Source organism: Trichechus manatus, unplaced genomic scaffold (genome assembly GCF_000243295.1).
Source record: "Trichechus manatus latirostris isolate Lorelei unplaced genomic scaffold, TriManLat1.0 scaffold00237, whole genome shotgun sequence".
Lineage (NCBI taxonomy): Eukaryota > Metazoa > Chordata > Mammalia > Sirenia > Trichechidae > Trichechus > Trichechus manatus.
Window position 1 is genome coordinate 1,516,848 of NW_004444173.1, and position 112,500 is coordinate 1,629,347.

The following is a 112,500-nucleotide window of genomic DNA, read 5'->3' on the forward strand; positions in this document are numbered from 1 at the left end:
TCTTTGGTGAAGGGTGAGACAGCACACAATACTGGGGAAACCAGCACAACTTGTACAAGGAAAGGTCATAGAAACTCCATAGACACATCCAAACTGAATTCCTGGGCGGAGGGTTGTGGGTACAGTGGTCTTGGGGAACATCTAGCTCAATTAGCATAAAACAGTTTATAAAGACAATGTTCTACATTCTACCTTGGCAAGTAGCATCTGAGGTCTTAAAAGCCTGTGAGCAGCCATCTAAGATACTCCACTGGTCTCATCCCTTCACAAGCAAGGGAGAATGAAGAGAACAGGATACAAGGAAAAGATTAGTCAAAAGGACTAATGGACCACAGTTACCAAGGCCTCCACCAGACTGAGTCCAGTACAGCTAGATGGTGCCTGGCTACCACTACTGACTGCTCTGACCAGGATCACAACAGAGGGTTCTGGTCAGAGCTATAGAAGGATGTAGAACAAAATTCTAACTCACAAAAAAAAGACCAGATTTACTGGCCTAAAGGAGACTGGAGAAACCCTGAGAGTATGGCCCCCAGAAACACTTTTAGCTCAGTGGTGAAGTCACTTCCAAGGTTCACCGTTCAGCCGGGGAGTGGACAATGCCATAAAACCAAATGGGACTAATGAGGCACAGCAGTCCAGGGACAAGTGCTAGAAGGCAGAAGGGGACAGGAAAGCTGGTGATAGGGAACCCAAGGTTGAGTAAGGATAGTGTTGATGTATTGTGAGGTTGTTAACCATTGTCATAGGGCAACATGTGCACTGTTTAATGAGAAACTATTTTGTTCTGTAAGTCTTCCTCTAAAGTGAGAATAGCAGCACAATTGGAAGAGCGTAGTCGATGTCACTGAACTGTGCATGCAGAAATTTTTGAAATGGTGTATATTTGGCTATGTATATTTTCACCACACACACACAAAAAAAGCGGTCGAGAAAGGAGAGGGTTGACATGTTGTGGGGTTGTTAACCAATGCCATAAAACAATATGTGTACTACTGTTTCATGAGAAACTATTTGTTCTGTAAACCTTCACCTGAAGTACAATTAAAAAAAAAATTCCTCACAATTGAACCAATAAGCAACATCATAATAGACAGAGAAAACACTGAAGTTGTCAAGGATTTCATTTTACTTGGATCCACAATCAATGCCCATGGAAGCAGCAGTCAAGAAAACAAAGGACATATTGTATTGGGCAAATCTGCTGCAAAAGATCTCTTCAAAGTGTTAAAAAGCAAAGATGTTGCGTTGAGGACTTAAGGTGCACCTGACCCAAGCCATGGTATTTTCGGTGGCTTCATATGCGTGTGAAAGCTGGACAATGAATAAGGAAGACAGAAGAAGAATTGATGCCTTTGAATTATGGTGTTGGCAAAGAATATTGAATACACCATGGATGGCCAGAAGAACAAACAAATCAGTCTTAGAAGAAGTACAGCCAGAATGCTCCTTAGGAGCAAGGATGGTGAGACTTCATCTTACATACTTTGGACCTGTTATCAGGACGGACCAGTCCCTGGAGAAGGACATCATCCTTGGTAGATGGTCAGTGTAAAAGAGGAAGACCCTCAACGAGATGGACTGACATGGTGGCTGCAACAATGGGCTCAAGCATAGCAACAACTGTGAAGATGGCGCAGGACTAGGCAGCACTTCGTTCTGTTGTACATAGGGTCTCTATGAGTAGGAATTGACTCAACAGCACCTAACAACAACAACATAACTAAGCTGTGAAGAAAATGAATTAACTACAGTGATTTTCAAGGATATATATGATTCTTATAAGTATTATATTAATCAGTAGAAGCTTAACACAAAATAAAACACAGAATAATTCTTCATTTCCATAAAGTTCAAAAATACGTAAATCTATATTATTTAAATATCTGAGTAATAAGAAAAGGAAGTGATTCCAATACAATCAGGCATCCTCTATGGTGGGGAAGAGTGATGAAGAGGTGATCAGGAAGAAAACTTGGTGTACTTCCCGAGTGCTGGAAGTCCCTTAGTTGTGCAAACAGTTAAGCTTTAGGCTACTAGCCAAAAGGTTGCGGTTCAAACCCACGCAGAGGTGTCTCAGAAGACAGGACTGACAAAATGCTTCACAAATGTCACAGTCTAGAAAACCCTATGGAGCACAGTTCTACTCTGAAACACATGGGCTCACCATGAGTCATAATCTACTCAAAGGCGACTAACAACAATAACAGGGAGTGTTCTATATCTTTGTTTGGGTGGTGGCTACACAAGTGGTCACTTTACAATTATTAGTTATATTCTACATTATATATTATATACTTTTCTGTATTCATGTTATTTTTCACGATTTTTTTAAAGAGTTTTAAAAAATTAGCCATGCCTATTCAAGTAGACAACATAGTATACTGAGTCCTTTAGTTTTTTAGCCGTGGAGTTGTACTTAGTTAAAATTATGATTCATGCTTTTGGACAGGTCATAATACAGTTTAACCTCAGTTTTCTCAAAATGAGAATAATATTAACGACTTTAAATTGTTACAGTAAAGAGTAAATAAATGCATTATAAGACCTCTCAATAAACTGGCATATACTAAGAGTTCAAACAATTAAACACATTTAGACCCTCTACTCATAATAAGAAACAATGAATTATTTTCCCGGTAAGACCAACATATTAGCGAATGAATGCATGAGATAATATTAGCTGATATTTTAAAAAAACTGAATTCATTTAACTTGCCTTAGTCTAGTTTCAGAAGCACCAAGCAACTTGTCTCTATTAGCTATTTTTCATTGTATGTAAATATATTCTGCTAGTATATAGGAGTCTTGCACTGTTGATCAATGAGGAATGATACCTGAGAAACAGAAATAATCTCAATATATTCACAAAATCAGGTTCTTAAGGCAGATTCTGAACTGTGAAAAATCCACATAAGGCCTTTAACTTCGAGGCACCAGACACAGCTGACGGGCAGTGAGGTGAAGGACCCAAATAAAAACACAGGCTTTAACATAAAACACTCTATAGTCAAAAGTAGAAACTTCAGTCAATATTTTTATGCTCGTCAGTAGGCAATTAGAAGATTCTGCTCAACAAAAACTAGAGCAGGAGAGATAATCTGTAGACACTGATATTTAAAAGTCCTTGATTAAATGGCCAGGTCCCCTTCTAATCTGCCTACCCTAAGGTACACCAACCAACCATCCCCAAGATGAGCTACGCACACTGAGCGTTCAATTCCACTCTTTTATTCTCAGCATTGAATCAGCTTTTCAATTCTGCATTTATTAAAACTGAATGAATAGCCAATGAGCAACACACCTGAAAGAATTCTAAATAAATAATAATGAACAAAATCAATGAACAGAAAATAGGACCTTGGAGGAAACAAGAAATATAGGAGAATAATAATAATGCAGAAGAAAATATAAATAATATTTTCAGAGATAAAGTAAACAATGCATCCATATAAACATGATGAAATTATTGAAAAGGTAAATTTAGAGTAAAAGAAAGAACTCTTACAAAGTAGATATATAATAACAGACATAAAAATGTATCCATTAAAAGGTTTGGAAGATCTTATTAAGAAAGCTTTAAGAGAAAGAGATGGAAAATAGACTGAAAAAAGTAATAAAGTTAGTGTGTCCATTTACTTAATAGAAGTTTCAGGAAAAAAAAAGACCAAACAAAACAGACAGAAGGAAATATCAATAAAAAACAATAGCAAAAAATTTTCTAGGACTGAAGGACTTTTTTTTTCCCCAGAATGCAAACGGCCCAGTGAATACGCAGTATAATAACTTTTGATGTTTTGTTCTGCTTTGTTTAGTTATGGGGATGTTGTGGATTGAACTGTTTCCCCTCCAAAAAAAAAGTATGTCAACTTGACTAGTCCATGATTCCCAATATTGTGTGATTGTCCACCATTTTGTCATCTGATGTGACTTTCTTATGTGTTGTAAATCCTACCTCTATGATGTTAATGAGGTAGGATTATCGGCAGTTATGTTAATGAGGCAGGACTCAGTCTACAAGATTAGGTTGTGTTTTTAAGTCCATCTTTTTTGAGATATAAAAGAGAAAAGCAAAGAGAGAGACATAAGGACTTCCTACAAACAAGAATGCAGAACCCAGAGGGGAGTGCATCCTTTGCACTCAAGGTTCTTGTGCTGAGAAGCTCCTAGGACAGGGGAAGATTGATAACAAGGACCTTCCCCGACAGACAGAAAGCCTTCCTCTGGAGCTAGTATCCTGAATTCGGACTTCTAGCCTCTAGACTGTGAGAGAATAAATTTCTCTTTGCTAAAGCCATCCACTTGCGGTATTTCTGTTACAGCAGCACTAGATAACTAAGATGGAGGCGGGTTGGGGGGTGGCACACGAAGCTGCATTATCTTGAAATTTCAGAATACCAGGGATAAAGAGAAAGTCCTAAAATCTTCTGGAGAGATAAACACAACAGATCTCATTTCACAGATTAGGATTAGGAAACAGAATGGAATCTGACTTTACAAGAGCAATACCGGAAGCTAGAAGAAATAGAACAATGGATTCCACATCCTGAAGAATAACAATTTCTAGACTAGAATTCTATCTTCAGTCAAATATGATATTTAATAATGTCTTGCAGAAGTTCACGACCTCAAACATTTTAACTCCTAGGACACCTTTCTCATAAATTTTTGAGGGATGTGTTCCCCTAAAGTTAAGGAACAATCTAGAAAGAAGATAAACAGACACGAGAAAGGCAAAGGGAATTGCCAGGATGATGGTGAAAGAAAGTCCCGGGATGACAGCTGTGCAGCAAGTGGAGAAATTGGCTGTGGCAGAGTGGAATAAGGAGCTGGCAGGTTCTAGTGAAAATAATCCAAACAATAAAAAGAGAGAGAGAGAGGAGCTGGGGGCTGGGGGGCGTGGGGGGAGACTATCTGATGTGTTTGATTGTCCTGAGAGAAATTTTAGAGGGTTTTTGGAAAATTCGGCATGATAGATACATACAAATTAAACACATACTAAAACAAGTTAACTTCAGAAATGAAACAGTTGTACAAAAAAAAAAACAAACCCACACACATTTTATTCATAGTATATGATGTAGCTAAAATATAAACAAATGTATATACTTTAAAATCATTTACACATTGAATAAAATTTAAAAAAAATTATTTGTTATTGTTATTAGTTGTGGAGTTGATTCCAACTCATGGTGACCCCATGTGTGCAGAGTAGAACTGTGCTCTATACAGTTTTCAAGGCTATGACCTTTCAGAAGCAGATTGCCAGGCCTGCATTCCCAGGTGCCTCTGGGTGGGTTCAAACCATCAACCTTTTGGCTAGTGGCCTGGTACTTAACCATCTGCATCACCCAGAGACTCCCCAAAAATTATAATAGCATAATACAAAAGTATATATATGTATAAAATAAACAAAAACAAAAACCAAACCTGTTGCCGTCAAGTTGATTCCAACTCACAGTGACCCTATAGAACAGAGTAGAACTGCCACATAGGGTTTCCAAGGCTGTAATCTTTAAGGAAGCAGACTGCCATGTTTCCACACAGAGTGGCTGGTGGGTTTGAACCACTGACCATTCGGTTAGCAGTCAAGCACTAACCAAGTCTCCTCCATATAATATGCATACTATCAAACATATAGTACAATAATATATAAAATATAAGTATAAAAATATAATAAAATGATAGTTTAATGATAGTTGGATAAGGCAGGTGGAGGAAGAGTATTTCCATATGTATGAGCAGACAGTTAACAAAGCTTCCATTCTGGGGCATTAATATATACATATAGTCTAAAATTAAACTATCAAATAAAAAATATGTAACTTAGAATAACAGAAAAACAGCTTATACATTTGAAAATACTTGCGCCTGAGGATTTGGTGTCTAGGGTGGGGAGGATGAGAATAGAAGATCTCTTCTGCCTATACATTTGATTGAAATGTTTATTACATTAAAAAAATGAATTTTAAAAAGTTACATTAAAAAATTCTGACAATGTGAAATATATTAAGATCTAAAACAACCAAATAAGTCTTAGGATAAATGCTATAATTAACAAATGGGTTGTAATTGTCATATCAAGGTGATTGGCAAATAATGTTACTATTTCAAAAACACTGAAAACTGTTTGATTTCCAACTAAGCATACTTTCACCAGAGCCCTGGCAGCACGCTGGTTAAGAGCTTGGCTGCTAACCAAAAGGTCAGCAGTTTGAATCCACCTGCTGCAATACTTTCACTATCTAATTTTTACACTACTTATTTGTTTTGAATAAACTCTTTCCACTCTCTCAATAAAGTTTAATGCTCAACTCAAATTATGAGAAATTCTAAATTAATAAAATTTGAATTAATATATGGCAGATGATAAACAGCAAAATCCCAAAAGCTCATCAACTCTGCCTTTGAATCAACCTCAACTAAAAAGAACCAAAACTGAAAATAATATCCAATAATATTTTTTATAAAGTTTTTTTAAAAAAAAACAAAAACTCTATGAAGGAGGAAAAAAAAAATTCTCCACTATCTATCTCAGGTTGAGGTAGGGAACAGTCAAAACAAAAATGTACCCCATTCGACTACTAGTACATTATGAGCAGACTTCATTTCCACAATTTATATTCCAACTGTCATGTGTTAATTTTAAGAAAAATTATTCCTTGCTGTTTTACTACAGTGAGAGTGAAATCAAAACATTACTGGAGTTGGTCTGGCATACCGTATTTATAAAGGTGAAAACTTAAAGTAAAATTGAATGGGGAACAGGAAATCAAATGAGCTTAAGAATTTAACGATAACCATGGAATAAAAGGTTATTCATTTTTGCAAATTCAAAGCAGTCTCTGACGAGTCTAATTAATGAATAAAATTCTTGTTTCTTTTACAATAGACCTTTAAACTATTTCTACTCAGTAGTCTCAAAATGATTTCACTAGGAGGTACTGTAGTTATTGAGCTGAAATAGCAGCTGCTGTTTTTCTTCATCTTTATCCCATAAAAGAACTGGTAACTTACATTTGGCTTAAAACATTTCTCCACTGGCAACTCCCCTCTGCTTTGTTTCTCCCCAAAAAGTTTAATCTAATTTAGAACATTCAATAAAGAAAATAATTAGGATTCTTTTAAAAGGTAATTAAAAGCATGATGTCTTTTATCCACTTGCTGCTAAATTAGGACTGCCCTTTAAAAAAAAAAAATACCAAACTGAAGTAGAGAAAGTTCATCTTAGTTAACACTACAGTCATCTGGGCAAGGAAGGATCCATATGTAAACCAAGATCTGCCTACCGTGGTTTAGCAATAGCCACATGAAAGGAAGATTAAGCAACTCTCAAACTGCATTTTGAACTGTTTGATGAATGTTAACATATTAAATCCTTCACACTGAAGGGTCAATGAGATGTGTTTTCGTATTTGAGTATTTCTTTATCCTAAAAATATATTTAGTGCCTTTCTGGTAACAAAATAAGGTTGATATTGACCCTAGATTTGATAATAGATTTACAGGTTTCAACAAAATATTACTTAGACAAAAGTATATAGTGTGGAATTTTTTGGTGGGTCATTTTGGAGTGAATAAAAGTAAACCAAATGAGTGGGGAGGGACGTAAAAAGGTGAAAAATCCTCTGATTTAAGTAATTAAGGGTAACTCCCTCAGACTTTTCACAAGGAAGGATTCTTCTGAGGATACAGATAAGTTAATTAAATAGGTGACTTTGTGTTTCTTAATTACTCTTATTCTCCCAGAAAGATGTTCCATGAAATTTAGCAATCTTGCTACAGAAACTGAGACACACAGTCTTCAACTTTACAGGATGAAATGAAATCAGAAACAAAGCATCCACAGGCAAGTATGCATAAAATTATCCTATATAGGTTGTGGAGCCCTGGTGGAACAGTGGTTAAGAGCTTGGCTGCTAACCAGTAAGACTGGCAGTTCAAATCCACCAGCTGCTCCCTGGAATATTCTTCACAGAAAAAAAGAAGTTTGCAGCAAATCAGGCATGGAAAGTCATTATGTAAATATATAGAGAGCAGATTTTTTAAATATAGAGTGATACAATCTGTAATGGTGTAATTTATCTGTCAAAGATAAAAAAACAAAGATAACCCATCCAAAATATTTTTTTGGACAAGAGAACCTTAAAAATAATTAATCGAGGATTTCACAAATTATTGATATACAAATATAAATACTATTATTGTCAAGGTAATTTCTTATTAACTTTACATAAATGTGGACCACTGTGTTGAAATCATTCTGAAAATGCATTTGAAATGTCTCTGCATTACTAAAAGGACTATGGGCAACAGCATTTAACCTTTTCTGTTTGATCTTTATCATTATGAACATAAGCAGCACTTCACTGACTTCATCCAGATTTCTGTTTCTCTGTGACCAAAGTTAGCGATATTTCTGCCTACATCCTCACTGTCATCCATTATTTCTTCTTTTCTAATCTATGTTAAATTGTAACCTAGAAAGAATTAAAACAGTTGTTCTCAAGGTGGTTACTTGAACTAGCAGTATCCGCCATCAGCTGGGAATTTGTTAGGAATACAAATTCTTGGACCTCTTCCCAAACCTATAAACTCTGAGGATGGAACCAGATACTTAGATACCAGAGGATAACAAGCCACCCAGGTTATTTTGATGAAACTTCAAATTTGAAAAACACTCAAAGAATGTTGGCTAGAAAGAAATACATTATCATGTTCATGGAACAATAAAAATAAGTTCTATTCACAGCTCAAATATAATTGGCTTTGGCCTAAAAGGGCACCTTTGACTATTTTAGAAGTGATATATTTTTCTTGATTGTTAAGACCTATTTTCTGAACTTCTAGGTTTTAACTTTTTTTTAAATGGTTAAAATTTTCAGAATCTGACTCTTAGATGTTTCCATAGATTGATTAGAACATACAGGCTGCTGAGCTCCTGGATGCATCAACGGAATCGTCACAATCTAACTTTTGATTCGAAGCTTTGCACATTCAAAACCTTAATTCTATAGGTTCGCATGGAGATAATCAGACCCTTAGAAAGCTTATTCAAAAGAAACCAGAAAATACTAATATATTTTAATTTTCATTTAAGTTTTATTATTACTTTTAAAGCATACGAACATATAGCTAGGATAGTCATTAGCACTTCTTTTTTAACCTTGTAAGTAGGAAATTTCACTGAACAGGGAAAATTAGGACAGTATTTTGGTTAACAATAATCAGATATAAGGTAAAATTAGGAAAAAAATATATATGTGAAGCTAATTTAGCCTGGTGGCTTTATTCTTATTTACTTTAGTGGCATGTGACTGATAAATTCTGAATAAGAATTCTTTCTACTATGGCTTAGCAAATTCTTCTTCTTCTTTTGTCATTAATCTCCAGATTTCTGAGTGGTTTGAGGTTTTTTTTTTCTTTTTTTTTGGCCAGCATATGAATTAGTGTTATGTTGCAGTTTTTTCTATTATAACTTACATTTCTAAATGATTGCTTAGTGTATTCAAATGGGAAGACATTTTAAACTTGCAAAATTATTTCCAAAATACATTGACAAAAAAACTGTGAAAAACTTTGCAATGGACAAAATGAATGCTGGATGTCCTTTCAATGTAATGCTCAGAATAATCTCTCAGAACTTTTCAGGTTATATGACTCTAGTAGTCTGCAAACATTTTTTCGTTTTGTTTTGTTTTTGTCTTGGAGCTTGTCTTAGGCTGGGTTCTCTAGAGAAGCAAAACCAGTAAAGCATATCTATAGAGAGATTTATATCAAGGAAATGGCTCAGGCAGTTGTAGATGCTGGCACGTTCCGAGTCCATAGGTCAGGATAGAGGCTTCTTCTGATTCACTTCACCACAGGGGCTGGCGAACTCAAGAGCTGCAGGTCAGAGAGCGAGGCTCTGGCTCACAAGTTGCGAAGATCAATGAATCCCAAGATCAGCAGGCAAAATAGCTGGTAAGCTGTTAGCTCAAGTCCCAAAAATAGGAAGTCATACGAACAGTAGCCACCTGCAAGATCCAGAGTGAGCAAAAGCCCCTAAGCCCTGCCAGAACGTCCACTTATATTCGATGCAGGCCACATGTTTAAGGAAACTCCCTTTCACCTGACTGGCTACTCACAGCAGATCTCATCATGGAGGTGATCACATTATATCAAATGTGATCAAGGAAGTTGAGTAGAAATCAACTCCAGGGCACCGAACAACAATTACCAATATATGTCTATTCTTCGGATTCTCCTTTAAAATGATTGTACTATCCTACTGGCTTCCTCATTAATTTATTCATTAAATACAATCTTTGTCACCTGCTCATCCTGTAGGTATATAAGAATCATGAGCTTACCATTTAACTTACCCCTTAATGATTTTATAGGCTTAAACACCAATGATTTAATCAAATATATTGAGAAACAATGTGCCTAATCTTAAATATGCAAATTCTTTTAAGGTCTATAATTTACTATTAAAAACATTCTCTAAGAAAAAAAAGTAACGGAAGGAGATAAAATAAGTAGAATAAATTAAATGATAATCTGATTTTCATTGTCTGCTACATACTGAACACCTGTTCAATTTTTTTCAATTTATGAAATAATTATATTATTTCATAATAAATAAATAAGTCAATAAATTTGAAATGCAAGTAGACATGTATTAGGTAATAGTATATCCTCTTTTATCTTACCTAGAAATATTTGGTCATGGGTTCAGTTTAGAACTGGAAAAACGTAGTAATTACATTATTTCATATATTATTTCAAGCTTGTTCATTGATGAGTATTTTCAGTCATTAGATTTATACTCTAAATTCTTCTCCTGACTAACTACAAGCAGATATAATGTAAGCAAGTACATAGAAAAGTCAATGACAGATATTTGTATTATTTATTCTGGTTTGCTGAAATCTCTGCCTATCATCACCTTCCTCAATCCATCAATTCATCAATTTTACACTTTCCAAATGACTTCATTAGACTTTTCACCATTATAGTAAATATCTGTGTGTTAAATGTCAAACAATACCAAACATGCTGTATTGAGTTTACCATTATATTAGTAGATTGCCCCTGGGCACTTGGAGGCTTTTGTAGGCACTTGCTCTAATTTTTGGTACTGTCTTCAAGGACTAGCACATAGACATAATAAACCAGTATGTGATATAGACAGCTGATGAAGACAGATACAAATATAAAAATTTAACTATGCCTCATAGCAGAGTGAACAAATGTAATGGAAATTTGTAAAAGCTTATATATCATAGATACAAAAGCAACAGAGTCCAAAGTAAACCTCTTCTAGAAACTAATAAGCAAAAATTAGTCTTTACCAATTCCATTATATTTGATGTTAATTTGAAGAATTTTTTTGTATAAAATTACCAACTTAAAAGACTAGTCTTATATATTACTAATATACAATTAAGATATTTGCCAGTTATTTTTAAATAAAATTCTAAAAAAAGGTGTCATTACTTTCATACTTTTTCAAATAAGTACTCTAGAACCAATATTATAATCAATCACTAAGCACCCTTTCATATATGATGCTATTAGACAGTTCAAATTCTTCAGCAGTAAAAGCAGTGAATGAGCAGATCCATAAACACCTGACAAACCATGTATTCAGGCAGGATGAGGGCTCATCTCCAACACAATTGAAAAATAGTACAGAGACAGTTAATAATCAGCTCAGCATGATCCTTCTCCATCCCAGAAAAAATACCAAAAGAAGATAGCTTTCCAAAATAAGATATTATTGATTAATTTTCACACTCATCTTAAAGTTAATTATATGGCCAAATCCTGTTTTATTTTTTATGTTTCTATATCTTCTGATTTTTCCTTTTCTCTCCACTGAGACTCAGTCAAATGTTGAATCTAAGCAAGAATAATATCTGATATAATGTAGCTTCCCAATAACAGACCAATGGGTTCTAGCATAGCTAGAAGTGAGGAAGCACCCAGGGAAAGTAGGAGAAGATAATATAAAAAAGAAAGCAGGTGCTAAAGTATGTCCTTTTTGAATATGACAAAGAGTTTAGTGATATCATGGTGGAGTTTTGAGTGAAGAGTAAAGTGACCTGACTACAGGAGATTGGTTAAGTTAGTATAGTAGTCAAGATGAAATGACAGTCAACTATGATGGTAGGGTTGAGCTGGTGACAATGGTGGGATTTGGGGAATATTTTAAGGGTAGAAACAAGAGGCCTGGCCAATGGTTGGAATCAGGATATCAGTTACAAAAGGAGTTGAGCAGACTATTTGATTTTTAACCTGAAAAACTGGGTGAATAGAGGTGCCGTTTATTTGTTTAAGGAAGGGAACATTGGTGAAGAGTTCTTTGAGAAACTGGTGTGAGGTAACTATTTTATGCATTACATATTTAAATGGAGAGGCTGAGCAGCCAAGTGGACATATGGCTTTGTATTTCAGAAGGAAAATCAGGGCTGATAATATAAAGTTGAAAGTCTTCATTATAGAGATGATATATAAAATCATGAGATTAAATGGGGTCATTGAGGGAGTAAGTATTGAATCGCAAGAGAGGTCTATGCACTGAGCCCTAGTAGAATCCAATATTTAGAAGAGAGAGAGAGAAGGAACTAGCAAAAAGACATCATCCAGTAAGTAGAGTGGTGTCCTGGAATATAGAAGACAAGAAACTTCTTAAAAAATTAGAAGGTAATCAAGTACTAAATGCTGCTGAGAAGACTAATAAGGTGTTACTTAGAATCTATGACTTTGCAAGATGGATGTTGTGGTTGACTTGGAAAACAGCAGTGAAGTAGTAGGCCCTGACAGTTGGAATGGAGGGCATTAGGAAGAGGAAATGAAGACAGCTAGTGGAGTTTGGTGGGCCTCCTATACCACCTGTCCTATGAAAACTTTTTATCAGGAAAAAGTATCTGTAAGCAGCTAGTACAATGCCCCATCACATAGGGAGTCATTTCATATTTTGAACAAATGAGTGAATAAGTGGGTGAAGTTAGTGTGCAATTAAATAAGCAAGCTTGTGGGATGGCACATACTCATAGAATAAAACTATGAAATTTCAGCAAGACAAAATCCTCCAGAGCACTACACCAAGAACAAGCATTTTGTGATTATGGATTTTGCATGTACAGAGGATATATCTTACTCTAAAATCATTGTTTGTCTAATTATGTAACTGGATGAGTTGAGAGAAACCTTATGGGAATGTGTCTAGAAAGCAAGCCTTATACTACTAGTCCATAGCCCATTCCAGAAGTGCTCCTCATATTGACAGTTACTCTTTAAGCATTTTCTCTACAACTTAACTACAATTCAGATTTTTACAAAGGTCGGTGGAGGCAAATTCTTACAGCAGCCAAGTTTGACAAAGTTCACTATCATCAGAGATGAGCATTCCTTGTGAAACTTACTTGTTCAAAGGACAGTAACTAGAATTTTCTTTGATTTTAATTGCTCTATTTTTATTTTATTGTTTAGCTGTTCCCATGTAAGATAAGGGTTTTATTAAGGCAAATAGGAAATTTCTAAAAGATCTCCTGCTGGACACTCACCATCCTAAACCAGTTTTGCCTCCATTGACACATTCTTAAATACTACCTTATGTTTCTGCCAAAAAAAAAAAAAAAGCCACTATTAAAAACTGAAACCTACCTACATCCAGACATACTTTTACTTTAAAAGCCTTCTTGCATTAGAATGACAGAGTTATTTTTGGTGGTTCTCCCACTAATTTAGTGTTTGGGGCAAATTGCCTAGTGGGAAAACATCCAATTTAGTGGCTAATGAGAAATCTACTTTGAAGCAACTCCTGAAGGAAACCTTAAAAAAGAACAGCTGAAGTTTTGTTTGTTTTCTCTTCCCATGGTATAACACCCAAGGTTACCTACTAATACTTAATCCTACTAAAACTCTACCTCATTCCTGTGTTCTACAACCCTCAGAAATGTCAGAAGACAAAAGGACCTCATTTTGATTCATTTCCCTTTAGCCTGTTCTACTTTTTACCTTCTAACACACTAGATGTTTTATTTATTTAATACACTTATTCTTTATTATTTGATATATATGCATGCACACACACATACACTAAAATGAAGGCAAGAGCATCTATCTATTTTTCTCACTAATGTATCCCAAGCATCTTGGCACATAGTAGATGCTTAAATGTATAAATGGATTAATCAATCAACCAAAATTTCTAACAATTTTCCATTTCAACTGGAAGCCACATGGAACATTGAAAGTTATTAGTTTCTGGAAGGTCCTATATTATATAAACCTGAGTTCATAAAAGTAGATGATCTGATTTCTAGATTATCCCATAGGTCCATGTAGGCAAAATACAAAATAATGATTTTTTCCTAGCCCCTAGCCAATATACAGAATAAGAAAAGTCAGCAGTACTCACATTGTTATATTTTCATCCTGAAGATGTTTATTTATTTTAGTAAACCTAGCCATTAGTAGTGAGAAGGATTGAAATCTCAAACAGTATACTTAGAAACACGTTTTAGAGAGACATATCCAGTGAGAATGTGGTAACTCTAGGCATGATATTTGTTTAAGGTAAAAAGATGTTCATTCTCAAAGCACTATTGTACTCATAACCTTCTCAGGAAAGTGAATTATTTTAAATAAAGGAGGATAAAACCTATGGCGCATTGTATGTCTCCAACCCATATAAGAGATCTTGGGTTGGACTACTTTAACAGATTTTTATGACTTCACTTTATTTTTTAAAACTTACTTTAGCTCAGTATTTTTAGCTAAGTTCTTCTTGGGTTCTTACAGCTATTTTACACTCCAAATGTTGAAGGGTTTTCAGATTCCAAATGATGGAGAACTACACCTTATCAAAAAATGATAAAAATCATTGGAAAGTATTTAAGAAACATCATTGAAGTGTTGAGAAATTATCTTTAATGACTGAAAAAGAGCAAAAAAAAAAAAAAATCTTCGGGAATAGTTTTGATCTGGAATTTGCTAAGTCTGCTTACTTCATTACAGAATCAATAATGCTTACATATCAGTTTAAAATAAGCAAATGGTCCTTAAAAAAAAAAATAAGGTCAGCATTAATGTTAGCATTTATAAGCAAGCAAGTATATTTCTAAAGTATAAGCTACATATAGGGCAAAAATTGCAAAGTAATCAAATGCATTAAAATGAATAGACATATTACGTTGTTGAGGGCAAAATAAACAAGCAAACAAAAACTACTCAGCCAAGAAAACACCAATTACTACTGCTTACTCACCAGGGGTTGTATTCTGTAGTGTCAGTCCTACACTGAAAACTACTTATTTGATCTTGGGCGTTTTTCTGATTCTACTCAGTGCTCAATTTCCTCTTCTGGTGACGCGATGGTTAAAAGCTCGGCTACTAACCAAAAGGTTCACAGTTCACATCCACCAGTCGCTCCTCGGAAGCCCTATGGGGCAGCTTGACTCTGTCCTATAGGGTCACTATGAGTCGGAATCTACTCAATGGCAACAGTTTTTTTTTTGGTATAAATGAGGAACTCGATTAGATAAAAGGATTTCAAATGGGGAAATAGAGGGGTGTGCCACAAAGTTCAACATGTAAGACAAAACAGCAATAAAGTTGTGTAAGGCACTAGAGTTTGATCTAATTGTGTCTTGGGCACTCACTTCTACTCCCCCTGCTGCATACTCCCATCCCTTATGTCTGAGTAACCTTCATGAATCCTTTATATGCACTTTTGTGAAAGTCTCTGGAAGGAATCCTGTCAAAGGACTGACCGTTCTAATACCAAACATTTCTATTCTCTATGAGATGCCACAGTATGGCTATTGATCATCGCTTTATGGTTTACGCTTTTTCTCCTCAGCATATATTTATTTTTTATTATCAGTCCCATGAATATAATACTTCCAGGGTGGAAATGAGGCATAAAAAATTAATTTTGTCCTTAACTTTCTCAGCGATAGATATGACACTTCAAAATGTTAAATGAGGAAAAGATCTCATTTTTACAATTTAGCAATCAAACCATATTTATTTACCTGTAATATTTAAAACAGAAAATGAAAAGAGACAGGATATAAAATTATCAGTTACTGGTTAATGTGTGATTCTAAGAGTCCTTTCAGCTTTAAAATTCTTATCTTAATATTATATCAACTAGTCAGTGAAAATTACACCTTTTCTAATGTATATTTATGCAATAAAATTTTTAAAAAAACTTAACTACTTTTCAGAATTAATATGAGATTTGAAATACTTCATAAAAGCACCTTTTCATCTGAGGAAGCTTATTTGGTGTTCTTATTTTAACAACAAAAAAGAGGAGGGAAGTAGAAAGGGGGCTAAAATGACAGTAGGCTTTTATAAAATTCTTAACCAACTGAAAAATTTTCCGTCTACCTGCAGTAACACAGAGCATTTAGCTGTGTATACTGCCACCTACAATTCACTGAAGTATAACACAGTCTTCTCAGAAAAAGGGAAGAAATTCAGAAATGTTCCTGAGCATAATAAAAATTCAACAGAGACAGTATGAACATCAGCAATTTAAGACAACAGCACCATATTAAATAGAAGTCCTTAAATGTCATGGCCTTTATTTTTTCTCTCATCCATTTTATTCACAATTATTAGAGTTAAACTAAAATTCCAATTAAGGCTCATAAAATTTCTGCTTTTACATCTAAAACTTATCTTCATATGTATGGATCTGATTTAAAAGCAAGGAAACCATGAAGTTCCTGTGACAGTCTTCAAGCTAAGAAGCAGATCTCAAACTTCCTGTATGCCCTTATTAATATGTAAAAATATTATATAATATATAAAAATATTACATGTTTTTTACTTAGCTGTTATGTCAGCTAAATCCAAAATACTAACTTTAAGGGTAAAGGAGAGGAAAAAAAATTTAAAGGGGGCATTTGTATTAAAATGCTAACTGAATTTTCCCATCTGAACACATCTTAATTTTGACATATAATTTAAAGAATGATGATAAACGTCAATAGTTATTTATTTATTTAAATAAACACATCATGTCTTCCAGGCTGAATATCTACTCTTTCTATCTGGGAGTGCAAATGGTTAAAACACTTAGCTGCTAACCAAAAGGTTGAGAGTCCCAGTCCACCCAGAGGTACCTTGGAGTAAAAGCCTGGGGATTTACTTCTAAAAGATTAGCCGTTGAAAACTCTATGGAAACCCCTCTGACACAAATGGGGTCACCATAAGTTGGAGTCAATTCGATGGCAACTGATTTCTATGCTTTTCTGATATAACCATAATCTTATATATCTTACATATTTTAATTCCCATAGAGTTTTCAAGGCTGTGACCTTTCGAAAGCAGATTGTTATGTCTGCCTTCTGAGGCTCCTCTGGGTGGGTTCAAACAACCAACCTTTTAGCTAGTAGTCATGCACTTAACCATTTGCACCACCCAGGTACTCCTTACATTCTACATAACCTGAAACCTTGCTGCTTTTGAGTTAATTCTGAACTGCCCCATAGGGTTTCCAAGGCTGTAATAGCGCAGGAACGTGCAGCACTTCATTCTGTTGTACATAGAGTCACTATGAGTTGGAACCAACTAGATGGCACCTATCAACAACAAATCTTTACAGAAAGGGAGCCCTGGTGGTGCAGTGGTTAAGCGCTGGGCTGCTAAACAAAAGGTCAGCAGTTTGAACACACCAGCTGCTCCACGGGAGATAGATGTGGCAGTCAGCTTCTGTAAAGATTACGGCTTTGGAAAAAACCTATGGGACAATTCTACTCTGTCCAATAGGGTTAGTATTAGTCAGAATTGACTCATAGGCAATGGGTAATCTTTAGGGAATCAGACTGCCACATCTTTCTCCCACGGAGCAGGTGGTAGATTCAAACCACCAACCTTTACATTAGCAGCTGAATGCTTAACCACTGCACCACCAGAGCTCCTTACATTCTACATAGTATATACTAAATAAGAAGAAATTAGAAAACCCTAAGAAAATATATTGGAGCCCTGGTGGCACATTGCTTAAGTGATATGGTTGCTAATCAAAAGGTCAGTTGTTCAAATTCACCAGCCGCTCCTTGGAAACCCTATGGAGCAGTTCTACTCTGTCCCCTAAGGTCAGTATGGGTCAGAATCAACTCGTCAACAATGGGTTTGGCATTTTTGGTTTTAAGAAAATACATCACTTGTGAGGAATAGTAGTTTGAAAAGAAATGAAGAGATTTTAGTAGTTGTAAGTAAGAGATAGAGTTCCTGGATGGTACACACTGTTAACATGCTTGGCTGTTAATCAAAGGCTTGAGGTTCCAGTCCACGCAGACGCACCTCAGAAGAAAGTCCTGCTGATCTACGGGAAACATCACCTACTGAAACCCTATGGAGCACAGTTTACTCTGATACACATGGGGTCACCGTAAGTTGGAATTAACTCCAAGGTAAACAGTTTAAGAGATAAAGTGTTCTAACACACTTGTAATAATACACAGTAAATTTTCTGTCTTAGGTAAGGTTTCTTTGAAATAACTAACTTAAAAAGATCTGTTTCAAAAATATATTATTAAAAATATAGCTGGTTAGGAAGATCTCTTAAGATTAATAATGGTGGAAAGCCAAACACTCAGTCAGCATACATTAAGTACTAGTTACACAGCCAGCAAATCCATGGAAAATTTAACCTTTCACCTGAATGCTTGTCAAGTTCCTTGGGATTAGGTAAGTTTCTCTGAACAATACTTCCATCGTTAGTCCTGTCTAGAAGAATACAAATATACACCTCCTAAATTAGATATTTGGTTAGGTAGTATAACTAAAGAAAGTTTAAAAAAATATTTTCGGAAAATCGGCACTTGACAATTAGTTTAAACAGCTGAAGCCAAAGTTCTCAAATATATATGCTAATGATTAAGCAATAATATTAGGTTTTATCATAATTCTAAGACTGAACATTGGCTATTAGCCCAGGTCATACCAAAAGCATTACTCAAGTCTGAATGCTGAAGTAGGATCTCACTCATGTCTGCTGACCTTAAATTTTGCCAAGATCTTGAGAAGGGGTGTGGGGAGCAATAAATCAAATGAAACAAAATTGAGGCTCACTGGAAGCATGGATTTAAGAAACCAGGGCTAAAGTCAGGATACTGGCCTATAATTGAAAAGATTCATTTTGCTGTTTTTATGATCACTATAGAAAAGCTTTTTGCTATCCCTGCCTTCACTTCTTTAGTGAGCAAGTCCCTATAATCTGCTTTAGATATTTCTTTCTACTATCTGTATCACTGTTTCCTTTAAAACCATGACAAAAACTGCCCTTCTCTAGAGATCTTTGCCTAATTAATTTATTCTAATCTTATCTTTAGTCCCCATGCATTCAGCACTCAGTCATTATATGTATATAGCATGTTTTCATACAGTTCAATGAAATTATTTAAACCATTTTATGTATATTCTTTGTTTTGTCAATTTGACTGTGAGATCTTCGAGAAATATACCATGATTTATATTTCTTCTCCATGATCTCAGTATTCCTTTGGTCGGGCTCCCATCACACCAGCATCAATGCATGTTTTTGAGAATAACTGCTTCTTAAGTTGTAAGAAGTTATTACAGGGATTGCTAATAACAGCAATACTGGGCAAAAAACAGCAAGGAAGATAATAATGAGATGGATGTAAAATACAATTGAGGCTTAAGGCTCAGAATTGAGCATTCTAATAAGTTCATTGTATCTTTAAATAACTCATTTTTCACCAATTTGCTTTTAATTTTGAGAATTTTAGTACACAATGGCATGAAGAGAGTAGTAGGTATTAAGATTTTACATCCAGGAATTGGAAGAAATATAATTGATTCTGTTGAATAAAAGAATCCTTTAATCCTAAAACTGACAACCATAGAAATAAGAAAAAAACAGCATTTTAAAATAAAAGAGCCATGTTCTTATCAAATTGATAAAAAAAATTCACTAAACAGTTTTATCATATATTAAAAACACCTATAGAAAATTTAAACTTATCTTGAAGTAAGTAAATGAAAATGTTATAAAAAAAAATACCATGATTTTGGAAAAAGCCTCTAATTGATATTTCATGATTTTGAAGCTTAATTAAAATGTAGTTTAGTCTTCTTCCTTTATTACTTATGTCTAGTGTTTAAAATTATAATTTCCTGCAAATAGGAACAGTGTAAATTTTTTTTTTTTTCAGTGCCAATAAGTCTTTATCCATTCTATTTTCCCAGGAAAAAGAAAGGGGAAGGTAAAAGGATCAACATGTGTTTCAAAATGAAAGAAAAGAGAAAGGAAATACTCAATACAGTAAAATAAACCGTCAAATAAACACACCCCAGTAACGGGGGTCACCAAAGCCCAATGGGACTCAGCCTACTGCAGTTCAGCAATGAGGCGAAAGGATCAGACAGGTATACACTTTCCTACCCTCCCTCTCTCCCCATAAATTCAAGATTTCACGTGAAGCTTTGGTATCTAGCAGAAACATGGAGTTACATTCTTCCATGTCCTATTAAACAAACTTGTGGCTACTTTGACATAAGTTTCTTGGACCTGCATAAAAGTTCCTGAGTGACTTGGAAATACATTTATCTTCCCTTTCTTGGTCTTGCATCCCAACTTTCTACGTGGAAGCCTTCCACTGCTTCTCTCTATCCTATGACCGGAGATTAAGCAGCTTAGGTCCATCAAAATACTAGTAAGTTTTGGCATGAATCACATCAAGGACTGGTCTTGACTCAGAAGTTTGGAAATGAGGGAGGGACTGTTCCTAGCTTCTTCAAGTTTTTTAAACAAGATGTTTAAGAGTTATGGAGACACCCCCAAAATTAAATGTGTGTATGTGTGGGTTTAGGGATAGTGCTGGGAAGGTGGTGGGGTAGGAGTCAAATTTTTAGGACAGATGATCTGGTTCAAAAGAGGAAATAGAAGGGGAACACAAAAGAAAGGACAATGCAAGGTCCCTACTTCAAGAAGGGGGATCCCCAATCTTATGTTTCAGATCCTTTTACCTGGTGCAGAACCTCTGTCAAAGATGCCTTGTCTATTTTTCTTTCAAAACAAAGGAAGTTTGTAAACAATAAAAACCCCAAAAGAATATGGAGAAGGACCAACACATTATATTTGCACAAACTAGGTCACCTAGCAATCACCAAATCAGCAACTCGTGAAGTTCCACAAAACCCAGACAAATACAATAACTAGATGGGACAGCATTTGGGGGAGACAAGATTCCAGGATCAGACACACATCACCCAATGCGTTCTATTGCATTTGCCCTGTTTCAACATAGTGAGGTAGGTTTGCAGTGATCTCACAGCATATAAACGAACACCTCTTTCTCCTTCAGTTACCATGACGCTATGGCAGCAAGTCAGGACACTGGCTCCAGGCACCACAAAGAAGCCCTTGCTATGGGTCTCTCTAGAAGCCAAGCAGGAAAAGTCCAGAATTTTAAAAAGGTTAAGGATTTTAGTCCCTGGTCATATATCTATCCTGAGTAGCACAGGATGGGTATAGAAGTATCATTCTTAAAACCTATGCTATCAAATCATATTTTCACACCCACACATCCCATTGTGCATGGTAGGCCTAGCCCAGTTCAGTGAAGGGTGGGTCTGGTGTGTGAAGTGAGTCCCGTGCCCTAGCATTAAAGGTTTGGAACAGGAGTCTCTTAGTATATTAATAGACAATCCTCACCTAATCTTCGCATCCTCTCTGAGCCTTTCACCTGGCCTAGCCTCTCCTAGCCTCGTTTCACCACCTTCCTGTTCACATGAATTCCCAATCTTCCAGTAGAAGGAAATCAAGTCATGGGGCAACCCAATAAAAGGAATAGTGTAAATTTTTGTTGCATCTGCTTAGTAAATACTTTAGTTTTATATTTGACAAAGGAAATAAAATCTTAAGGAAAAGAAATGTCAATTATGTTCAACAAATATATCGATTTAAGTACCATCACATTCAAAATGTCTTGCTATAAAGATAGTTAATATTTACGGGGAGTCTACTGTGTGCTGAGAATTTTACATCTATCATTTCAGTTCAAGTCTCACAATGACTCCACAAGGTCAGAGTTGTCAGCACAGTTTAAGAGATGCTTAAAATGTTTCACAAATTTTAACAGATTGCAAAAGAGTTAAAAAAATTTGCCAGATTCAAATGTCTAAAGAAGCAAGTATTTGAGCCCAATTTGGTTCAAGTTCATAGTTTTCACAATTTACCACACCATTTCTGCCACAGTTTGGTACCTTCAGAAATGAGTAAGATATAGAATCTGCTCACTAAGACTCACATTACAAATAAGTTGAATTACTGGGTATACTTCTAGAAGAAATTTGATTTTTTTTCCTTCTGTCAACACTGCCAAAGTATTAATAAAAATTTACTTACAATAAATAAATATGATGTCACAATAATATTCCTATGATTCTTTCTTTCCAAAGTTAAAATTTTTAACTTCCATTTTTCTGCTAACACAAAATTGTCAAATAAATTTCTTTAGTTTTCAAAAAGTTCAAATTGAAAACAATATTTTCTGAGCAACAGTGAAGAAATGACTACTATAAAGTGATAGTTGAAACTTTGCTTAAAACAAAACACAGTTTCCCTTTTAAATTAAAGGCCAGTTCAGAAATATGCAGGAAATAAACACTAATGTTTGCATTGTGTAAAATGGGTGCACTTACTGTTTTTTTTTTTCCCCCTTGCTTTTACTCTGTGATGAACTAAGTGAACAAGCCAATACCTGTGGATCCATTGATCAACGTGATGTTTTTCAACAATCAGTATGGAGAAGAGGTGCATTCCCTTTGGATATGCTCATTTATCCAGTTCCATTTTCAGTCATTAAAATCTATGATTCCCCTGTCAGGCACTTCTGCAACATAAAGAATGTTTGCTTATGATTTTACTCGCTTGTAATAAAATATATTCAGGCTTTGGTTTCCTGACAAAATTGCAAACATATTTACAAATTCTTCCATGGCTCAACTCGATGTACTAGCCAGTTTTGACTAGGATAAAATCAATATTCCTGTCAGTCTAAAATCTGGATCATCCCCATTTCTGAAGCAATTAATTTTTGTTTTGTTTTGTTTTGTTTTACCTCCTAAGTAAATCTAATTCAGCTACGTTAGAGGAACATGATGATGTAGTAGAATGAGCCTAGACATGAACATCAGAGGACTTGGATTTGAATTCTGTATTACTTTGGGTGAGTTATGCAAATTCTGAACAGTCTCAGTGTTTTTATGAATAACGTTGGGACAGTAATACCTACAGAGATGGGGGGATCAAATATTATAACTTATGTAAAAATCGTTGGCACCCATTAGCTATATAAAAAACATTATTTCCTTTCACCTTAAAAAAATGAGAAACGGTAATAAAATATAGTATAGTATTGCTGAGCCTATTTAAATTAGAAATTAAGCTTTCTATGCAAAGTTACATTAACCAGGCAGTTAAACTGAGAGATTTTTGTTATTTGAGTATCTAATTTACTATTTCTTCTGATTTACTATTGTAATTCTAACATAATTCTAATGACTAATGTAATTCTTAAAGCTATGTCTGATATTCTTTCCATAGCACATGCCTCCAACAATATTTTGAAACTCTCCAGAATATAGCTCTATGACTTTTAACCTTAATCACAATCTGAATTATCTCTTTCTGTATTTATAAAATCAAGGGGCTTTCCCTTAAGAAAACAGTTTATACTTGCCAGCCAAACATCAGTATTATGCTGACTTTTATGCACTGTCAAACAAGAAATAAACCCACTGGGGAAGAACAAAGACACCTTTCTAGGCACTTTCTCTCTTATGCATATAAACTTAATCAGGGCTTGCAATTAATTTTTGAAATTGTTGTATATCGACCTCAATGTCTGAAGCTTCATTTTCTGCCTCTGGGCCCCATCAGTAAAACCCACACATCTCCCTGTTAGCAAAGCAGCTGGCTTTTTAAATGTGATGTCTTGTAGTTCTTATTTACAATCCTAATCACATCATCGATTTCAGTAATCTTTCAGTAAGAGTGGTTATTAACGCTGTCAAAAGCAGAAGCTGGGATTCAATGTTTTTTGTCTTTTTATTTTTTTTTAATAAACCTGGATAATTAAGATTAAGCTTAATAATGTGACTCCAGAGGTCTCTGGGCAATTAGAAGTTTCCTGTGGTTGCTTATGCAATATAGCAAAGACACTACCTTCACTAAACAGTCTATACCAAAAGCCCAAAAACCAAACCCCCTGCTGTCGAGTCCATTCTGACTCATAAGGACGCTACAGGACAGAGTAGAACTGCCCCATAGGGTTTCTAAGGCTGTAAATGTTTAAAGAAGCAGACTGCCACATCTTTCTCCCGTGGAGCATCTGGTGGATTCGAAACACCAACCTTTCAGTTAGCAGACAAGTGCTTAACCAGTGCATCACCAGGGCTCCTCAAAAGTCTACACATTTCCCCAAAATACTCACTTATGCAAACTACAACTGATTAAATAAAAAATGCTATGAGTAGTCACTCTTCATAACACAGAAATAACTAGAATTTTGTATTTTTCAGATCCAAACAAAAGCACCACATAACGTTTTATATGATTATTATTTTTTTTCTGTAATTTAAAAAAAAAGTCCATACAATCTATTTTGTCGACTAAGGCCAAAAAAAAAAAAAGAAGGGAAATGAACTTTTTACTACCTACAATGCATCTACAACACACTAAGGAATAAAACAATGTTATAAAAAAATGGGATGAAACAATATGATGAGGTTAGGAGATATTTTGGAGGAATCAGACTTTTCAATATCCAAAGCCATGGAATGAAAAGGTAAGATGAAGTAATGCATTTTGATCATAGGAAAAAAGAGGTCAGGATGTAATAAATATTGTCAGTCTACATCAGATCTATTTATTTCCGTTTCTAAAGGTGGCATGGTAAAAAATTAAAGTTTCCAAAAAGCTATTTCTTTACTATTAAAAGAGACAGTGTGTGAAAAAGATGGCAAGGATGGTCAGTGTTCATCACCTCCGCCCCCGACGAGCCCTCTCCAATGTATATATTTGGAACCAGGATCAAAAACTGTTGCTAATTTAAAAATATCCCTGGACCTCTTATTGATCAGTATCTCTTATAGAAAGGAAAAGAGTATAGCATCTGAACTGAAAGAGTATTATTAGAAAATGATATCGTGAGCATTAGTATGTATAATTCATGTTGCCTTCATTTGCTCAGACCATCGTAAAAATCCATAAATCATTTTCTTGTCCATGTATTGCTTAAGTGCAATTTGTCGGTTTGCATTAGAGGGTTGCTTCAGCTCATCAATGCTTTTAATTCACTGTTTAGAGTTTAACAAAACGCTGGGCCTGTTGATAACTGAAAAGACACTGAAATTTGAAGCCACACCAATATTAACCAGCTTAAACAAAATGGGTAAGTTTATTTCTACTGTGAATATCAAGATAATGGTGCTTAATGAAATATCTAGTGTTCTCAGTTCCAAGAACAAGAATTACTTCTTTCTCTGTTGGGTTCACATTAGAACACAGAAACTAAAGGGTTACCTGAATGCTTATTATAGCACATGCTATAATCTTTTCCAGAAACTCTAGTGAACATTCACTTTTTACTATAGATGAATAAAAACGAATTCAGTGTCTGTGGCACTGCTCCTTCTTACGTTAGGTTAGGTTACACCATTACAAATAAACCTATTTCGTGTGTATCAATAAGAAATGTAATGAAGTCTGGTTCTTTGTATTTGCTCTGTCTGCGCTTCCTAGGAATGACAAAAGCCAGGAACCATCTAGCTTAATCTTGGGTGAGCCTAGCGTTTGGAATGTCCCTTATTGACAATCTTAATTTTTTTTCCTTAAAAAAAAAAGAAAAGAAAAAAAAAAACTTCTCTCAAAGCTCTGGGCACACTGCAATAATAAGAGGATTTAGAAACAAATTGCTTTCCAGTCATGTTAAACCACTGCAAACACTCATTTATCCAAACGCTGGTTAACAAACTTGCTTGCCTCTCGCCCTTTTCATTAAACGGTAGGGAAGAAGGCAACCCCATTACTTAGTTTCAAAGTTTCTAACTATGTATATAAAAGAGGCATTTGTAGGATCCTTAGTGTCCCTCACCCCATTTCTGCGGCACTTGGTCCAAAGAAATAGACGAACATGCGTTATCACTCTCAGATACCAAGCAGGACTTTTATGAAAATTGATTTTGAGCCTAACCTTCCCCCCGCCCCGCCTTAAAAAATGCTTCTTCCCTCTTTATTAGGAAACAGTTTCTTTTGGCCCAGGTGGTTGGCGCTCTATGGAGGAGCGGAGGTGGTTTCTTAAATGCGCTAGGAATTGCTTCTCCCTTCCCGCTACAGTAAAGATGGGTAGGAGGGCGCGGGGTTTCTTGATCTTCCTCACTTCAAAGAGGTCGTCAACCCCACCACGAGGCTTTTATTTATGTAACCAAGGCCTCTCTAAGTTCTGGGGATCAGAGGGGGAGTGAAAAAGAAACAGGAAGGAAAGTGGAGAAAAATCTCTCGAATACCACAGCAGGGTAGAAAGTAAACCGATTACATTTAAGAGGCATCTTTAAAAAGGCAAGTTTAAAGCGCTGCTTTGTTTGGTGAGGGACCGGGTTAGGTTGTTTTAGTGGCTCCAAGGTAAGTAGGCAGAGAAGGCTATTAATGCCAGTATCTGAATCTTCGCTCTAAACAAAATATTCTTGCAAGTGACCTTGGCTGGAGCTTCCTAGCAGCGGGTGGAGGGCTCTGCTCAGGTCTGTGCTCCCCGGAAGAAGACCGCGCCGTCAACCCGCCAGTCCCAGGCCGGCGCCGTGGAGACTGGAAGTCAGAGAGGCGAGACCTCCAGAGGATCTGGGCCGGGCGTCGCCGGCGGGGACACAGGCCTCGGCGACCCAAGAAATCCCGCAGAGCCCCCAACAGGCGAGCCCTGCCGAGCGAGCGCTCCTAAGCAAAATCCTCTCGTTGCCCTGTGCTCTTTTCGCCGCTAGGAGACGCCTGTAACCCACGTTTGCGGAGAGAGTCCCATTCAACCACATCTGCTACCAAAAAAAAAAAAAAAAAAAATGCAGCAGCTCAAGTGTTACAGTGGACATAGTGATTATTTACAGGCAAATCTGGCCATCTCTTCTTGTTCTCATCCCTGCCTCTGCAAGCTCCCTGGTTTCAGCGAATGACCCAAGTCAGCTCTAAGCTCATCTACATTTCTAGAGCAGAAACCCCTTTCCCCAAACAATTTCTGGATCTGCATTGTCATTCAGCCGTTTGTCTCTCACGCGCAAAACAGGCGCGCGCACACGCGCACACACATACACAGACACACACACGAGTTCCAGACATACAAACGAACACATTAGAAAATTACCGTCATTTTAAAAATGCTCCTGGATTCTGATGACTCAGCTTGAAGAGCTCAAAACATTTCATTTCAATCCTGCAGAAATGAAGAAAAAGAAAGGAGGAGGGGTATAAAGTAGAGATGTAATGCCGTATTAATATTCAGATACACTATAATCTCCTTTTCAAGGATCCACAGGTCCTTTTATAAACTGCCGCTCCATTCTCAGCCGCAGACGTGATGCTGAAATCATTTTAACCGCAGCGGTTTTCGCTTGGCTTTGGCCAGTCAATTTACTGCAGCTGGAAAAGGATTAGCCATTTTTGCTGGCATCCTTTCCTTCTAACCGCTCAAAGGCAGTACCTATCTCCAGGAAAGGGGGATGGTGGGGAGGGGGAAGAGTAGCAGACAAGCACTCACGGACTCACGGGGGCTTGCCTCGGTCTACAATCACGCCCTCGGACACTGTCCGGCTTAATTCCCTGAGGGGAGGGAATGGCAACGTACCTTGAGGTCAGAGAAACGACTCTCTTTTTCCTACAGGTTGTGGCGGTGTTAACTCTCGGGTCATTCATTCATTACCAGGAAGTCACAAGGAACCTCCCTATCTTGCGGCATAAGAAGGAGACTACACAGGGGCTGCTTTAGTGAATAAACAATCCAGTCCTTGCGAACAGCTTATTAATTAATATAAAATATATTTTCTTGGAAAGTAGATATTCAAACCACTCTCTAGATCTGAAGAGTTCGGTGCTATATTTTAACTTAACAAGAACTGGGTGTGTGGATCCACTGCGTTGCCCCCGCGCGTCGGGAGTGCACACTCATTGCTCTCCAAGCCCACCGTTAGGGACCGAGGGAGGCTCCACTGGGGCTTACACAGAACTGTGCGTGGAGATAGAAAGGACCAATGAGAGCAGCATACATGTGCAAGTGCGTTCGCTGATACGCGCAGCCACACACACTCGGACGCCTGTGTGCACCGCCGTGTGCACCACCCGTGTGCTCCGCCCCGCCCGCGGCTGCTGCCGCCTTGCTGTCCTGGCCCCGGGGGCCTGACCCCGGCCTGGGCAGGAATCGGAGCCTCCGCTTAGCATTGGGGGTGGGGGGCAGGGGGCATCTCCAATCATCAGAAAAAAGCAGAAAATAGCCTGTCCACTCCACCGCCGCGGAACACTTGCCGCGCAACGCTCAAGGATAACGTAGGCGCTTCACAGCGCCCCGCAGGGCTCGGTGCCCTGTGCTCGCCCAGCCCGGCGCTAGGATGGCAGGCTCAAATGAAACTCCTCGGTCATTTATCAAAGAGCTCACAGCTCAAAGCTAGGTCTCCAAGCGAGTTAATCTATTGGGTAAGAATTTTGTGGCTATGCATTTATGGAAGGAAAAGGCACGTCTAACGCATGAAATCTGTAAGAGCGGCCAGAGCACATCCTTTGGTGCGAGTCCCTCGGCTTCTTAGGATCCATCTCCGCCCCCTACCCTAACTGCTTTACACGCAGCCCCTTCAGACCCTCACGCTTATTTTGGCACATGCCACATTTGCATCCTTTTTTTTTTTTTTTTAAATGTTCTGGCAACTTCAGCCAGAGTCCTTTAATTAGTAACCCCGGTCAATTAGTGGCTCTTCTGCAACTTTTCCCCCCTCGCGGTGATTTATTTCCACGATCCGGAGGTGGGAAAATACCTTAAAGCAAAAAGAATGTTAGCATCATTGGAAATCCCGCTCCTGGGTGACGATACTGCTGCTGTTATTATTAAGTTTTCGCATTTGCTGATGCAAACAGGGGAACCTCTCTATTCCCTCCCCATTACCTGCGGCTGGGGACTGAACTTTCCGCGGCAGAGTCCCCAGCTAGCACCTCGGGACCTGCCGGGCTATTCTCGCTCTCACACTCACATTCACCCGGGTCGCCCAAGCGCCGGCTCGGCCCCGCCCCGCCCGGCTGCCGCGTGACGCTCCTGCTTGACGGCCACAGTGGCCAATCAGCGGCGGCTCGGTGGGTGGTGCTTCTCAGCGACTGGTTGGCAAAATGAGGGCGCTGCACAAAAACGGAGAAGCCGAGCGCTCGGAGCTCAGAAACTGCTAGCGGAGATCACAGGTTCTGAGGCTGAGATAGGAGGGAGGAAGGACTGGAAGGGAGAGAGACAGATTAGAGGGAAAGAGTCTTGGGAAGGAAACAACAGACAAGAAACTGCTTATACTAACAGGGAAATGACGGTGGACATGAGGACAGAGAAAGACAAGACTATGAAAGCCAAAAAATACAAATAGAGGCAAAAATGCCAAGAAGAACATTCATCCGGAGAAATGAAGAGAATGAAAGTTTTATGCTGCAGAGCCGTTCTGTGCTTTTTCGGCACAAAATTCTTTCGCTGTTTTTAAGCCCTTTTGCATTTGCCAGCCGTTGACATTAAGAGGCATGTTCAGCGGTTCCAGCAGCATCTCCTCTTCCTCTTCATCTTCCTCCTCCTTCTCCTCTTTCTTTTCCTCCTCCTCCCATCAGCAAGAAGACAAACCGAGGACAGACTTGAAATACCGAAATTTCCTCCTTGGGATTTGCCAGCGCCGCGTTGCGCCAAGACTGTGGGAGTAAAGGACGCTGACTATTGTATTATCATTATTTTATTAATTGGTCAGTGGGAAGATTACAGATGAGGAAAGGGGACGCCTGTCACCCTTCCTGCGCTAAGATTGAAAAATGAGGTTGGATTAGGGGAAGCCCTAAAATGAAGCAAAAGGAATAAGATTTTTAAAGACAGAAAGCCACAGGAACCCCCCCCCCCCCCCCACGTAGCGCACTTTTATTTGTTTTTTGTTTTTTTTTTGAGATTTTTTTTTCGTGGTGGTGGGGGAGGTGATTGGGTGGCTGACTGGCTGCGGGAAGCTGCTTCCTTTCCCTTTGGAGATGATTGTGCTATTATTCTTTGCCTTGCTCTGGATGGTGGAGGGAGTATTTTCCCAGCTTCACTACACGGTGCAGGAGGAGCAGGAACATGGCACTTTCGTGGGGAATATCGCTGAAGATCTGGGCTTGGACATTACAAAACTTTCAGCTCGGAGGTTTCAGACAGTGCCCAACTCAAGGACCCCTTACTTGGACCTCAACCTGGAGACCGGGGTGCTGTACGTGAACGAAAAGATCGACCGCGAGCAAATTTGCAAGCAGAGCCCCTCCTGCGTCCTGCACCTAGAGGTCTTCCTGGAGAACCCCCTGGAACTGTTCCGGGTGGAGATTGAGGTCTTAGACATCAATGACAACCCCCCCTCCTTCCCAGAGCCGGACTTGACGGTGGAGATATCCGAAAGCGCCACGCCAGGCACCCGCTTCCCTTTGGAGAGCGCATTCGACCCAGACGTGGGCACCAACTCCCTGCGCGACTACGAGATCACCCCCAACAGCTACTTCTCCCTGGACGTGCAGACCCAGGGGGATGGCAACCGATTCGCCGAGTTGGTGCTGGAGAAGCCTTTGGACCGAGAGCAGCAAGCGGTGCACCGCTACGTGCTGACCGCGGTGGACGGGGGAGGAGGAGGAGAAGGAGGCGGCGGCGGCGGCGGGGGAGGGGGCCTGCCCCCCCAGCAGCAGCGCACCGGCACAGCCCTACTCACCATCCGAGTGCTAGACTCCAACGACAACGTGCCCGCCTTCGACCAACCCGTCTACACTGTGTCCCTACCAGAAAATTCGCCCCCGGGCACGCTCGTGATCCAGCTCAACGCCACGGACCCAGACGAGGGCCAAAACGGCGAGGTTGTGTACTCTTTTAGCAGCCACATCTCGCCCCGGGCGCGGGAGCTCTTCGGACTCTCTCCGCGCACCGGCCGGCTGGAGGTGAGCGGCGAGCTGGACTATGAAGAGAGCCCGGTGTACCAAGTGTACGTGCAAGCCAAAGACCTGGGCCCCAACGCCGTGCCCGCGCACTGCAAGGTGCTAGTGCGAGTGCTAGATGCTAACGACAACGCGCCGGAGATCAGTTTCAGCACCGTGAAGGAGGCAGTGAGCGAGGGCGCCGCGCCCGGCACAGTGGTGGCCCTGTTTAGCGTGACAGACCGCGACTCCGAGGAGAATGGGCAGGTGCAGTGTGAGCTGCTGGGGGACGTGCCGTTCCGCCTCAAGTCTTCCTTCAAGAACTACTACACTATCGTGACTGAGGCCCCCCTGGACCGAGAGGCGGGTGACTCCTACACCCTAACCGTGGTGGCCCGGGACCGGGGCGAGCCGGCGCTCTCCACTAGTAAGTCGATTCAGGTGCAAGTGTCAGATGTGAACGACAATGCGCCACGCTTCAGCCAGCCTGTCTACGACGTGTATGTGACCGAGAACAACGTGCCAGGAGCCTACATTTACGCGGTGAGCGCCACGGACCGCGATGAGGGTGCCAACGCCCAGATAGCCTACTCCATCCTCGAGTGCCAAATCCAGGGCATGAGCGTCTTCACCTACGTGTCCATCAACTCCGAGAACGGCTACTTGTACGCCCTGCGCTCCTTCGATTATGAGCAGCTCAAGGACTTCAGCTTTCAGGTGGAAGCGAGGGACGCCGGCAGCCCCCAGGCGCTGGCGGGCAACGCCACGGTCAACATCCTCATCGTGGATCAGAACGATAATGCTCCTGCCATCGTGGCGCCCCTCCCAGGGCGCAACGGGACTCCAGCGCGCGAGGTGCTGCCCCGCTCGGCGGAGCCGGGTTACCTACTCACCCGCGTGGCCGCGGTGGACGCGGATGACGGCGAGAACGCCCGACTCACCTACAGCATCGTGCGAGGCAACGAAATGAACCTCTTCCGCATGGACTGGCGCACCGGGGAGCTCCGCACAGCGCGCCGGGTGCCAGCCAAGCGCGACCCCCAGCGGCCTTACGAGCTGGTGATCGAGGTGCGCGACCACGGGCAGCCGCCCCTGTCCTCCACAGCCACTCTGGTGGTGCAGCTGGTGGATGGCGCCGTGGAACCCCCGGGAGGGGGTGGGAGCGGTGGTGGGGGGTCGGGGGAGCATCAACGCCCCAGCCGCTCTGGTGGCGGGGAGACCTCACTGGACCTCACCCTCATCCTCATTATCGCACTGGGCTCAGTGTCCTTCATCTTCCTGCTGGCGATGATCGTGCTGGCCGTGCGTTGCCAAAAGGAGAAAAAGCTCAACATCTACACGTGTCTGGCCAGCGATTGCTGCCTCTGCTGCTGCTGCTGCGGCGGTGGGGGCTCGACCTGCTGCGGCCGCCAAGCCCGGGCGCGCAAGAAGAAACTCAGTAAGTCCGACATCATGCTGGTACAGAGCTCAAACGTACCCAGTAACCCGGCCCAGGTGCCTGTAGAGGAGTCCGGGGGCTTTGGCTCCCACCACCACAACCAGAATTACTGCTACCAGGTCTGCCTGACCCCAGAGTCCGCCAAGACCGATCTGATGTTCCTTAAGCCCTGCAGCCCCTCTCGGAGTACGGACACTGAGCACAACCCCTGCGGGGCCATAGTCACCGGCTACACCGACCAGCAGCCCGACATCATCTCCAATGGAAGCATTTTGTCCAACGAGGTAAGGCTGAAGCGAAAGGACCACCATCTCTCATCTCCTCCATCTGAGAGCCTCCTCTAGCCCGGCCCTTGTATCTCTGGTGCACTGTGTATTTATTTTTAGAGTATTAGCTTATTTGTATCGTTGTGGGGGCGGGGATGGGGGATCACCCTCTGCCACCCCTTCTTGTGTAACCTACGTGTTGTTTCTAATCCTCTGCGCTCCACCTCTCCACGTTTACTTTCATTCCCTCCCCTTGGTGCTTTGTCACTTTAGAGCTCCCTCTCCCATCTTTCCTTTAAAATTCGAACCTCCTGTCAGTACTTTCCCTTCTCAGAAACCTTGGGGTAAAGTGGAAAGGGCGGGGAGGGCGGGAGAGTGCGGAGTAGCGACTTTCTAGCACTCTGGCAAAGATCTTTTTCTTTTTGGTCTGTCCCAGGCGTTAATAAAGTTGATTCTATTTTGCTTTGTTTATCGATGCTTTCAGTCTCGTGTAAAAGTAAGCTATAGATTGTTTTAACTTTACACAGTTGTCTAAATTCAAATGCATGTTTTAGTGAAGAGTTATCAGATCCTTGTTCTCTGAACTCGGGTTGCAGAAAAGCCTTCAGTTCTTCTCTGGACAGCATTTACAGACGCTCTTGAAGCTGAATGCCCACACAGTGTGAATTTGAATGAAGTTGCTTTGGCACAAACCCCTGTAAGAGTAAATTAACAAAAGGCTTAAACAATTGTTGTCTTAAATATATCTTTTACCCAATCATCACCTTTTTTGCCACTGTTTTTTGATAAATCTCTGCTGTTGACTTTCTTCATCAAATAATTTGGCTTGTCAATTCCGATTTCTCTTTAAAAGATGGAGAAGTGGCAAAGTTGGAGAAGGGTGGAGAACAAAGTTGATTTATGTAAAAGAAAGTTTGGACTAGAAAAGGTATGTGGGTGGTGGAGGGAGGAGGAGAATACAGAGGGCTTTTGGAGGGGAAAGAATTGGGGGAGGGTTATGAACTCTTTTCTTGGCAGGTTATTTTATTTATTTGAGTATTAGACATTATTATTTGACTTTCATGAATATTTGTACAGTTCATTTGTATCTTAAACACATTTTGAAAATAAACAACAAAATAATTCCATGAAATATCCAAACTTTTTTTTTTCTTATTGAGCGTGCTGTTTTTCTTGTGTCTACCAGTATGCACCGAAACACTTTTTTAGGCTACTAAAAGACCGCATAGTATAGCTAGATTGACTCGGTTAGAGACTATAGTTTATGAGCACTAACTATGAGGTCATTTGCATTCTCTCAACAACAACAAAAAAACTAAAGTCAGCCTGTATTTCTGCAATTTAAAAAGTATTGTTGTTGTTTTGTTTTTCCTTTCCAACTGACTGAAAAATAGATTAAAGTTTCTTTGCTGATGCCTGCATATCTCCCTTACCCAGCAATCATTAGACAGAGGTGTTAGGTGAGCTTGGAAATTCATAAGACTGTACACAATTACTTAAGCTAGTTATCGTGCCCAACTCAAGAGGAGACTATTAGTTAGACTCTTACTATTCAAATGCTCTTGATTTATTTATTTTTTTTTCCTAGACTAAACACCAGCGAGCAGAGCTCAGCTATCTAGTTGACAGACCTCGGCGAGTTAACAGGTATGGACATTTTTTCCTAGCTTGATGTATGGACATTGTACTACCTAGCAAAGTCAGCAAGTAGGTATATTATCAGATATTAAAATATAAAAATTTATGAAGCTTTTCTGATTAAGACAGGCCATAACTATTGATCATGTTGGTTTTGCTAGACAATACATTAAAAGATGGATGTGCTTCATTTATTTATAATTTACTAAAATATTTAGATATTTTATCAGTTTACACTCCTATACTTCTTCTGATAGTCTTCCTAACTCTTCCAGATGTATATTTACATCTGTGTTTTATGATAATAATATAACATACACTTAGCTCCAATCAAAGAATAATGCCTAAATATGTGAGTCAGCATTCAAACTGACTGCTAACGCTCAAATTTGAAGAGTTAGGTGTAGGTTATGAAAACTAACTTTATGCAGAAAGAAAGCCAGCTGAGGTCTATGAGAATGCAGCACCATCTGTGACCATATGGTGGCAGAAGAATATTTTCTGTTTCTTCACTCTTTTTTTTTTTATTCTAATATTCACATTTTTGTACTCCTAGTTCTGCATTCCAGGAAGCTGACATAGTAAGCTCTAAGGACAGTGGTCATGGAGACAGTGAGCAGGGAGATAGTGATCATGATGCCACCAACCGCGGCCAGTCAGCTGGTAAGTGTGAGTGTGATCAAAGGGCAATCTAAATGCTGAATTTTGTTTAAAAAAAAATCTGAAAACAATAGTGTTGTAGATAATTTTTTGGTAACATTACAGAAAGATGGTACTATCTTATGCAGATAGTCATACACTCAAAGAGGATTTTAAAAATTTAACTATTTAACCTTCATTGGTTGGAGAGTTAAAGTTCGAAATTAATTGTTGAGTATATTAAAATATGAAAAGTTTCTTCTATATGTAATGTTCTTTAATGGAATTTTACTGCATTCAAAGAGCCATAGGGCTTTCACCTGGTCCAATGCCCAGTCTTTAGTAAATTAATATATTATTAGCCTTGCTTATGAATGAGGTAACTGAAGATGAATAAAATTGATTGACCTGCATAAGGTCACAAGAGCATAAATGGATGACTGGGGACTAGAATCCAAATATTTTGCTTTTCAGAGCAATGCATTTTGTATTCCAAAAAGTACTGAATGGAATGTGAAAAAGAATAGTGATTAAAAGTCACAAATAGGTTGAAAGCAGTATTTCTAATTTTAGGTCCTTGGGGTTCAGGGCATAAGTAAACATAAGATAATGTATATTTTCTGAAAGGTCCTCAATTTCCTCATATTTTCAACACGGTCAATCACCTGACAAAAGTTGAACTTGTGTATATCAATGATAATCACTGATGGGAGAGGCAATGTGATATGTATATTTTCCATTATTTGATTTTACTTTGTTATTTATTTTGTTTACTTAATTTTCCTCTATATAACTTTAACCTTTAAGTTTTATAGTATCCTTATAACTCTGATTACTAGTATTAAAACTAAACAAAAGATATAAAATATATACCTAGTTTTTCATATTTACTTATTCTATTTAGTTTTGTATTTCTCTGACACATAACGACCTGGAAAGGCAGATCAACTTCTATAACTTCTAAACATGTCCATCATTGGCCTATCTCTGAGTTAAACTCAGTTCCCTTGAGATTTGACCTTTACTTTGGTTAGTGATATAACCATAGAGTGACAGGGCCCTCATTTTCAAGGTAGCCTTGGTCCTCGAGAGCACCATTCCTTAACACACTGTCTGGACCTTTGAATGGTGCTGAGGCAGTGTGTCAAAGGGCAGTGGACGCCCCATGGTCGCCTGGCAGCAGTGGTTGCTGCAAGTCTCTCACTTGGCTAATGTGTGCTGTGTGTGCGGCTGCTCTTAGCCTTGGGAAACCCAGGCAGGAGGAAGGGGAAAAAAGGCTGCTCAAGGGTCTCTTTATATTGCTGCAAGTCATTAATATGCAGACCTAATGAGACTTGAGAACTGCCAAGAATCCCCGGAGGTCTTTGCCCCTTGCGGGCCCTCACGCTAAGTGAACAGAGCATCTATTTAGTGTCTGGGAAACTGACAACAAACCAGATCTTGCCAGAAGTTTATATTTGAGTACAAAGTCCCTTTCATTTTTGGCCTATATATGGCATATGATTTATTGTTATCTTTTAAAAGCTGTACGTTTAGAATTGCTCGTTCCCATTCTTTTTTTTCAGAGTTTCTAATTTATTAGTCTTTCAACTTTAAAACAAAATGCTTAATATATATGTAAAAAAAGGACCTGCTGCATGTTTCCTTGGATTCGTTTTATTCCTTGCCCACCACGCCTCCCCTCGGTTTTCTGTAGCACTCCAATCTCAATGAACATTTCAATTAGTTTAGTCCCTCAGACATAGTGAGCCGTAATAACCTAACCAAAGAAAGAGAAATGAATAAACATCTGCAAAAGGGGCCAAATGTGGACAATAAATGGGAATATATTCTGATCAATGCATCTTACTAGTAGCTATTTTCTTTTATAGGCACTCACTGTTACCGCTTTGGTGGGTTCTTTCAAATTATTTGAGATGGCAAAGCATTTAAAGAAATGAGAAAATCCTAAAATGTGTTGCTCCAGATATATTTACAAAAAGACAGTGTCTGTATTTTTCTTTATAAAAATGGAGAAATGTTTAGTCTTTAAATTCTTAAACATGTAAAAGTATTTCAGAATGACCCATCTGTTTATGTATTTGATTAGCAGTTACAGGGAAACATGTAAAAGTATTTCCGAATTACCAATCTATTTATGTATTTGATTAGCAGTTACAGGGCAGCCACAACCTGCTGGGCACAATAATAGCTGTTTTAGGATTGTAATAATACACTTATATTAAGAAGTAATGGCACTTTTGTGTGCTGAATTGCAGTCAGATTTACTATGTCTAATTTTATTGTAAGAGTACTTTTGAAATGTTTTCTTTTTCAGTATAAAACCCTAAATACAGAGAATTAAAATGCATTTACTTAATGACTTTTTTTAGTCCACACTGATATTGTGTACTGTAAACTCACACCCAGCAGCTCGAATATTCCAAAAAGTAAAGCCCATTTTAGATAAATAGGTACAAAATCTGTTTTATTTCTTTGTAAGATCAGGTATTAATGATTTTCCAAATCAACATACTTAGGAAATATTATTCATAAAGCATCTATTTCCAGGTTAGGAGGAAAAAAATAGTAATTAGCAGATTCCACTCAGCTAGGTTTTAGGTGGGAGAAAATGTTACATTATCAAGGGGGAAGAAAAACAAAACAAAACAATACTGTAAAAATATTGATATTGGTCTGAAAACTCTCTTAGTTTGCACCTTATTCCATACTACATTGTATATACTATTTAATCTTAGTGTTTCACCTGTTTAAACTTCCTAACTTTTTCTTTATTCTCACTTGCTTTTTCTTTGTTAGCATCACTTGTATCTATTTATTTAGATATGCCTTCTATTTATTTGTCTATGAATAGTTTTCTTTTTTTTCTTTCTTTCCTCCCCTTCTTGCTTTTCTCCTTTTTAAGCCATTTGAAGTCACCAATCCTGCTCATAGAAGGGCTTTAAACACAGAGGCAGCTGCAGAGAGAATTACATAAGCTTTTTCAGTTTTCCCCTGCACCTGGCTCCATGTGTGAAGTGCTTCGGCTTGACCACTGCTCTGTGGCACTTTCTTTCTAAAGCCTTGTCAAGGTGCTTTCCGTTTTTTTCAACACATTATTGATGTATTGGTTAGATATGGCAGAAGTCCAAGAAGATGTGGTAAACGCATGCATAAACCATCACAAGAGGAAAAACTGATTAATCACAGCTTTAAGTGGCTAAGTAAGTCAGAGTGGACTTTAAAAATGTTTCCAATTTTGCTTATTTTGTCATAATTCAGAATTTTCAAATCATGTCATCAGATTATAAGATATTTTTTCTAACAAAGAATACTGATAAAACATTATTCAATATAAACATAGTTGGATATTCTTAAACATTTTTAGTATTAGTGGAGCTATTCAAAGGAGATCTGTTTATTAGCTAGAAACAATTTTTTTAATTTATTAAATATGGACAATGTACATATTACTGAGATTAATTATGAATTTGTTCATAATACTTTGTAGTTTTTTAAAAATATGTTGAAAAAGAGAACTCTAATAAATGATTCAATTAATGTTGCTTCTTATTTAACAGAGTCTACCTGAAAATTTTAAAATTTTTCTTCTTAGAATTTTTCTTTCAGTTATAAGAGAATTTAGCTTATAAATGTATTTAGTTCTTGACTAATTATTACTTGATTTATACATCATACAGGGTTAAAATTTAGCTATAAATTAAATAACAAAGTGATATGAATCGCCAATGTTATCAAATTAGCAGATAAAGATAAAGTATGTCTTGAATTGCGTTAACCCATTGCACTAATAAAATACCAGAAAGAAAATTCTTGGCTCAAACATAAAATACTAACTTACCATTCCCAACTCCAGTAAGAATTTACATACTGGCAAACTGGCTACTGGGTTTATAGATTCAAAATAAAGTTACAGCTGTGTTTGAAAAAGCCTCTACAGGTTTCTGGTGAATCTCTGAGCTACAGTCTGATAATGTGGAGAGATTTATAATAGGACAAAATATCTGACAAAATATTGAGAGAAATTGGATAAAAATGGAAACATTTGGAAGGACGATAGGTAGGGAGAAAATGTTTTGATCTTTTTATTAGTGAATGATCATGAGAGTTTTCTGCTCAGAAAGATTTTCCTAAAAATTATGGCAGCATTCAAGGTTAAAATTAATATCTCCTAGCTGTCCTGGAAACCGTGGTGGCATAGTGGTTAAGTGCTACAGCTGCTAACCAAAATGGCAGCAGTTTGAATCCAGCAGGTGTTCCTTGGAGACTCTATGGGACAGTTCTACTCTGTCCTTAAAGGGTTGCTCTGAGTTGCAATCAACTCAAGGACACCGAGTTTAGTTGTCCAGTTTTAAGTAGGTAAAAGCAAGACTGGAAACTTCCTCAAAAAATGAAGAGTGTTGACTTCTTTTAAAATTATTTTGTCATATTTGGTTGGAGGAAAAAAAAGCATTTTTATGAAGGCTTGTTGCTTGGGAAAAATATACACTTAATTTTATATTATGACATTGATTAGAAAATAGCACACATTGAATACAGTTCTAATAGTTTTGAAACAACAGTTTGTTCAAAATGGTAATACCCATTGCCTCTGACAGTAAGGGACAAGATACTTACCATTTGAAAATATGTATTTTAAAATTTGTCTAAATATATCTTTGCATAACAGGCAGTCTATCACGTCAGCTGTCATTTCTTGCAGAGCAGATTATTTCTGCAAAGTGCCCTGCCAAAAAAATAAATAACCAAGAAAAGAGATTGCAAGTAAAAAAATACATACATTGAAACATTTCTTACAAATTACTAAAATTTCAGAAAAGAGGGTAGCCCTATATTTTCCTGTTATATAAATTCCACTGGTTCTATGGCAAGAGTATTTGAATGAGGAAAAAAAAAAAGTCCAACTTATTTTCTCTTAGGCCTTCAATTCATGCCATTAAAAATTAGAAGCAATGTGAAAAGTATGCAATTTAATTTGTAAAATGTACTGTATTATCTGGCATCCCTGTGCATCATGCAGTCACGTATGACAACAAAACAAATGTATTTCAGCTTATTTACTAATTAAAGTAATATGTTTAATAGGATTAGTGATAGATGATAAAAGATAAAACATCATTGGTAGTACGATAGTTCCCTAAGGTGAAGCTGTTTGATTTGCAAACTATATATCTAAAAGACAAATGAAAACGATCCATTTTCAATTAATTTTTCTGTTACTTATTAGTTTATTGATTTGCTATCTGTATTATATGTCTTTTAAGGGGATTTTTTGCTATTTTTTTTGATACTTTCGTAGTGAGAGATAAATGCATTTGTTTTATCAGTAAAACTGATGAAAAAATTCATGCACAATTTGAGCCACCTTACTTTTCATTCTAATTACATAAAGCTGTATATTATTACTATGGCAGTTCCATCTTAAAATCATTAATGTATACGTTTATCAAGAATATTATTTACAAGTTTTTTTTTCCTTCTTCCGAGTTGCAGTCTGTTCTTCCAACACAGAAACCTTAACATATTTCTCACTTCCCTTGGTATGCATATGATATACATATGTATATTTCTATAGATTTTCAACTCATGAGAACTTTGTTACCAATTTTAAGGGAATTTTAACTAGCTTCTAGTAGTTAAGGATGGCAGAAAATCATACACTAGCAAGAGAGGGAAATGGGCAGACCTGAGTATAAGCGATGTGTGAAAACAAGTTATACTAAAACTACCATCTAACATAATCAAATGACATCTTTATATTAATGTTTAGATACTAGTTTATTAAAATTTTTTGGTGTGGAAAATTAACATATAAAAATTCAAAGAATACTTGGACATAGTGTAGAAAAAAATGTGAAAGATTGTGTATGGTCTTATGTGGTATATTTAAAATACTATCCATCATGTGAGGAAAATTGTATTAATTCCAAATTTTATATTCGTACCCATCTTTAGCGGGGCTCAATAAACAATTCTGTCTTAGAACTTGAATTCTATCAACTTTACAATTGTAATGTAATTTAATTTTAGTTTGAAAACAAACAATCATTCATAAAAAATTTTCCACTAAAGAAAATTGCATCTATCAAAAAATCCCTCCCCCCGCCCCAGCATCATACTGTAATTAGGAAATTTTGCAGTACAGTGTGTCAAAATGAAAATCTCCTCTCTGGTTCCATAATCTCTCTCCATCTAGCATGTAAATGTGTATCAGGGACATTTTCCATTCTTCTATTTTCTATATATCTTTTTGCAAAAATAGGATAAATGACCAAACTTCTCTTTGTCTAGTGAAATATTTACATGTTTTACATGCTGTTTTCAGTCTGTTTCCTTAATCCCAGCTTCAGCTCACGTCTACTTTCCTCAGCAGTTCACTGATCAGTAATTTATTTCCAGGCTTATGCATGGCAGTTATCAATGGAATGTTATAAACAAAGTCGGACTTGGCATTATACATAGTTTAATTTAAAATAAAAAAGTCTTTATAAAGATTAATGTATGATAAAAAAGATGGATGTTATTTTTTAAATAATTTACCTAATTCACTGTTCTTAACTCCAAAATACTTGTGTAGAGTGTTCATAATTTTGAAAACATATTTTCTCTATTTATATACAGAGATATTAACATATATATGCAGAGAATGACAGAATACTGTAAGAATTTGAAAATCAAAACTTGCTCAAGAGCTCAAGTCTCTCATCATATTTACAAAAGAAATATCAGTATCGTCATTAAATAAATCTTACTGTTTATTAAACAAAACCTAGATTTCCATACTAGACACGGATATGAGAGTTTCTTCTGCACAAACTGGGGCCCTGGTGGAGCAGTAGTTAAGAGCCTGGCTGCTAACCAAAAGGTCCACAGTTTGAATCCACCAACCGCTCCTTGGAAATTCTATGGGGCCGTTCTACTCTGCCCTGTAGGGTCACTATGGGTCGGAATTGACTGGACAGCAACGGGCCTGTACAGACTAATCATAACTTTGGTTATTTCAAATTGTTCTTTTTCTAAAACATATTTAATAAATATGTTATTTTATCTAGAAAAACATTAAAATACTATTTTTGTTTATGTGCTTGCTTTTCTGCATAGTGCTAAATATCAAAATAAATATCAGATAGTACTTTATAGTGGTCAGAAATTGTTATGCCTTACTTAAGAAACTGAATAAGCTTTCTTACATCATAATCAGATAATATTTAGTAGTCTTGTCAATCAAAGGAAGACAATAGAATCTGAAGTTGTCATTTGTATTCTTGATACTAGAGGATTAGTAAGCAAACAGTTCTGCGTTGACTGGGACAAGTGTTTTCCAATATAGAAATAGTAATAAGGTATTTGTCAATAGTATCTGCAGCTGATTCACGCTACACTTGGTTACCTTTGTTTCACTAATTACAGTCATTTGTTCTGGGTTTATCTAAGGTGGTAAATGATAAGTGGTTTGTAGTAATACAGAGTATCAGAGTGTCATTGAGAAATACCCTTTAAGAAGTCATTTCCTAGGAATCTAGGAAAGCATGTTGTTGTCTACTCATAAATCTTATTTCATTCTTGTTATTTACTGATTTATCAATGCTTATGCAGTAGTTCTGTTGAGTTTCACATCCAGATTTCATAATCTAAATATCATTGCTAGTGCTTGGCATATTTTTGACTCTAAGAAAAAAAATGTCAGATGACCTATCATCATTACAAATTATTGTTTGTGAAGGTTTTACACTATTTTTTCTCTGTTATGAACTTCACAAGCGACTTTTTAAAATGTTCATTCTTGTGCTCATGACTTTCTAGTTATTTAAATAATTGACCTCCAATATTTCTTATCAAAACCCTGAGTAGTTTAGAAACATTATCTCTTTGGCAGAGGACTCATATCTTTGCCATTGCGGATCTTTTTCTCTTTTAAAAGTGATGAACAAAACAATACAGAGATTTTTGTCTTCCAGTCGTTAAGCGTTTGGCTGCTAACCAAAAGGTCGGTAGTTCAAATCCACTAGCCGCTCCTTGGAAACCCTATGGGGAAGTTCTACTCTGTCCTCTAGGATCCCTATGAGTTGGAATCGACTCGACAGCAGTGGGTTTGGTTTGGTTTTGGTTTATCACATTAAGACAAGAAAGATTTGTTAAGACATCTTCACCTATCACTGTGTAACCTGTTATCTTTCATCTCTAAACAACCAGTCGTGTTGCTGAGGCCCTACATCTGTAGTTTCTTTCTTTTTTCTTCTAAAAGGTATGGATCTCTTCTCCAACTGCACTGAGGAATGTAAGGCTCTAGGCCACTCAGATCGGTGCTGGATGCCTTCTTTTGTCCCTTCTGATGGACGTCAGGCTGCTGATTACCGCAGTAATCTGCATGTTCCCGGCATGGACTCTGTTCCAGACACTGAGGTGTTTGAAACTCCAGAAGCCCAGCCTGGGGCAGAGAGGTCTTTCTCCACCTTTGGCAAAGAGAAGGCCCTTCACAGCACTCTGGAGAGGAAAGATCTGGATGGACTGCTGTCTAATACACGAGCGCCTTACAAACCACCATATTTGAGTAAGTATTACACAAAAAGCTGTATGAAAGTGTTCCGTTTGAGGAAATAAAGTTCAGCACTCCATTCTTCTAAATAAAAATAGAGTTCAGATTGTTTTCAGAAACAATGGATAAAAATGACTCGGCTTCAGGCAGCGCTTAAACGTGGGACAGGTTCCTAGTGTTTTAGGTCATCACTGTTAAGAACAATAGAACATAACTTTTGCTTATGTTGAAGAAATCGTTTTCCAAGTGCTCTTCATACCTTATTTGAACATCTCTTGCTTGCTTGATGTTTGTGTTTTGGAGGGCTAAATTAAGGCAGAAGATCTTATCTCTTGACACTTGAGTTACTTGATATGTTACATTTTTATTGATGTCAGCATTATTGCCTAATCATGCTTTTACCGTAGTGATATTTAACACCTTAAGAAAACCCAGAAAACAATACAGACATCTTTTTGACCATTTAAAATGAGTTAGTCATGTGTTAGTATGTATGCAAGTCCCTGATCAGAATTACTGGATCTGAGTGATAGAAATACTTCAAAACAGGAATATTCTTCATTTATTTAAAATAATAGATTCTTCTAACATAGAAAGGAGGCCTGGTAGTGCGGTGGTTAAAGTGCTCAGCTGCTAACTAACTTGTTCGAACCCACCTAGCAGCTCCGGGAAAAAGAAGTAACGTAAACACTGTAGCCTTGGAAACCCTATGGAACAGTCCTACTGTGTCCTACAGGGTTGCTATGAGTTATAATCCACTTAACATCAATGGGTTCTAACATGGAGACAGTTCCTGGGTGGTCCAAAGGGTTAACATGCTTAGCTGCTAACCATAAGTCTGGAGGGTCAAGTTCACTCAGTGATGACTCGAAAGAATGGCCTGGTCATCTACTTCCGAAAAATCAGCCTTTGAAAACCCTGTGGAACAAAGTTTTACTCTGACACACATGGGATTGCCATGAATCGGAATCAACCCGATGGCAACTGGAACATAGAGATGTTGCTAATTGCTCTCAGTTATTTCAATATTGGAACCATATTCTCTTGGTGGATTATTTTATACAACCACTGTTAACAATAAAAATACTTTGAGGTTCTGTAGTATCTTTCTTTTGAGGATCTTGGTAACAGAATTATTCCATTTATTCTCTGCTACATAGCAATCTTTTCCTTTTAGGTAACTGATAGATACTACTGAGAATTCAGTGTCTTGGTCAAGCCACATAAACTAATATGTGATGAAGATTCAGCTCATAGCAGCTTAAACAGATGATGAATTTTATACAGCAAATTCACTGTACGTGGTGTTTCTTACTTTCATCTTCTAGTGCAAAACGTCATGAGACCATAAGCTAGAAAGGTGAGATATTAGAACTGTATCATTTCTTTTATGATGCTAAAGGGAGAGGAAAAGAGAAAAAAAAATACTTAAAGACAAACACTAGAAGAATATATACTTTAGTTATTATTATTACATCATATGAAAGGCATGAATTGAATGCATTGAGCCCATGACTGCTAGTCTAGGCTTCAGATCCCAATAATTGTGCTTTCCTATAAATCATTGATTTTTTGTATTGTTTTATTTTTTAAAGTCATAAAATAAAAGGAGAGCACAAATGCTTAAGGAAAATAAATGTATAAATATCTAACATAATAACAAAGATGTAATTTAGATGCTAAATTCCTAGAGTTTAGCAGACGTCCATCTACATACACCAGCAATTTAAAGTAGCCTAAATTCTAATTTTCTTAATAAATGAGAACTATGAGATACTTTTTGCCTCTCAAATTGCATTCTGGATGTTTGAATTTTATTTATTATCAAAAACCAAACATTTTCAAATTTTAGGCAGCATTTTCTCACTATTGTTTTACTTAAGCTAAGAATATACCTTTATAGAGCTACATTATCAATAATTTAGAGGGAAAAAGTCAAAGGACATAGGAACCTGAGTAATTAAAATTTGTACTTATAAATAAATACAAGTATTTATTATTAATATATTTAACAGCTAACTCTACTTCTAATATAGTAAAAAGAAATCAGTTCACCCTCATTGTTATTTAGTACTAATCTTGGTGAAGTTACACTTACATATAGAAATGAAATTTTAAATGTCTTATCTTCACTAACTAGTTTTTCTTTTGAATTTTAGGAATCAAGGTAAACAATATCTTAATCTTAAAAATATTAATGCACATATTTCAATCTGAGTGTCTCTACTTCTTAAGAATCTAGTGTTTTCATTTAGAAATTTGATTTCAGGAATTATGAAAATTGGTAACAGTTATGTGTGTTGCTAGAAATCAATGAATACATCTATTATTTTACCAAGAAACCTTGGATTTGTTGGCATGTTGTCCAGATATATGGTTAGAATAAATAAGTTTTTAATAAAACTTTATTTTATCTTTGTCTGTTTTAGCCCGCTCACAGGGCTCAACATTTAGGGTTCGGGTTGAAGTGTGACCTGGATGGAAAATTAGCAGAAAGATAGCTGTTTTTACATATACTCTCCTTAGTATTTCATAAAAATCTAATCATGTCTGAATTCATTTATTTTTAACTTCTAGTGTTTAATGTCATCTTAGACTCACGATTATCTTTAAAACGGCATCGTGGTCTGATTTAATAGGCATAATCAATTTTATGGTTAATCTAACACTATAAACTGTAAGTCAAAGCCATTCCTGGCTACTATATCCCCACATTGAGAAGCTGACAGTTGTTAATACATGTATCATTTAACATCAGAAAAGGAAATATTCTCAAATTCTAAATTGAAAAATACGTCCCTTATGTAATTAAAGAAGCTAAAAATTGATACTAATTACTTGTTTTTAATCAGAACGTTTAAGTAATTATTGAGGTAGCAGTTTTCCTTTTGTTAAACATGCGTTTAGTTTTATAATGAACATAGTGTACATTTTGATGTTCAGAAAAGTAACTGTATATTTAGTTATTTTTATAAAGGTCTAAAAATGCCTAATGGGGCTGCCACTGTCATTTATCAAAGGATGACAGGAAAGTGGAGATATGCTTAATAATACAAACAAGATCATTGTTTGTACCCAAGAACTTTCCATTTCTGTACCTCTGATCACTAAAATTAAAATTAAAAGCTGCAAGAAACGAACTTTTACACAAAACAAGGTACATTCACACGTTAAAAAAAGTACATTTTTAGAAGAATGCCAATACACTCATGTCGTCTTCTCTCTTTCTTCTTTTTTAAAATATATATACAAGAAAAAATTAATGAAGAGGATACATGATGCATTTAATAAAATAAAACTTATTTTCTTTGGTCAGGAGTAATTTTGAACACATCTATCAATACTTCATTAGTTAATCTCGAGCACTTGATGAATATGCTTTCTCTCGTTTTTGTTTTAATGTTTTACTAATACTCTTCAATGCTTTAATGCTTGCTAATACTCTGATAGGCAGCAAAGGGATACACAGAAAGACCAAAGAAAGATTTAAACACATAAAATGCACTCATATACTCAAAACACAGTATTTAGCCTCTCCTTTAACATTGCTACCTTAAAATGTTAAAGAATTTTAGCTTTGTTTTGGCTTTTTTATCAGAATATTAAAGAGAATACTAAAATATCATTTTAATTAAAATGAATTGTTTCCAACACTTTAAATGATAATAAAATAAAACATTCTTTGAAGTTTTAAAAAATAACATTGTATTTTTATCATAAAGAATTCAAGAATTTTAGAAATTTTAGCCATCTATCAAATGACATCCTTTCAAATGACAATAAATTACATGTAAAAACTCTAGGTATTATCAGCAAATAATAAACATAAAAGTAATTTAAGTTCAAGAGTGTAATTGATAAAAGCTATAATTTAGTGTTTAAACACGGGCAGTGTTTCGTTCTGCTGTATATAGGGTCGCTGTGAGTCAGAGTCAACTCGACGGCACCTAACAACAGCATAATTCAGTAAAACCTCAGTGATTAAAACAATACTCATTAATCATTCTTATTTATAATTTTGGCTTCAAATTTTTGACATCATATCTAAAGTAGAGCATTCCCTTTATCAAACTAGAGTGTTGCTCAGTTTCAGTACAGCTTACAATAATACGGTGCTAAAAGCACAAGGATTGTTATTTGGCATCTGGTTGATTTCCTGTCAATAAACACAATCATTTCCTAAAAATTGAAGACAATCATAAGATAAGTAACTGATGAAATTTTATCTAAATATAGTTGTGAAAATCCTTCTATCATTTGTTTAAATTCATAAAATAATAAGTTATATTGAATAAAGTGAAAAAAAACTATATTGACATAAGAATTTTTTATTTTCTAAACCCGTGGATTTTTTCTAGAATCATAAGACGAGAGGGGACCATCTACTGAAAAGTGTTGTGTTGTGTTTCTGCTTTCATATCATACAACATTTAGACTAAATGTCCAAGTGAACCAAAAATTTACCCTGGCTGTCTCCTGACCTAACTGTATTCACCAATTTATGAGGCCTTTTGAAATTTCATCTCAGCTCACCCATATTATAACAAAAGAAAAAATGTTAAAATTTTGAAACATGGTATTTAAAATTTTGACAACACTTTTCCCAGACCTGTTTTCATTAAGCCTCATTTTGGAATAATTCTTTTAGGCATCTGTATTTTTTCTACATGAGTCCTTGGGTGGCACAAATGGTTAAGTGCTGGACTACTGGCCGATAAAGGTTGGCAGTTCCAACCCACCCAGAGGAGCCTTGGTGGACAGGCCTGGTGATCTGTTTCCTAATGGTCACAGTCGTGAAAACCTTAGGGAGAAGTACTACTCTGCACTCATGGGGTCACCATAAGTCAGAATCAACCGGAGTGCAACTAACAACAACTTTATTTCTACAGAGCACTTTCCGTCAATTTCTTCTAGTTTTTACATGAACTGGAATTGGAAAACATGTTAGGTTTAGTATCATCTCTTCAATCTCTTCATTATCTCAGTCTGCCATTTGTGAGTTATTAACTCCACGATGTGGTTTAAGGACATATACAGAATTCAATATAAAAGAACTTTTCTTATTGGTACAAATTGCCCTCGTATTTACATCACACCTGTGTAGTATTTAAAGGAGACTTGGTGGTGCACTGCTTAAAGCACTAGACTGCTAACCTAAAAGTCAGCAGTTTGAAACCACCACCAGCTCTGTGGGAGAAAGATGGGCAGTCTGCTTCCATAAAGATTTACAGCCTTGGAAATTTGGAATTGACTCAATGGCAGTGGGTTTGGTTTTGGTGTAGTGTTTAAGGAGCCCTATTGGTGCTGTGGTTAAGTGCTTGGCTGCTAACTAAAAGGTTGGTGGTTCAAGCTCACCAGCCTCTCTGTGGCAGTCTGCTTCCTTAAAGATTTACAGCCTTGGAAACCCTATGGGGCAGTTCTAATGTATCCTACAGGGCTGCTATGAGTCAGAATCAACTCAACGGAAGAGTTATTTGCCTTTACAGGTGCAGTATCACCTCTAGGATTTGTATATATTTCTTTAATATCAAAAATATAGCATAACCTTATCAAATATTAAAATCCAAAAAAAGTGTTTTTGTACAGAATCTTTTTAACATTTGTGCCTTATAGGTCTCCACACCTTATACACATATATATATTCTCTTTTCTAATTTCTATTAACTTTTCCTCCAAGTTCTACTATTTTTTTTGTGGCCTCCTCTTTAGGATTTCTTTTTTTTCTCACTCTTCTTTATAAGAAAACATCTATATTTTTGAAACTAATTTTCTCACTTTTTTTAGTTTACCCCTCTGATGAATCTCTGGCCTTATAATCATACCAGTCATACTATTTTTCCTTTAAATTCCTTACGTAGCAATTGAGCTTAAATCTCTGATAAATGAAAGAGTTTACTAACTTCAACTCTGCTGAGCAGGAGACAAATATAACTCAGGATCAGGGAAAACAACAACAAAAACCAACCAAACAAAAAACCAACAGTTCATGTTTTCTATATATTTACTGTTAGAAAACAGTGTTCTAATTATTTGAAAGATGATAATTTACCCACAATTCATAGCATTACTCCTGGTAACTGATGCAGCCGTTGACTGCAATCTCCCTATAGGGCTAGATACGTGAGATATGACATTAGCTTGTCTCTTCTTTATTTGCTGGCTAATGATCTACCACAACTAATGTGACTTAAAGTGAAGGCTATAAAAATCCTTCTGAGGTCCAGATATGAAACAGAACAGTTCATTTTACATCCATATTTCTGGCAATTTATGTAGACAGAATTTACTTTTTATTTATTCAGACATGGTTGCTTCTCTGTGACTTATATAATTTAAAATCTGTGCCTTTGGGTGCATTGGAACTAATTAATATCTGATAAATTTTCATTCCCTTTGTTGAAGAATTTTATAAGTTTTGTTATCAACATACCTATTATCTGTGTAATTCTCTGTAATATTTAAGGTGCCATTTTTAATATGACATCAAATTAAATTGACTTTATTTTGATTATTAGACCTGTGGTTACCCAAACTTTCACATTCTAAAAACAAAATTTACATTATCATTGTTAAATACTATGCTTTGCAAGTATTGTTTTACCATTTATTAACTTTGCTAAAGTCTGCTTCTGCTCTACGTTTTTTGTTTTTGTTTCTCTGATACAATTATTATCGTGGCATACTTAGACCCATTACCCGTCTATCCAAAAAACAAAAAAACACAAAGTCATTACCATCGAGTTTATTCCGACTCATAACGACCCTATAGGATAGAGCAGAATTGCTCCCTATGGTTTCCAAGGAGTGGCTGGTGGATTTGAACTGCTGAACTTTTGTTTAGCAGCCACGATCTTAAACCACGGCACCACCAGGGCTCCTACCCATCTGTAGTATATTATAAATGGTAAATAATTAACGGATTAAAAATGTATGAAGGAATAAATGAATGTGTGTTTTTAAAATACTCAGATTTTCTTTAATGCTGTCACTGTACATTCATTTATGAACATGTCTGCACACACACAATTGTTAGTATCTCCAGACAAACTTTCTTTTTCTCTTCCAAATTTTTTATGCTTTATTGTTATTGTTCGGTGCTGTCAAATCAGTTCTGACTTATAGTGACCCCATGTGACGGAGTAGAACTGCCCCATAAGGTTTTCTGGGCTGTTATCTTTACAGAAGCTGATCGACAGCTTTTTCTTCCAGAAAGCTGCTGGGTTGATTCGAACTGCCAACCTTTTGGTTAGCAGCCAAGCTCTTAACCATTGCACCACCAGGGCTCCTTTGTTATGCTTTAAATGAGTTTAATTCTCTGTAGCTTGCACTTACTCCTTTTTATGAGAAGTAGAATTTGAACTCTTTTAAAAGATGGAAATACACCTAACGAGCGCATTTTGTAAAAAATGATTGAATTTTTCAACACTTTGGGATTTTAAACGTCTTTTGATTTGTTCTAGGAACTTATTTCATATTCTCCAGACGAGCTCAATTTGTTTTCTATTTCTTAACTCTCTTAAAGTTTTAATTACTCCCCTTTCTTACCTTGTCAGTAAGACCATCTTGCTTTTACATATTTTATTTACTAGTCTCTTTCCTACACTGACACTCATCTTGCACTCTTTTATAAAGCTAACAGGTACATATTTCCCTCTGGTTCAGTCACTTTTTTTTCATATGTAATTCTCATGTCGGAGCTATTTACTTGCACGCTCTTATTTACATCTGTGAGTTCACAGATATATGATTAAATACAATACTGTACATTTACGAGTATGTAAAGAAGACTTTATTGATAAAATTTATTTGTATATGTTTATTAAATATTTCACACTGCTTTAGTTTGTTAGTCTATTTTTCAAAGCAGTTTATTTCATGCATACTTTGCATTTCGTTGAGTTTGAATTTAGCATATTAATATTCTTTATATACTTCACTTTGTATTACAGATCATTTTCATCATCTTTCTTATTTTGTACATTGGAAGTAAACCCATATAAGCATTTTGTCCATTCTAAGAGCCTAACAAAAGCAGATTACCACTTAAAATGTAAATAGAAAATTATTCAATGCAAAAGACTGTCTACTTGGAAATTTTTTTTCTGCTTCAACATTCTGAAGATTTTATAGGTCAAAATTTAAATGCATTAATTTATAAAGATATTGTAAATAAGTCTAGAATATAGAAATTCAATTGCTTTTTAATATCATTAAACAATATTTAATACTCAATGTGCCAGACTTTTTTTGGGCGAGTCTGAGTGTTCTGAAATCCTTTTAATAGGAATTAGATAGCATCATTTATATAATAATGTATCTTGGAAACTGTTTCAGAGTGTGAGATTTATTGTTCAAAATTAAATAATACTGCTGAATGAAGATAAAACTCAACATAATGTTAGTCAATTTAATATTTCTCGAAGTTTAACAAAATCCTTGCAGTTTTATATTGAGGTCCTGTAAGAGTCTGTAATCACTGAGAAACTTGACCTATTTTTAGGTGGGGAGAATAGAGAAGATTTGAACATACTGAACCCCAAAACGTAATTACAAAACGAAGATGGGCAGAAGCATATTGGAATCTAGAATGTTGCAAATAATATAAGTTATAATTTATTGATGTGGGTTTCATTTCTGATTCTGTAACTGTTGCATTTTATGGCATCATATGCATATATTATATAGTAAATAACAAGGTGCTTACCTGTATTCCTTTCCTAGATATACATTTCTTTTAACTGTAAGGTTTGAAGGAATCCTATTTGAACTTGATCAGATAAAGTTTCTATATAAACCAAGCCAAAGCAAATCCATTGCCATCGAGTCAATTCCGACTCATAGCAACCCTATATATACGACAGAGTAGAACTGCCCCATAGGATTTCCAAGGAGTTGCTGGTGGATTCAAATTGTGACCTTTTGATTAGCAGCCTAAGCTCTTAACCACTGCACTACCAGGGCCATAGACGTACGGTGTTAATCTAAATTATCAATGATATCTTTTTAAGTCGTTGAGTTCAGAGAGTGATTATAAATATATTATCTATGTTCTAGTTTCATGATGCAGTTACATGGATACACTTGTACACATATACATCCTTTATAAACCAAAAAAAACAAACCCATTACAGTCGAGTTGATTCCGACTCATAGTCGTCGGACCCTATAGGACAGAGGAGAACCGCCCAACAGAGTTTCCAAGGAGTACCTGGTGGATTCGAACTGCCAGCCTTATGGTTAGCAGCCATAGCTCTTAACCACTACACCACCAGGGTTTCCACATCCATTATAGAAGCGTTATATTTTTAATTAGGTTATATCCATCAATTACCAGAGAAAGAATAGGCTGAGATTCTGTTAAACGCAAGAGTAAATTTAACTAATGGCTACTTAGTTATCAGAAGCTGTTAACATGACAGAATGGTCCTTGTTTAGAGCCAGATAAGTGATACAGTCAAATTTGGTATATTATTTTTTTTTTTAATTTTTAAGGTACTGGTTGTCATTTTTTCTTAGGATCCGTTCAAAACATATCAATGTAGCAAAAACAACCATGAAAGTAAAGAAAATAGGTGTCAGATAAAAATAAGTAAACTCATTGCCATTGAGTCGATTCTGATTCAGAGCAACCCTATAATAATATACAGTGTAACTGCCCCATAGGGTTTCCAAAGATCAGCTGGTGATTTGAACTGCTGACCTTTTGGTTAGCAGCCAAAGCTCTTAACCACTGTGCCACCAGGGCTCAAGGTATTGGTTACCAGTGTCTATGTATTTATTGGGAAGACATTATTTATTCTGTCTGTAAAAACGTTGTAATTACTAGGGCTTTTTTCTTTTTAACAGTGACATTAGGCAGAATCTTGCAGTAGATTGCAACATCACCTTGTTGGATATTTAGTTATCATTTATTTTACACGTACTAGATTATCAAATGTTCTAATGCTCATATATGTGCCAGTAACTATATTCGGACTGAAAATTGATGATTAATACTTTATTGCATAAAAAGCATATTTTAAAATATTTTTTGTCAAAATTTTCAAATAAATGTCTTCCAAAAAAAAAAAGATGTAATCATAAAAGTAATATGTAAGTAAAATTAATACCAATGCATATTTTTTGGATTAAGTTTTGAATCACCCTGAATAAGTAAATATGGAGGTGGAGATCCCCTCTCATGTCATGTGTAAGTAACTTAGACGACCTTTAGTCACTTAAAGTGCAACACATAGTCAGCAGTTCTCAGAAGAGTCTAAGTGAACAATGGAAACAGTAGACCAAGAAGATTTAATAAATTTTTCTTGATGATAAAGAATAAAAAATCCTGTAATGGTTTGTGTAAGATAAAATGTTTCACATGTAGATTTAATTGAAATGGTGGTAGAAATAGGTACATACATTTTAGGGTTAATGCAGTGGTTTGACAGTTGCCATATATTTTACACTTCAGAAATGTATAAGAAACCTAGAGGCTGACCTGTGAATTTGGTATAAAGTTCTTGTTGGTTTTTTTTTTCCCCCATTAATAAGCATGATGTCAAAACTAATTCCTTTGCTATTCACTGATAGTACTGATCTGAGATTTATTTTCTATAGAATTACACATCAGATGATTACACTAGAGGCCATATCAATAATACCTAGCTATGTTTTGGTCCTTAATTTACTGAAGTATTTTTTCATAAGAACAATTTTAATAAAGAGCGATATTATACTGAGTTTATAGTGTTCTACTAAAGTATATTTTAGAACATTTCTTATGATGGAAAATTTCAGGCATATACAAAAGTAGAGAGAATAGTCTACTAAACTCCCCATGTTTTCCATCACTCGATTTAAATAGTTATCAACACTTGGCCAAATTTGTTTCATCCAAACCCTAACACAACTTCCCCCTTATTCAGACTTTTTAAAAGAACAAATCCAGAATTCCTATTGTTTCATCCAGTAATATTTCAGCTTAAAGTTTACCTTTAACATAACGACAAGAACAGTATTTCTCCTTAAAAAAAGAAAGAAAAAAAAAACGCATGAATTTCCTTACTACCATCGACTATTGTTCAGATTTCCACAATTTTCTCATAAATATTATTTCTATTTACAATTAATTTATGATTGAAATTGATTCATGATTGAAATAAGGTTCATAGATAGGAATCGGGTAGCGGTGCCTTTTAAGTATTTTTATTTTAAAACTGTTTACTAAAGAATAATATACATAGAAAGGTACAAAAATCCTAAGGTATGACTCAAAAAATTTTAATAAGATGAGCACACCAGTGTAATGAGTAGCCCATACATTTAGTAGGTAATGTGTCCAGTAGCCAAAACTTTACTAATTTTCCAAGAATCCAGAATTTTGTCCCCTCTAGTCACTACCACCCCAAGGATTGCCCCTGACTTCTAACCAAAGATAGGTTTTAACCTTTATATAATTTTAATAAATGGTATAATGCATTATGTTTGAGTTCCACTAAAACTTAGTAGCCAGTTATTCTCAATGATAACATACAGAAAGCCATTAACAAAGCTTGATGTCCGTTGGTGTGTAAGCTAAATAGACAACTTAGTTGGTATGTGTTCTCCTTGGTATGATTTCTTTTACTGTCTTTGAAGTTCTCTTCATGTCTAGTCCTTCAGAAATGCTTGATGCTTGTTTTTATAGTTTTATTACTGATTGAAGCATAATCTTCTGTTACCGTTCTGATGTTTTTATGGAAACAGATATTTAAATATGTTAACCCAAATACCAGTAGAAAAATTGAGATGTTGGTACTTCACATTTCTCTGAGCTTTTATTAGACAATTATGGCAAATTATAGACTTTGATACTTAAAGGGGACTCTGAGTATAGTAAAGAGATTACTATTTTGAAAAATAGCTTATCTGAAGAGAGTTTAAAGGGATTGAGAGTCTGTGAATTGAGAAGGCGAGAGATGACATAATAGATGTTAAGCATTTAAACAAATTTTATACAGATAAGATAGTGATCAGTTAATCTGCCTCTACTGAGAGCTGAAAAAAGGAAATGGATCTAGGGTCCATCTGGAAAGATTTAAATTACAAATTATAGGAAATATCCTGATCCTGGCATTTGCTCCTGAGGGATGTGGGAACACTTTACCTTGAAAGCATTACAAACTACAAACATATGCATATGTCATCTGTGATTTGGTGGAATAATACTCTCTAGCCCTGTGATGTTATTTCCCAAAAATGCTTTTCCAAAGCTGGGCCTGGGAAAGGGGTGAAAGGGAGGAGTCTCACAGGAGACAGATGACTACAGATTTAAAATATCTTTGTCAAATACTGTGTTTTCCCTTTACTGAAATGGCTTATTTCTCTTATACTGAGAATTTTCCACTTTTGACATCAAACTATCTTCTGCTGAATTTTAAGGAAAATCCTAGGTGACAATTACTGTGAAATGGCCTGGAATTAAATGATAATGAAAGACTTTATAAATGATTCAAAGACAATTGTCTGCTCTTCTTAAATCTAATAGTAATATGTACCTTTATACTTATTTTGGAAGAAAGAGCAAGCAGGCCATATATGATCATTATACTTTGGGTTGATAATTTGGGGAATAGAATAAAATACAGCATTGGCTTGTTAATAAGGAAGCATGAGTTAATCATACCTGTGGAAAAAACAAAATGAAAGGGCGAATAATCAAATGGGGAATTTGTTATGCTAAACATTAATGCTAAATTTAAAAATAACAGTAGTAGCTACCTACTTCATGACCATTTTATAGGCATGAATAGGTGATATAAGACATAATAAAGGCACCAATTTCCTAAATACACACCAGTGTTACAAAAGAACAGTTATTTTCACCAAAGAGCATGGAATCTCAGACATAGCAAAAATTGTGTCAGATACATGAATATTTTATGACTGTAAAAATGTATTTAATTTTAAATAGGCGAAAGGGTTGTTTGGCAATAGACAATGTGGAAATGCCTTTTGTATACAGATACGGAGTGAATTAAGCTAAGAATTAAGGAAAGCTATATTTTAAAATTATATTATGTAGTGGTATGAAGATGATAATTTCTTAAATTATATAAAAAAATAGTAGACTCTTACTGAAATTATTGGTAAAGATATATGTATTTTTTCAATTCAGGCTTATACTGGAATTAGTTTTAAGAAACACTTGACATTTAATAATTTAATTTTCATCTCCAACACTTAAAATTGAGCTTGAGATCTAGGAACGTAATCTTTGATCATTTAAATTGCTTGCTTTATAGAAATTCTTTTGTAGAAATTATAGTTTCATGATGCTTATAACAAGTGTGCTAATGTATCTAGTATGATGGAAAATTACTTTTCCTTTAAATAAAAACATTTAAAATAGTTTCAATGGGCACGTAATATTTCTTTGAAGTTCATTTTAAGCCTATGCCCTTTTTTTAGTCTTTTAAAGTTTTCACGTTTAACTTGCTTTCTTCTTTAATTTCGGAGAAATGTCAGTAAAACCAAAAAAGACTCCGTTGCCGTCGCCTCAATTCTGACTCATAGGACAGGGTAGAACTGCCCCATAGGGTTTCCAAGGAGCTTCTGATGGATTTGAACTGCCAACATTTTGTTATCAGCCAAGCTCTTAACCACGGCACTACCAGGGCTCCGTTATTTTTAGTACTATTATTTATCATGAAATAGCAACATGATACTTTAAAATTGTTAAAATGTTTTCAATCAGCAGTTTGAGGCAGGTACTCCCAAATAGCTGACAAAAACAGTGTGACCTACATTTAAGAAAGCTTATTGTTGAACACCTCTTATATTCCAGGCACAGTGTTCTTCAGTTTTGTTTTCCCTAGAACTAGATTTTATAAATATCCTCAGGGCTTGGTGTACGGGAATGTGATTATGGCTCACGAACTTATCACAGACGGATGTGCAAATCAGAAGATCAAGATCTTAGCTTAAAATACAAATATAATAACTGAATACATTTAAGTACTTTTGAGAGCTGTCTATTGAAAAAATAAAAATGCTGTCAGAATTCTGGATGAGAATGTAAAGGGAATGAGACTAATTACTGGTGATTACACATAGCCTAATCCTCCTTCAGTATAAGGGTACTGTATCTACTTCACAGATCAAAATAATCAGATCAGGGCATCTCAGCATCATCTGTTTTAATTATTGACATTTTTTTCCTCACCTCCATGCATACCACTAGCCCTCCATTCAGAGAATTTAAAAAAATGAATAAACTAACCTCGAGTATATTACAGTACCAGTGAAAAGTTTTCAACTTCCATTACAATGTACATGAAACACAATCCACTTACCTGGTTAGACTGTGGTGTCTTTAGTGAATGCTTACAAAATATCATCTTAATATTTCAGGAAAGAGTTTTCTAAGTGTTATTAATTTTATTCATATTGACATTATTATAACTTATAACTTTCAGTTTCACAAGATAGCATTTTCTGATTTTGTTCTCACGGTATGCATTTACTTTCTTCACACTCATAACCTAGTGTGCACTTAGAAGAGTGATCCTCACACCAGAGAAGTGGTTTGTTGTTAAGATTTCCAGCGTGAGGCCAATCTGTGGCTCAAATCCTGATCCAGCCAGTTACTAGCTGTGTGATCTCCGCAATTTCTTTAACCCATCTGTAACTCTTTCCTTCTCATCTATGACACAGATCTGAAAAAGCTCATTTTGGAAATTAACTTATTTAATATATTTAAAGCAGTGTGTGCCTGGCCCAAAGATGCCCTCATTAAGTGTTCAAGGCAACCATATGTTCAGTTAAAATTGGAACAATGACATCAGCCTGAGTATGGACAAAATTAAAAATCTGAGCTTAAACAGAGGAATTATGCTTTCATTTATTCCCAGAGAGATATCAGACTCCAAATGTTCTTTTTCACAATATATTACCATTTTTTATTGCAGCATATCATTTTTTAACATAATACCTCGGTTTTAAAAGTGTGGTATCCTTGTTTTGTTTTGTTTTTTTATTCATAAAACCAATGGGACAAAGAGTATAGAACCAAAGGCATAAGGACCAATAAAGATTAAGCTTTATTCATTTTATTTTGCTATCAGTCACAAACGTATGATTATTTTAAATGTTCATATTCTCAAATTAAGCATTTCACTTAATTTGTGTATTTACAGTGAGTGAAGACAGTTGATTATGTACAGCAAACAGAAAAAATAATCTGACAAAGTATGCCTTTTTTTGAAACAGAGTTTTGTATTTTATTTTAGTATGAGAAGTAGCATATTATCTTTGTAGGTTGTAGGAAAAGAAATAACATTTTTTTTTGGTTCAAAAACTTAAAAAGTGATAAAAATTGATGGCCATATACAAAGTGACTTACCTGTATTTAGACAACTGTACCAGCCCGTTAGTGTAAATTCTGGGCTTAGACAGGGTATTGTTTACTCCAAGGGTTCTGATATCACTGTGTGAGAGACAGCAAAACCAAAAAAACCAAACCCATTGGCATCAACTCTATTCCCACTCATAGAGACCCTATAGAACAGAGTAGAACTGCCCCCATAGGGTTTCCAAGACTGTAAATCTTTATGGGAGCAGACTGCCAGATTTTTCTCCTGCAGACTGGTTGGTAGGTTCGAACTGCTGACCTTTCGGTTAGCAGTCGAGCACTTAAGACACAAATGCCCTAAAATCATCACACAAAGTAACTGCAAATAGTTTGTTGGTATGGAAAACTGTAAGATATTTCAAACATATCTATGTCTGGCATACAACAATGTTTAAACGCCTGCTATTGTTGTTAGCTGCCCTAGGGTCCAGCCAACTCGTGGTGACTCCATGTAGAAGGGAATGAAATACTGCTCGGTCCTGCTCCATCCCCATGATTTGTTGCCAGTCGGACAGTTGTGATCCATAGGGTTTTCTTTGGCTGATTTTTGGAAATAGATGGCCAGGCATTTTTTTTTTCCTAGTTTGTCTTAGTCTGGATGCTCCAGATCCAAAGATTTTCTTGCCTCCTTTTTTCTTCATGAAAATCCTATTATCTGATAAACTTGATTCTCTCAATCAGCCTCATATTTGCATTTTTGTACCTTTGTCTTTCAAAGTTAGACAGAACTAGAAAATGGTATCACAAGTCCATTTGAGAAGTGCCTAAGAAATCACCCAAATATTATTTTCTGCTTATGGTGTATTTATTGAGCTCTCCATGTAATGCTCATGTTTTTATGATTCTGTATGTTTTCCATCTTCTGCCTTCTACGTCAGTTTTACATATATATCAATCGCTATTTCACCTGAATAACAAGAGATCTTCCAACTAAGTCCCAGTACCTAACTGCATTTAAAAATCATATGTTCGCATGTCTTTTTATGTTTGTGCCTCATATGAAGACCAAAAAAACTCTCAATTTTCATAAAATGTTGAAGCTTCTGGCATTAAATAGTGCTGTTTCCCAACATTGAAAGAAATAAGATTTTTAAAAGGTTTAATTCTTTTTATCATTTAATATTATGCTTGTGAAATTGGCATACCAAAAAACCAAACCCGTTGCCATCGAGTCCAACTCATAGCAACCCTATAGGACAGAACAGAACTGCCCCATAGGGTTTCAAAGGAGCACCTGGTAGATTTGAACTGTTGACCTTTTGGTTAACAGCTATAGCTCTTAACCACGACACCACCAGGGTTTCCAAAATTGTCATAGTCTGCTGCAGTTAAGAACTTCTCCAATGTACTGGTTTTCAATGATTCTATGTTTTAGTTTTTCATCTCATTAACAGATAAGAAGATATTAATTTTATTAGAATAAAATATCTCTGGCTATCTTGTGAAAGATCTCTTGCAGTAATCAAGGAAGGATTCAAAGAGCTGTACTTTGGGGTCAATAGTCTAGTACAGTCTGTATGATTTTAACTGATAGAGACAAAATGCATTCGAGGAGTAGGGCATAGCATGACCAAAAGTACAGAATTACAGCGCAGATAACTGATATGGAGATATGAATATTCTAGGTTGCTAAATATATAAGATACATACAGGAGGATACTGGAAGTTAAGGTTTCAAAGTTATGTTTTGAATAATAATATCCAGATTAATGGTAGCTACCAATTACTGAGAAATTATTATGAATCCTGGAGTCCCTGGGTGGTGCAAACTGTTAAGTACTTGGCTACTAACCAAAAAGTTGACCATTTGAACTCACATAGAGGTACCTTGGAAGAAAGGCCTGGCAGCCTTGAAAGGTCGCAGCCTTGAAAACCCTACGGAGCACAGTTCTGCTGTACACATGGGGTTGTCATTCGTTGGAGTTGCATTTGGTTTGGTTTTGAGCTAGGCTGTATTCTAAACACTTTTCAGATATTAATACATTTCATCCTTACAGTAACAAAATGAGGTAGATATTCTTATTGTCCCCATTTTATAGATGATGAAACTGAGAAAAAGAGATGTCTAGTAACTTGGCCATAGTCTCTTGGTTAGTTAATTAGACTCATGCTTTTTACCTGAGACTACATCTGATACTATAGTGGGAGTTTATAACCAATTCACTACTTGAACCCCAGACTTAAGAAATTGGACACAATTTAGAAGGAAATCAGTAAGGATTTGTTGCATGGGGTTGTGTCTTTGCTTTATTGGCAGAGTCATATTGCCGTTGTCAAGCTTTATGGCAATAATGACCTGAACAAAAATATTTAGGGATTGAGAATGAAAATGAAGGGGTTACTAATGCAGAAAATTGGGGGAAAAAAGCATTCATATGATCAGTAAGCTAAACGTAGGAATAGAAAGTAGTTATGAAAGATGATTCTCAAGTGTTGAAACTGGACAATTGAGAGAAGGGTGCAACCCCAATAATAATAATTTTTTAAAAGTTTGTGGGCAGGAAGGGTGTAAATTTTTATTGAAGACTGATAAGCAGTTAGGAACACCCAGGAAGATGCATTTTAGTAAAATGAAAAGGTAAGATGTCAAATTATGTGTGATACATGTATGATTGTGTACCAAGGCAGTGAAAAATGCAAACATAGTTTTCTGTTTAAAATTGTTTAAGATTTTTTGGAAATGAAAAGTAGACATGAGGAAAAATCATAACTAAAAAATACCAGTAGATGAGCTATGGATGGAGTTATTTTTGGACAGTAGAGACTTGATCAATGTATGGGACCTTTAAAGACTTAAAATACATTATATTAAATATGTTATTTTAAATGCCATAATTTAAATTGTCCATGTGCCTTCAGTAACTCTGTGAGTTGCAGACCAGATCATTCTAGCATGAAATTTACTCATAAATGCCTCTCTATGAAAGCATAATCCCAGAAGCAATCTTTTATAAAAAGAAAAAAAAATTCAGTCTCCTAGTCATAATGTAAATTTAATATTAGCCTATGACCGTTATCTGTCTTATTTTTTCGTCCTTTAAATTTGTGGAAAAAAATGTCTGGCTTACTTCTATAGGTTCCTAGCTTTTACTGATGCTGACACTACCCAAGGGTTGAAATAGTGGGACAGAATCTCTTCTTTCAGCAAATAATTTCATCGCTTTTTCCCTCTACAATTATATTAGAGGTTATTAGTCACAAAACACCCAAGCAGTCTTTCTGACTGCAAAATATTTTGTTAAATTTTAATAATTTAGAGGGAAGGAATGCAAACTATTTCCTGATATGTAAACTTTAAACCCAGGGTTTTCTCCACTGATCTCTGTGAAAAGACATACAGTTACATTTTCTTTTGCATTCCCCAAACCCAATCTTTCCTGCCTGCTTTACCAAAATCAATGAAGCACCCTCTATCTTTCCTCTGGAGCCCTGGTGGCGAAGTGGTTAAGAGATCAGGCTGCTGACCAAAAGGTTGGCAGTTCAAATCCACCAGCCACTCCTTAGAAACTATGGGACAGTTCTACCCTGTCCTTTAGGGTCACTATGAGTTGGAATTGACTTGATGGCACAGAACAACAGTGTCTATTAATTAGGTAATTTCTCTAAGATTCTAGTGTCCATTAATTAGATTATTTCTCTAAGACTCTAATATTCTCATTCATATTTTTCAGGCTGTCTGTTGCCACCCCAGTAACATTTACATTTAAAAGTCCCTTTTATTTAAGCCCTGGCAACATTTTTTGCTTCGTATCATTCAATGCTTCTGTCAGTTTCTTGCTACACCGTGTTTTCTCAGGCCCTTTGTAACTTTGCACATTTTATTCTTCCTCTGCAATGCTCTCTCATCCACAAAAGCACCCCATGCTCCATCTGCATTGCCATCTCCTACTCATCAATCAAAATTCATCTCTGTTTACCTTTAATGAGAATCCTTACCAGACAGAATTATATACACTTTTCCCTGTAACTTCTTGTAGTTTCTTCTGCATGATTGCTGTTTCAAAAATATTTTGTAAAACAATTCTTTGCATGCTGGTTTGTTCACTAGGCTGCGAGATCTTTTAGAACAGAATCCGTGTGTATTCTTTTTAGAGCCCGTGACCCAGAACTGTTTCTGGAGCAAAGTAGATATTATGTGTTCTTATAGACTACATCAATGAATCAGTAAATGACACACACTGAAACCAAGGAAGCCAGCAGCATTTCTTTCCTTTGGTTGTCTCGGCATCTACCGTGACTCAGATAAATTAATATAATTCCTATAGGTTCTGAATGCCAACAAACAAACTTACTTCCAGTTCTAAAATACTCCCCCTTGATTTGGTATTCTTCAGCTTTTCATGATTTTCACGGTCTTAACTGTACTAATTCAAGCATTCTTTTTTCTGATCCATCCTTTTCTTTCATAACTCCGTAATTAATGTTCCACCATCACTGACTGCTAATTTCATTAATCTATTTTTTTAATTTTCTGTCACAAATAATTTAAAACATATATGTAAACATTAAATATATATAAGATGACTTGAAAGAGGAACACAAAAGGGAAACCGATTACGGATATATGATTATGGGCAGGAGGTTGTTGATCAAAATACTGGATAACTATGGTTGGAAGTAGTTTATCTGACCTTTAGGTTTCTGGGGCTTTCACGTAATAGATTTTAAGTCTTTGGAATTCTTATTCATCATAATTATTGAATAAGCCATTTTCAGATTCTTTTGTTATGTGTGATTTTGTGTTTTGTTTTATGGACTTGTGGAAACTAAGGATTATCTCAGATCCTTTTTTTAAAATATGTATTGTAACAAAATGCTGATTTTTTTTGTAAGAACTTTATAATGAGATATGAAGATAGGTTTGTACGTTTTTTGTATTTTAATAATGATGCAGATATTTTATATATAAATATACATTGTCAATAATGTTTAACTCCAACTAAAATTGATTATTTAAAATTTGATTTTTTTCCCTGGATTTATTATGATACTTTCATAGATAACAAATGTATAATACATTATGTTTATATTATTATATGGTTAAATATTTATAATAATTAAAAAGAACCCTAATTGAACACGGAGCTTAAACTTATAGAAGGTAGTATAACTATTTAATGATCTAAATCTTGACATCTAATTAGAATATCACTGAAATGAATTTTTATCTTTAACGAGCATGATATCTTATTTGAACATGATATCTTACCGGCACTTTTTAATTTTTTAAGCCGAATTCGATTCAGTTTATCAACTTTCAAATATCTAATTATCTGTCGATATGTTAAATTGAAAGGGAGAGAGGGAGGTGGTTTAATAAGTTTCTAGGATATAACTCAAACATATATATATATAGGCTTAAATTTTAGAATAAGTAATGAAAAATTATGTTTATTATGCAAAGAAAGAACATTTTATTTAGCATGTTACATCAGTCTCACAAAAACATGGATTTCACTAATAGACCAGGTTAAAGTTTCATTATATTAAAAAGAAATAATTTAAGTGACAATTAAAATTTTGTTCACATATGATAATGAGGCAATTTGTCATTAAATATAAATTTATATCAAGTAACTGAATTTAATTTCTTGATCTTCTGAATTTTGACAAATTAACTTTAAATTATTTTTTATAGCACTACGTATACAAGTTATTATAAAATTACAATGTTACAAAATAATTAGAAAACACAGTGCAACCTTTTTCTTACGTCTGTGGTAACTAGGGTTATCTGTGCTATTATGAAGTGGGTGCCTTGAGGATAGGGCTGCCAGATTTAGCAAATTAAATACAGGACTCTCAACTATTGCATGGGACATACTTAACCAAAAAAAAAAAAAAAAAAAGAAAAACCTGCTCATTGCTTATCTGAAATTTATATGTAACTGGGCGTCCTGTATTTTATAACAACCCTCCTGGTCCCTTACCTACACCTCTTATACTGGACTTCCTAACTGCTTTCGTATGGAGGTGTTTTTTCCATCCATCCTCTGTGGTCAGCTGTCACTTTTTAGTGTGTCTGTATTTTCAACTCCCTCTGAGCCTGCACTTTCTGCTTTTAATCTGCTATTTGCTTTGACGTGTAAGTAACTGAATTATGTTAGAGGAAATCAGATCATCAGATAACTAGCCCTACTTTTACAGACAGGTTTTAAGTGATTAGGCTGGGTGTGTCTATTCTGATAAAAAAAAATCTTGTATTAACTGAGTGACAAGTATTTTACTTATCAACTCAGAACACAATTCGCTTATTTTCATGGCTTAATTCTCTAAGGTCGTTGTTAAATCATTTTGAAATCTTACCCTTTGTTAAGTAGGCCATTGTTGCTGTTAGCTGCCTTGGAGTCAGCCTGGATTCATGGCTACTCCATGCACAACGGAGAGAAATGATGCTTGATTCTGTGCCATCCCCATGATAGGCTGTGGATCAGACCATTGTGATCCACAGGGTTTTGAGTGGCTGATTTTCGGAAGTAGATCGCCAGGCCTTTCTTCCTAGTCCATTTTAGTCTGGAAACTGGGCAGCATCATGGCAAAACACAAGCCTCCACTGATTCAATACATGACTATATATTTTAAAAATCAAAGTATTATGTATTTGTTCTTATATTTTTTCATCTTACATTGCCGAATTAAAGTTTAATTTATATATAAAAAATGAAGTTGTGTGCATCACTAGTAGTTGGGGTAAATATTATGACACAATGAGGTTATTTGGTGCAAATAGGTCTTTATAGGTGCCTATATTTGCAGGAATGATCAATCCTATTCAGGCATTTTCCATGACTTCTGCTTTGAAAAATTAATGCTAATTTCAACCTTTCAGAGAAGTAACTAATTTGAGCATCTTATAATGTTGTTTTGAAGGAAACTACTTGAAATACAAGTGTCTAAATGTCAGTAAATATTATAAGTTTCATGATTCTCAAAAGTAAAATTAGGAACAATTTATTCTTTAAAGTAACATACGGATATCTTTTTGCAATTTCAGATACACAAAATAATGGCAAAACAAAGGCTACTTAAATGGAAAGGGCCCTTAATGCTTATTAACATAATATATAATTGAGTGCTTTGTCCTCAAAAGAAGTTTCAAGGTGCTTCTTAATTGTCAATGTAATGGATGACATTTTCAAATATTACTAGAACAAATCATAGTTTCTGTATTTTAGAGGATTACTATGAAGGATCCCAGAGGAAATTCAATGATATAATAAACATAGAAAGCAATATATATTAGAATTTCTGTTCTAAGGTTATAACAGTGTAGGGCCAGAACATATAAAAATAATTCAGTGTTCAAACTTCATTTTAAGATTCTATGAAGGCAATGGGATTTTGTTTGTCAACGGAACCTGGTGTGGTGGTCAAAGTGTTATGGGTGACGTCATATCCTATTATTATTTTCCCCCCTTAGGGGAAATTTATTAATCTTCCAAGACATCATTTTAATCATTTTTAAGTAAATTTGGAATAGATCCCTTTAATATATAGAATTCTATGCAAACATATTGTCTTAGTATTTTATAAATATTTGAATTTAAAAGTTTCATGTTTTTATATTTTACATGCAGAGATTTCGAATATTAACACTTTTGTGTCTAGATGGAAATGTTATGAATTATTATTGAGATTTTTTTTAGATATCTTGCTCAAATCAACTTAAGTAATGATAATATTCAAAGTATATTATCTTAATTAAAGGAGTTAATACACTATAGCTGTTTTTTGGGAGAGTTGAAAGCACTCGTCATTAATATAGTTAGTTAGAGGTAAGTATTTTAAAACAGAACAAAACTGAGTTACTATAATTACATCTACCCTGTTAAGAAGATTAGAGATAGTTGACATGGTTGCAGTAATCCACGGAGTAGATATTTACTGGTGAACCAGTTCTAAATGTACTATTGTCTTTGTGAGAAGCTAATTTTGAGTGAAAAAAAATAGATACACACACACAGAAATTCCTACTTGCTAATGGGTCCTCTTTCTAGAAGGAATCTATCATGTTCCAGAGGGCCTCACTTCCTCACAGAAAGTTATGTGAGGGTAATAGTGTAACGATATACTCTTGTGGTCTGTACTTACGGACAAATAAACCAAAATTCGTTGCCGTCGATTCGATTCTGACTCATAGTGACCCTAGAGGACAGAGTAAAACTGCCCCATAGGGTTTCCAAGGAGCAGCTGGTGGATTCGAACTGCCAGCATTTTGGTTAGCAGCCAAGCTTTTAACTACTTCACCACCAGAGCGCCTATGGACAAATAGAAACTCCTATATCCCAGGCTTTAACTAAGTCCTTTTTCATAGCAATACAATTTGGTTTAAAAATAAACATTGAACAATGCTAAATTCTAAAATCTTCATTGACAGGAGATTCAGGGCTTTGCAGAGTGCATCAGCTCTGCCTGATCTCTAGGGTACCTTAAAATTTATAAAATAAATTCCTTCTTTGTACATATCATGCTTAGTGAGAAAATTAGGTCAAATTTATTTTTAATCCATAAACTACAAATGATAGATAGTCTCAACTAGAGTGTAGCCATCTTGGTAATGCTGGATCCTTAGGAGGGGACTCTAGCAAGGCTGGAATGTCTAAGAGGAGATTACTGTGCTGAACATGCTGCTGTCCTCTCTTAGAAATGATCCATTTTACTCAATCATTGGTGTACTTTTCTATTTCATGAAACTACACTTGCCAAATTTCTTATCTTTTAAAATATATGTGAATTTATATTTTAATTTCTAAACATTTATTAATTGCAAACTATATTGTAAGTATAGCACACGCACATAGACTGAACTAAAAGTAAGCACTGGCTTTACTACATTTTTCTTACATTTACGGTCTGAAGGATTGTTTGAGTCATTTATCTCACAGAGTTTCCTTTCTAAATGATTAATCAAGTTCATATATGGGAACCGCCTTCTCCAAACAAATTTCTTGTTTCCCCCTTCACTCTGTCAAGGTAGAATAAAAATGCATACTATTTGAAGAAATAAAAAATGTATATATAGCAAGAGGATAGTGAGAACATTATGAAACAAACGTAACTCAGAAGTTTATGCTGCACTAAAACATTATTATTGGGCAGAAAGACTATACATAAATTACTAATATTAGGCTTTTGTCTTTTTATAATCCAGAATATAGCACAACATGTAATTAGTTTTTTCAGTATATATGTCAGTATATATACATTATATATACATACATTTAAATTTAATATCTTCATAATTTTTGTGAGGAGGAAAAATAATTTACAATCTGAACAATATGCAACTATATTTGTAAAAGTAATGCAAATATAAGGTTGTTCAAATGGGAAGGTTAAAGCAAATCAAGGTGATACTGTCCTTTCATAGTTAAAGGCACTATGCTTATATCTGTATGTTACGGTTAAACATTAAAAAAAAAAATCTTTAGAGAGATTTTAAAGAAAATTCTCAAAAATGGTTCAAGGATAAGACAGCAGGAAGTTAAAAAGAACTGATTATTGAACTGGACACATCTCTGACGGAGACTTACTTTTAAACTGTCTTTAAGTTTATGATATGCTTTTACACAGAGAACAGAGAGCAGGTGTTTCTGACTTCCACAGGGGGCAATGGGCTCAAACTTTGTATGCTAGATTCATTTTATATATAAAGAAGTGTCCTGACTGTGAGGCTCATTAAACATTTGAATGAGCTCCAGAGTAGGTTACTGATCTCAGCTTCTGGAAGTTTTTCACTGTAGTGGAGAGTCTCAATCATCTAGGATGTTTAAAGGCTGCTCTTTCTTTCAGGCGAAGAAATGTATTAGATTACTTCACAAGATTAATTTATCCCTTCAGCTTCTGTGGCTTTTACTGTCATAAAGTCTAAAGGGTATTTTACTTCCTGCTATGAAAGTATGGGGATGAGAATATTCAAATTATTAATTAACATTTTAACGTATCATGTAAAATCATTCTTCAGCAGGCAGTTTTATGGTATAAATAATATACCAGTGCTGATACTTTTACAGTTATTTTTTTCAGTAGGCATATTACATTTATTCTTCTTCAGTCATTAGTTAATCGAGATTTTTCAGTATTCCACAGCAAATATCATACTTTGCAAATTATCAAAGACAATAACAGGATTCTACAATATAAAGAAAAATGTAATACACCATGAACTTTCTTAAAAAATATACATACTCTAAATTATAAAAAGGTAGATATTTGAGTATTTGTCTGTCTTTATGAATGATTTTTCATATTATAATTCAGTCATTAAGATAAGTGTCTTAAATCTAACATTTCTGTGGCTCACTATGAAAATACATCGACTGAATAAAGACATAAAGTTAGAAAGAAACGCAAGCAGTCCTTTTCCTATTACTTTTAGGTTTGATTCAAAACAAAACCTTTCATCCACACCAAGTGACCAACTCCCTACATGTGCTGATGCATAGCAAGGGGAAAAATGCATTTGTGAAATAAAAAGGAAAGGAAAATTTCCAAATGTCTTTGATAATTCCAAAGCATATATAGACTGGAGGAGAAATCATAGAGATTCAATATATTTGACCCATTCTACAGTCTAAAATGCTTCAGGTAAAGTACAATCATATTACTTAAAACTATGGAATAATTTATTAGAGTCAATGCCTCTAAAATATAATCACATTGATCCATTTTCTTGGATTATATCTGCCTACGATTTTTACGACGTTAACCCATACAGTCACAAAGGAATAATGATTATTTAGTATTCAAACTCACTTTTTAAAAGTCTTGAAACAAAGTGGATGTGACGATAGCTTTGGAAATAATATTCCATTTTCTCTAGTTGCCTGACAGCACTTCAGATGCATGGGATTAGCCTCAGAAACAGAAGAAATCATCCTTCCCCGTTCTAATTTGTTCTGACCTTCAAATGCCACTCTTATATTTGTCCTATTCGGATTTGCCTTCCTGAATTCACTAATAGGTGAGAGGTAAACTTAATAAAAGGTGATTATATTATTCAGAGCACTACCGAAATATGTGGAGTTTAAAGGCAACACACATGTAACTTTAAGGATGAATCAAAATATGCCTTTGAAGCTTACATGTATATTTATGATATTTAATATAATATATGCTAAACTTCCTGTGTTCTTATGACAATTAACTGCTTCAATCACTGAATATATTTTTGTCTCCTGACTAAATCAAATGAACATACAACGTCTGTGCCCATAGTTTTTCCCATAGGTAATCTTTTAACCTAATTAGAAATGATATTTTACTGATTTAAATCATGTGTTAACTAATTTCTGCTTTTATACTAAGATGTAGCTTTTTTAGTATATTCATTTTTCACATAATTAATTAGCTTATAGTTTGAGTGATCACTCCTGAGTTTCTTTTGCCCTTGAACTACTCGAATGATGTTCTCCATAAATCAGCATTTTCTGATTTGTACTATTAAAAGTATCAAATTGTAAATAATATTTCCAACTTATTGTGAAAAAGGTAGAATTATTTGTAGGATGACCATATTTCTTGGATTGTCTAGGACAGTATAACATTATGTCTGGCGTGTTATTAAGAGTGTTCCTTTTCACTCACAAATGTGTCATCCAGTTTCGACTGTACCTTATTAGGTCTCCATCATTATTTGCTCCAATTCATTTTATAAACCTCAGTTGCTTTGGTGGCTAACTATTTAATTTACTAAAAAATTTTTAATTCTGATTGGTAAAAACAAAATAGATTTGAAATCATTTAATTCAAGTTTTAATGAAACCGGAAATTCAGTTAAGAGCATAAGATAATAGGATTTAATTCGTTTAAGAGACACAGAGAGCAGAGTTTCTGTTTCCTTATTAGACATTCTCTTTAGCATTATAACCAGCTGAATTTTAATAGCTACCATGTGGTCCTATATCATGTTGTTGTTGTTAGTTGCCATCGATTCAGACTCATGGTGACCCCACGTGTGCAGAGTAGAAAAGACCCACAGGATGTTCAAGGCTGTGACCTTTCAGAAGAAGATCGCCAGGCCTGTCTTCTGAGGTGACTCTGGGTGGGTTTGAACAGCCAGCCTTTTGTTTAGAGGTTGGGTACTTAACTGCTTTGAAACTATCATAATAAATTCTCAATAACTGTTGGCTACCATTACTCATAATCCATGATATTATATGACATTATAAAACAAAATGTTTTGATTTTGTTTAATCCTGGTTATACAAAGTACGTATATAAACAATTATTTTAACTTTAATTTCTATCAATGATGGCACTTGATTTATAATTTTAATGTTGGTGTCCCTGCTAAAATAGAAATTTGTGCCAAAATATTTGATTATTTTGGTCAAAAACTGAGTTTGTGATGAAAAATGATAAAGAGAATATCAGAGAAAACAATATTGGAAAATAAACAACTAGGTAATCTACCTGAAATGATTGGATACACCATGGGAAAATGATTGAACTAATGAACATGTTCTTCCATCTGGTAAAAAAGAAAAGCAACTATTGGCCAGATTAAAACAATTGAGTTATACTACTTATCATAGTTCTTAATTTTTAAGAGATTTACATATATATGATATGTGATTGTTACATCAATTGAACATTTTTATTATAAACCTATTATATGTCAAATACTAATTTAGAGGTTATAGTTTCTGCTTTCATTATGCACACAAATATTATGTAGATTATGGGTAGGTGAGAAGAAATATCCTTTTCACTGTGAATAAATGAAACACCCAGAAATCGAAACATTTGAACAATTGAATCCTGACAATTCTGATTTACAGTTCTATATGTTTTGTAACAGTAGAGAAAAACTAGTAATATCTTTTTCTCCACTTTGACTTTGCCCTCTTTATGAGAAAATTGATCCCTTTTAGGGGATAAATTTACATATTTTTAATTCTGCAGGCAAAAAATGAAATAAAATAAACCTAGAAAATTTGAACAAGCTTTAAATTTTTTGAACTACATGAACATCTTTTCATACACTTATTTCTCTATTTTATACTGTTTTGATGCATATAATTTAGACTTTATTAAATTAAATACATAGTAAATTGTTCATAGATTCTTCTAAAGACTTGTTATAGAAATATAAAGGGTGACATGTTTTTCTCCTGGAAAGAATTTGGAGGAAGCACTGAAATGATGAAGTCATTGTTGAAGGTAATAAGGACTCTACCCTGGCTATGTCCCTGATTGCACCACATCAGAGCTGTAACAGAATAACAGAATTGCTACCAACACCTTCAGAAGAGTAACTTTGCATATTGCTGTTAATGAGTCAAAAGGAAGCTATTGGGTCTATTAATAAGTGAGTGCTCATTACCTATTTCTTTAGCTTCAACTCTGAAACACTAGTATGTATGTGCAATTATCATATACAAATAGCGAAGTAGGGATTGTTTTGCAGATACTTTTAAAAAGCTAATCTCCACATAATTGATGTTTTGTATATAAAATACACATTTCCCATGTAAAACTGACTCATACAAATGTCGATAACAAATAACAGCGTGATTACTCAAGATCAAGGTAGCACTGAAATATTTTGACACTACATAGATCAGGTGTGGGGGTACAACTCGTTCCAGTTGTATTTGTCTCTCTTAGAATGATGTGCATTTCTAAACTTCAAATGTCAGCCTCTTTTCCTTAGAGCCTTTTTTTTGTTTTTTCTTTTTCACAGCGCGGAAAAGGATATGCTAGTCAATTCTACAGTACTTACCCGAAGCAGCATGATTTGCACAAAGTCGACCAACAAAAGCATCAACTTTTCAACTTCATTATCTTGGCCATCCAGTTAGTTCTGTGCAGCCGAGTATTAGATTGCTGGCGGAGCCATCGTGGCCAATTTTAGGACCTAATTGCTCTCAGCAGGCCTGAGAAATGAGTTGGAATGTGCAGAACTGTAGAAACTTTAGAGGCAACTGACCTTGCCTCTCTGATCAGTGTGTGCCTGTTTACAGCACTATATATCTTTCTCTTTCCAAATGTCACTGAGCCCTTTAGATGTTTATATTCACCACGAGAAGCCAGTCATAAAGATAAAGGAAATTTGTGCATTATAAATGCAATATCACTGTTTTAAACTTGACTGTTTTATATTATTTTTGTGTGATCAAGTTTTCCCCAAACTATTCCAACTTTACAAGAGAGATTGTGATTATGTTCTTTTCACCTGTGGGTTATAAAAATTGTTGTATTCTGAAGACCTACAAAAATATCAAAGACATTCTGTAGTTTATACACCGTGTTGCAAAGTGTTTACTGTACTATTTCAAAGCTTCTAAATAAATATAAAATATATATATTATATTATATAATTTTCCTAAAATGTGGTACAACTTAGTTGGTTTTTAAATGGATTCATACAGTCCACATCATACAATAAAGTAAAAGGTAATTCAGGGTCCCAAAGATAAACTTACTGAGAAAAAAAAAAATCATTAATAGTTTCCTTCCAGCTTTCATATCCTAGTCAACCCTGTTTTTCCTTGTTTAAAAGCAAATGACGCTCTAAGCTACAAAATTTTGTCAAGAACTCCTACTGAATTTTCAATGCCAAAGATGTAGCTGTCGATGTTATCAGAATGAGCACTAAACATGTAATATCAAAATATCTTACAATCTACATTATTTCGATTCTATTTCTATGGCTTTGAATTTAGATTCACTTAAAACTTTTATAAAGAATCTATAAACTCACCTGTATATGTTGTTAGAAAACAAAAAACAAAAAAAGAACACTGGGTGTTTGTGCATTTTGTGGTGTAAAGTATGTAATTGAAGTTTACTATTTTAAAAAGTCCTCAATCATATAACTCACACAAAATTTTATTTTACATAGTTTTACATAGTTTTGTGCCTCTTAATTACACATGAATATAAAATCTATTTATAACTCTATATGAATATATAGAGATATATAAATATTTGAACTGATAAAGAAAAACTATGAGATATAAAGGATCCCTAAATTTAAAATAAATTAATTAAATTTGAAGATAGAAACATGGTACACTATTGTTTCAGTATTATCTGATGTGTGAACATTAATAGCTTAAATGTAGTCAGTGTTTTATTAATGAGAAAAGTCTTCATGAGTCTCAGCCTTGAAAAGTAAAGATTTCCTTTTATTTTTATGTCGACAGATTATTAAATTCAGTGAGATGCATTTTCTTTTCTTTTATATATTTTTCTTTTTCTTTTTTTTAACTGTTGATTGCTTGTTGAAACACCAGTAAGAGAGAGAAAGATCAGAGAATGTAAGACAGTTTTCCAAGCAAAGAACAAAATCATCACAGCTCCCCTTTAAAAAGCCTTCAACATTACATCTAAATGTTTGTCCAGCCTAAATTACCGGCCTATTTTGAAATGTTTCTCTAAGTTTAATTGATTTATTATGTTCAATGATTGATTGAACTGTGCTATGTTATTGAAGAATAGACTAAAATGTAATACTTAAAAAATGCTTCCATCTAATTTTATGTAATTTAAGTAAGATTTTACTTTAGTTGTAACATTAAAATGCATTCGTATGTTCAGAAGTCTTTGATGTATACATATGAGTGATATCTTTGCATCACTCATTAGATCGTTATCAAATTAGATGTTAATATGTCATACTCCCGATCAGCTTAGATGTAAAAATAATATGTGTAATGTTCCAGGCTTATGGGCTTCTTAAAAAATATATAAAATTAATTGATCATATATAATACAAAAAGCACATACGTTCCCTAAGTGCATTTTATCAAATTTTTGACATTTCTACATTAATATTTTGAATAATAGACTATTTTATTAAGAAAATGTTTCTATATAATTTAATTGGAAAATAGTTTGTTGTAATTGCTTTTTAAACAAGAAAGTGATTTTCTTGTTGAATCAGTCTGCTTTAATTAAAACCTTTCATGCATTGTGTTACAATCATGGGGAAAAATATGCATTCATCTTTCTTATTACATACCATTGAAAATAAGGTTATACCTACTTTACATATAATATAATGACTATATTAATTAATTTGATTTAAATAAATTTTCTTAATTATGTAGCCCTTCATATTATTGTATGTAATCTCCCTTAAAGCACCTTCTTATACCATATGTTTGTGTATTAGTTACTTTTTAATATAGCAGCTAGTTATACTAATTTGCATTTTAGGGCTCAAATTATATCTATTACACACAAAATCAAACTTTTACCAAATTTCTGGGACAAATAACATTATTTAAACATAAAATAATAAATGATTAGGTCATTAATCAACTTTCTATTGAATCAAAAATAAATCAGAAGTTACAACAAAGTAAGGATGATTTGAGTAAATTGACTAAAATGTCATTTGCAAATGAAGGGGACTCTGAAATGGATAAACACAATCAACAAAGACTGAAGGTTTACAAATAAACATTTACTGGATTAGTATGTCGAGGACTTTCAGAGTAGGCTTTCTATTTAATCTGGTCATCCTAATATCCAATCTCCCATAAATTCTATACACATCAATGAATAATAATATCCAGCTTGTTAGACAGTCTTTCATTATTTCAGACAAGACTAATCATGAGACCTACTCCTTGTTAACATGGTCAGTTTTAAAGCAGTAAGAAGTCAACAAATTTTCCTGTGGAAACAATGTCATAATGTTTCAAAGGTATGTCAAATGACAATTTTTAGAAATATTTCATCCACATATACCATTCTAATTTTTAACTTGTGAACACAGTTTTGTGAAATAATTTAAAATCAAATATTTAAACATCACATTAGAATTACTTTACAGGTACAATAGTGTCAACAATAGAAATGTTTCATCTTTCTTGGGAAATATTAAGGAATATGTTTATTTCATTTAATGAAGATATTAAATGCAATGCCTTTATCAAACATTGCAAATTAAGTACTATAGTAGAAGATCTAAATATTTTAATTACTCACTCTCCTGTTTCATTTCATAATAGTTTAATAATGTGCAGTCAGATGTTCTGTAATGTAAAAACCCTCCTGCTTCTCCAGTAAGGAGGAGGACAAAAAAATCCTTGCAATTTTCTATGTAAACTTTAATAACTGCGCATTAGTTGTACTATTTTACCTTCCAAAAATTAGGAACTGGAGTTAAATTAATCTTTAATGTAATGATTCAGTTAGAATGTGGCCAATGTTAAGTAGGACAAAGAAAATCATTCCTGTTGTTGACTGATAATAAGCAGTGTTACACTTCATTGCGTGTGTGTTTCTTTCTCCCCCTCTCATATTTCTATGTGTGCTTTTAATACCCGAGGAACTCAAAAATACTTAAAACATTGATACACTTGATGATTTTTCTGAAAATCTTATATTTTTCATATTGTAATTTCTTGGGTTCTTTAACTTTTTCAATTCTAATTTTGTAGTGGTAAAGGCTTTGCACTTAACATCCTTTTTATTTTCCTTTTTAACAAGGAAAAACAGAAAATGACAAAATTCCATATTTTTTACACCATGGAGTAGTAAAATTATTTTATATATTGTTAGTACTTCAAGGACTAACCCTCTGCTAAGTCAAACAAAATCCTTATATAGTAATTTGTGAAACTGTTCAGTAGAGTATTTTTTCCTTCTCAAACTTGGCATAGGTTTTAGATTATAGCATTCTATTAGAATGCGAGTAGATGGGTGCCGCCAGAGTATTGCAGGCAATAATATGACAAAAATTCTAATACTTTCAGTGTGCATGCATGTATTTCTAACCACTGTTATTTTTTAAGTATTTGTAAAAATTAGAAAAAATGACTTATTTCTTGAAAACTTGTCACATTCTTAGTTTGAAGTTTTACACTCCAGGTGTTTTTGAGGTGTGTGAAAATATTGCATTGATGATGCAAAATATATTAAATTTTCACAGGCGGCTCAAAAACTTCTGTATGATAGAACTCAGACTTCCAGTACATCCTTACAGCTTTGAGCTGAAAGTAAGCAGGGAATTTCAGCTCTAAACACACTTTTTTTTGAGACAGTTTATCTGTGAGTGAAAACAGGGTATTATAACAAAAGATGAGTTTCAATTTTAACTATAGTGTTTGTTACTGTGAATGCTATAATAATACATAAGTAAAATGAGTGTAAATGTAATATATTATTTTATATTGCTGTATACATATGAAATAAATAAAAGTAGGATACACATTACACCCTTTTTCCATGCATGGATCTTCCACTGACGCCTGTGGGAGCTTTGAATAAAAATCGCTATGAGTCAGAAGTGACTCGAAGGCACCTAACAACAACAAGTTTAAAAACAACTAATGCGGATTTAGTAATTTTAGTCTTAATATAACAGATCTAAGGGAACATCTGTTCAAAACTGAGTCTCATTTGAAAGAACATATGCCTAATTTTCAAGGATTTCACTATATGGTTTTCAAAAGAGGCAATTCGATATAATTCTTATGATACCCACATGAATCTTTAAAATACGTATTTTTCCATCTGATGTCTCTTTTCTTTTTACTTTTCTGATTTGTAGTAATACCAAGGGTTCACAATGATTAATACAGTGGTTGTATTCAAAATATGAGTGCCTACAAGCAATAAAAGAAAATTAATTTTATCTAAAATTTTATAAACAAATTATTTTATATTTACAGTCAATGAAAACATAAGGAAAACAAATTTCATATGGGTATCATTTTCCTAAATGAAAATAATGAGAAGCATTCCTGTTAGGAATGTAAAAAGTTAATGACTGAATGCGTTAATAAGGGAAGATAAAAAAACAAGCAAACATGGAAGATAGAGAAAGAACATTTTAATTGTTATGGAAAGTCATGGTCTTGATTACATCATATCCTTGAATTAAAGTGTAGATATTTTTATAATGTAAAACTAATCTGAATGAATCCTATGGAAATTTAGATTCTGAAATAGCTAAAAAGAAATAGAAGAAATATGTGCTTCTTCAATTCATGTGTTATTTGTGTAACTGCTTCTCACCAGTTCAAACTACATATGTCTAGTGGGAGGATCATTTTTAAGAGATAAAGGAGAGGGCTAGGTATTTGTCTTGCTATGGACATTTAATAAAGCCAACTCTGTGGTGGAAAAGAACTGAATAAAATAGACAGGAATGATAGTTTTTGATGGAATATTATCAGCTGTAATTATAAATGGCCTTGGTTGTCTTGTAGACCTCCTCCCCTCCCTTTCCCCCTTTTCTGGGATTATCATTTAGTAAAGATAATGCATTTTCAGAGGTAAAATTATATTGCATTCAAAACATTTATTGAGGTTCTGAGAATAAGGGAATTTAAGAATGAATGGCCTCAATAAATCTGCCTTCAATAAAATTTTAATCTGATTCGGCATCCAAAGAATTTAAAGAAAAATAAATAAATAAATGATTTAAAAAGTGATCACAATATGTGATCAAAACCCATCAGTGGGTCATCAATCAATTTAATGCACTAGGATAATAATATAAAAACAAAAATAAGTGAATAGCATTAAAAAATAGAATAGAAAAATATTAAAAGACATCATTTCATGGTAAAAGTAAATAGTACTTTGTGAAAGTAATTTTTTTAGATACATATGTGAAATAGGATGCAATGTGAAATATATTTCTTATTTTTGAATCATTGCCTGAAATGTTTGATATCTATTTCAAATTTAAACTTAAATTATTTAATGCTACGGAAAGACAGGAAAGACCTTTTCAAAACTTGCTTCACATATAAATCTTAATCTTTACCATTTATAAAATATGGATAAGTACACCCAATTGCAGAATTTTTTTGTGTGTGTGTGAGAAGTAGGTGAACTGATGTATGTGAAATCTATAGCATAATGCTAACACACACTAATTGTTAGTTTTTTTATTATTATTTCCACCACTTTTCCACTATTCTTGGTCACTGAAAGTATAGACTACAGTCTACAAATTGAAATAATTCATTTCTCAAAATTCCAGACTTCTGTGGAGTTCTGTCTAAACAGTGCTAATTTCAAAACTCAAGATGAAAGTAAACTTGCTTTGATATTTACTCAGCAGTTCTTTTCACCTTTGTCTCTCTGCTTATCAGAGGTATAGAGTCCTGGAAATAAAGTTCACAGCTACCTAGTTTATAGTCATCTTTCTCAACTCCCTTTTGTGACTCTCAAATTGCTCCCTATTCCTACTTCCTATAAGTATACATGTATGATTGCACATATATACCTGATTCTTTTCTATGACCCCAGTGAGCATCCTGAATATCTTTCTATTTTCATGTTAGTTGGACTTACCGCATATTTGAAAGAATTTTATTTTTTTGCACATGACTTTTATATTATGAAAATGAATTTGGACAGTATTCTGTGTCTGCTTTACTGAATTTGAATTTTTTTAAGGGATCTTCTTCTAAATTTCTTACAGGTGTCATTCATTAACTTGGCAGACTCAGTTAGTTCCCTAGAGCTGTCCTTCGGCTGTTGAAAATTTTTCTAAAATTTTGTTTTTTCTCTTTAACAAATAGAAAGCTCTATTACCTTGTCATGAAAAATAGCCTTCAAATTTACCAGTTAAATTAAGATAGTTCATAATAATTTGTGACCAACAACATTTCTGAGGGAGCATGTATATTTTAAAAGGGAATTTATTAATCCATGGAGAAACTTCTGAAGAGAATATTGTGTGGATGAAAATATTTTTGCTTCATTTACTTATTTACTTTTCTTTGAGAGCAGTTGCTAATCATTGGACAACTCCCCCTCCCTCCCCAATATGTTTGGGGGTAAGGAGCATTTCAGTAGCATTGCAATTAGCTGATCTAGAACACAATCTACACCCCTACCCCCGAACTTCCCCCTGCTTTTATAATTGCAAGTGACTCCTCTTGATATGGAAACCCTGGTGGTGTAGTGGTAAGAGCTACAGCTGCTAACCAAAGGGTTGGCAGTTCAAATGCAGCAGGTGCTCCTTGGAAACTCTATGGGGCAGTTCTACTATGTCCTATAGGGTCAGTATAAGTTGGAATTGATGGACAGCAATGGGTTTGTTTTTGGTTTTTTCTTCTCTTGATCATGAAAAAGGGAAGAAAACAAGTGTTGACATATTGAATTGCATAAGTCTGAAACTCAGAATTTTATTCCAAAAGTGTTAGAGTTCTCTTATTCTTAATTGTGTTTCCTACTTAATAACATTTCTCTCACAATTGGTGTGTGTGTGCATGTGTATATGTGACTGTGTGTATGTGAATGGGGAAGGATATTAACAGGCACAAAAGAGAATCATATGCAGGATGATATAAAAAGGAAGAATGCTCTTGCCTCTCTAAAGACCTACATTTTGTGTATCTCTATAAATTTGTCTTCAGAATATTAACACTCCGGGTTGGAAAGTAATAATATTTGATCATCAAGAATATGGCTTGGGCTTTTTGAAACCATACAGTCACTGATCAATTTTTTTGACCTTGTATGAATACTGCTTTTATTTATCACTGTGCTACACGGACCACAAGGAGGAAACCCAATGGTTTTAATAAAACTTACTAAGTAAAGTCAAATTTTAGAGGGAGATTGAGAGATGAAAGACAGGGAAGAAAGTGAGAGAGAAACAAAGAGAGAGAATACAATCATTAACTTCCTTCATTTCCAATTAAGTTTTATGGACTAAGAAGCATTATTTTTTTTTTTTTTTAAATAACAGACATTTATTGTCTCACAGTTTTGGAGGCCAGAAATCCTAAATCAAGGTGTTTGTAGGGCCATGCTCTCTCTGAAGGCTCTAGGGGAAGATTCTTCCTTGTCCCTCAGCTTCTGGTGGTTCCTGGCAATCCTTGGCATTCCTTAGACTGTAGCTGCATCACGTCAATATCTCCCTCATCTTCACACGGCCATCTTCCCTCTGTGGCTAGCTTCCCCTCTTCTTATGTTGTTGTTGTTAGGTGTTGTCAAGTCAGTTCCGACTCACAGCGACCTCGTGTACAACAGAACGAAACACTGCCAGGTCCTGCGCCGTCCTCACAATCATTGCTGTGTTGGAGCTCATTGTTGCAGCCACTGTGTCAATCCATCTTGTTGAGGGTCTTCCTCTTTTTCAATGTCCCTCTTCTTTACCAAGCATGATGTCCTTTTCCAGGGACTAGTCCCTCCGCATAACATGACCAAAGTATGTGAAATGAAGTCTGACCATCCTCCATTCTAAGGAACATTCTGGCTGTACTTCTTCCAAGACAGATTTGTTTGTTCTTCTGCCAGTCCATAGTATATTCAATATTCTTCACCAACACCATAATTCAAAGGCATCAGTTCTTCTTTGGTCTTCCTTATTCATTATCCAGCTTTTGCATGCATATGAAGCAATTGAAAACACCATGGCTTGGGTCAAGCGCATCTTAGTCCTCAAAGTGACATCTTTGTTTTTCAACACTTTAAATAGGTCTTTTGCAGCAAATTTGCCTGATGCAATATGTCGTTTGATTTCTTAACTGCTGCTTCCATGGACATCGATTGTGGATCTTTTCTTATAAGGGCACCATATTGGATTAGGGCTCACCCTACTCTAGTACAACCTCATGTTTACTCAACTAATAACGCCTTCAAAAACCCCTATTTCCAAACAAGGTCACATTTACAGGTACTGGGGGTTAGGGCTTCAATATATCTTATTTTTGGTACACAATTCAATCCATAACACTGACCAATGTTTCAGTATTACATATTATTAGAAATTATTCAGATATCCAAAGATAAATCATTAATTAACTCAATAACAGTCTAAAATCTTATCATTAACTAAAGATCTTTAAAATTATGTTTAATTAATAGAAAACAATTACTGTTGATATAAAAAATTACCAAAATTATAATCCTGTTTAGTTGAATCCATAGTTTTATACTGTTTCATAATTCAGACTTTATGTGGAAGTATGTTGACTTATCTGGTCAGTAAAACAGCATAAGAGTTTTGAGGAATTCAGATTAGCTGGTCTGTTCCTGAGAAAATAAACAGAGATCTCTTATGAGAACATGGTTTCCTGTGTTATAGTCTACATAATAAACTCAGAGAGAAGAAATAGTTGTTTTTAAATCAAAGTGATCAAGCAAGTATAATTTATCCAAGGATCCACTTTGATTCCATCTTATGTAAAATTGCTTCACAGCTAGCAGTTTCTGAGAGTTGTTGTTCTTGTGGGCTTGATAACACATTTAAATTATTAGAAATTTAGTTTATTTTATAGGAATTCTGGGTGGGAATAGAAATTTGTGGGAGGGTTTATTATTCCTCTGGAAAACAGTTGGGACAAAGCTCCTTTATAAGGCTCTATAATCTACAGTATTAATTCATTTCAGGGTTAGTTAAACATCTCAAACTCACACAACAAGAGGTGAAAGGTTTTCTCAATGACAGATATGTGGACAAACAGCTTGGAGCTTCAGTTCGGCAACATCAGCCACAGGCCAAACTTAAACAAGAAACACAAAACCTGACAAGCCCAGGTCTCAAAGAGCCGCTCCCTTCTTCTGTGGGCACTTTTTTCGTCAATTATTTGAGCTCACAAATAATAAACTGACAAACAAAAATACTAACAGACTAGACGTTCTGCCCCTTAACAGATTGCCATCATCCACTTGGGCATCTTGGTGAGACAATCCTCAATACTATCCTCAAAATGTGAAAATATGACTGTCATGCAAATACTGCATAAGCACAGTGTGGTCGTTGTTGGTCAGCTCCAGCTCACGGTGACCTTATGTACAACAGAACGAAGCGTTGCCTATCCTGTGCCACCTTCATGATCGTTGGTGTGTTTGAGTCCACGCTTGTGCCTATTGTGTCAATCCATCTCACTGAGGGTCTCCCTTGTTTTTGCTGATTTTCTACTTTATAAAACATGATGTTTTTTTCTAGCAATTGGTCTTTCCTGATGATGTGCCCAAAGAAAGTGAGCCAAAGTCTAACCATCTTCACTTCTAATATCCAACTCATTAAGGAAGGAGTCAGCAGGGTGAGAACGCTGGTTCAAACAGCATTTGAATTACTGCCTGAACCTAGACACTGCCTTAGTCCTTTTCTTTTCCTTATAAGCCTGAAATATTGCATATGTCGAGCAGAGAAGAGTGGAAATATTAATTGCTGGTGCTTCAGTGTGGTGTGTGCGTCTCTGGGAAATGTCAGACAGGCAGAATGTGCGTCTGTGGTGGACGGTGAGTCAGCAGGACAGAGAGGGCTGATACCCGCAGCACCTTTCGGAGCGAGCATTAAAGGGTGCTCTGAGGCTTGGAAAGTAGGCAAAGTTAAGTGGCCTTTCTAAGTCCCAAGTTTGACATTTGAATTCTCTTCCTCCACATTAGTTACTCTGCCTCCAGATAATCTTGGTAGTTCAACAGCGACTTCGACGGTGTAGTTGAAACAGAGCCCCATCGTAAACAGGTGTACTGGGAACTCCTTACACAGGGCGTCTAACCCTTGTGGCTGTATCGGTCAGGGTCACTGTCTCAGTCATCTAGTGCTGCTATAACAGAAACACCACGAGTGGATGGTTTTAACAAAGAGAAGTTTATTTCCTTACAGTAAAGTAGGCTAAAACTCCAAATTCAGGGTGTCAGCTCCAGGGGAAGGCTTTCTCTCTTTCAGCCTTCTCATCAGTGTTCTCCCAGACTAGGAGCTTCTCTGCGCAGGGACCCCAGTCCAAAGGACGCGCGCTCTGCTCCTGGCACTGCTTTCTTGATGGTATGAGGTCCCCCAAGAAGCATTATGATTTTTGAAGTTCATGAATTTATATGCATACATAAATTAAAACAAGGACAAAAATAGTTAAAAGAAATGATAGTTGGGTAATTCTAGTTAAATCATACAATGATTTAAGTTTATAGTATACCCTAGGATAGAGTTAGAAAAAAAATTATATTACATTTTAAGGAGCACTGCTGACTCAGTGGTTAAGTGTTTGGCTGCTAGCTGAAAGGTCGGCGGTTTGAACCCACCAGCCTCTTTGCAGGATAAAGAAGTGACAGTAAGCCTCCATAAAGATTTTACAGCCTTGAAAACCCTATGGGACTGTTCTACTCTGTCCTATAGGGTCCCTATGCGTTGGAATCAACTCCAAGGCAATGGGTTATATTACATTTTATTTAAAAACATAGTAAGATTAAACTACTTCATTGGGATGCCTCCATAGATGCTTGCTTTATTTCCTTTGTTTCTTTTACAAAGATGTGTGGACTTAAATGACAGTATTTACAGATAACAACCTGTTGCCCTTGAGTCCATTCCGACTCATAGCGAAACTATAGGACAGAGTAGGACTGCCCCATAGGGCTTACAAGGTGCTGCTGGTGCATTTGAACTGCTGCCCGTTTTGGTTAGCTGTCGTAGCTCGCTGTAGCTCTCAATCGCTGTGCCACCAGGGCTCCACTTAGCAGATATTACACCATTCAAAAATGTTTTAATGATCCTAAGATAATAGATTTGCAATCATGGGGAACAGATCAGGGGAAAAATTGGCAATACCATTAACGGATGATGCAAAAAACATGTGGCACTGGTCTAACATTTCATAAAACTATAGGACAAACTTGCAAACACTGTGGTTATTGGTTAAGAGTATTGGGGCCAAGGTGGAAAAAGACTCTCAAACTGAAAATCAGTTATGCAAAGTGTACATGGTGTATTAGGTATTTTTAAAGTTTAGATATTAGCATAGGGCTTTAGTTTAAGATACAATATTGTATTATGAGAAAAATTAACATTCTTCTCAGAGGAATCAATCCCAATATTTGATATGTTAATAATAGTAATTTAAAAATGAGAATAGATACTGCAAATAACTAAGCATTAACCCAATGTTATTTTAAATCTCTAACTAGACAATAGATGAGCATAAATAATTTACAGACTGGACTAGTAAAAGTGAAAGGAAAAGGAAAGAACTGAGAGACATTTCAGAGCAAACAGATTGCACTTCCTCACTGATTACATGGTCAGCTGGCTGAGGAAAGCGAGGGAGAAATTACAGAAGACTGAGGTTTTTGCTTGGCTGAGTGGATTGTGCTACCTTTAAACAAGACAGAATACAAAATAAAGGAAAAGGTTTGTGCAGGAAGATTATCTTATTTGTGGAAAGACTTGTTAATTTTATCTTTATCATTCCAGTTTTATTATATGTGCTACCCAGGTGAGACCTGAACTTCGTTATCTATAAACATTTCCAGAGACTAAGGTGCACCTGACCCAAGCTATGGCATTTTCAGTTGCCTCTTATGCATGTAAAAGCTGGACAATGAATAAGAAAGACTGAAGAAGGATTGATGCCTTTGAATTATGGTATTGAAGAAGAATATTGAATATACACCATGGACTGCCAGAAGAATGAACAAATCTGTCTTGGAAGAAGTACAGCCAGAATGCTCCTTAGAAGTGAGAATGCCAAGACTTTGTCTCTGTAGTTTGGGCATGATATCAGGAGGGACCAGTCCCTGGAGAAAGACATTATGCTTGGTAAAGCAGAGGGTCAGTGAAAAAGAGGGAGACATTCAAAGAGATGAACTGACACAGTGGCTGCAACAATGGGCTCAAACATAGCAATGGTTGTGAGGATGGCACAGGACTAGGTAGTTTTTCATTCTATTGTACACAGGGTCTCTAAGAGTTGGAACCAACTTAGTGGCACCTAACAACAACAACAGCAAGAACAACAATCTTTATGTCAAATGGTAATTTCTCCTCTGCATTCTGCTTTATTCTCGTGCAATAACTCATGCTTATTATTACCATTTAGTCTATATCTCTTAAGTTAACTAATTTTTCATTAATAACGTTTATGTATAAATAACTCTGCAAAAAATATATTATGTAAATTATATATTTTTCTCTTTCTGTGCAACTTTGGCTATGTATATATGCTGAAAGTAGGCTTGAGCAATTTGAGAATGATACAAATGAACCCAAACTCTCTGGTCTTTCTTGTGACACACACATGACAGTACATAATAAGAGAAAGAAATGTTAATAAAAGACATATCATTGTGAAAAACTTCTTTATTTTTTCTTCCATGTGAGTTCAAATAATGTTCTCAGCAAATAATGTATCACAAGTCATAACATCTTTATGTTGTTGAACTGGTATTTGTCAACCAGCATCCAATCTCTACTAACAATCTTATTTTCTATTATTTTTTCAAACTGGACCTTACAGAATAATAGAATTTTGGTACTGAACAGAATCTTGAAAATGTTCTGTTTCTATCCCAGTTGTGAGGAAGATGAGACAAATATAGCTCAATCATGGAAGAACCTAACCATAATCCTAACACTTACCTTAAACCTTTCTCTGGACTCTGAATTCTCAACCTGTGTCTCCAGTATCTGTTTTTTATTTTAACTTAAAATCTTGAAGAACTATAGTTAATAATATATAAATAAGCTACAGCATCTAGAACTTCACTTTATACTTTAAAAATCCAGTGTTTTCCCTATGTCATATGTTTACTTGTAAAGGTGATTCTCACATGTATGGTACCATTAAATTTGATCTAAGGAACTAAAGACAGTCCTGAATATCTTTTATGGATTCATATTAGAGAGGAAAAGTTGTCCTAACACATGCATTTTTTTGTTCCTCTTAACATACCTACAGTATTATATTGCCAGCATACAAGAAAAACTGGAGTCACAAATATAAGTACATTTTCTATAGAAATCATATTAAATAAACCACTGATCCACTAAGGATGGGTTTGAGTATACTGACTTGGCAAAAACATCATTTCACCTAAACAACTCTTCTAATTTATGGCTTACTTCAACTAATTAAGTGAAATACTAAGAAAAAAATTAAGGAAATTTGGAAAGTAGGTAGAGCATTGTTTTAATATCCTCCTATTCACCCCATTCTGGAGCCATGGTGGCACAGGGGTTAAGAGCTTGGCTGCTAATCAAAAGGTCAGGGTTTTGAAACCACCAGCCACTCCTTTGAAACCCTACAGGGCAGTTCTACTCTGTCTTATAGGTCCCTGTGAGTCGGAATAGATTCAACAGCAACAGGTTTATTTATCCCATTGGTGTGGGAGGGATTCCTGTCTAGAGTTATGAGGATGGCCGAACACTCAACACCTGACACTGGAAAAATAAGATGGATAGTAATTTATTAGTAACGTATACTCAGAGCCCACACGCTATGCAGAGCCACCCAGAAGTTGCGCGTGGAAACAGAATGAAGAACAAGGGTCTGTAGGAGGCAGGCTTTGTAGTATCTATAGGGTGAGGTGCACCCCTCCACCTCTGGTTTCTATGAAATAATGTGATTGGCTTGTTTTAATAATTTTGTTGGCTATCAAGAAATTGAAATTCACTACTCAGGGATAAGCAGGAACTGGAGATGATCTCCTTCATAAGGAGGGTTGTTTAGCTAGAAGTCCTTATCCAGAGGGGAATAAGGACAGCATTAAGGGAGGGGAACTTGTGGATATGCCATTCGAGAACCCCCAGACTATGCCAGATGTCAAGAAAGATCATAATGCTGGTCCTCAATTTTAGGCCTTATGCCATAATTGATCGCTTGATGCTTTATCAGCTTAAACCTCAGCGATAACTGAGACTCTAGGCAGTAGGAAAAGTGCCTCCCTTGGAAGTGAAATAGGCACTTGTCCAGGAGGGAGAGACACACATGGTGACATGGTCATTAAAAACAGAAACTGTAGAAGTGTCTCTTTTTCTGGCCAGTAAAGGCAGTTGAGGGACCTGTGTGGTATTGGTGTAGGGAGAGCATGTCCTCATGAGGTGTGAATTTAAACTAATCATGCCTGTAGCAGTAGTGACACATAGAAGGGGCCGTTTGTCAGTTTGTAATTTAAATATGAGTTTTTGAGAATCCCATCATGCCTCTCATTTATACCAGCTCCCTGAGCCTTATGGGGGAGGTTGAAGTTGCATTGAAAGCTTTTTTCAGGAATCCAGCATTATGTATTTTGAGAAGTGAAATGAGTGCCTTGGCCACTCTCAGTAATGTCTAGAACTTCGAAAGGGATAAGGAGTGTCCTATAGAGGTCTTATAATGTAACCGTAGTATATGTATAGCTATCTGTTACCTTGCTTTATATTTTGGGTATCTGTGAAGCAACAGATTCCCAAGTTTTTTAATCCAAAGTCAGTGGCCCAAGAGTTTGTGAAAATGTTCAGATGGGATCATTGGCTGGCCGGAGTGTCCAGTGCTAATATGACTGCTTGAAATGTGGCCAATTGTGCTGACCCTTGGGTCTTCTCCTTTATCATGGACATCCTGGTTAAGGGCTGAAAACCAGCAATATTCCACGGAGCTCTATCATGAATGATGGTGGTGATGATTTTGTAAAGTGTCCAAACTCCCATTATTATTCATTCAGTTGATCCCCAGGGGACACTAGGTTTCAAAGGAGTCTGGGAGAGGGTGACCTCCTCCAGTACTATGGCATCTGGCATAGGACTGAAGACAGGGAAGATCACCCCCTCTTGAAGGTGGGGTACAGCAGAGAGCCCAGGATTGGCTCCATCCTGTCTTAAGGAGGCCTTGATAACCATGCTGAGCTTGTGTGACACTGCTTTTTATCACCCAAGGCATAATGAACACCTGGGTATGGAGAGTCACAGGATTAGGGTCTTTGAGAGCCTCTGTTTCCTGGGAAACCCAGTATGTGGCCAGCAATTGCTGCTTTAATGGTACATAATGTGGGGCCAGGAGGGCTATTTCTTGTATTGGAAGTCTATGGGCAACTTATAGCCATAATAAGTGGTACAGAGAGTCCAGGGTGCATGAGAGGGGATTGCTAAAGCCTCTAACATGAAGGAGTCTCTGAGAGTAGTTATAGGAGTGTCTATTGATTTCAACTTGGACAGACTCTAGAGTTTTTTTGTTTTGTTTTTAGAGGAGGCCCAATTCAACTGGGCCAATTTGCAAGTAACAGCATTACTGAGATTAAATACATTATAAATGAAGCATATGTTGCCTTGAAAAACCAAAAAAAAAAAAAAACCCTAAATGATGTATTAACATCAGTAGTGCTAAGAAGTGTCAATTGCTGTTCTTGACAGTGTCAGGAATGGAGTAGTCCTCACTTTACCAAAGAATTTTCAGCAATTTAGCCGAGGTGACGAGGTCTTCCATTATGTGTAGGACAACAGCCTATCCCCTTTTCATGAGCTCCTCTGTGAGTATTTATATGTCCTTATGCATGTGTCAAATTAATCTCCTCGGAGAGAGATGGCATCAATGTAGTGTCGTACCTCTGCTCCTGGAGAAGAGTAGGTGCAGTTAACATATCATCTTCAAAGATTGTGTGCAATTGCAAGGCTGTTTAGGTACTCCATGGGTAGTCCAGTAAAGGTGTATTATGCCCGTTTGGAGGTGAAAGCAAAGTGAAGAGGTTGTTGAATTAGGCACTGAACAGAACATACTTACCAAATCTACAATAGCAAAATATTTACCATTTGCTGATTGGATGGAGTCAGAAAGTTCAGTAATGTAGGTTATAGGGTACGGGGCCTTAAAAGATGGAACCACAGCATTAATATTCTAGAAATCCATTCTGAGGTGCCATTCATTCTGTCCAGGTTTAACAACAAGCCAAAATGAGTTGTTGAATGGAGAAGCAGTAGGATAGTCTCTCCTTCATTCATTTGATCTTATATAATGAGTTTCAGTTCTTTAAGGTCCTGTTTTAATTTATATTGGACAATGTTAACCATTTTAACTTGGAAGCATATGGGATCCCATTTTATCAAGCCAATTTGTAAGTGCCAAAAATTTAATTTAATGTTAATTTATTATTCATTGTGTCAGAACGTCTATGCCTATTTTGGGTTATTTTAGGACAATGAGTGCTATGATTATGAAAAATTGAAGGACGGCAATAGTTCTGATGATTAAGATGAAGTATATGTATTTTTCCTCTATTTTCTATTCAGTAACTCTACTAAGATTATAGGGGGTGCCATGTTCAAATTTAAGGAAATTCCAAGGCATAATTTGAGTCCCATTATTGATTAAATCCGTGACGGTTTGGCAATTGGCAATATGGAGGAGTTAAAGATAATTCAGAATCTATATTATAGAGGTGCAGAAGTCAATCATCACCTTTTTATCTTTTTGTTGTATAACTTTATTTTGTAAATTTTGGATTTCCATTTGGGTTAAATTGTTGACTTTTATTTCAGTTTATTTATTTGCTTCACCCCACTTTGTCCAGGTTTCTTTCTTCCTTCCTTCCTTCTTTTCTATTTTTTTGTTTGTTAGTTTGTTTGCCACTGTATATACTTTAGGGAAGGGGGCTTCTCTCTGTCCTGTTCATATTAATAAATTGATTTCTCTAGAGAGCCCAAATAAATATCATCAGGGTTACAAGCATCTCCATGGCGATGGTTGGTGTATAGGGTTTAAGGTCTATCTTAGTCAGGGTTCTCCAGAAAAGCAAAACCAATGACCCAACATATATTATATATAGTGAGAGAGACGTATCTCAAGGAAATGTCTCACGTGATTGTAGAAGCTGGCAAGTCCCAAGTCCATAGGTCAGGCATCAGGTGTCAGCCTGGAGGTTTCTCCTGACTCACATAGCAGCAGGGATTGACAAACCCAAGATCCACAGGTCATTCAGGTGGCAGGCTGCTGGCCTAAGTCCCAAGAATTGGAGGTCAGATGCTGATGAGTCAAATGCAGGATCCAGAGCAGAACAAAAGCCAGTGAGCTTTGTCAGAAAGTCCACATACATTTGATGCAGGTCACACCCCCAAGGAAACTCCCTTTCAACAGATTGGCTACTCACGGCATATCCCATCATGGAGGTGATCATATTATATTAGATCTCAACATGGAGGTGAATACATCATTATACAGCTGCAAAACTACATCATAGCTGGCAAATCACTGAGAATAATGGCCCAGCCAAGTTGATACACAACCTTAACTATCACAAGGACCCAGGGCTTAGTTTGGTTTGAATCAACACCTTCATTGTGACACAAAGATGCTATGTATATATATATATATATATATTTTTCCTGAGGATCAGGATATTTGTTGCAACAGGGGAACAGGTAGCAGATTGGCACAACAGATTCGATGGATTGAAACCATCCTCTGTTACAGCCTGCTTCTCCCTACCCACTCCCATTCCTTATCTTTTCTCTATGTACAAATTTACTTATAATATGTTGGATTTCCAGCTGCATAGAATCACAACTTTATATATTTGTCCTATCACCCATAGTTCAGCCCTTCTGTGTGGTTATGGGGAAAATTTCAGGATCCTGGCAGCCCACTTCATAGATCCCTGTCTTCTGCTCCAGGGAGTGCCAATCAATTTCACCTGAGTGGGTGTCCGTATACAGTAAGGTCATTTTGTCAGTGGCCTGGGTGGGGACTATCAAGGCTGCTGATACCAAGATGAGCCCTTTTGCATGCTAAAAAGCAATAATGACCAGCAAAACTCAAGCACATTGGCTAGAGGTTTTGCATTGGGAGAGTAGTTGAGTTACCTCCTCTGAACCTCCTCTCAAATGCTCCTTCGTCTGTTCTTTCTTTTTATTTCTTTCTTTCTTTCCTCCCTCTCTCACTCCCTCCCCTTCCTTTCCTCCTTTCTTTCTTTTTCTTCCTTCCTTCCTCTCTCCCTCCCTCTCTCCCTCTGTCCTTCCCTCTCTCTCTCTTTCTCTCTTTGTTTCTTTCATCACTGCCTGGACGACAGATTATTATGGATGTTCACCTTGATAGACTTCGGGATAGGGGAGCACTTGCATAAGCAACAAATGAAGTAACATCACAGGAGAACGAAAAGATCATTACCTTTGCCTGACAATAATGACTCTTGTTAGGCAACACGTGAAAAGCTTATTTCTCCCTGGTGTGACAGTCTCCTTCTTTTCCACCAACCTCATGAAGGGCCTCCTGGAGTTGTACAATCACAAAAAATATTTGTATGGCTTCCCAAGCAGCCAGTGATGGTCACTAGGCTAGATGCTGTGACCACAAAGCAATAGCCTGACCCTTAGTAAGCTGGACTCAAGTGCTGTCTGGTTAAGGAGCTGTGTTGTAACTGCCCTTACAATTTGGAATATCAGAGACCACCTGTCAAATGCAGGCTGAACCTGATGGCATGTCATTTCAAAGTATAGTCAATTAACAGCAATTCTTGTCTTGTGGACTAGAGTGTTTTAGAGTAGGATGTAAACAGTAATACTGGACAAAGACAATACAGTGCTGCTCATGCCAAATCCACCAGCAATGGGTAGTTTTATCCCAGGAGGACTTTGCTGTATCAGGGAACCAGTTAGTTAACCAAGAGCAATTAATTAAAATGGACCAGGAATTCTTGGTCATAGTTGAGCCATACTGTTCATGACATCAATTTTTAATTGCCTCTTACTATGGATTCAATTGTGCCCCCCCCCCAAAAAAATATGTATTGAGGTCCTGGCCTCTTATACCTGTGGATGTGAGCCTACTTGGAAATAGGGTTTTCTTTTTTATGTTAATTAGGTTATGCTAGAATAAGGTTGATCCTAAACCTAATCACTTCTGAGTTATAAAAAGAGCAGAATAGACACAGAGGCACAAACAGGACAGACAGCGTATGAAGACAGAGGTATAGAGCAGATAGGTCTATGAGCTCAGAAATTTCAAGAATTAATATCTACCAGAAGATAAAGTAGATAAGAAAGACCTCCCCTAGAGTCACATGCTGAATTGAGATTTATAGCCTCCTTAACTGGGAGAAAATAAATTTCTGGTCTTTACAGCCACCCACTTGTGGTATTTTTTGTTACAGCAGCACTAGGAAACTATGAAGGTATTTGGAGCTGAGAAGTGGGATACTGCTGAAACAAATACCTAAGAACGTGGACTAGACTTTGAGTAATGTGTTTGACCCATCTGATAGTAAGAGCCTAGATTGCCTTGAAAAGACTGTTGGTAGAATTATGGACATTCAGGGCAATTCTGACAAGGATTCAAAAAATTAAAAGCTTTTGGGAAAACTTCTATCATCATAAACAGAATGTTTTTAGACGTGGATGTCAAATATGTTTTGGGCAAGGTTTTAAAAGGAAATAATGAACATGTTATTGGACATTAGAGGAAAGATAATCCTTGTCATAAAGTGATAAAAAACTTGTCTGTATTATGGTGGAATGCTTTGTGGAAGGAACAGCTTATAAGTGTTGAGCATGGATATTTAGCTTAGGAGATTTCTAAGCAAGATCTTGAAGATGCAATGTTGTTTCCCTTTGTTGCTTATATTAAAATGTGGGAGGTAAGAGAAAGATTTAGAAATGAACAGTGTAAAAAGAAACCAGAATTTAAAGATTAAAAAAATCCTACTGTAAAAACTAAGACAGCATGTCCTGGAACTGACAACAAAGTTGTGGCTACAGAATTTTTTGCTAAAGAGATTAGGCCTGAGATTGATGGAGCCAATCAACCACTTCAGTAGAAACTCCGTTAGCTTAGACTGAAAGGTACAAAGAAGATGAGATAAAGGAGAAGTCTGCCTCCTGGAATTCTATAAGCAGAAAATGGGCCAAGGGAGGTACTTGGTTGCAAACATCTGTTTTTCTCCAAAAAACTAAGGAATGATCCCAGGAGCAGTGTGAAGATCATTAGAATTGTTGAAAAAAGCATAGGGGGCACAGGATTTTATTACTACTATCACTATTATGGTTATATTATAAATATTTTAATTCTGTAAGTTCTTTTTGTTTTCTGAATGTTCCTCTTTCTAGGTATTTGATCTCTTCATGTATGCAGTATTTTCTCTTATTCATCGGAAGATATTGTTAGTAGCTTATTTTACATTTTACTCTCTATTTCTTGGATTATGGTAGATACTTTATGCAAATGCCTTGGGATACTTGACTGTCTTTTCATATTTAAGAATGGGATCCTAACATGCTGAAAATAAACTCTGTTTTTGTGTGGAGGACTTGTTGAGTATGGGTATCTGTAGGAATTTTTAATGTCAATATCTGTAGGCATATTTTTTTCTTCTTGGGATAGTTAGATACACCAGAGAAATAAATTTTTGGATTTTCTACATGGAAGGCATAAGCCTAAGTACTAGTATTCTTAAAGCTAGTTGGGAAAAGAAGGTTGGGAGACTCAAGATCCAAACTTATCTTCATACGATGATCTTACACTAAATTCTGCTTATTGTCTCTCAATGTAGGCACTCTACCTTTTAAATTTCTTAGAGAATAAATCCCCAGTCTTCTAACTAGAAATGATAGATAATCACCTAGTTGATAAGGAAATCTAGCTACTTTTTAATGACTTTTTCTTTTTGAATTTTAGATTCATACTTATTTCCAGAGCTAATTTGTCCTATCAATTCCTGAGATTTTGGAATTTTCTGTGAGATAAATCAGGTTTCTTTTTCATACTCTTAACTCCTAGCTAAATATCAAAAATTATATTTAAAAACGGAAATATATTTAGATACTTAAATATCCTTAGACTAAAAATTAAAAACAGTGATTGTCTTTACAGAGAGCTGTTTGGCTGGTGGGAAGATATGAGGAAACTTATATTTATTTTTTATCTTCTTTACTTTTTGAATTTTTTAGTATGTTCATGTGTTATGTATCTTATCCTAAACACTAAAAAGGGGCAGAACAAAAATTAAAAACTACTAAGTGAACTGCAACTTACTGATCTACTTCCAAGTTTAGAAAATGTTGTCACAGTTGTTTCCTTACTTACAGATTTTCCTTTAAAAATATTTCTTTCATTTTAATGACATTTTAGGTGGTAGTAGTAGTTAATACATGAATTTATACCCCCCTCCTTGTCTTTAAGGGAAGCTTGAAAATTAGCTTTGGACATAACATAATGAGTAAACTTTCATGCATATAACAGAGAATGTCATGAGGAAATCTGTTCTTAGATTGCTGAAAATTTGGATATGGGATTCTTGCTAGTATAAATTTTTTGTCGTTAAGGCTATATGGAAAGAACCAATATATTTGAAATTGATCCCATTTGGGAATTAATGATTAAAACGTAAAATATAAATAATTCATTACTGTCATTGTATAACAAAAAATAAAATAAAAATATAATATGCAATGCAAGTTTCCCCAATGTCACTATTAATTAAAATCTATTTTTCACTTTTCTTTGTAGCAAGCTTATTTTTATCTTGATATCTAAAAGGATTTTAGATCAATAATGTTAAATCAAATATGTGATGTGCGTTATTATGTTTGATATAAATTACAGCACTGATTATTTCTTTAATTTTCTTTAAGGTTATAATAATATATTTAAATACAATTTAAAACCCAAAAGAGCTTTTTCATCATTACATCGGTTTATTCACCATATTACCCGACTTTGTGAACAGTGCCTGAAATTAGTGTCCGAATAGAATCAGGCAACTAGCAGGCTTCAGTAGTTGAGGTCAATTTAATTACACTGTGCATGACAGAAACTAGGCCATTTGGGTATTGCCTTTGCCAACAGCAATTGACACCTGAGTGTTAATGAGCTGGTAATTAAGAACTGGCATATGAAGACACATTTTACTGTTTGGGACTAGATAACCATATGCTACATAACTTCTGCTCTAAGTACTTCGTTAACTCTGGAATTTACACGATTATGGTTGTGAGAATTTTTTTTTTTGAAATCGCAACGTTTCCATGTTAAAAATAAAGGCAACAATTACATTAAAGATTTAAGTAACTGTATTCATTACTTTTCCAGTTATAAACTTCCCAGAACTAGCAAGATTATGTTTGGAGAACAATATATTTGGAAAAAATAAAAACCGCACAATTTGGATAGTGGCGTTACTTTCAGGTTAAAGCCATATTTGCAAGACTTACATAAAAGTCTTTGTTAATATAAAAAAATACCAAAATCAACTTAACATGAATGTGTATATATGTGGTAGGGAGCCTCTGGAATGGTGCATATGATTTTCACCTCCTGGTAGTCATGTCCTTGAGTATCTCGAGTACATTGAGTTCCCTCCCCTTGAATGTAGGCTCGATCTAGTAACTCACCTCTAAGAAAAAGAACGCAATGGAAGTGAGGGGATGTCATGTCTGATATTAGATTATAAAAAGGCTACGGTTTCCTCATTGGTGGAGCCCTCGTGGCACAGTGGTTAAAGAGCTTGGCTGCCAACCAAAAGGTCGGCAGTTTAAATCCACCAGCCTTTCCCTGGAAACCCTATGGGGCAGTTGTACTCTGTACTGTAGGGTCACTATGAGTCGGAATCGACTCGACTGCAACGGGTTTGGTTTTTTTTGGGGGGGGGGTTTCCTTATTGAGGACCATCTTTGGTGCTCTTTCACTCTTGGGGCAGCCCTGTGATGGAGCTGTGTGGAGACGCCCATGTGGCAAGGGTTCAAGGCCTGCCGACAAACACATGGGAGAACTTGGAAGAGTAAACAAACAGTAAAATGTGTCTCTTCCCCAAGTTGAGGCTTTAGATGAAAATGTAGCTCCTGTGAACAGCTTACCTGTAAATTTATCAGAGACGTTGGCCAGAGGCACTCAGCTAAACCGTGTCAAGATTTCTGACCCACACAAATTGTGAGATAATAAATGTTTGTTGTTTTAAACTTCTATGTCTTGGTGTAAATTGTTATGCATCAATATATAAGTAATATGTGTATGAGAATCCTTATTGACTGCTACAATATCGAGCATTGATTTTTCTGTTGTGATGTGGATATTTTCACAATGTGTATAATGTGCATGCACCATTTCTTTCCTTCTCTCTCCAATTTCCAATTCTCCTTTACTCCTCTTCTCCCTATCTCACCAAAAAATCCCCATCAGTTTCTGGATTCATCTTCTATTGGATTTAAAAAAAAAAAAAAATTCTCATCAGATGAAAAATGTGTTAACTTTACTGAGTTTTAGTTGGGGGTATTACTTCCAATTTTCTTCTTTGAAAGAGTTTGCTTCTTCCGTTGAATCCTCTGTAGGACATATAGCCTTTTATATGCAGATTGGTATAATTACACTTTGAAATAGCTTTGAATTCCCTGTAGCTCAAACTGAGAACATGAAAGGGCAAATGTTATAGCAAACTGAAGGATATAAAAGTGCACGTACATCAATCCAAAACGAGATATAGAAATGAACAGCTCTTTACACAGTGATGTCAGTTTTTGACAGATTATTGAAGGATCTTTGTAACTGCAGAGACTGCCTTGGGTAGCAAGAAAACTCCGCCTGGGGACAGGCTTATCATTTTGTATTTTTTATTCCTTCAATACCAGAAGGTGAGTAGATGTTAAGTGAAACAAGGGAAATACTCTCTGACAAAAGCTTTAACTCTCTTCCCCAAAGATGACACCTGGCCCCACATGGTAAAACACAGTGTGATCTGATGATGGAATCATCTACCCAATCTGTCACGCTACAGATGGCAGCCAAGATGAGGAGGTTACACTTTAGGCAGTCGATACAATATCCACATGACAATCTTCACATCCGTAAAGATCTCAATAACAGACAAGAGCCTCTTCTGTATAGGAGGGGAGTTCATTGTGCCGTTGGCAGACACAACAAGAGTATTCAAAGCACCCACAATCTTTCTTATGGTTAGGAAGAAAGTAAGAGGAACACAATAAGTTTTTGTAAGTTTAAAATCTTGAAATAAATATTATGCTTATTTAAAACTAGATTCTTAAAAACAACTTTATATTGAAAGTTGATTGTTAACATTTAATATCACACAATTATCCTGGGTACTTTGAATTTGATAAATGTACATCTTAGAATTTTTCTTTCATATCAACCATCCATAAAGAATCCATTTTTTTCTACTTAAAGTGCATATTCTCTCCTGAAATTATAATCCAAACTAAAGAATGGAATGTCATCTCACCTGAGTTTATTAGTAAAGAAAAAGAAGTCTTAAAATTAAAGAAAAAAATCTCCTAAATTCTGGTATTTCCAGAATGTACATATATTAAGTAGGTATAATTGAAATCAGTACAAGAAGGAAGTAAAAGTTTTTGAACAAAATATGCATTTTTAAACTAATGCTGATTCAAGCAGAATTGGGTAGGTGATGAATATAATTATGTATGCAATCTAGGCTAAGAAATTCTACCCTTTGTCACTTTGCAAAGCTTATCAATTATTAATCTGAAAAGTACATATGGAAGGAAATGATGATACTCAAGAAGCAATTGAGAAAAGCATAATTGCTTATTAGCTCCGACATTGTGTGTGTGTGTTAAGTTCAGTTCAGATTCATAGCAACTCTTTGTACAACAGAACAAAACACTGCTATGTCCTGTGCCATCCTCAGAATCTTTGCTATGTCAGTCCATCTCCTTGAGGGTCTTCTTCTTTTTCTCTAATCCTCTACTTTACCAAATGTCTTAGGCTGGGTTCTCTAAAGATGCGAAACCAGTAAATAATATAAATACATATATAGATATAGAAAGATTTATATTAAGGAAATGGCTCACATGGTTGTACAGGCTGGAACGCCCCAAGTTGGTTGGTCAGACTGGAAGCTTCTCCTGATTCACGTAGCCACAGGGGCTGCGAAACCCAAGATCAGCAAGTCAGATAGCAGGGCTCTGGCTCACAGGCTGTGAAGATAAATTAATCCCAAGATCAGTAGGCAAGATGGCAGGTAAGCTGCTAGTTCAAGTCCCAAGAACTGGAGATCAGTGAACTGGAGGTCTGACAAACAGGAGCAAACTGCAGGATCCAATGGGAACAAAAGTCCACAAGCCTTGCCACAAAGTCTACCTATATTGGATGCAGGCCACACCCCCAACCAAACTCCCTTTCAACTGAATGGCTACTCACAGCAGATCCCATCATTGAGGTGATCCCATTATATCAAATTTCATCACAGAGGTGATCACATCATTATAAGACCACCAAACTATATCATAACTGCCAACCACTGAGAATCACGTCCTTGCCAAGTTGATACACAACCTTAACTATCACAATCCACTCCCATAACAATCATAGTCCACTCCTTGTCAGCTTGGCACTTGTACACATCTCCTTAAACCATACATAATCTCTGAATAAAGACAATTATAAAGCACTAGCCCTGTTTACCTCTTATATTTTATAAGTGAAGAAAATACCAAGCATGATGTTCTTCTCCAGGGACTGGTTGCTCCTGAAAACATGTCCAAGGTACATGAAATGAAGTCTTGCAATCCTCCCTTTGAAGGAACATTCTGGCTGTACTTCTTCCTAGACACATTTGTTTGTTCTTCTGGAAGTCCATATAGTCAATATTCTTCATCAACACCATAATTTAAAGGCATCAATTCTTCTTTGGTCTTCCTTATTCATTGTCCAGCCATCGTAAAAATAATTCCCAGGAATTCAATCTACTACTAAATTTCAAAATTTTTACATATATTTTAAGGTAAGTATTATATTAGTAACATTATCAATTAATTTTGATACTATAGAAAGCATACAGACAGTGTGTAATGGGCAGCACAGGGGCTTTGTAATCATCACAAACTGATTCTTTCTAGCTCTATGCTTTCAAACTGACAATCTTGATAGAATTATAGTTAACTTCAGAGACTTAAATCAGTTCTCATATCTAAATCAGGGTCATGGGTTTAATTTTAGTTGAGATGATGTTAGATAAAACAATCTCCATTTTTTAGGAAGAATTTTTTATTATTTAGAGGGCATGCTCGTCCTATAAACTTAGAAGTCCCTGTTCAGTGGCAATTTGGGGTTCCAGTGATTAGTGGTAGGAAATAGTAGTTTCTAGGTTATGTTGGCAGGTTTTACAAGTAATTTTTTTCTTGGTAAGGGTAAGAAAAGTGAATCTCTACCATGATATTTTTTACAACTCCAAACTGTGGCATAAACCAAGCTAGCCATATAGAATTATCCTTAAAATCAAAATGAAGAATGCGCTAAAGTTCTAATAGTGAAAGCTAATATTTATTGAGTATTCCATCTGTGACAAGTACTGTGCTAGTCATTACAACACTTATATAAAAAACACAATAGTTTTAATTCATTTACAGATGAAGCAACTGCCAGAAGTGTGTAAACTTTCTCATTCCCTAATTATAAGGTTAGTGAATGTTGGAGCTGAAAGGTCAACTCTTACTTATGGGCTTCTGCTGTAAACTACCTTAAATAGTATGGGGAAGAAGATAAAATAAAATGAAATAAATGAGCAAATAGTGCTTCATTGGAAAGGTCCATTATAGATATCTTATATACTGAATTTTAAAGACAAACGATTGTTAGATATATAAACCTTTGAACATTTAAAAACATAGCTGTGTGGTTAAACAAAGCTTACACATGCAAGTAACAAATGATAAAAACACTTTAAGGTTTAAGTTGAAAGCTGTATGCTTGTCAGATCGCAGCAGTGAATGGGAGAGTTCCCCAGGGGACATCCGAAAGTGACCACCACACTCAGAACGGAGGGATAGACTGAAGAAAGATGTAGGCCAAGTTGAACAAGCAGTCTAAGGTTTATTTTTATGGGCAAAGTTTACATACAAGACCAAGTCCTGGGTGACACTACGAGGGGTAGATCTCCCCATTAGTGCCCCAAGCTCCAGAGGTTATATGGAGGAGCTAATCTGAGTTTGTCACAAAACCCCTCTTCCCTCAAATCCAGAATGCCCAGATGTTATCATTTGGATCTGTGTTCCTTCCAGGATGTTATGTTTCTTGTCCTCCTATTCGTTTCCAGGAATGAGGATGTTTGCCAAGACTGTGGTCAGCTTCAGTCCTGGAGAGAGCTCATAGGTCCTGGATGGATCATGTCTTCGTTTGTCCTCCCAACAATACTTTTTCCTACATCTTCAAACTACAACACTATGTTGTCTGCATACTTGGATCAAATTTGTATGTGTGTGTGTGAGTGTATGTATGTAAAATGAGATACAAACTTGATGGTAACAATAGTGGAAATGAATAGAATACAGTAGAATAGAATACAGTACACTATGTTGCAGTAAAATGTGATTTGGAGATCTCCTAGTCTAAAATTTCCCATAGTATGTTCCCTGAGCCCTAAGATTGAAGGTGAAGGAAAAGTGAGAACTACAGGAATTTTTATTTTTAAATGGGCATTGCATGCTATATCAATTTTTGGAAGATTTACAATATACTTCAACATGTTAAACGTCAGAAGTTCTTAAAATAAAAAAAAAAAAAATCCTGTACAACATTTTGTAACCTAGTGTCCCCAATCATTGACAATGGAAATATTTTTCTATAAAATTAGCACCCCTAAATGAGAATTATGAGACGCATATGTTGGGAAATGGGGAACAAAACCATTCAACATCTTTTTTTTTTTTTCAGATCGGGAGAATAAGGCCCTGAGAAATGTGACTTATAATCATTTAGCAAACTAGTAGCAAAATTAGAACTGAAATATATTGAGGCAGTAAATTTTATGAACACATCAAACCCAGGTTATGAAATTAGATCACTTGGGTTAAAATCCATATTCTAAAACTTTAAATCTGTATGACTTTTTGAAAAATCACTTAACCAAACTGTGCCTCAGCTTAATTCTTTGTAATTTATGACTAATACTTTAACTTCCTCCATTGCATTACCTGGAGTAATCCATATAAAATTTATATCATTTAATATTATGTACAATATGTTTAAGTTACTATAACTATTACTTTTGGTTGGAGTATAGCATATATGTCTAGAGGGATTATAGGGTTTGAAATAAATAGGCTTCCTTCTTAAATTTTATTAATCTCTGCTGGAAAAAAAAAAAAATCTGTGAAGACTTCGACCACCTGACATTCTAAAGTCAGAGAATAGTGAAGAGGAGAAAAGCAGATAATAATCTTACTTGTTACATTGATCTAACCATCACACTATATATATTGCACCTTTTAATAAGGAGCTAAATAATATATTTCTTGGCCCTTACCACCACACTCTTAGTGATGATTTATCTTCTAGAAGTCAAAATTAATCATACCATTTATCTTTATAGAATGAAAAGACAAATATAAAAACTGAGTAGTTTGATAGCTGCCTTTCTTTTGCATATGAAATTCAAGAGAATATGATGAAAAGTTGCTAAAGATATTTTCTAAGGTTCCAAGGAAAAGCCCTTTCAGTTTTGCTTGAATCTTGAAATATACCTTCTCCCTTATTACCCTCAGCATGTAAACTTGCCTCTTACTTGACAGACCAAAATGCAAGCCATCAGAGATTCCAGCCTTGGCAGGAAAAGCAAGAGACAAATAACAACCAGCCCCTAACAGAAAAATCTCTTTTTGGTACGAGTAATGTAGTCAGCAATGCATACATCTGATGTTGAGAGAAAAGAGAACATTTCTACTTTTTCAGCTCAGGTGGTAAGAAGAATCATTACAAGTCATTTTGCGCTACAGGTTCTATGTATTGTACACTGAAACCTATGAGAGTCAGACCTTCATGGAACTGCCTTGGTTTTCCAGATCTCACAAGTTTTCCACCTTTGACAGGGTGCAGTCTTTTCTATTGGTCTCTGTCAGTGGAAAATATTTAAGTTTTCCTTCTCCGACAGATTTCCGCATTACATGGGTTCTGGCTTTTGCAGGTTTTACTGTACTTCTTTGTCTCCAAATTTGCAAATAGAGCTTTAAGGTCTGATTTGTAAATTGCTAGGAAGTTAAGAGACAATCCTGTTGAGACTTCACCTTAAGCAAACTTTTGGACAATATTGCAAAAGAATTCCATGTCTGACACAAGAGAAATAATTAAAACGGCAGCGTAGACTTTGGAATCCATGTATGTGGGCTGAAATCCTTGCTAAATCACTCATAGGACTATTGACAGATTAAATATTCCCTTTGTAAACTGTAACTTCTAATGAGGAGATAAACAACGTACTTCTTGGCCCTTGCTGCCACACACAAACTACCAAAACTCACTGCCATTGAGTCGATTCCAACCCATAGTCGATTCCAACTCATAGCGATCCTATAGGACAGAATAGAACTGCCCCATCGGATTTCCAAGGCTGTAAATCTTTAAGGAGGGAGACTGCCACATCTTTCGCCCGAGGAGCAGCTGGTGGATTTGAACTGCTGACCTTTCAGTTAGCAGTTAAGGGCTTTAACCACTGGGCCACCATGGCTCCTCACAGTAATGATTTATCTTCTAAAAGTGAGTATTAATCAGATTATTTATCATGGACTTAACTATGTCACTGGTTTTTGTATTTTTCATTTGAAGACTTTCCTGAAGAAGAATATTGAAGGAAAGGAGATGGATTGTTGAATTTACATTAAGATAAAATGAAGGTTTCTTAGCTTAAAAATATTTAACAGTAGAGGAGAATCCAAAATGACTACTACACTTATGAAAATGTTAAAGCAAACCTTAAATACTAAACATATATATTATTTTTCTGGAAAAATAGTGCATATTTTCTCTCCCCTTCTCCTCCCCACAGCAGATGAAAGGCATTACAGATTTGATATCACTTACGTACTCATCAATATGAATGAGTGCCACATCTGAAGTGTATCCAACTATACCCTGAATATCTGTATCAGAGAAGCTTTAGCTAAATATTATATTTATTAAAATATTGATTTTTATTAAATTATTTTCTATTATAAGCATATATGATTTTAAGTATTTCTAGATTAAACAGACTTTATGTGGTAACCAGGAAACTTGGAAACTCATTCATAAAATTGTAGCTATAGAAAAAATAAACTCTAGGTTCTAAAAATATAATCTTATAAATTAACTTTCAATAAAGGAATTATTTGTAAGTTGGATACTGTTGAACAATAATGCTCTTCAGCCATATATTTCGAGTAGTACAGATGAAAATAAAATTAAATATCTTTTATTTCTCTTTCTCCATATGTGGATAAAAAAACTTTTTATTGGTTTTAGTGTCTCCAGAAACTGTTTTTTTTTTTTTTTTAAGGGGGAGATAATTTGCTTTTTGTAGAAGTATGATAAGTATGGGCATACAACTCATTTTCATCTCACATTTTAACATGTTTTAACTCTCTTCTTAAACAAATTAATAAGAAAATGAAAATAAAAAAAATAACATGCTTTTACAAAGCTAGATTCTGGATATAAACACCTCCATACTACACATACAACTATGTTATGTGTGTTTATATATATATATATATATATGCTATATATATATATACACATAGTGTGTATATATGTACATTTTTAATTAATGCCCTAAAGTATATCTATCATTGTTCACAAATGTGAAAAACAATGTTCTTTGTTTAAAAACAGATTGTTAGTAATTGATTTGCATGTAATCAAGGCCAATGAGAAAATCTTTAGGGCACTGATAAATTGTTTTCATTACTTATTCTTAATTAAAAATGAGATTGAAAGCACACCTTGATGGAGACTGGGAATTAATGTAAGCATTGAGGGAACTGACTTTTTTCCCCCTTTTTTACAGGCAGCCTTCCAAATGTGATTTACCTGATTAATATTTGATATCTCTAGTTATTAAAAATAGCAGATCCTGTAGCTAATTTTTCAAGTCTTTGAATACTTCATATGGAGGAATTATGCATACCTTCTCAATTCAAGAAGTAAGAGATAGGATATCTAACAGAAAAATAGACCTTTTTTTTTAATATAACAAAGTTTTTATTTTATTTATTTATTTTTCTGGGAGAAATAGGTTTCAGTAAATTTGATAATATGGCAGACGGTGTCTACTAAAGTTAGTTAAATTTCATCAGATCTGTTACCACATGAACTAAACATTTCTCTGCAATCGCATTTCATTCTATTTTCAGTTTTCCTCCTTTTCAGTGGTAAATCATTAGTATTTTCCTCAATCCTGAAGTTCAGGCCTGTTTCACCCATTCCTCTTAGTGGAATGATCTTGCTTTCTATTTCAGAGGAAAAATCTAGGCATCAGAAAGGATCCTATAATTTTTTCTAAAAGTCTCATAAACTCATGATCATCTGCACCTATCATTACCTCCTTTCCTACTTTAAAAAAAAAAAAGTTTCTGTCAGTTTTTTCATTAGACAGGACTCTTACTGCAAGTGAAAGAAAGCCAACCCACACTGGCTTGAGAGAAAATGATTAAATTGACTTCAAGACATGAAGGGTCCATGTATGGCTGTATCAAATGATTCAAATGAGAAGATCAGTTCTTACTCTCCATGAAGGATCTAATAACCGGTGTTTTTAAACCCTCTTCCTGCCTGCCTCTTCGGACATCATGCTCCATCAGTAATCTTCCCTTTCCCTTCTGACTTCCCATTGCATTTTTCCTCAGTATATAAACATGTCCAATCTGTCTTAAATTTAAAAAGTACCCTTCCACAACATCTGTTGCTTAATGTTGCTGTAACAGGAATACTGCTAGAGTGTGGCTTTGAAGAACAGAAATTTATTTTCTCACAGTTCTGGAGCCAAAAATCCAAATTAGGGCCTGATTCTCAACTTCTGCGAACCTCTCTCTTAGTTTCTGTTGTCCGTCGGTGATCCTTAGTGTTCCTTTGCTTGTAGACAATTCTCAAATGTCCTCTGTCTCCCCCTGTGTGTGTGTCTCTGTGTCTATTTTAAAACTCAGAGGTGATAAGGTTTAGGATCCATCCTACACTGGTTTAACCTCAACTGTTTGACTGTATTTCTTTAGATTACATTATGGAGGGTAACCTGCTCTACCAAAGGCCAACTGATGTAATCACATGTAACTACTCCATAATGGCAACTAGACTAGTGTTTGGCCAAATGACTAGAATCATAGTCTAGCCAAGTTAACACATAAAATTATCACAACATCTAAATTCATAGTTATGTGTAGTTTCTGATGCAGTCTCAATATACCCTAACCCAAGCACTCAGACATCCCTTCAGCTCATGTTTCTTAGGCCCCAGCCCCTCAAACTCAAACATATCTGAAAATGAAAGTCTCACCCCTGGTGCCTTATAGAACTGCCTTAGCTCTTACCAGTTTACCTCTGCCACAGATGTGATCTCAGGAAACCTTTGAATCTAGCCCTGTTCATTATTTAATCTCATTATTCAGTAATTATTCAATTATTCCCCCTCATCTGCCCACATTTTAAAGAGCCCTTATGCCTTCAGTTCCCACTCGAATAAGCCAAGGTCTCCCTTTACTGAAGGCATTACTTAAATATGATATAATGTCTTTAAATTTTGAAGATAAAGCCACTTGAGCTTGGGGACGGTTTGTGATAAGAGGATAGACAGCATGAAGATATTTGGATCCTTGGTTCACCATTCCAACCATTGTCATTCCATCTTTATCTGTTTTATATGCTAGGATACAAACTAATATTTTAAAATATTTTCACTGCTAGAAAAAAAAACATTTAAACACCTCTGCCTTACTGGTTGAAATATAAACTACTTAGGATGGTGTGCAAGGCACTTCATATTCTGACCCATGAATTCAATTATATTTTTTCCTAAATTAGCTTCACATTGCTCGTTATAGAGAAACCCTGAATTGTATTTTTCCCCAAACTACCCTCTCTCAACTCCTCTGCCCCTTGCACATGTTATTTTATTTTATTTTTGGTGAAAATATACACAACAAAACATACACCAAAAACTATTTCTACATTACAGTTCAGTGACATTGGTTCCATTCTTCAAGTTGTGCCGCCTTTCTGGATATCCTTCTCCAAATCACTTCACCATCATTAACATAAACTCACTGCCCCCTAAGCTGCTCTTGTAACCTTTCCAGTTGCTGCTGTCAGTTTGATCACCTATAGATAATTCTTTAAAAGAGCACAATACTCAAGGCAAACATTCTTCACTAATTAAGCTTAACTCTTGTTTGGTTACAAGGAGACTTCAGGGGCTAGTTTCAGTTAAGTGTTTAAAGTTTAAAGATTTTGTCAGGGTAATAATTTCAGGGACTAATGTTATTCATTTTGTGTGGAATATCCTCAAATACACTTTTGTCTGGAAAACACCTATTCATCCTTCACTCCTCAAAGTCTCAAATGCTATTTTTTTCTGTGATACCTTTGACTTCTCTAGATAGATATCTCTTTTTCTTTTACTCTAGAACACAATTGTGACTTGAAAATAATTTTAAGAGTGATCTTTCCTCTAAAGTGACCATACATGAAAGGCTTAAGAATGAGGAAAAAAACGTGTAAACATTGTCTAAGACGTATTTATGAGCGAAGAGATCATGCAGTGAAGGCTAGGTAAGTAAAGTTTGTTTGGGAGGATTTATTAATTGAGATTAGATCTAAGTAGAGATTACAGGGGAAGAAAATTGAAACTCAATTATGTATAGTAAATTATCTCTGTTACATTTTATCAGTAATGTATCTTTATGCTCTTACCCTAAATGTTGTGATGGAGACCACTTCACTTTATCCTGTTGATGTGATAATGTTTATATATTAAAGGAATATGTTGATGAAATGGACAACATAAAGTATAACAACCATAAACCAGCTGATATCTAGTTGATTCTGACTGATGGTGACCCCATGTGTATCAGAGTAGAGCTGTATTCCACAGGGTTTTCAGTGACTGATTTTTCAGAAGTAGATTATCAGGACTTTCTTCCAGGGTAACTCTGGGTAGATTGGACCTACAACATTTTGGTTAGCAGCCAAGCATGTTAACCATTTGTACCACCCAGGACTCCTATAATATCTATAGGGGAATTTAAAATTTCTTTAAGAATAGTTAGTTTTATTATATTATTATTTTGCTGAATACATCAGTTACCATATTGTGTACATATTTTCATAGAAATGAAGCCTAGTTTTTTTACAACATTGAAATGGAAAGCATTTTGATGTTTTTATTCTATGTTCATCTCAATTACAAGCAAAGAATTTGTCTATTCCAAGGTTTTCCGTTGACAGCAATGTTCTCAAATCCAGGAAATATAAAGAATTCAGTTTTTCCTCCTAGAAGCTTAACACCATATCCAGTACTTAGTACACTTTAAATAAATGTAAGTTGAAAGGATTTATGAATGAAGCTACTCACTTCAGGCTGATGTTCTACATTAATCTAAGAAGAAAAGTAATTTTTTCTTGGCATGTTTTAAAAGCAGAGACAAATTGACTTGGGAGCAGAAGGAATATCTGGACAGATTTCTAACTCTTTGTAATTGTGTCTTCATAGTATGACTTAATTGTCTTTAATGAAATTATGCGAGTTCTTGAATAACTGACATATCCTGTAGAGAAAATTATACATATAATAGTTCTTAAAAAATATTCATTACTTTTATTAAGTAATATTTTAATGTTTAGAAGAAATAAAACCTAAAACATTTGTCATTTATCCTATGGATTCTGCATTATCAGATTTGATGCATCTTATTTTCTTTGGCATTCCTCCATTTCTAACACAATGACATTTTTTCTTAATATAAATATTTAACTTAGTCACAGAGGGAAAATTGACTCCAAGCAAGAAATTCCTATAGGACTTTTTTTTTCCTTTAAGGCAGAGGAGAAACTTGAACATGTATAAAAGCTTTATTTATAAGAACAGTATGGTCAATAAATTCTCATTGTGTTCAGCTGACAAGAATGATAGCTGGTGTAGTGCAATTGATTACTTTCGCGTGGCCTTTCTAGCCGTGTTCTTGTAACTCCCACCCAGGTGATTGGGCAATAGGGTAATTGTGGCCCACCAAGGGGATTGGTCAGTTTTGCCTTAAAAGAGAGCCAACGCCAGAGCAGAGAGGAGGATCCTACCACCACGAAGGAAGAACAGCCAGGAGCAGAGAGCTCATCCTTTGGACCCAGGATCCCTGTGCTGAGAAGCTCATGGAAGCAGGAGACAGAGAGAAAGGGCAAGCTGTAACCCTGAAGACAATGAGAAGTGGTGGCTGGAAAGACCTAGCAGCAGAGACCCGGCACAGGAGACTGTGAGGTAGGCTTCTTGGCGCATGGAGAGAGAAAGCTGAGTGCCTCTGAGAAGAGGCCTAGGGCCCGGGAGAGGCGTGCTTGCGAGGATGGTTGGGAAGAGGCTATCCTGATGGAAGAACTGTATCCTGAGTGTTTCTGAGCCTGAATTGTAACTGTTACTTCCATAATAAACCCCATAATTATGCATATGATCTGTGAGTTCTGTGTGGCCATTGCAGTGAATTATACAATGCAGTAGAGAGTGCTGTATGAGGGATGGTCAGTGTCAGAATTAGTAAAGATGGTGGAGAGAGGAGTCTTGTCTGGCCTCCGCCTTGTGGGAGTCAGCCTTGCACTGTTGATCTTGATTCTCCTTCCCCCTTGTGGGGTTGGAGAAGGTCAGACACTGCCCCCACACCTTTTTTACAGTTGGGAAGGGGAAATAGTGGCAGCATCTCTGTAATGCAACAGTAGAAACAATATTTCACTCGAAAGTTGCTTTCTATTATGCACGTATTAAGATTTTTAGATAAACTCCTGTTTGATTCTTAACTTTGCCACTTTCTCTTTGTAATTGTGGGTAATCTTTCTGAATCTCAGAGACCCTATGGGTAAACTTGGATTTGTAATGTGTTTACCCAAGTATTGTTTTATGGATGAAATATACAGTGACAAGAATTGATAGAGCTGTTGCTATGATGATGATGATGAAGATGATGATGATGATTTTTAAGTAAGCCACCACACTAGGCCCTAAGCTAAGACTATGGGATACATTGATGAAGAAGACAGTTCTTTTTATTCAGACCTCATATTCTAATGTTCCTGTTATGCACACATTTTCCATGATTGTGAAAAGTACTATGATTCAAAGTGAGTAAGCCTAAATTGTCTTTATCTGGTCTGAAAGTTCTACTTTCTCCTTATGTCAAATGGAGCAGAATGACATCCTTTCTGCATTAAAGTAAACACTTAGATAAATAAGCTTAGAAAATATCCAAAGAGAGTCTTTATTCCTCATTCAACCACGTAGTGCATTCAACGTTCCAGGCTCTGTTTAAAAGTCAGAAGATCATAAATGAGTTTTTTTATATTCTCTGAAATATAACTGAGACAGAATGACATCCTAGTCTTCAGGTATCAAGGTAAAAATAAGATCAACACTTCCAGACTAAAGTAAATTGCAATTTAAATAAAGGGAAATTGTAAAAGATAGCAAAAGTATCTCAAAATTCTCAGGAATTTTACTTTGCTTTTAACCTTGCTCTAAAATTACATTTCATCTAAAATTGCACAGTATTATGAACTGAACTATTTCCCCAAAAAATATGCGTTGTAAATCCTAACCTCTATGCCTGTGGTTATAATCTCATTTGAGAATTGGTTGCCTTTGTTATGTTAATGAGGCAGGATTAATGTTAATGAGGTATGGTGTATTCTGAGTCAATTTCTTATAAGATATAAAAGGAGCAGACTGGGCAAGCAAAAATGAAGAAAGATAGATGCCCCACCACATGAAGATCACCAAGGAGCCAAGGAGCAAGGATCTTCCCCCAGAACAGGTGGAAAGACAAAACTTTCCCCTACAGCCAGTGTACTGAATTTGGACTTCTCGCCTCCTAAACTGTGAGAAAATAAATTTCTGTTTGTTAAAGCCATCCACTTGAGTATTTCTGTTATAGCATCACTAGAGAACAGTTAGCTATAGCTCAATGCCTCATACATATTTGGAGATTCCTAAATAATCACAATGCTTACTAACGTTTGTTGAACAATCACTATATCCCAATCACTGTAATAAATACTTTACAATACACTTAATTTCTATAATAAAATCTATTGGTCAAGGTTCAATTACAAAGAAAAATTTTAAGCAGGAAGAAATTTATTACAGACTATGAAATGGCTCACATAACCCTTGATAGAGTTAACGGAAAAGTGACCCTCAATTGCAATTTCAGCAACCTCTTTCAAAACTTACTGTGGGACTAAGATACTAAAAGAACTACTGTCTCATCTATGATCAGCAGGTGCATCATGGCTTTGGACTGCCACAGTCAGGAAACTTCCATTATCAGGAAGCCACCCGTCTTTTGGAGGAGAAAAAGCTTTATTAATCACGACTCTCTAAAGCTCTCTGAAGTATTGACCTTACTTGAAAAATCTAACACATTCTTTTGTGTTTACAATGTACTTGTAAGCATGTGGCCACTAAATTAGAATCATTACTCTTTAAGGTGAAACACAGTGTGCTCGTTTCCTATTATTTCATTAAAAATGTAGAATATATGTTTATTAAGAGGATATAATCTGATATGAGTTTTGCTGTGAATTCCGTAGTAGACAAATCATCCTTCCAGTTTGAAATCAAGTCTAAATGGCCCAAAATATGGGTGACCAAATGAAGCTTTTTCATTCAAATTTTGATGCTGGTGAAGAATGTTGAATATATTGTGGACAGCTAGAAGAAGAAACAAATCAGTATTAGAAGAAATACAACCGTATGCTTCTTAGAAGCAAGGATGGCAACGCTTGTGAATTCTTATTTTGTACACATCATCAAGAAAGACCAATTGCTAGAAAAGGACATCATGTTTTGTGAAGCAGAGGGCTAGTGAAAAGGAATGAAACTCTCAGTGAGATGGATTGACATGTTATGGATTGAATTGTGTCCCCCAAAAATGTGTCAACTTAGCTAGACCGTGATTCCTAGTATTATGGGATTGTCCAACATTTTGTCATCTGATGTGATTTTCCTATGTGTTGTAAATCCTACCTCTGTGATATTAATGAGGCAGAATCAGAGGCAGTTATGTTAATGAGTCAGGATTCAATCTACAAGAGTAAGTTGTGTTTTAAGCCAATCTCTTTTGAGATATAAAAGACAGAAGCAAACAGAGAGACATGGGGACATCATACCACCAAGAAAGCAGTGCTGCGAGCAAAGCATGTCGTTTGGACCCAGGGTTCCTGCACTGAGAAGCTTCTAGAGCAAGGAAAGATTGATGACAAAGATCTTCCCCCAGAGCTTACTGAGTGAGAAAGACCTCCCCTGTAGCTGACACCCTGAATTTGGACTTCTAGCCTCCTCTACTGTGAGAGAATAAATTTCTCTTTGATAAAGCCATCCACTTGTGGTATTTCTGTTATAGCGGCACTAGATGACTAAGACAACACAGTAGCCACAACAATGGACTCAAACATAGCAATGATCCTGAAGATGGCACAGGAACTGGCAATGTTCTTTTCTGTTATCCATAAAGTCACCATGAGTCGTAGCCAACTTAATGGCAACTAACAGCAACAACAACAATGAAACTCTCACTAAGTTATACAGGCAAGAAATCCTGAATTTCTTTTCCCATTGAAAATCAAGTTAAGCATCAATGGAAAGTGAGCTACATACTTAAATATTAAAATAAGGCTATGATAATAATAAACTAATTGATTCCTTTAATAGTTAGCTGTGATAGTTCAGACAGATTTTTTTTGGTTGCTTGAGGAAACATTTCTCTTTTATGTGTTTGTATATTACAGGCCACTGAAACCATCAATGCTATTTGGCTTATCCACTTCAAATGTTACTAACTTTGATAACTTTCATTATTTGTTATAAAAA

At 35.7% G+C, this 112,500-nt stretch overlaps 1 protein-coding gene across 2 annotated transcripts; it reads left to right on the top strand.

Moving 5' to 3' along the window:
- Window positions 1–29,355: 29,355 nt before the first annotated feature.
- PCDH10 (protocadherin 10) lies at window positions 29,356–77,232 on the top strand. 2 transcript variants are annotated; one of them, XM_004389260.3, is made up of 5 exons: window positions 29,356–32,890; window positions 34,461–34,519; window positions 35,067–35,173; window positions 43,395–43,700; window positions 72,746–77,232. In XM_004389260.3, the coding sequence occupies exons 1-5, from the start codon at window positions 30,266–30,268 to the stop codon at window positions 72,763–72,765; spliced, it is 3,117 nt and encodes a 1,038-aa protein (XP_004389317.1). In that variant the 5' UTR covers window positions 29,356–30,265; the 3' UTR covers window positions 72,766–77,232. The 2 variants fall into 2 exon arrangements, with proteins under 2 accessions (XP_004389317.1, XP_004389316.1); XM_004389259.1 differs by lacking the exon at window positions 72,746–77,232 and adding an exon at window positions 51,635–51,675 and having other exon boundaries at window positions 30,266–32,890.
- Window positions 77,233–112,500: the final 35,268 nt, after the last annotated feature.

Coding starts and splice junctions, on each gene's coding strand:
- PCDH10 (XM_004389259.1), top strand. CDS start 30,266: ATGATTGTGCTATTATTCTTTGCCTTGCTCTGGATGGTGGAGGGAGTA. Junction 32,891..34,460: donor GAAGCATTTTGTCCAACGAG/GTAAGGCTGAAG, acceptor TTTTTTTCCTAG/ACTAAACACCAGCGAGCAGA. Junction 34,520..35,066: donor AGACCTCGGCGAGTTAACAG/GTATGGACATTT, acceptor TTGTACTCCTAG/TTCTGCATTCCAGGAAGCTG.